This window comes from Sminthopsis crassicaudata, chromosome 5 (genome assembly GCF_048593235.1).
Source record: "Sminthopsis crassicaudata isolate SCR6 chromosome 5, ASM4859323v1, whole genome shotgun sequence".
Lineage (NCBI taxonomy): Eukaryota > Metazoa > Chordata > Mammalia > Dasyuromorphia > Dasyuridae > Sminthopsis > Sminthopsis crassicaudata.
In genome coordinates this window covers 40,966,894-41,111,072 of record NC_133621.1, presented here as the reverse complement: position 1 = coordinate 41,111,072, position 144,179 = coordinate 40,966,894, and the positions used below count along the sequence as shown (strand labels likewise).

Sequence of the window (144,179 nt, the reverse complement as noted above, 5' to 3'; positions counted from 1 at the left end):
ATGACAACTTTCCTGGACTATTGCCATAACCTCCCCTTTGATCTCCCTGCTTTCACTCTTGCTCTTCTCTTCACCATCCTCTTCACAGCTGCCAAATTAATATTGTTTTCCCTGGTCACTCCTCTGCTCAGAATTCTTCAGTGGCTCCCTCTTGTCTTGAGGATAGTATAATTGGTATTGTATACCAATACAATACCAAGCCAGCAAACTTCTCAAGTTGGCTTTTAAAAGCCTTCTCTAATGTGATTCTATCCAATTTTCTAGACTTGTTTTATACTAGCCCCCTTTACATATTCTAGGTATCCACCAGCTAGAGATTCCCTAAACTTGGTATCCTCTCTCTGCCTTCCTTATACCTTGAATGTCACTTACCTCTGCTTTCTGAAACCTCCTTTTCTTTAAAGGCTCAGGTCATGATGTCATTCTTTCCTAAGAAGTCTTTACCTAGTGAGTGGATGTCCATCAGTTTGGGGAATGGCTGAATAAATTATAGTATATGTAATAGTATTATTCTATAAGAAACAATCAACCTGATGATTTCAGAAAGGCCTGATGAACTGATGCTAAATGAAGTGGTAGAACCAAGAGAACACTGTACACAGAAATAACAAGACCCTGTGATGGTCAACTGTGATAGACTTACCTCTTTTCAACAATGAGGTGATTCAGGACAATTCCAATAGACTTGGGATGCAGAGAGCTATCTGCACCCAGAGACAGGACCATGCAAACTGAATATGGATCACAATATTGTATTTTCACTTTTTTGTTGTTTGTTTGCTTTTTCTCTTTCTCATTTTTTTTCCTTTTTGATCTGATTTTTCTAGTTCATCCTGATAATTGTGGAAATATGTATAGAAGAATTGCACATGTTTAACATATATTGGATTACTTGCTGTATAAGGGAGAAAAAGACGGGGAAGGAAGGGAGAAAAATTTGGAACACAAGATTTTGCAAGGGTGAATGTTGAAACTATCTTTGCATGTATTTTGAAAGTAAAAAGCTATTATTTAAAAAAAAGAAAGAAAGCAGTAGAAATAATTCTTAGAGCTTGTCCATTGATAAATGCATAAGTGGTACCATAGTGCACAGGGTGCTGGTCCTGAAGTCAGGAAAAGTCATATTCTTGAGATCAAATCTGACCTCTGACATTCCCAGTAGGATGACCCTGAGAAAGTCCACTTAACCATGTTTGCCTTAGTTTCCTCATTTGTAAAATGAGCTGGAGAAGGAAATGACCAATCAGTCCCATATCTTTGCTAAGAAAATCCCAAAAATGGGGTCACAAAGACTTGAACATGACTGAACAAAAACATGCATCCAGGATCAGACATTAAAAGTGAACAGTGATCTGAAATGAGAATAGAATAGAAGGAGGAAAGTGAATTGGAATGCCTTTGGGAAAGTGCTTATGAATCAAGCTTCTCTCTGAAACAAAACCCCATCTTTTTTAAGACCAGGGTCTGGAAATGTTGCTTGTGAATTATGTTCCAAAATCAAGAACTGACTAAGGGACAGTCATTACATCATTCTGGTATCCATTCAATGCTAAAGGAAGTCAAGAAAAAAAAAACATTTTAGGTGGACTCCTTCTGGCACATTGCTGGGATGACATGGACAAGTGTTACACAAGCTGGGCAATCATGTAAAATTTATGATCTGCATTGTCAGAGGATGGAGGGAGCTCCCAAATCAAGCTGAAGAGATCACAGTTCCACAGAAATCTTAGACTATGATCTTTCTGTGGTGTTGTATCTTCCCACTAGAATTAAGCTCTTTGAGCACAAAGACTGTTTCATTTTCGTCTTTGTATGTGTGGCACCTTACACACACTGCCTTGCACAAAGCAGGTGCTGAATAAATATTTGCTAAGTTGAATACTGAACATAGATATCTTTTGAGTGATTATTTTGTCATATCTCCAAGTCATCATTTTAAATCAAATTACTATTATAGAAGACAATAATAACAATTCACATGTATGCACATACATATATAAGTGAAGTTTGCAAAGTACAGTCATTTCTCATAATTCACGGTAGTTATGTTCCATAAAGTCACTGTGAACAATGAATTAGCAAGTCCTGAGCCATTGCTCCTAGGGGAAATACGGGTTTAGGTTCCTGTGAGTCTCCAGTCATAACATTTACTTTAGCACTTCTTGAAGCAGCCTCATCTATAGATCAATAAATGTCCTCTTTCTTTTTCTGGATGTACCAAATGATAGTCTGTTAACACTGAACTCACGGCCTACAACACAATCACTCATACCTGACTGAAGCTTCTCCAATATACATATTTTCTCCATAAGGGTCTTTTTGGAACACTAGAAAGGGGCATTTTTAACAACAAAATCACCAACAAAACACACAATGTGAAAAAATGCCACTAGAAACAGACTCTGAAGAGAACACTTGTTTACAATATGGGAGCTGAAACAAGACTGTACCTGTGTTCCACCCCAGCTAACAACATGCACATTGGGTGATTCATATCATTCACTGTTCTGCTGCATGTTCACAAATGGGCATTGACTTTATGAACAAATTTTAAAAAGGAGATGAATAAATATGAAAATCATGAATAATGAGAATGAATTCTACTTTATTGCAATATCTTATTTTCTGCTCATTCCAGTCTTTGTGAAGAAAGTGCGAGGAGCTTATAGCTATAAATTTTTAATGACTAGACCCCAGGTCTTCCCCAATTCAAGTACATTATTCCATTCATTACACCATGTCACCCATAGCTATAATATTCACAGTTGGTTTCATGAAGTCAGTGAACAGCAAAAAACATTTGGCTGGGTGTCAGAAAAGACCCCAAACCCCCTTTCTCATATTTTCTGGCTGTGTGACTAATGGTGAATGACAACCTCTCTGAGTCTTATTATTTTTTCTTCCTCTACAAAATGAAGATAACAATAGTATCATCTTACAGGATGGTTCTGAGAATCAAAATGCGATCATGTATGTAAAAACTCTTTGAAAACATTAAAGCATTATTTAAATATAATTAACTAATACCAAAGGGAGCTGTAAAGATCAATCAAGTCTCCACACTGACTAAGTTGGATTCAAATCAGGGATACAAGGATGGTTAGACAATGAGCATGGTTAATTATTAAGAAATTTAAAATAATAAAAAGATAGCATTTTATCAATAAATGTAGATATGGTCTTGACAAAATGCAAAATTCATTTATGCTGAACACCCCAAAAGTATAGGTAGAGAAAGGTCCTTTTTTAAAGAGAAAAATATATTTTAACAATTGAAAACCAGCACTATTTATAATTAATAAATTCTAGAACTCTCCCATTGTAGGCATTGCTTAAGTGAGGATATTTCCTTTCCCCAGTATTATTTCATATTTTTCCAGAAAGATTTAATATATATAAGAATATATATAAGAAATTAATATAAGAATATAAGAAAAGTTTATATAAGAAATCTAAGAAAAATATTATTAGTATAATATAAGGAAATATATAAGGATATATATAATATAAGAAAAAAATTAAATTTAGGTTGTAAACACAGGAAAAAAATAAACAAAATTATCCTGATTTGTAGACAGAATGATTTACTTAGAAAATCTCACACAATAGAGAATCAGTGAATAAAGTAGCAGGATATAAAATAATTTTTAAAAATTATAATTCTTATATAGTAAGAAAATCAGAAGGAAAAATAATAGGAAAAATCTCACTTAAAATAATCACAAAATAGATAAAACATGTAGGAGTAAATTTATCAAGATATATTTAAGACTTATGTAACATTCTATTACAATAAGTAATTCCTTTTAAGCTTTTTAATGCCCCCTCCCAAGGTCTGAGAGGTTCCTTTATTTGTGGCTTTAGAGTGTTTATTTTAAACAGAAAATTATAAGTACAATCATAACTACTTCAAACCCCTAGTCAGGAAAATTCATAACATTTTGGTAGAGGTTTGGCTCTTTGTCTTAATTTACATTTATATTTATTTCTAGTAAGACTTTGGCCTGTTTGTGGTAAGGCAAGATTCAAGTTGCCAGAAATATTTGGGAAAGGGAGTATCACATTATATTACAGTGCCTGTAAATAGACAATGGGAAAAGAGAAGATATTTTTCTTGGAACTTCCTTCTGTCTTTGAATGAAACTGTTAGCAACAGCCAGAGTCTTCTACTCAGACACACAGTTTACTCCCACCTTCCCTTTCTCCTTTCACAAACTCCTGATCTTCCAGTTCTTCCAGTTTAGCTCTATATGCTTCCCACTCCTTTCTTTCTCTCCCACTCTCAATCTCTTTCTGCTTCTGAGATAAATCTTTTATACGTTCCTTAGGGTATGATCAGATCTCTCAGAATGTCTTTGGTGGATTCAAGTAAGTGTACATGTCAAGTTCACATTTAGGAATTAGAGGAATTAGCAGAGCTAATATAATAAAAGTGACAATACTCCCTAAATTCATTTGCCTTTTCAATGACATAACAAAAAAATGACAAAAGTCTTTTAAAGCTAGGAAAAATATAATGAAATTCATCTGAAGAAATGAGGTTAGGGGTCTTGAGAGAAATGATGAGGAGAAAATGTGGGAAGAGGGCTCAATAGTATCAGATCTCAAACTCCTATCAGTAGTAATCAACAATCATCGAAACAATTCGAAATTAATCATTACAATTTTGTACTGGTTAAAATATAGAGAGAGAACTTGATCAATGGCACAGTTAAAGTACAAAACGTGGAATAAACACAGCATTCTAGTGTCCAATAAATGACAAAACTCCAGCTACTAGAGTAAAGATTCACTATTAGAGAAAAACTGCTGGGAAGACAGGAAAATAACATAGCAGAAATTAGGTTTAGGTCAACAACTCACATCGCAAACCAAGATTAGCTTCAAATGAATATATGGCTTAGATATAGAATGATATAATAAGTGATAAAATGATATATTTGCAAAGTAGTTTGCAAATCTAAAAGCACAATATAAATGCTAGGAGCTGTATATAAAATCACATTATAAATAAATTAGAAGAACAAGGAAGAAATTTTTATGGATTTTTCAAATTTTCAAATTTATGGATAGAGGAAAAGTTCTTGGCCAAACAAGTGAAAGAAAAGATTTCAGAAATTGTACAATTCCAAAACTGAAAAGGTTTTGCACAAACAAAATCAATGCATTCAAAATTAAAAAGGAAATGGCAACCTGGGAAAAATCCTCACAGCAAGTTTCTCTAATGAAAGATCTCATTTACAAGATATATAAGAAATTGATTCAAATTTGCAAAAAGAAAAAAAAAGTTATTTCTCAAATGATACATGGTAAAAAGATGAACAGGCAGTTTTCAAAGGAAGGCATGTAAGGTATCAATAGCCAATTTTTTAAAGGGATCAGCCTCTAATAAGTAGAGAAATATAAATTAAAGCAATGTAGAAATTCTACTTCCTATCTATTAGAGAGATACAGATGACAAAATATTGGAAAGACGTCAGGAAAATCAGCACATTAATTTATTTTTAATGTTACGAATTGGTTCATTTGTACTAGAGGATGTCACTAAACTATAAATATTGTTTGACCCAGAGACAACTCACCTAGGTTTATAGTCCAAAGAGATCAAAGAAAAAGAAAAAAGACTTGTGCATAAAAAATACTTACAGTAATTCTTCATAAAGTGATGAATAACTGGAAACTAAGAGGATGCCCATCAACCAGGGGATTGTCAAACAAATTATTTTATTGTATGTGACTATAATGAATATTATTATGGCAAAAAAGGATGGTTTCCAAGAAACCTGAAAAGACTTGTATGAATTACTAAAAAGTGAAATGAGCAGAACTAGGAACACAGTTTTTAATAACAATAACATTGTAAAGATGACAACTTTGATATAGTAAAGAACTTTGACCAGTGTAAGGACCAATCACGATTGTGGAGAATTGAGAATGAATTAGGCTACCCACTTCCTGGCAGAGAGCTCATGTACTAACAGTGTAGAATAAGGGATAAATAGTTTTTGGACATGGTCAATGCAAAAATTTATTTTGCTTGACTATGCATATTCTTAAAAGGGCTTGTTGCTTTTTTTTTTTTTTTTGTTTTCTTTTAAAATAGGAATGTTGGGTAAGATAGAAAACAAATGTTTGTTATTTAAAAGAAAAAAATGTTTAAAACTTGAATTATCAGCTCTTCTGATTGAATAACGAGATAAGGACTTTTTCTCATCTTCCATTTCAAACCCCAGAGTCACAAACTGGAACTAGGCAGGGAATACTTGTATATGCTCTGCCTGATACACCAGGAAAGGCAAATCCAAATGTTGTTCATGCTAGTTACAAAATGTAAATTTGGTAGGGGGGATTGGCAGGGGTTTGGGAGTAGGGAGTTAAAACTTTAATGTTGTCAGGTTTGCTGCACAGCCATCCATTTAGAAAGCATTTACTATTAAATGGCGGGGAATATATTGGAAAAACTGCTCTCTTCTCAAGTCTCTTGAACCTAAAATAATTCACTGCCCCTAACTACTTCTTATCCATCCTGGAACCACACTGAGTAGTACTTGCAAATGTGACAATAGTCATTGATTTTTTTCCCTATCATTTCTAGGGATCACTGCTTTCTATATAACTCAAATGCTCAGACCACATAGAGCACTCCTTGTGCTCTCCTTAACAAGTAATTTTCTTTTACACAAGAGAGAAAAAAAGCCCTAGAGGAAATCAAGGAAGCCCAAATCCTCTTGTCATAGGGTCAATCACAAGTCTAAATGATCTCCATGAAGAAAGGAACATTTTTCCCAGTAAACACTGGCTATGTAATCTAAATAAATCCTGCAAATCCAGCTGTGTGGTGTAATAATCTACTAGATATGAAAAATCTCCAAAGCCCTGATTAAACATGAAGTACTGAGAAATTCATCTTAGTTGAAGGTTTTTTTTTTTCCTGCACTGTGATAACTTAGTCTATAACTTTGCTTGACTTCAATATCAGTCAGAATTGATTCTTCCTTTCATTAGGAATGTTTATAGCTTTGCTTCAGTTTCTGTGGCAGCTTTTATCTGAAGGGTTTTATTTGGCAGTCAACTAGAAAAACAGTTTAAAGACTGGTGGCTTTCCACACCTATTCTGTCTATCTGTAATAATTTATTAAAATCATAAAATTGATTTAAATTTTGTCTTGTGCTCCATAAAAAGTCTATGTCGTCCCCAAGTTCTAAAATCAGGGTGACTCCACAGAAGTATAGATTAGAACTTTAATCTGCTGTCTTGCAGATCCCTAGGTATGCCAAAGGAATACTCGGGCAAGGCAAAGACCTGTAAGAACAAAATGGAGGATACGCTTTTTGTTGGTATCCGTAAATTGGAGAATGATGCAAATCACTGTTCTCTTTACTTTCCCCTCTGATCTCATTCTCTAACACTCATGAGCAGCAAAAGAATGAGACATATACCAACAAATTGCCATATTATAACAATTACAACTCATTTGCTCAGAATCTAATAATGGATTTGTATTTGTATTTGAATTGTATAAAACTCCTCCAATGTTTCTGTTCTCAGAAAAAAAAGAAAGAAAATAACATAGTTGTCACTTCTCATGCTGTTGCTGTTCACTTTTATTGTGACTAACAGCATGCATTTCCAAAGAAGCCTGTATTTGCTCAATGTTTTAGAATAATTTTAATTGTCTCCTTAAAGTAACCCACAATTAGTAAAGAGTCTCTCCATTTTATGAAGAATCTGGGGAGTCTGACATCCCTTCTTTGCGTTAGCTGTTTATAAAACTGTTTATGGGCAATGTACTCTGTGGGCAGAGTTGTTTGGGTGTATCATGGGGAAGCATCTTTTGTATCAAAACAAATTATAACAATACATTGTAGTGGTTCTGGAATCAGGAAAATCTAAATTCATATCCAGTCTTAGTCACTTACTAACTGTGTGACCTGTGTGACCCTGGGCAAATCGCTTTAATTTCTATTTGCCTCAGTTTCCCCAAGTGTAAAATGGGAATAATAATAGCACTTATTTTCCAGAATTGTTGTGAGAATCAAGATTATTGGCAAAATGCTCAGATATCATATAAATGCTAACTATTATTAATGCCTTATTATTATTACAATATCAAAAAATTAAAAGGAACAAATCTGGAAAAAGGATAATAGAAATCCTTCCCTTTTCATCCTTTCCCTCTCCTCTTCTTTTTCTCTCCTCTTTTCCTTTTCTCTATATTCTCTCTCTTATTAACTCTATGATGATGAGTCCTAACTCAATATAGCCATCCTCATTCTTCCATCCTGATCCTTCCATCTCTATCCATCCTGAGATTCAATCCTTTTAGCTGCCTTTTAGACATTTCAGACCAGATGTCCTAGAGACATCTTAAAATCACTATGTTGAAAACTGAATTCATTTTTTTCTCCTAGATCAGGGATTCTCAAACTACGGCCTGTGGGCCAGATGCGGCCCACTGAGGACGTTTATGCTCCTGCCAGGTTATGGCAAATGGGCTAAGGTGGCGGAGACAGTGTGAGCTTTTGTTTTTACTATAGTCGGGCCCTCCCACAGTCTGAGGGACAGTGAACTGGCCCTTATTTAAAAAGTTTGAGGACCGCTGTAGACCCTTAACTGTTCCAAGCTTCCTTATTTTTGTCAAAGGTACTATCATCCTTCTATTGTCCTAGATATCATCCTAGACCCTTAACTCTCCCTCATCTCACACATGCAATAAAAACCTTCCTTTTACAACATCTCCTATAGCCGACTGCTTCTCTTTACTCACACAGTCACTACCTAAAACCAGGATCTCATCACTTTTCACCTAGATTATTGCAACAGCTTCCTAATTAATTTCCTTGTCTCAAATTTCTCCCCAGTCTAGACCATCCAACATACTACTGCCAAAGTAATTTTCCTTAAGTATAGGTCTGATCTGATCTGACTGCTCTACTCAGTCTATTCCAGTAATTTCATATTGCTTTTATAATAAAATATAAACTCCTCTATAACTTTTAAAGCCTTACAAAATTTGGCCCAACTCTATTTCCCTCACCTCACTCTTTCCTCCACCTTCCATACTCAGTAATATACCTTTTGGTAAGGGTTACTGCCCTTTCCCTTTCAATTAATCGATCACAGATTAATTTTAGGAGAGGCAAAAATGAATTATTGCTTTCTCATGGGAAACGACGTTCACAGCATCAACCAAAAAATGTCATCAGAAAGGAAGTGCAAAGGGGACCAGTTCTCAGCAAGTTTATAAGGAGAGTTCCCATCTTCTGGCTCTTCAAAGTTTACTCGGGAACTTTCCCCAGCAATAGAAGAGCTCAAAACAAAGATGTTTGCTTAATAGGGAGGGAGACTATAGTCTTGACATTTCCCCAAGCAGAGTCACAAGGGGAGATGTGATGCAAGAATGTGGCTGCTCTGAAGGGCCTTCAACAGTGGAAGGTAGGAACAAAGAATAAGATTTTTTTCAAATCTCATGCCATCCACCCCCCATCAGTTCCTGTCCCTAAGGAGCTTACACTTTTACATTCATTTGAGAGAGATAACCTCCATTGCAATCATCCACCAATGTCCCTGTGAGTTTTGACCCTTCAGTGCAAGCCCTTTTTCTCCAATTTAACCTTCACAACTGTAGAAACCAAACAAGTGCCCATCCATTTCTCCCAATAACCAAAATGACTTTCTTCCTGGGGTTGCTCATCTCTTATCTTCTAAGCCTTTCATCTGGCCATTCCCCATACCCAGAGTGCACTTTCTCCTAGCTTCAAGGTCAGAGTCCTTTTCTTCTTTAAAATGGAGCTCAACCAAATCCTTTATTGTCTCCTTGCCTGGGCTCCGGCCAGCTTTCTTGAGGTCCTCCAGAATGTGTCTTGGTTTCTGTGGGAAGGCAGGAGGACCACCACGGCCTCTGCCCTGAAGTCTGTCTCAGTCCGAGAGCTTGTGCTCCAGCCTCCAGTTCTCTGTCCTCTCTGGCTCTGTCTCCGAGCCCTCTCAGAGTCCGTCTCTGGCTGAGTTTTTCCCAGCTTGTATGCTCTATTACAGTTAAGTCCATTCATCACACTGAGTATAAGCCAATCATTCTATCATTAGGGAACCATTATTTGTTGTAAGATTAACTCAGTCATACTGAACCATGCTAAATTAGATAACCACTGTCTCATCAATTCCCCTGAGTTAGCACCTGGAAGAATCCTGGTTTCCAGTACAGATTCTGGCCCATAGCATACTTGTATCCCTGGGCCAGCAGGGCTTGACCCATAACAGACACTTCTTTACTGCTTGATGGAAAGCCGTGAACTTTCCCATTCAGCTTGGACGGTAACTTGCACAGACAATGGCACGGGCTGCGATTCCCAAAGTTCTGTTTTCTGTCCCAAAGGTCCCCCACTTGTGCACGACGTCATGACAACGAGTTTGGGGGGGAGATTCAGGCTGCTCTCCCTGGTACACTCCCCTATATTGATGGAGACATAAATGAGAAGTAACACATGGAAGGCGGGCAGGGGTTTGGGTACAGGTGTACAAGTGCAGGACCAAGGTAATCCATCTGACCTCACTCCCTACATCTTCCTAAAGGAAGTTCCCAGGAAATCCACCAAGGACAGGATGGGAATTAGGAAAGAGTGCACCCGATTCAAAGGGCAGAGTTGGGAGAGATGACTCCAAGGCAGAATCAAAGCACTTAAGAAGATAGTTTGGCCCCTGGACCGTTGCTAGGCTTTGTCTGTGGCAGAGGCCTGACTCACAAAAGAGATAAAATAGCCCTGAGTTATCACTAAGTCAACACTCCTTTGTGAAGATGCTGAGTACAAGTTGCAGTTCAATAAAGACTCGGGAGATGGCAGTAGTAGCTCCGTGGAGAACCGGTAGATGGCAGTACAATAGCAGCAATTCAGGAGAGAACCTAAAGAAACAAAACAAAAAAACAAAAACAGTAGCTGCAATTCAATGGGTAACCCACAGATGGCAGGAAAAGCTCACCAGAAGACCATCAGATTGTCCATCTAGTAGAAAAGAGCCCAGTTTAAGATAAAACCAGCCGATGACATTAGCGGTTCTTCAGGAGAAGCCATAATGAGGTGGGCCTTTGGAGGCGCAGTTCCACCCAGCCCCTAATTCCAGGAGCATAGATCTGTTCTCTGAACGTTCCTCATGCACATCCCCTCTCCTACCAATGGGATGGAATATTGTGTAAATTAGGCAATTTTTCCTTTGTTGGTTAATTTATTATTGTAATATGCAAACCCCCTCTGATCTCTGACCTCGGATTCTGTGTGGCGTATGGCCATTATCTCAAATAAAAGCTAAGAAGCAGGGCAGCTGGGTGGCGCAGTGGGTAGAGCAGCAGCCCTGAAGTCAAACCTGGTGTCAGACACTTAACACTTCCTAGCTGTGTGACCCTCAGCAAATAAAATAAAGGCGCCCCAGCCAGCGAATTCAATCAGAGCAAAGCAAAGGGGTTTCAGAAATACCATAGTAAGAAAAATAACAGAATATCCCCACAAAAGCGCACAGCCGCAGTAGGGAAAGTGGATTGTATAAGAGATACTTGCCAGGGCACTGCAGAGAAGAGTGCCCAAATAGGGAATAACAAAACCAAGAGCTTGATGGGAATTCTGCTCATGACATTTACTCAACATTGACCAGGGCACATGTGTAAAAGGGTCTCCCACCTCTCCAGAGCTGCAGAGCTGCCAGCGGCTCCTCCAAGGATCCTCACACCCACCAGCCCGGCTCTTGAATTCTGACTTTCTGGTTTTTGCTAATAGATCCTTCAACTACCCTCTGTCTCAGAGTCCAGTGCCTATCTCCCAGTGACTCTGAGCAAGCCTCTTCCTTCTGAGACAGGCGGCCTTTTCAGATGCCCAAGGTGCCTCCACTACAATACTCAGCTGAGGTGCGATCGCTGCTCTGCTCTCCATCTATTATAGGTGGGTGAGGGCTGTGGTTGGTCAGTAAGCCTCTCCAAAAGCAAGGACTAGAGCTTTCTTAGCCAGCATTTTTAGCCAGTGTTTTCTACCATACTCTCAGCCAGGCTCCTCATAAGGAAAAAAAAACCCATTTAGGCAAATATCCGTTATATTCTTTTCAGTCTTAGTTCAATTCTTCTTTGAACTATTATCTTTCCTAAATCCCTTAGTTCAATTTATATGATTTATGATCAGGAATCCATTTTAGTTCTCAGATCTTATCACACCTGACTTCCCACTCCAGCCAGGCAAATATGCCTACAACTCTGCTTCCTCAGAAAGTGAGTTTAATGATGTGATGGTAAAAAGATATGTAACCTTCTCTGTAGCAATATAGCTTGTGAAAATAAGAAAAAAGGCTGGACTTACCGGAGTGGGTTAGAAAAGGTGGTAAACTGTCCCACTTTCCACAGCAACAATTAACACTATGCCTTTATTCTGTTTCATTAAGGGCCTTTTCTGTTAGTGTGACCCTTGGTTCCCTCTGGGATGGAGAAGGAGGCTAATGGTTTGGTTTGGCATAGACACTGATATAAGTAGGTCTTGAACTGGGAGAGGACTTTTAAATGGCCACATTTGGCAATGGGGAAATTTAAATTACATACATACTAGGTACTAAGCTGAATATTTAAGAAATAAACACTAAAAGAAAAAAGAGAAACAAATACACTTAAAGGTAAATGGGGTTTTACTGTACCATATGGGGGAGTTTTCTGCCTATCAGAATTATAAATTAAATATAAATAAGTTAAATAAATTATATATTTAAACTGTGAAGGTAGAAGGCAGATTTCAGAAGCCATGTGACCCAACCACTTCATTTTATACTTAAAGAAACTGAGACCCAGAGATGTTAAGTAACTTACACAACATACATATGGTTTGAGGGTTGGGACTATTTTGCTAGAATCTACCAATGTGTCATCAATGATTGTGAATTTCATGGCAGGCATCAGGACCTGGCTCCTTATTCTTCTGGCTATTCCTATTCCTATCATTATTCCTATTATCCCTATAGATTGGGAAATGATTGATATTTTCTGAGAGAGGTCTTGAGGTCTCTTCTGTGCCCATGAGCTCATAATTCCATAATAAATCCAAATCAGGTACAAGAAGAAATTTAAACAGATGAGATATATAAAAATATGGGGGAAAATATAGAAGAAATAAGAATGAAGTCTTCAAAATTTAAAAAGAGGAAATAGTATTGCAACATTGATAAAAGGTATATCGTCATTGCAGCCTGACTGAATAAAATAGGTCTTTAAAAAAATTTATATAGAATAGGATCAATGATTTCCTCAGAATGTGGCACTTTCTATGTAAGAATTCTGCCATCAGCACAATTGGTCCTTCTATGACTGAGTAGATAAGTCCTAGGGAATTTATAGAGAGCAAAGCGACTTGCTCAGTTTCTCCCCATAAAGAAATATCACAGGCAAGTTTTGAACCCAGCACAGACTTATCCCAAGCCCCACTCTGTTACACTATGTTGCCTCTTCTTATTAAAAAATAATTCTACCTAAAAAAAAAACTTCAAAGCAATTCAATATGGTAAAGGCAAAGAACTATGCAATGTTAGAAATCCCCATTAGAAAAAGGCTAGCTGCTATCTGCTGTGTTGTTTAATATTAGTTTATCTTCTCAATATTAAAAAAAATACCTGTTAGTATTTTGCCAGAAAGAAAAGGCTTTTTTCCTCCCCTTAGCAAGATGTGAGGAGGATCTGGGGATGTTGAGGGATTGGAGTCCAACACTGGACCTCCTTCCGTCATATAGGACTTAAAACCACATGCCTAAAGTGATTTCTTCCTCAACAGAGATTGGGATTCTCTTGTTGAGTGATTTACTGAGGATCCAGCCATATATGAAAGCACTTTGTCATTTGTAAACAAATCTAAGAGATCACAGGACTGTGGAAGAGAGCCTTAATTCAAGGGAGAGGTGAAGTTTCCTGGGAGTGCTGCAGTGCCAACCTCGAGGGCTATTGAAGTTTCAAGTTCCAAACACGTGAATCAGGGATCAATAACTGGGTGAAAGCAGCCACCAGAGTTGAGGAATGAGCCTTGGGCTGAAAAGACTTCTTGACACCAGCCTCTCAGATCAGAATATCAATCTGAGTATTTTTAAAGTGATTAGAGGAGGACTCCCTTATTCTCTCTCCCTTCCTCCCTAACACATCATCAGCATTTTGTTCAGAGAAGCAGCCCGGCTTCCAGTACACATTGGAATATACATTGCTTCCCTTATATCAGGGGATTACTACCCTTTTCCAGTGTTATTTCAAGAGCTTCCCAAGTTGGGCCTGGGTTGTGGATACCCCAAGGGCTCTTAGTTACCATTTCAGTCACTTCTGGGCAAAATCCCCAATACTTCTACCCACTCTTTCCTATCCGATTATAAAATAATATTTACTTACCTGACTCAGAGAGTATTTGGAGGGATCAAGTGGCTCAATAACTTCTCTCCACAAGACTTTAATCTATTTCGAGGCTCCTAATTCCTTGAGAAGAATGTTCTTGCAGTTTCATTTAGTCTAAACTGCTTATCTCTATCCCATGTGCCAGGAGGCTTAAATCAGGCAAGCTATCAGGCATCTGGGACTTGTGGGCTATGTTGCAAAAGGGTTGGGAAGGGTACACTCAGTGACAGAGACTTACGACAACTTGGAAAATATAGATTGTTATTCTGCTCTGGGGCAGGAGGGCTAATGACCTTGAGAAGATGAAGGGAGAGGCATCCCATCATTCTTCTCATTGGAAGCTGCTAAGGGAAATCTCATAATTTCACTACAGATGCTTTCAACACTTTCCACCTCATGATGATGAAGACGTTTGAATATACTCTGTTCTCATTTGTACTAAAGACAGAACCAAACAGTCCCTGCTTTGGGATGAAATACTTTACAAGGCAGTGTGAGAGTTGTAGGGTTATGAATGGAGAGCAAGAAGAAACCTTAGCTCAAGTCCAAGACCTCATTTGGACAGAGAAGGAAAGCAATCACACAGGTTACTTTTTCCACTGTATCACTTTGTGGTTGTCCAGTCATTTCAGTCATGTCTAACTCTTTGTGACCCCATTTGGGGTTTTCTTGACAAAGATACAGGAATGGTTTGCCATTTTCTTCTCCAGATCATTTTTAAAATGGGGAAACTGAGGCAAATAAGGTTGACTTGCCCAGAGTCACACAGCTAAATGTCTGAAGTTGGATTTGAACTCCTAAATAATATCTTCCTGACTTCAGGCCCAGTACTCTATCCACTGAACCACCCTAGGTGCCATATATACCACATAACTTTAATAAAAATAATAATAGCTAACATTTTTGTAGCACCAATTATGAGCCAGCCACTGTGATAAGTGCTTTACAATGATTTCATTCAATTCTTCCCAAAACCCTGGGTTAGGGAGATGTTGTTATTATTCCTATTTTATAGATAAGAAAACTGAGGCAGACAGCAGTGAATTGACTTGCCTGGGGTCACACAGTCCATCTTTATAAAGGTAAAAGAGACTGCCTTGTGACAATTGCAGTGGTGGGTCTCTCTCCTAGCCATTGCTAGATAGATTCTTGCCAGAGTCCTCTGACCTACACCTGAAAAGAGATCATCTACCCGAGAGCCAGTGTGGCTTCAGAAAGGGCCAAGGAACAGTCAAGATGTATATGCGATATTATTATTATTACTGCCACAAGCAATTTTCTTCCAAGCAGAATGAAATTAGTAGTCAATGTGGAGAAGCTTAAGAACCATTAGGCACATGGGTATATGTGTGTGTGTGTGTGTGTGTGTGTGTGTGTGTGTGTGTGTGTGTGTGTGTGTGTGTGTGCTAATATTCAAATATACACCGGTGCTTATATATATCCATCCATTCATCCATCCATCTTGCTGATATCTATATCTATAAGGTAAAGAGTGTCCTGAATTTAGAATCATATGATATTAGGAATCAGGATGCCAAGATTCCAGACCTGGATTTTTTATATGACTTAAGTCATTATTTAATCTCTCTAAGCCTAGATGAGGTTTCTTCATCAATAAAATAGGAATTATAACAGTTTGGGTGCTACCCATCCCCATAGAGTTGCAGGGAAATCAAATGAAATGTGTATATGTACAGTGCTTTGGAAACAATAAAGCACCATAATAAATGTGAACTGAAAATGGCTTGAATGATTATGACAGGGACCACCTGTCATACCTTCCTGGTGAGTTCTGCTAGTTCCAACAAGTATTATGTTTCTACATCCATCACTAGTCTTATATTATTCTGGTGGGACAACTAAGACAGGGGAAGATTAAAGGGGTGTAAGAGAAAGCTCAGAACTGAAATCCATGTTCACTTGAGTCTAATCCTATCCCATTTGTACAATCTTGACTTTCCAAAGCTTAAAATTACTTTTCAGTAAATATTTAAGTTTTATTTTGTCTTCAACTGGTTCACAGGTTAGAGATAGGAACAGGGCCTGAAACAAGAGAATACTGCTTTCCATGGGCACCAAATAAATGTTGATGTTGAACCGACCAACAAGTCCTTCCTGTATGTTAGGATTGGGAATACCAAGAATGAAATGATATCTACTCTTAAAGACTCTACATTTTAAGGGAGAAGTATTCATACAAGTTCTCTCAAAAATCTTAGTGCCATTTAAAGGTTTGCACTAAGACTTTGGGGAGCACTTGTATAAATCTGCTGAATTATTCAAATTGTTCTTAGATCTCATCTATTTAAAAGAAAAGGAGAAAGGAAACATTGCAAATGCCTATTATATATCAGAAAGCCTACTATGTGCCACCACTGTGTTAAATACTTTACAAGTGTTGGATCCTCACAAAAACCCTGGGAGGCAAGGGTCATAATTATCTTTACAGTTGATTAAACTGAGGCAGACAGAGGTGAACTGGCATCCATAGTCCACAATAATAAGTATATAAGATCAAATTTGAATTCAGGTTTTCCTGACTTCTGGCCCAGCACTCCATTTATTTCATCAAACTGTTTCTAACTTAGAAATTCTCTCCAATGAAGCAAATTATAGCCCATCCATACCTATACAGATTACGCACCTGGATTCCCATATAAAATATTAAAATTCTAGGATAAATCCAATGTGTTTGTTAGAAACCTTTTGCCAGCATATATCTTCATTCTAAAGAATGGCGAGCCTGGGCTACTTTTTTCCTGAGAATAGTTCCTAGTGGTACAGTTGTATGTCAAATTTTCTTTGTGGGACTGATTTTGCCCATCTGAAGTTTAACTAAAGTACTGTCTGAAGGTAAAGGGGATAAAAAAAGTGACTAATCAAGGTTCTTTCCTGACCCAAGAGTCCATGATTTTTCTTAGTCCTTTCCCATTACATCATCAATGTAATCCTACTTTGGGGAGTTGTAAAGGAAAATTAGAAGTTCACAAAAACATTTTAGCCACCAATAGGTTCTGTGGGATGCCATGTGGTTATTAGAGTTGGTAATAATTATATTACTACCAAAAGGAATTTTCCACCAATCAGAACTAAATTGGTACCATTACAAAAGTCTCTATGGAGAATAGACTCCAATTTCTTTGGTTTCATTTGGGAAGGAGAGAATTTGGAACTCAATTTAAATTTAAAAAATTAAAAATAATTTAAGACAAAATAAAATAAAATGAGATTGGATTAGGTGACCTCAATTTCCATCCAACTCCCAAGATCCCAAGTATTAGAAGGGTCATTGTGTAGGAGATGATCTGCTTAACCACAGGGAGTAGAAGTAGGAACATCTGGAAGAAGCTGGCAATGGGGCATATTTTGGCTCAATGTAAGAAAACAATTCCCAGGAATCAGAGCTAACCATAAATGGAATAGGCTGATTCAGTGGGTCTGTCATGGAAGTATTTTAGCCCCGTCTAGTTAAGCATTTATCATACATATTAAAGAGAAATTTCTTGGTCACATACAGGCTGGATTCAATGATCCCTTAGGAAAGGTGTCTTCTAACGCTTAAGACTCTGAAATGTTCTGAAATGGTTTTAAAAAAAATTTTTAATGGACACTCTTAGGAACTGATGCATATTCTTCCAAACTGTTTGCTAAACAATTAATCATCTTATTAATTGAAAACTAGAAATCTCTCTGGTTCAAGAGGATTAATCATGCTCCAGAGTATATGGTTGTTTTAAGATAACCTTCCTTCTTAGGAATTAGCAGAATTTGACTTTAACCTTCTGCAGCCCAAATTATTTGGTCTCATGATTGGTCCTCTTCAAGCATGAAGGACAAACAATAATAACAATATTTAGGCCTTATCATTGGTCCTCTTGGAAAATGAAAGCTCATGACCACTATCAACAAAAACCATTTTGGTCCCCTCATTATCAAGAACAATATAACCTCATATACATGACTTCTTCCATAATTAATGTGTTTGCTGGAAATCACTGGGAGATAAATTACAATTTAGCAGCTGAGAAATCAGCAAAATTATGATGAACATTAGAAGCTAGCTGCTGTCACAAATAGAAAAGATCTGAAAAAGTCCATGCTCTATTGATTATCTAGTTGCTTTTTGTAGAAATTACCATAATGTGTCCATTAATTAGGACTATGGTTGGGTATCAGAAACACTTGACTTAGCTTTGCCCTTGATACAATGTGAACTTGAAGGAAACTCAATTTAGCCTTGGGCTTGAGACGATATGAACTTGAAGGAACTCATTGGACTACCTTGGCTTCCTCATTTCTTCATCTCCTAATCTAGGATAAAAATTCTTAAGATTTCTCTGGGCTTAAAATACATATTAAAAACTATAAAAAGCAAGCACATATTATTAAAACTCAAAGTGACTTTGAGAAGGGAGGGGACTCAGGCTGATCCGATTAAGCAGGGTGAAGCATTGGATAACTTTGCCAAACTGCTACAGCCCAGTAGAACAATCAAGCGAAATAAAATCAGAACATTGGTTACTGATTTAGTTGAATGGCCTGCTGTTTTATAATCGAATTTTCTATAATAAAAATGTCAAGCATTCTTCTTTTCATTAAGTAGCATTCTCAAATATTTGGCTCTGCCAATGGCCAGCATACCAGCTGAGAAAAGTTAATCTCTTTCTGGTCTGCAGTATACGAAAGTAATAATATTCTTTTTAAAAAACAGTATTTTGTTTTTTTTTCCCCAATGACATGAAAAGATAATTTTTAACATTCATTTAAAAAGATTTTGACTTCCAAATTTTCTTTCTCCCTCCTACTTATGATAAGCAATTTGATATAGGTTATATACATTCAATTATATAAAATATATTTTCATATTAGACTTGTTATAAAAGAAGAAACAGACCAAAAGGGGGGGAAAGCTCATAAAGACAATAAAGTGAAATATAGACTGCATCTATTTGTATTCAAATTCCATCAGTTCTTACTCTGGAGATGGATAGCATTTTTTAGAGTCTTTTGGAATTATCATGAATTATTGTAATGCTGAGAATAGAATGAAAAAAAATGTAAAGGAAGTTGACTTAGCTATATGAGATGTAAAAGTATATCATAAAGGAGCAGTCATCAAAACCATTTGATACTGATTAAGAAATAGAGTAGTGGATCAGTGGAATAGGTTAGGTTCACAAGACACACAACAGTAAATGACTATAGAGAGCCAGTGTTTGATAAACTTCAAAACTGTAGCATCTATATTAAGAACTCACTATTTGACAAAAATTGCTGGGAAAAATGGAAAATAGAATGGCAGATACTAGTCTTTGACCAACATCTAACACCCTATACCAAAATAAGGTCAAAATGGGTTCATGATTCAGATAAAAAGGATGATACTATAAGCAAAAAATGGAGAAGGAAGGAATTTATGGCCAAAGAAGAACTAGAGGACATTATGAAAATGCAAAGTGGATAATTTTGATTATGTTAAATCAAAAAGTTTTTGAACAGGCAAAACCAATGCAGCCAGGATTAGGAGGGAAGCAGAAAGCTGGGGGAAAAAAATTTTTTTTTTTTTTTTTACAGCCAATGTTTCTAATAAAGACCTCATTTCTAAAATATATAGAGAAATCAGTCAAATTTATAAGGATATAAGCCATTTCCCAATTGATAAATGGTTAAATAAATAGACAATTTTCAGGTGGAGTAATTAAAGTAATTATGAATCAAGAAGAATCACTCTTGGTTAGAGAAATGTAAATTAAGACAACTCTTAGGTATCACTTCACACCTCTCAGATTGGCTAAAATAACAGGAAAAGATAATGATAAATATTGGGAGGAATTATGGAAAAACTGGGGCACTAATTCATTGTAGGTAGAGTTGTAAACAGATCCCAACCATTTTGAATAACAATTTGGAACTATGCCCAAAGGGCTATAAAACTGCATATCTTTTGACCCAGAACTGCTCTATTGGATCTGTATCCCAAAACATCCTCAAAGAGGGAAAGGAACCACATATGCAAAAATGTTTGTAGCAGCTTTTTTTTGTAAGGGCAAGGAACTGGAAACTGAATTTAACCTATATGAATTGCTTGCTGTCTTGAGGAGGTGGCTCTTAAAGGGCTAAAACTCTTAAAAGGTATGCTTAAATCAGACAATCGAGCACTTAAGGCCTCCAAGGAGCTAGTCTGGAATTTACATTTTGGCGCCCAATGTGGACTAAGGACCCTAATTTCACTGAAGAAGTCCCCAGTGACCCTTGAAATAGAGTGAATATTTTAATAGATAAACAGGGAACTTACTTTGTTAAGAGCTAAACTAGTAAATCTAATTTTCTAGCTGAAATGGGGCAGATATTAGGAAAAAATTCTCCCCCATCTCCCCCAACCCCACCTCGAAGGAGATCTACAGGAAGCATACTCAGACTGATAAAGAGACAGGGTTTGATTGTAACTTGGGAGCAGATTGATGGACTTGTGGATTCATTAGAATGCATATCCCTTTGGTTCTTCAAGGAAGAAGAAATAGAGGCAGATAATTGGAAACTAGTAGATCAACTATGTGAATATTACAATGATAATGGTCCTGATCCAATTTCCAAGGAAACATTCTATATATACAACTTAATAAAATTGGCCTTAAAGAATCCTGCAAGTTACAGAAAAAAGAAAAGTTTTAAGAACAGCCAGATGAGGAAATGTGAGGAGAAAGAGGAAGTTAAAGGAGAGATTAATGGAAATACCGCCAGAAAGCATGAGGAACTTAAAGAATGTGATTCTCATTCTCACAGCCCAACTTCAACTTCACCTACACCCTAGCAGGTCCTTGACCATCCCCATCAACTTCACCTTCCTGGGTGGAAGGAAGAGAAGTGGGAGAGGCAGAGACATCACCAACACCTCCCCCCAGCAATCATCTCTTCTTATGACTAGATTGCAAAAGGCACTACTTAAAGCCACAGAAGAAGGCCAGGATTTAGCTGATTTGAGAATAGGAATGTATCCTGTGTTTCAACAGTTTAACTCTTCAGGTCAAGAAAGTAGAAGATACACTCCTTTTGATCTAGAAATCATCAAAGACCTGAAAAAGGCTTGTATTATTTATGGGGCTACATCAGCTTATGTTAAGATGTTATTAGAGAATTTGGCTTATGAAGTTTTAATTCCTAGTGACTAGAAATCCATAGCAAGGACATGCTTGGAACCTGGACAAAACTTGTGGCTTTCTGAATATAGTGAGCTCTGTAGGATACACGCCCAACAAAATAGTCATAGTGGAGTTAATCCTCCAATTACCTGTGACCAACTAACAGGTGTAGGTTCTTATGCAGACATTTCAGTACAGATTAATTACTCATAGACGCATATGAGCAAATTGCTGCTGCTGCTATCAAAGCATGGGGTTTTATCCCCGGTAAACAGGACAAAGAAGAGGCCTTCACAAAAATAGCACAAAAGCCAAATGAACCCTTTGCTGATTTTGTGGGATGTCTGCTGACAGCTGTCATACGAACTATTAGTGAAAATGAAGCAACATAAATTATGATAAAGCAACTTGCTAAAGAAAATACTAATGAGGTTTGTAGAAGGATTATACTAGGACTACATAGGGATGCTCCTTTAGAGGAGATCATAAGATGCTGTGCCTCAGTGGGCACAAATACCTTTTATAGCCAGGCTACCGTGCAGACTTCCTAAGATCCCAACATGGGAAGACAGGGTCCCTTTTGGCAAGAGACTTCCAAAGAGACTTGTCAATGCTTTCAATGTAGTAAAGTAGGGCATCTGAAAGCTCAATGTTAGCATAGAGACAGAGTGAGAAAACAGGGTGAGAGAACAAGACCCAGAACCCCATGTCCAAAATACAACAGAGGGTTTCATTGGGCATCAGAATGTAGATTGACTCAGGGAAACAGGATGAGGGGCCCAGCCCCAGGGCCCAAGGCAAAAAATACTTGGGGCATGATAGCAGCCGATGTCACACCCAGAAAGTGCCTAGAAGTTCAATACCCAGAAATGACCAGTCAGCCAGGAAGCCATCTGATGGGGGAAAGGGATTACAATTGGGGAGAATAGAGTTGTATGCAGCTGGGACTACTGAGATAACCCCTGGAGAGGTGAAATCTGTTCCTCTCCAGCCTATGGATCCCTTGCCTCCAGGCACAGTAGGCTTGACCATTTCACCTCCTGAGAGTGCTTACAAAACAGTGTTCATTTATACACTGATGTGGGAAACTGGGGAATGTGTAGATACTATCCCAGTCACTAATACAGGTAGACAATGTGTGACTTATCAACCAGGAGAAGTAGTAGCATCAGGCTTATTGTTACATACCCCTAATAAACAATCTGGTGATAGTCGCCCTGATTCTGACTCCAAGCAACAAAACCCAGGAATATACTAGACAGCAGCTGTGACAGCTGACTGGCCTATGCTCACTATCTATATAAATGGCATACCCCTGTAAAGGTTGATAGACACAAGTGGAGATGGTGCAGTAATTAGAGGTGCCAACTGGCCCAGTCACTGGCCAAAGACTAAGGCAGACACCTACATATCTGGTGTAGGACGATCAATAGCAGCTGAAGTTAGTGTTACCCCTTTGAGATGGATATTTGAAGATGAAAAAGGAGTTTTTACTCTTATAATTGAAAAAATCCCCATCAATCTGTGGGGAAGAGACATTTTACAACAATTAGGGTTAAAAATGAGTACTTCGTTTTTTTAGGCAGGGCTGCTGTTGAAGGCCTGCCAACACTTTCACCTGTTCCTATCCAGTGGAAAACTGATACACCAGTGTGGATAGAACAGTGGCCCTTAGATAACAATAAAATTCAGGCCTTATTAGATATAGTACAGGAGCAACTTGACCAAGGACACTTACAACTTTCTCTAAGTCCTTGGAATTCCCCTGTATTTGTTGTAAAAAAGAAATCTGGAAAATGGGAGGATGTTGTCTGACTTAAGAAAGGTAAATGAACAGAGGAAACTATGGGAACTCTTCAACCTGGACTTCCATTTCCTACTCAGTTGCCTAGAGAATGGCCTCTGTGGGTTATAGGCATTAAGGATTGTTTCTATTCTATCCCTTTAGATAAGGAGGATTTGAAAAGATTTGCCTTCTCAGTGCCCAGCGTTAACTTAGCTGAGCCTTATAAAAGATATGAATGGATAGTTTTGCCACAGGAAATGAAAAACAGCCCTACTATGTCGCAAATGTATGTTGCTGTTGCTCTTACTCCAATAAGAAAAGCATTTCCAAAAGTAATGTTACTACATTACATGGATGATATATTGAGATGTGCATCTGAGGAACAAATGTTAGAAGCATGTCTACAAAAGACCATAGATACACTAAGGAATTATAAATTGCATATAGCTCCAGAAAAAATCAGACATGCTCCTTTTCAATATTTAGGATATGAAGTATATCCTAAGGTGCTTACAGTACAAAAACTCTCCTTAAGAACAGAGAAGTTAAACACCTTAAATGACTTCCAGAAATTGATAGGAGATATCCAATGGATGCGTCCCATGCTAGGCTTGACTACCTGCCAATTGCAACCATTATATGACATTTTAAGGGGAGACAGTACTTTAAATTCACCAGGCCAGCTTATAAAAGAAGCTCAAGAGGCTTTGAGAGAAGTTGAACTGGCTTTATCCAATGTGGTTGAAAGAGTCACTCAAAAATTCTTGGAAATATCAGTTTTTGCTACATAAGAGGCACCCACAGCAGTGGAGACCCACATCAAAGAGACAGTGTGATAGAGTGGGTGAACCTCCCAGCACAACCAGAACCAAGCCTTACTCCTTACCCAGTGCTTGTGGCTAGAATTTTATTAAAGGCCATTAAGGGAGCAGTACAATTATCTGGGATAAGACCTGACAAGATATATACCTTTTATACTAATGCACAAGTTAATGTGTGCTGTGAAACCATCGCAGAGTGGCAAATTTTATTAGCCATGGCTCCAAATTCTACACATGGGTCTCCATTAAAGATAATCAGATTATTACATAATTGGCAATGGATTCTTGAAGAAAAGGTTTCTAAAGTTCCTCTTAAAGGACCAACTATCTTTACAGAAGCATCTATCTATGCTGTATACTCTTGTGACTTAACTATAAAGAGAGTAGTCAGAACTCCTTTTCAGTCCACTCAGCAGAATGAATTGTCTGCAATCATTCTAGCTCTTATTATCCAGGAAATATAAATATAATATCTGATTCGGCCTATTCAGTAGGTGTGGTACAAAGAATTGTCACAGCCTAAATAAAATTTGTAGCTTCCAATATATATTGGCTCTTTAAGGAACTTCAAGATCAAGTGAGAAAGCATCCAGGTAAGATTTATGTTTTGCATGTCCACTCTCATAGTGGACTTCCAGGTCCTATTTTTGATGGAAAATTTAAAGATAGATAGCCTTCTAACCATGTTGGCCAATACTCCTTTATTTCAGGTAGCCCAAGAATCTCATTCTAAATATCATCAGGCTGCTCAAGCTTTATGTTTACAATTTGGAATAACAAGAGAGGGAGCTAGGAGCATAGTAAAAGCCTGTCCAGCTTGCCTTCCTTTCCATGCTCCTACACTCCCTCCAGGGAAGAACCCTCATGGTTTGAGACCCAGTGAAATTTGGCAAATGGATGTGACCCATTATAAATCTTTTGGTTGTCTGTTTTTTATCCATGTTGTGGTAGACATCTTTTCAGGATTCACATTTGCAATGCCAGCAGCAAAAGAGAAAGCCCAAGTGGTCACTGAACTCCTTATACAAGCATATGCAATTATGGATGTGCCACAAGCAATAAAAACCGACAATGGACCTGCATATGCTTCTAAACATTTTGCATACTTTTATGCACAGTATCAGATTTTACACACCACTGGCATACCTTTTAATCCTCAAGGACAGGCAATAGTAGAAAGAGAATCAGAGACATTAAGATGCTCCTCCAAAAACATAAGAAAGGGGGAGCCACAGGTAACCCTAGAGAACTTCTAAATTTAGCTCTTTATACTATTAACTTCTTGATTTTTGACAAAGATGCACTGGCTCCGGCAGACAGGTTTTATAACCCACCGGGAGGACAGTGTCCAGTGCAAGCAGCTCCACTGTCTTTAGATGATCACCAGGTGATGTGGAGAAACCCAGAAAGTGGTGAATAGAAGGGACCAGATAGGCTAACTGCTTGGGGGAGCAGGTTTGCTTGTATCTCTACAGATGGAGAAGGAATCAGATGGGCCGATGGGCCGTTTTCACCTTGTCCGTAGGAGAAAGATGGAGCAGACCCTTGATACGAAGGAGAAGATCCAAGAAACATCAGGTGATTCCATTGCTAACTGTGCCTACCACTGAAAAAGCATGGCAGTTATGGTGTTTGACTCATGGACATCAAATATGGTTAATGAGATTGATGCTGGACTTCAAAACCCTCAGGAATCTTTGGATTTTCTGAGAAATGATAAGACTGTTGCAGGACTTCAAAATCTGCAGGAATCATTGGATTCCCTAACACATAAAAAGACTGTTGCAGGACTTCAAAAACTTGTGGGGATCATTGGATTTCCTGACACATGAAGTAATGGACAATAGATTGGTTTTGGACTATCTCTTTTATTGCTGAAGGAGGTGAATGTGTGACTGATGTTTACATACCTTCCTTCTAGGACTTCTAGAAATCTTTTAGAAGACCATGTTGATCCATACTGTTTGTTATATCACTACTTACATGTACAATTTATGCTTGTTATACCACATCGAGCTTGCACTGACTGTGTGGAGAGTCATCACTAATAGCCTGGACTATATTGTTATGTGCTTGTGTAATATCTCCCATGCTGATGGGTTTGTGCACAACTGTTTCTAGTAAGACCCTTCAGCCCAGAAAACTGCTAGCAATATCTGGTTTGATTCCCCACTTCCCTTTGGTGCTTTTCATCTCTCTTCTTGAGAAGTCAGGGATGGCTTGACCATCTGTGTTCTAAAACAAAAGGGCTGAAACTCTTAAAAGGTGTGCTTGAATCAGACGACTGAGCACTTAAAGTCAATTACCCATTGGACAATGATTCTATTAGCATATGCTTGGGAAAATGGCTCTTTTCACTGTTCTGTACTGGCTCAATGTTTGGTATATACAGATAATTGTAGGCAAGGAGTAGAGGGTGGGGTGAGACAAGCCAGACTCACTTGGGGGCAGGATGAGAAGAAAGGTGAAGGTTGTAGACTCCAGAATTGAGAAGAGATCTTTGGCTAAACTCCTGTCAGTTTGCCTGCTTCTCCCTCTAAAGACCAAGGACTTTTACTTATCATGACTCTGGTTGATCCTGAGGCCTTCAGGGAACTAGCCTGGACTTTATAGAGTAGTGAGGGAGAAAAATTTGGAACACAAAGTCTTGCAAAAATAAATGCTGAAAACTATCTTTGCATATATTTGGGAAAATAGAATAGTATTGAAAAGAAAAAAGAGGGGAAAGGAGAACAAGTAAGTCAGTCACAGTTGAGTATCATACAATTATTGAATGTTGCAATCAACATTCAGTTTGGATGAGAATGACATTTTCCACTCAAAGTTTATTTAGAATTGCCTTGAATCACTAAATTGCTGAGAAGAGCCAAATCTATCATAGTTGAACATCACAATGTTTTCCTGGTTCTGCTCACTTCTATCTTTATCAAATCTAATTGTTTTTTTTTTTTTTTAATCAGCCTGTTCATCATTTCTTTGAGCACATTAGTATTCCATCACAATCACATAGCACAACTTGTTCAGTCATTCTCCAGTTGATGAGCATCTCCTCAGTTTCCAATCTTTGCCACCACAGTAAGATCCTTCGCCTCTTCCCTCCCAGAATTTTTAAAATCTTTGTGATATAGATCTAGTGATGGTATTGCTGGATCAAAGAGTATGCAGTTTCATTGTCCTTTGGGCATCATTCCAAATTGCTGGATCAATTCAGAACTCCACCAATAAGGCATTAGTGTCCCAATTTTCCCACATCCCTTCTGACATGTCATTTTTCTTTTCTGTCACATTAGCCAATCTGATAGGTGTGGGGTAGTACCTCCGAGTTGGTTTTTTACTGCTAAAAGAACATTTCTAATACAATATTATAGTGGTGATAATGGGAATCCTTGTTTCACTTGATCTTGCTGGAAATGCTTCTAGCTTCTCCCCGGTAGATATAATGCTTGCTAATGATTTAAGATATACAATAATATATATCTTTTTTGGCATTAAGTTTCTCATGATGTAGTTATGTTACTGCTACATGTAATTCTTTTTTTAACTATAGTAAGAATGTGTTGTCTTTATAATAGCTATGGTAGCAAAACACCAATTTGTACAAAAACGTTCTTACAAATAGTAAAATTTTTATTTTGTTTGATAAGCTACAGTCTAAAAATAACATTTTTAAGTTCAAACACTTGTTTCAAGATGAGAGACAAAAGAGTAGTGGATAAAGGCTTGGAGCCTAGATTCAAATCCTTCTAACACCAGTTGGCTGTAGGTCCCTGAACAAGTTATTGAACTTTTCAGGGCTGTGTAAGCAATTCTGACAGTGCGAAGTTAAAGGTGCTGATCTGTTTTAACATTAGGGACTTTCATCCTCTGAACATCCAAATCATAGGCCCAGTCACCCTTCCATCCTATCATAAAGTAAGTCTACTAATTGTTCTTGTTTAATTGGAGTAACTCTAAATGAACTGTATCTGTCTATGGCAAAAGCATCTATAATACAACTGGGTTCTATTAGTGCAGAATCTCATCAGATTCCTCTAAATTATACTATTTTCACACACATACACAAAATCACATCATAATTTCAATCATATTGAAATTTTTCCTAGATGTAGTATTGCCATCAATAAATTTACATAATCAAAGTTCCCTAACATCATAATCAGATGAGCATCTTTACATCTGTTGCTTCATCTTTGGTTCTATTTCTGACTTCTCCATCCAACTATAGCTACCTCCTACCCTTGCTCCTTTTTATGTGCTATCTTTCCCACTGGAATGTAAGCACATGGAGGACAGGGAATGTTTTTCTTTTTGTTTGGAGCACTTAGCACAGGGTCTGGCATTATCTATCTTGCAATGCAAAATAGGAAGATTTCAGTTCCCCAATTATTTCTTCAAAAAGGTCTTCAAACACATGGCATTTTTCCTACCATGTAAGTTGCAAGTGAAACCATTTGAAAGGGTTTTCTATATGATTTACCAGACATTTCATTATAAAAAACTGTAGGTAGAACAAATGGTCCTCATACTGAAGGAAGTTGTTTACTTTTAGCAATTCAGCAAGCCATCTTAGATGATGCATTCATCTTTCTGATGTCACAGTAATGCTTTTTTGAATGTCATTTTTTTCTTATTAAAAGCATCTAATTTTCTCTAGAAAAAAATGTCTTTTCAATATATTCTAGAAGTATACTTTCCAAGATACTCTTTTCAATTGATTAGATTTCATGCTATCTGTAACTAAAGCATTTACATAAAGCAAACGGAGGTCTTTCATCTTCATCAGTAAATATTTATGGCAGTGGAAAAAATAGTGGGTTGTATTGTTTAAATGTTTTTGTTTTGTTTTGTTTTTTACTTTTTTTAATTTTTCCACTATTTTATCTGGCTCTACTGTCTTTGGCTATATTAATTCTACTCTCTCCAAAGGATTTTTTCTTCAAATTGTTTTCTTCATCATTACAAGATATTATTTCTTCTTCTTCTTCTTTTTTTTTTTTTTACTAAAGCTTTTTATTTTTCAAAACATATGCATGGACAATTCAATATTAGCCCTTGCAAAGCCTTGTGTCCTAATTTTCCCTCCTTCCCTCATGCCCTCTACTAGATGGGAAGTAGTCCAATATATGTAAAACATGGTAAAATATATGCTAAATCCAATACATGCATATATATTTATACAATTGTTATACTGCACACGAAAAATCAAACAAACCAGTAAAAAAAAAAAGAAAAAGAGAAGCAAAATAAAATGCAAGCAAACAAAAATAAAAAAGAATGAGAATGCTATTTTGTGAACCGCATTCAGTTCCCATGGTCCTTTCTCTGGGTCCAGATGTCTTTCTCCATTACAAGTCTATTGACTTGTCGAAAAGAGCCACGTTCATCAGAATTGATCATCGTGTAGTCTTGTTTCCATGTACAATGATTTCCTGGTTCTGCTCATTTCACTTAGAATCAGTTTATTTAAGTCTTTCCAGGCCTCTCTGAGATCATCCTGCTGGTCATTTCTTACAGAACAATAATATTCCATAACATTCATATACCACAATTTATTTAGCCATTCTCCAACTGATAGAAACTCCACTCAGTTTCTAGTTCCTTGATACTACAAAAAGGGCTGACACAAACATTTTTGCACATGTGGGTCCCTTTCCCTCCTTTAAGATCTCTTTGGGACACAGACCCAGTAGAAATACTGCTGGATCAAAGGGTATGCATAGTTTGATAACTTTTTGAGCAGAGTCCAAAACTGCTCTCCAGAATGGTCGGATACATTCACAGTTCCACCAACAATGTACCAGTGTCCCAGTTTTCCCACATCCCCTCCAACAATTGTCATTATCTTTTCCTGTCATCTTAGCCAATCTGAGAGGTGTGTAGAGGTAAGATACTATTTTTTTTAAAAACTTAGAAACAACAAATCAGAAAAAATCAGAAGGAAGCACATATAAGCAGGACAGTATTGAAAGTATCACATGAAATTATTATTTGCTTTTTTAAAAGTAAACAGTATAAAATAGATTCATAATTTTATAATCTTTTTTTGTGTGTTCTTTGGCACTATAAGTTCAAATTTTAAAAAAGAATGGATCCCATAAAAAGAAATTTTCAAGCAATAATTTACCTCCAATGCCAAATTCTTTCAATTTTTAAAAGTTGCTGTTTCCAAAAAAAAAAAAAAAAAAAAAAGATATTTTACTTGCCAAAATTAGTTATGTTGAGAAAGACTTTTAAGAGTATTTTGAACTCTACACAAAAATTATTAAATTCCAAGTTTTCATACCCACATTCATAAATATAGGCCAAGGATGCTGTGCCTTGTGGCCTATTGGTGGTAGCATAGTATGCCTGCAAAAAAATTCAACAAATGCCAAATCAAATTTCACTATTTTTACACAGGCCATGTTAAACAATCACAGTGAACTATTGTTGGAGTGAATTTGTCATTTTGTTCACTTTAATTCACTGAAAGAAGTAGATGTACTTATACAGTAATTTTTACTTTTGTTTCTTGCCCCTAACCTTAAGCCTCAGGGTGATGTATTCTCTAACTTAAGAATTCAGGAGGAAAAAAAGACATCTTGTATAATGCTACCACAGCATTACTGTTACTATTTGACAGAATATAGACTTTATAATGAAGAGGGGAAAAAAAATCAGATTCAAATTTTAATGTGATCCTTAATAACAATAGCATCAGAGTAATCCTAACATGAAAAACCAGAAATCTTCATCAAATCTTCAAATACAACTCTGAATTATTACTACACATACTGACAGGTGAAAAATATTTTGTGGTCCTTTTAAACAAAACTCATGTTTCCATATTGTGTGAGTTCTGCTAGCACTTAGTCATGCTGGGAATCATAGGAATTCCTGGAATGAGAAGTAAAAGTGATTAAGTTAAAAACCAAGCCTTCAATTGTCTGGTTCCATTATTAGAGATAAATGAAATGCCAAAGACAAGCATTAATAATAAGAGAGGGAAAAATCGATACATTCTCTTATTTTAATAACTTAAGGACTTTAAAAAGATCTAAAGTTTCACATTTTTTAAAAATGCAGTACAATTTTAATTGGAGAATAGGACAGATCAAAGGAACTTCATATTAAATTACAAAGCAGAGAAGAAACATTCTTTCAGCTAGTGATCAACTTAACTAACTGTACATTTGTATTATTTCTGCATCATAATTAACTCATCATTTTGTTTAAAATGAACCAAAGTGAACTTTCTTTTCCTAGATTTTTTTTTAATTTTTACCTAGGTCTAAAAAAAAGTCTTTAAAATGTATCTTTAAATTACAACATGCCAAAATAATTGTAAGATGCCTCCATAGCATTTAAAAAAGTATCTTAAAATTACAATGTAAGAATACTGTATTATATATTTCATATAACCCATAACTTTTATAATTTGGGATAAAGTTCAATTTTAAAATGAGCCCTAAGAACTGGCAACCAGTAAAATAATTTCAACTGTGAAACTCTACTTTAAGAGACCCAAATTCTAATGTCAAATTTATTTCTTCCAGAGCAGCTAGGTGGCACAATGCAGATTACCAGGACTAGAATCAGGAAGACTCTTCATGAGTTTAAATCTGACTCCAAACACTTAGTTGCCTGTGTGACCCTGGACAAGTCACTTAACCCCACTTCAATTCCCACATATATAAAATGAGTGGAGTAGGAAATAGTAATCTAACTCAAAAAAAGGATGAACATCATAGGATCATAAATTTATAGGTGGAAAGGACCACCAAGTCCAGCCTCTTGATTTTATATATAAAGAAATTAGATACGAGAGATGACCTTTACCTAGGGACTGATAATATCTGAAATGAAATTTGAACTCAGGTTCTCCTAACTCCAATTCCGTGAGTGTGTGTGTGTGTGTATACACATAATATATTTATACACACACACACATACACACACACAAACTGTCCCTATTTAACATGCAAATGTATATATATATATATATATATATATATATATATATATATATATATATATATATACGTACATTCACACACATGAATGTTAAAGAGGAGTAGTAGTTTCTAATAAATATCCCTTCCCACATTTGCAGTAGGAGGAGAATGGAAAGCTGAAGAACACTCTCCTATCTCAGTTCACACCAACAGTTGGGAATCAAAGCTGAAAGTGTGCTCTTCTAGATTTTTGTACCAATTGGTACCTGCAACTTTCCACTTCAACCTCTGCCTCCTATTTCTTAGGGAGATGGCTATTTGCACAGGATTTTTTTCTTTTAAATCATTATTGTTTTTGAAAGCACTTATTGAAATCAATTATCAGCTCAACTTCAAAGTCTTTTGTATATAAGTTTTAACATTTATCTCAGGGCCAAAGCCTGAAACAATTGTACTAAAACTAAAAGATGACTCTAAGCAATGAAGAATTGTAATTAATTTTTTAAAAAATGTTATCCCGAGTGCTGGCTACCATTTTTTTCCCCAAGCCATTTAACTTCATCAGTCTCAGACACTACAGGTGACTGAAAAGTAGGGGCTGATAAAAAACTAGGGACTGGTAATAATGATAGGTAGGAGATGAAGATTTACCTAAGTTTAATTTACAAGGCAAGTCTATGTAGATCATGAACCATCAGTGAATATTCATTATTATTAATAATAGCCTTCTAAACCAGAAAATCTAGGGGCAAGGGAGATACAGCACTGTAGGCTTAAAGCTTTCTAATAAGTCTAAAACCCCCAAGGACTAGCAAACTCTATATGGAAATTAAAAGCCCTTTGGCAATTTCAATGAGTTTGGCTGGAATGAGTTGGCCCAAATTCCTGGGATATAACTGACAACCTTGAGCAATAGGTAGCAGCACCACTGAATGAAAATTAAAGTTTAATTAAATTTTTATTTCTTGCCTTGAGGAATATGCTGCCATTTTGTTCAGTTTTTAACCTATTTCTCAAACTTTCCCTCTGCTAATTTTTTTAGGCAGAAAGCTGGTCAAAGAGCCAAAAGGGTTAATGCAGAGTAACGAAACATCCCATCCATAAGCAACTACTATAGACCACTAACTCACCTTTCAGGGGGTCCTGAAGCTCAAAACGATTTTCATCTTATAATACTATGATGTTTTAATTTCAAATACAGTAAATTATCTATAGATAGAACTCAAACAAACAAAAAAAGCTTCCTGGCGGTCCTCAATAATTCTGAAGAATGAAAAGGGGTACCAAGACCAAAAAATTTGAGAATCACTGCTGGAATCTATCTAAAATGCTGAGGGGACACAAAAGAATAGAAGCAAATAATTTTTAAAGAATTAGCCACTGGCTTAGGCTGGCAAAATCAATCACACCAGGATCCCCATTTTGTCTTTATGGATCTTAGCCTTCGGTACATGTATAAACATGTCTAAATATCAGTTTTATTTACATCTGTTTTTATTATGTTCTTATAAGCTACATTAAAACATTAACAGTTAAACCTCAAACAGCTGCAACACAGCAATTTCTGATCAGCTCCTTCCCAAAACTTTACATTCCCCATTGATTTTACTTCTTTTGCTTCAAAATAAAAAAAAACAAAAACAAAAACAAAAAAAACTGATTCAGGATGTTTTCTCACACCAAGAGAATTTGGGCCAATCTTCAATAAATTCTTGGTAGTGTTTTAATTAGAGCACAATAAATTATTTTAGATAGCTAAATGGGATTCAGAATCCACCTAAATTTCTTTTGTTGAAATGCACATTGTCCTAAATTTCAAATCTTCTTCTTTTTAAAAATATATATATATATATGCTACAAAGGAATCAGTCATTCATAAACTTAAATAGAACTTTCTAAGTTTGAAAGGTGGAATATAATAAAAATGTCAAAAAGTTTGAAAAGATTAACAAAGCACAGGTTTTAAATACTTGTTAAGTATCTAAGTTAAAAGATGTTTTAATGTTTGAGGGAAGTTGCAAGCACTAAAATAAAAAAAAAAAAAGTATTTTGCATTAACATATTATTCATTATAATTCAAGGCAATTAAATGAATCATGGGCTTATAGGTGGGAAAAACAAGGCAGCTTCCTCAAGGTCATTGAGCAAATCTAATAATATCCTGGTATCTAGATCTAATCAATAGTTTTAAATGAATACATAGACTTTCTGTCTTTAATCTAAATGGTCATGGGTATTATGTTAGAGATATTATTACAAAGGAAATAGGAAGAGTCATCATGTATAACTATGTCATGTATTCGTGATCTAGTACCTTAAGTGATCTCTATTATTTTTGCTGAAATATTTCAATTACATCAGAGTTCAAACATACTCTAGATCACCAACATACACACTCCCTAAAAAATGAAAAAAGTCCAAAATATAATCTTTAAAGAACATCCCCAAATGCCAGTGAAGGAGAGAATACAGAAGTTCAAAATATGTTCAATTACTAATCATCTTCCTCTGTATCATCAAAAGAAAGCAGGCTACTATTTTTTATTTGTTTCTGAATGTTTTTTGGAACCAAGTCCTCTTTTTTTCCTTCATCTTTTTTCTTCTTTCTGGAGTTTGCTGTCAAACCCAAATACTTCTCATCAGAGGATCGCTTGGCTGGTTTTCTGAACATAATTTTCCCATCGGCTGGAGCTGGTTCTTCATCTACAGTAAAGAACAAAGTTAAAAACTTCTTTCAAATTATTCCACACCAGTATTTTCTCCTCTTCTGGTTAAGCTTTGCAAAGTTAAATAATAAACATTAATGTTTATTAAAAACTAGGAGTCCCAACAAAATAAGCTAGTTCAAGACATTCTCCAATCATGACTTCTCCCACTTCCGATTCTTCAATTCTAGCATAAGTAAACAAATGGCAAGAAAACAACCTGATATTAACAATTTTAAAAAATTATTTCCAGGGGATAACCCAGTCAAATTTTGCCTAGTTTCCTGTGCCTTCATTATCTATAGCACAGGAAATTCCAAATTAAGAAAAGAATGGTTAGTTTTTGGTTTTGGTTTTTTGGTGTGTGGCCAGACCAATGATTTCATTGAGGAGGTCTCCCTGGGGAGGAAATACCCTGTTTTCCAGTTCAAAAAAATCACCTGTTCCATTACTTATGTTCTTAAAGTATTGCTTGGGAGAACCAAGAAAGCTCATGTGACTTGCCCAAGATCATACAGTCAGTGTTTATTAAAGGAGCATTTGGACTCAAGCCATTTTAACTAAGGTTACCTCCTATCTTGAATTTATGCTCCAAAATTTTGTTTTTTTAATCAGATGGAATTCAAAATGTATTGTTCTATAGAAATAATTTTCTAAATAATAGTATCCCAGAACAGTTCATAAATGACAGGAAAAGTCAATTTGACGAGGCTGTGAAAGGACAAACACACTAATACATTACTGGTAGAACCGTAAAATAGTCCAACTATTTTGTATATCACCTTACTCTTTGATCTATCTATTCCACTCAATAAATAGGCTAAGGAAGCCCAAGATAGAAACAGAGGTCCATTCAATCAGCAACATGCTTTGTGGCAATATAGAATTAGAAACAAAGTGGGTATCCAATCAATTGGGGACTGGATGAAGAAGCTATGGTGTATGGATGTAATGAATTATTATTATACACTAAAAAAAAATGGGAAATTAAGAAAAAAAATGAAGATAAAAAAACAGAATCAAAACAATAATATGGAAAATTATTTCAATAACATAAGTAAAGCAAACTAAATGCCAAATTCTAAGTATTAATAATAATAATGGTCCTAGAAAACACATGAAAATGTATGACTCCTTCAAAGTAGAGAGGTAGACTATAAATAGTAGCTAACTTTATTTAGAGCTTTAAGATTTGAAAAACAATTTACAAATATGGACTCATTTTATCCTCAAAATAATCCTGGAAAACGTTATCTTTTTTTTTCCCATTTGAGGAAAACTAAGCAGGCTGATTTGCCCAGGATCCTGCAACTGGAAAGTACCTGAAACCATATTTGAATTCAAGTTTTCTTCACTTCAGGTCCAGTACTCTATCGACTGATTTATTTAGCTGCCCTATTACTAGATTAGAAAATTGTATATATTATCCAAAGTAGCCACTGTGTCAGATGTTAAATTTGAATTAACAAATGTAGCCCATTGTTTTTAAGAATAAATTATGATAGAATCATTCACAACTACTCTGAAGGACTTATCATGAAAATTCCTATCCATACCCAGAGAAGGAACTGATTGTGTCTGAATTATCTTTCTCTCTTTCTTTCTTTTTAACTTAATTTTTCTTCTAGGTTTTTATTTTCATTAGGGTGGAAGATCTATGTTTTCTTTTACCAGTTGACTTTTATGGAAATGATTTGCATAATTTCACATGTGATTTCTTAATTGTGGCAAGAAATAAGGGAGAGACCACCCTAGAACTCAAAAATCTTAAAAACAAATATAAAAAATAATTGTTTTGAATGTAATTGGGGGAAATATTAAATAAAATTTAAAAAATAAAAAGAAATTATTGATAAATAAATATTTATTAAACATCTAAAAAAAGAATAAATTACAAAACTGTTCATGTTATATGCTTGGGATGCTATTTGTTCAGATAGTAAAAATTTCTACAAAAGATTAGTCATAGATATGAACAAAGTACTACTGCTGACTCGGCAGAGTAGAAGTGCTATATTTTGAATTATGTGGTTTTCTGATGTTCTTTTCTTCTATTAAATGAAGATGGGCTTGTGATCTGTTTTCAGGAAAACCTCCATCTGAGTGTAAATAAAGATCACCTCGGTCTAAAAAATACATGATGAGCTAAATAAATCTTTCCTTTGGTTTCTTAATGTTATTTATAACTGCACTCCATATTTTCTCCTTTTGAGCGAAAATAACAATTGGAAAAACAATAGACGCTGGGCAGGGAAAAAACTGAGACAACAAAATAAAATTGGCAAGCATTTTTGACCTTGAGCATTCAAGATGATTTATAGTTGTTGTTCAGTTGTTTTTCTGATTCTTTGTGATCTTATTTAGGGTTTTCTTGGCAAAGATATTGGAATGGTTCACTATTTCCTCCAGCTCATTTTGATAGATGAAGAAACTGAGGCAAATAGGGTTTACTGACTTGCCCAGGGTCACAGAGCTTGGAAGTGTCTGAATTTGAACTCAGGTCTTTCTGGCTTCAATCCCAAGACTACCCACTGCACTACCTGGCTAACACTAGTCCAGCTCTAGAAAGGAGAAGAACATAGGATTTGGAGTTAGGAAACCTAAGTTCAAATGCTGATTCCACCACTCTCTAACTACCTGTGTGATTTAGGCAAATTATGTCATAGCTGAGACTCTTGACTCCTCAACTGTAAAAGAGATGATCAGACTCAATGGAGTTAAGGGTCCTTCCAAATCTTAATCTATTTGTTTTATTTTTGTTTTTGTTTTTTGGAGAGAAGAATATAATCTTTTTGTTTGAAATCTACTACCTATTGGCTTCCCTTAGGAATCTCCACATTTTTAAAAGACAACAATTTGATTTTCAGGAGAAAATCAATTATCCCAACATTGGAATAAGCCAAGAAGGGTGAGAAAGATAGGGAAGCTTAGGTCGTTTTGAGAGCAAAGGCATACTTTACTGACAGAAACTTCCCAGTTTATTTATTTATTTTTTGAAGTTTTTATTGATATTTTCTGTGTCTTACATCACCATAATATGTTCCTCTACCTTTCCTACAGAATTATCCCATATGACAGATTGTATTTTTTGGAGAGGAAAAAATAAATTGGCACAACCGGTCAATATATTGAAAAAGTCCCAAACCGTGCAATAGAGTGGTTAGACATGTCTTCTCGTATTTCTTTGCTTGTGTCCTGCTTGATCTTTAGAATTTTCTTATATTTACTTTTGATTTGGGGGAGTGTTGTTCTTTCCATTTACATTTTTGTAGTCACTGTGTATACTGTTTTCTTGGCTCTAGTCACTTCACTCTGCATCAGTCCATACAGATTTTCTCATTCTTTTCTGTATCCATTGCACATATCATTTCTTACAACAGAGTAATATTTCATTATATTTATGTACCACAATTTGTTTAGCCATTCCCCAACTGATAAGCGTCTACTTTGTATCTAATTCTTATCTACACAACAACTACTGGAGTATGAGAGGCCTTTCTTCTTATGATTGGTTTCCTTTAGGGTAAAAGCCCAGGAATGAAGTCTGTAGTTCAATGAGTATAGTCATTTTAGTCACTTTTACTTGCATAATTCCAAACTGCTTTCCAGTTCACAGTTCAACCAACAGTATTAGTGTGCCCATCCTTCCACAATTCCTTCAACATCTACTGTTATCATTTTTTTTATCATTTTTTCCTATGAATGACATTTTCCCCAATTATAATTACATGTAAAAAAATTTTTTTAAACATTCTTTTTAAAAAAATTGAGTTCCATATTCTCTCTCTTTCTCTCTCTTCCCCCCTCCTTGAGATGGTAAGCGATTTGATACAGGTTTATATCTGCACAAACATGAAAAATATATTTCCATAATTAGTGATGTTGTGGGGGGAAAAAAAAGACAAAAAAATCCACAAAAAAATTAAAGCAAAAAATAATATGTTTCAATCTGTATTCAGATTGAATCTATCAATCTTTTTTTCTGGAAGTAGATAGCATTTTTTTTCATGAGTTCTTTGGAATTGTCTTAGATCATTACATTACTGAGAACAGCTAAGCCATTCACAGTTAATCATCATGTAAGCATTGCTATTACTATGTACAATATTTTCCTGGTTATGCTCTTTTCACTGTGCATCAATTCACATATGTCTTTCCAGATTTTTCTGAAATCATCCTGCTTGTCATTTTTTATAATTTTTTTGCAAATTTGTAGGGTATAAAGTAAAACCTCAGAGTTGATTTAATTCACTTTTCTCTTTTTATTAGTGACATAGAACATTTTTCTATCTGGATGTAACAATTTTGTAGGGTTTTTTGAGAATTGTTTTTTTTAATTTATTTATTGGGTAAAGGCCATTAATTACATATAAATACATATATACACACATACACATATGTATGTATATTTATGTGTATGAATATGCATATATGTGTGTCCACGTGTATATATAGTCTAAGATACATTTTATATAAAATTGTCTATAAATTTTATATAATATTTCATATATAATTGATGTACAATTTTATATAAAATATATCTTAGAGACCAAACCTTTATCAGAGAAATTTTATACAAAGGTGATCAAATGGAGAAAAAAAAAATGTTGTTTAAAATTTTTAAGATAAATACAATCTAACATTCTTTCATTTTAAAAAATCATAAATGTCCTTTCAGGGTCTTTTTCATAGACATAGTAACTCAACCATCATGCTGAAATTCTATGGACTCAGTATCCTTCACCCTATTAAGCCAAAAGAATTCAAGGTGTGAACTTGAATGAAGAGAAGAAGAACAGGAGTCTGTGTCTGTGCTGGAAAGTAAGACCTCCTCATGATGGAGTGGGAAAGGCATAAAACTTGGGAGTCCAAAGTGACCTAGGTAAGAAGGAAGGCTCCATCAGTCACAGCTTTCTCATGATACTGAAGATTAAATGAGCTAACTAATGTTAAGGAAAGCACTTTACAAATCTAGAGGCACCATACAAACATCAGCTGGAATTACAAAAAGATAAAGGAAGGATCCTGAGCAGGCTTCATTTCTGAACAATTTTGGTAAATGTAAAAACCAGAAGCATGAATCAAAGCCCAGAGTCTGGTATGCTAGCAGGTTACCATTTAGAGAATTTATAGATGACAGAACATTTAAGAATCACAGCTTCACTGGACAATACATTTTTCTTAACTACATAAAAAACATTTTTTAAAAAGGAAAAAAAAAAAAAAAAAGGTCAGTCATGTAATAGAAGCTTCCAGATGACAGAATAGCAGTGTCTGACTAGTCTGGGGCTTATTGATTCCAATTTAACGACATATACTGTGCCCTCCTAACAGTATTATCACTATATTTATTACAAATGACTCAAGGCAGAGGAATCAGTGGCAGCATTAAAATAAATGGTGAATATTTTTTAAATGAACTCCAAGATGGTGGGAGGCTGGCTTGGCCAGTCACAGCAAATATTAAGCTATTTGGGTGAGGGGCTCTAGCTGAAAATATTGATTTTTTGCTGCTTTTCTAGATTGTAGTCTGAGATGTCCCCTTCTCAAAGATAATTTTCTTTCTAAGGCAAAGAACCTAAGTCTTATGACAATTTCCAGAGATCAGAAATGAGTTTGACTTTTAATTGTCACTAGAAAGCTTAAAAAAAAAAAAAAAAAAAAAAAAAAAAAAAAGTACTCCTCAATTAATCTGGGCTAACTGATTATGTATAAACCCAAGTAAGCTATGATTGCACGTGCCCTTTAAATCTATAATAGGGACATGCTGCTTCCTCTCTTTTGTGAACTGTGTGGCCTCCTGTCCACTCTTTAAACTCAGATTTCCATTTGGAGCTTTATCTTCTCTTTAGACACCTTCCACTGCTGGCCTTTTGTCCATACCCTTTCCATCTGGATCAGTCTTCCTAGTTCAGTCTCCCAGTATCTTTTGGGCAGCTCACTTGATTTCCTTGTTTATCTTGAATACAGAGCATGTAGGGCAAAACTTCAGTTTAAATCCAGGCTTCTAATATTTCTGTATTAATGTTCTAAAGCTAACAAAAATGAGGGAAGAAAGATGGAGCCATTAGAACTACGGAGGCTTATGAAGGAGAGAAAAACAAAGGGAGTGACTAATGCTGACAGGAGGTCTTCTGTTTTTTCTCCTGAGGGTTATCATTAGGAGCCTCTCCCCAATGACAAACTCCTCTTTGGGACCTCTATCCCTGAAGCTTGGCTATCAGTGCCTTTTTCCTAGCAGCAACAGGGAGGAGAAAAAGAACTTGGCTCACTTCCCTTTTCCCCAATCAATTTCTTAACTATTCCTACAAGGCTCCATTTGATCCAACAGGCCCAAATGATTCCAATAAGAATTTTCTTTTTCCAACAGGAATAAAAAGAACTTTGATCTGGAGTTGGGAAACACAAGTTTGGGTCCTGATTCTGAAAAATGCTGTTCATATTCTGATTCTAATATTTAATAGATGAATAATCCTAGACAAACTACAGTCTCAATGGGTCTTATTTTCCTCTTCTAAGAAATCAGATCAGACTAAATGATCTTTCTTTTTAATTCTAATAGGTTCTACATAGACATAGACATTCTTACGTCATAGTATACTGATATACCATGGGTACAGATGTTTAATAAAATTTAATTTAATAACATTTAATATAAAAGTTACTAAGTATAAAAAGATCAACAAGCACTTATGTACCTACTATATGTTGGGTATTATACTAGGGATAAAAAGAAAAGCAAAAGGAACCTCTGCCTTACAAAGGCTTACATTCTAATGAAGGGTCAAACTGCCTTTATTTTATTTTAAAGTTATCTTAATTAGTACTTTCTGTTTTTATATTACATTCACTTCTGAATATATCCATTCCCTCACCCCCTACTCCATGCACATTCTGGGACAATAAATCAACTTTTTAAATTGGAAAAATAGGAATACCTGGGAACAATTCATTTCCAAAAAGGACAATCAAAATTTGTTATTGCATCAAGCAATGTATTTGATCATAATCTGTATGAAATAATAGAGTTCATTTATATTACTTTCCTGGATGAGAATCACCTATTGGAAAGGATGCAAGAAAAGCACTGTCATAGTCATCATGAGCAGGTCAAAATAAGATGCTTATTAGTCTTATTATTAAAATAAGATCTTATAAGATGGGACTACAAAAGCCCCATGAGTCAGAGTCCAAAGAGGAGACAGCCCAGAGACCACCTAATCATTTACCAACCCAGATGTGTCCAGGCACTTACTAAGACCAATGGTCTGCCATTTTATAAGCAAACCCTGCAGATAATGGTGAGATTCATCCTTGGGAAGGTAACTCTGTCCAGTGAATGCAAAGTCAAATCCTGAATATAGAGTTCCACAGAAGCACTGGTCTCATTCCCTACTAAGTAGCAACATCTTCTTGGGATGGTGACATCCCCTGGTTAGGAGATGGATGAAACCATGGGCAGTGAAATCATTCACTAACATCAGGCAACAACTTATCTTGCCTAGGGAAAAGTCCAGATTATTATACCCAGGCATAGGTGAACTCATGATCCAAATAGCCACTATGAACTCAAGTCTGTCTAGTTATGTAGGTGTTCTTATTAAATTTAGTGGTTGAGTTATCATTTCAGGTGCCTAGTGAGAGCTAATATGAGGGAATTAAGCTTCTGAGTTGTCAAGGACTTGTATCTTCAGCCCCACAAGTGTCTCTTCCTTGTATTTACCATTAACTTGTAGCTTACTGGTTAGACCATTCATCTAAGTGGTTGATGATAAAATAAATGGACCTACCAGTCCCACCACACCTGATGGATGGCCAGATAAACTGCCTTTCATTATGACCATGGGTTGAATGGTGGTTATAGTACAACTCCAACATAATCCTTTATATTATAAGGCACTGCTAGTAAAGAACCAATGAACTTCCATTAGCTGGGAAGGAAATGCTTATATAGGTTAATACTTAGGATGCTAATGAGAGAAGAGGCTGTATTTATGTAGTTGGGAGCTCAAGATGTAGCAGCCATGAAACCTGCTTATGCTCCTGGCTAGTAGAAAAAGGCCTGCTCTTGGCATTGTTCTAAATGTGCCATTTCTGTCTCATAATGGATTGCTACTAAGCTTGATTGAACTCATGAGATAGGGAAACACATATAACACTATTATGGCCATATTCAGGTCAAAAAGCAAAAAGGCAACATACATACATACATACATATATATAAGTTTCTCAGTATTTATGTAACTCTTAAGTACAAAAACCTAATGGATGCTTCTGTCGTTCCCTAAAAGGAATCTCCCATAAGCTCCATGAAGCATTATTGCCTAGCATCAAAATCTCAAGTGCTACTAAACCAAAAGAAACATAAAAGCCTACTGGTAAAACTGCTTGGTTTACTTCCTAAAGCTATTAGGAGATTCAAAGATGGGTCTTTTCCACCTCAAAAGCTATCAGTCTTCCTAATGGTCTGGCCAATCAGGAAAGCAAAATGTTTGGGTGGGAAATTAGGTTGATGTTAGAATAGACATATCAACCACTGTGTCCATTTTGTGTCGTAAAGAGGCACCATGTACAACCAACTTCTTAGCCAGGATACACTATGCCCCTTCAGGTGAGTGCCCAGGGATTTAAGGGCATGGCTCTGCATTTTCTAAGGTGTGCCCAAGAGCACTGTTTTCTACTGGCTCGGTCACTGTGACAGAAATCAGCAGGTCTGGATGATCTATGACCCTTTTAACCAAGCTATGACAAAGTGCTGGAGAATGAAGGTACCTTGCGGTGGGACAGTGAAGGGGTGCTGCTGCTTCTGTTAACTAAATGAGAACTTGTTTGGTGAGTAAGGGGAACAAGGAATGAAGAGAGCAAACTGAGCTAAATTCACCTTGTGGTACCAAGTTCAGTACCTGCCAGCTCCAGGAGGAGAAACGGAAGTCATGATCCAGCTGAGTTTAATTCCACATCCATGGTTCAAAGGGAAGGTCAAGAGTGTCATAACTCCAAATATTTGTTGGTCTTTGGTAGTCTGCCCTGACAGGTAATGCATTTTAGAGCTGGTGATTAGATGAGGAAGGGGGAACTAAGGAGCTGTCAAGCTCCTTAGCCTTAAACTGATGGTGTGGGACCCCAATGAGGGTTATCCCACTAACCTAATATATCAATGTCAATCATATTAATGGAAAGAGGAGAAATGACAACTTGAGGGGAGGGGAGGCCCTCCTATTCCTGCTACTAACCTCACGGAGCATACTTCTCCCTATATTTTTGCTACCACATTTTCCCTGTACATTCCTAGCTTCATAGGAGTTCTTTGAATAAATCTGGATTCCCTGTGATGATCTATCGAAAAGCATAGTAAATACTGAATGTTCCAGTTGCCCTAAAGAACAGAGGGAATATGTTTATATACATTTGCTGATTTCTGAGAGGTAAGGAGAGGATTGGTCTTTGTTGGATCACTCACAGCCCCTTGGGTCCTTAGGATCCCTTGGCTAAGGATGCAAAGTTAGTTGAGATCAAGACATAAAAGTGGAATAGAAAACTGGCAGGATGTTGCCAACCCCTTAAGTATCCTAGGATGTTTCCTAAAATGGCAGCCTCCTCCTCCTTTGGCCTTTTTCTTTTACCAGATGAAACAATCCCCATATCCACTTATTGGGCTGGCTATATACCATTTCCTTCATAACACCACAATCCAACAAAAAACAAATATGTTCCTGAGGGATATTTCAGAGGGCTTGTCTCTTCTGCCCCTCAGAGAAGGGGTGTTGCCTTGCCATAGGAATCACAGTCTGTCTCTCTCAACCAAGGCTAGGATTTTTTTCTAGCTTTTCTTGATGTATGATCTCTGCATAGTCACATTAAGTGAGGTTTATCCTGAGATTAGAAAGAACAATTCCTTTCAGGCATCCAAGAATGGGTTCCACAATGGAGACTGGACAGAGGTGATAAGTGGCAATTGGCAATTTGTGCGGCCTTCATAGCTTGAGGTCTCATTGTGAACCCAATGCCAGCAGTCACTAGTATATATCCAATCTATTATTTCCTTTTCCCTGAGATGTTGCATCTCTTTCTTCATTGAATGAATGCTATGGTCTGACAAGTTCCCTGTGGTACCCAAATATAGACCAGCATTCTTGCCAAAAAAAAATCTCCATCCGTCTAAGAGAAAACATGGAGCTAAAAGGGACGTAGGTCTTGACAATAATCTAGGAGGCACCTTGAGTAAAGGCTCCAGTCTACAAGCGCAGGCTGATGAAAGCCAAAGCTCTCTATACTGGAAACCAGCTCGCATGGTCTCAATTATTTAGCCAAAATCTGGTCAATTGCCTCGCCCTACCTGGGGAAGAAGGGGAGGGCTTTGCACCCCCAAACTTCCAACTTTGGGACAACCTTGGCATTGACAACCAATGAAGAGGCCCGAATGAGGTCACATGACAGAAACTGCCCTCCAAGATGTCCCTGTGCCACACATGGGGCTGCTCTTCTTTCATACCAGGGTCTCGCCCTTAACCACCAAAATCTGATGAGATTTTTAATTAATCAAGCAGCTAAATCCTGCTAAGTTAACCACCAGCCTGAGGACTTTTTCTGCCCTGCAGCTACAAGTGCCTGAAATGCCTTCTCCTGTAAATAGCCTTAAGATTCCCTTCTCCTCCTTGACCTTTCAGCATCTCGCTCCACTTATCCCTCTGTTTTTGCTAATTTAGGTGTGATGAGCTGAATCACCAGCAGGCCTCACAGCCATTCACAGCAGGTCAGGAGTTACCTCTCAGTCTGATACACTCCTCCCTTGGGATCATGGGTAAGATTTGGGTCCTCCTGACAGCCCCACCCACCAGCCCTCAGGCCCCACCCAAGTCCCAAGGCTTCCCTCTCTACTTCTCCATGTGACCAATAGAAAGAGACCACAGCTCTTGGGAGGACAATGACCTAGAACATTCTAGGTCATCTTAGGGTATGGAAGGATGTTCCCCAGCTGTGAGAGGAGCTCTACCCTCAGGGCCTGGGCTACTTTTTCCTTAGAAGGTATGGAGATCGTCCTGGAGATGTCATTGGCCTGCAGATATAACCAGGACCAGACATGAGAAAACAAAAATCTTGCAGAGGCAAGGTTTCCTCCCTTAGATCATCAGGAACAACCCAGATGGAAGCAGAGAGGTCCCCAAGGTCCACCTCCGTTTGCACAGCTTAACCTGGAATTGCTTCAGGTTGCAAGACTAATCAGGAAAACAATGAACTTGGAGTCAGGAAGGCTCTCTGACTTAGGCAAGTCATTTAACTATTCTCCAGTTTTCTCATCTATAAAATGGGGATCTAGTTACTGATTCTGTTTTCAAAGAGTTTTCTGTATAGTCCAACAGTCTTTGGCTCTCTCATTCCTTTTTTTACCATTCATGTTTTCCAATATGGTTTTTACAATGCTCATCTATTTCCACCTTTTCCTTGAAATCAAGTATCAAAGGATATTTTGACTTAATTTGGGAAAATCAAGTTCTTTCTAGACTTTCTTACCTCTGTCTTTTTGCAAATAAACTTCATGCATGACCATGCAAAATGAGGGGACCAAAGCTTCCACAAATGGCATGTTTCTTGTTGCTCTGAATAACATGATGAATCAAGTCCTAAAATTCCTTCGTTTACTTTTCCAAGAATAGCAGAGGAGCCATCTTTATAAGGTGAAAGAATTGTGAAAGAATTCATTATCAAATAACCAAATTATTGAATGGCATATTTTGCTTCACAGAACCCTTTATTTATTATTAAGAATAAGATTTAAGATGAACTATTTACATATTCTTCCTTCTTTGGTATCTTTTTATTTTTGTTTTAGGAACATTTTAAAAACTTCACCCACATAAAATTAAAGGCTAACATAAAAGAATGGTAATTAAGGCATTTGAGTCTCTTTGTTTTAAAAGGATCATTAAAAAGACTTCATCATATCATCCATTTACAATTAATAACATGCAGAAACTATGTTCGATAATTTTTTCTCTAAAATTATTCACTTCCCAAAATAAACATAAAATGTTTCTTTCATTATAACCCCTCTATTTCTAACTGACTTTTTCCTTCTTCATTACAAACAATTCAAGATTCCAAGTTTCTTTACAATTGAAGCACCTCCCACCAAAGGCATTCATAGTTTACTGACATTATTAGCACAGCTCTGAGAATATTAGGCAAATATTTATGGTGAATCAGCTAACAGGAAACCAACTATACCCTATAACTCCTGCCAAAACACAAGGGTTGTCGTTACTTAAAATTAAGTTATGGACCAGGGTATACAGAAAATCTTTCCTTTGAACAATGAAATGCTAAATCATACTTTTATGTGCTCTCAAGCTCAATCAAACTATGGGATCAGATGGCCCAAAGAGATAAACAATGTTTTATCATCTGAGAGTCCAATCTGTGCTAGAACACTGCCCCATAACCGTTAAAATCTCATGTTTCAATGTTGGCCAATATAAAATGATCTGATTTTCTTCATCTAGTTATTAATGGGAAAGTGTTCATACTTAAAAAAAAAAAAAAAAAAGAACCTATTTCAGAGGCAAACTGAAAGAAGCTGGGGACCAAACCTGAATCAGCCCCTGAGATGAGTATTCACACAAAATGATTCAAATTAAAAAGGAAGCAATTTGGCACAACACAGCAATACATGACCTCACATGACAAATTAAAAGAAAAGTTGATTCGAAGGAAGTCAATCTTTTTTATGTAATTAAATCATTCCTTTGATTTTTATTTTAAAGATACTAAAGATTGACAGCTGTTTTAGTATGCTATAAATTAAAGTGGAAAAATATAATGCCTTTTTTTCCCCTTCAATTTCAAAATAAAGGTGAATTCTTTCTTCAAATGTATGTGGTGTTTCTGTAGGGCCTCAATATGAGAACCATGGCCATTCATTTTGAAGGATTTACATTCTAATAAGGTGAAAAATATACATACAAATGTATATATATGTATATAGACTTGGGTGGGACATCAGAATAAGTCACATTTTTTATTTACATTGCCAATATATTTAAAAATTCCTTCAGAAAAAAAATTACATTTTGGATGAATACTTATAAAAATATAGATTGCCAGATTAACAGAGGAAGAAATAAATTAAATAGGCCCATTTTAGAAAAAGAAATTGAAGCTATTAATCAACTCCTTAAGAAAAAAAATCTCCAGGTCCAGAAGGATTTACAAGTGAATTCTACCAAACATTTAAAGAACAATTAATTCCAATACTATGCAAACTATTGGAAAAAATCAGAAAAGAAAGAGACCTATCTAATTCCTTTAATGACACAAATATGATGCTGATAACTAAAACAGGTAGAGTGATAAAACAGAGGAAGAAAGTTATAGACCAATTTCCCTAATGAATATTGATGCAAAAATCTTAAAATAAAATATTAGAAAAAGATTACAGCAAGTTATTACCAGGATAACACACCATGACCAAGTAGGATTTATACTAAGAACACAGGAATGGTTCAAGGAAAACTATTAGCATAATTGACTATATCAACAACCAAACTAACAAAAATCATATGATTATCTAAATAAAAACAGAAAAAACATCTGACAAAATCCAATATTCATTACTATTAAAAACATTAGAGAGCATAGGAATAAATGGAATTTTCCTTAAAATAATTAATAGAATCTATCTAAAACTATTAGAAAGCATCATATGTAATGGGAATAAATTAGAAGCATTCCCAATAAGATCAGGGGTGAAACAAGGTTGCCCACTATCACCATTACTATTCAATATTGTACTGAAAATGCTAGCTTTAGCAATAAGACAAGAAAAAGAAATTAAAGGAATTAGAGTAGGTAATGAAGAAACCAAATTATCACTCTTTGTAGATGATATGATGGTATACTTAAAGAATCTTAGAGAATCAACTATAAAATTACTAGAGACAATTCACAACTTTAACAAAGTTATAGGATATGAAATAAATCTACAGAAATCATCAATATTTCTATATGTTACCAACAAAGTCCAGCAGCAAAAGATAGAAAAAATAATAAAGTTCATGTGGAAGAATAAAATATCAAGAATTTAAATTGAATTAATAAAAAAAAAATACAAATGAAGGTGGCCTAACTGTACCAGATATAAAACTGTATTATAAAGCATCAGTCATCAAAACTACTTGGTACTCATTAAGAAATAGAATAGTTAATCAATGGAATAGTGTAGGTTCATAAGACATAATATTGATAAATTGTCTAAGGATAGGAACAGATAATTTTCAGATGAAGAAATTAAGACCATTTCTCATCAAGTGAAAAAATGCTCTAAATCACTACTGATCAGAGAAATGCAAATTAAGACTACTCTGAAGTACCACTACATACCTCTCAGATTGGCTAAAATGACATGAAAAGATAATGACAAATATTGGAGTGGATATGAAAAAACTGGGACAATAATACACTGTTGGTGAAGTTGGGAACTGAACTAACCATTCTGGAGAGCAATTTGGAAGTATGTCCAAAGGGCTATCAAATTATGCATATCCTTTGATCCAGTGGTGTCTATATTGAGCCTATATTCCAAAGAGATCATAAAAAAGAGAAAAGGCCCACATGTGCAAAAATGTTTATAGCAGCCTTTTTAGTAGTGGCAAAGAACTGAAAACTGAATGGATGCCAATCAGTTTGAGGATGGCTGAAGAAGTTACAATCTGTGAATGTTGTGGAATATTATTGTTCTCTAAGAAATGACCAGCAGGATGATTTCAGAGAGTCCTGGAGAGACTTACAGGAATTGATGCTAAGTGAATTGAGCAGAACCAGGACAACATTGTACACAATAGCAAGATTATAAAATGATTAATTTTGATAGAGGTGGCTCTTTTCAACAGTGAGGTGATTCAGGCCAGTTCCAGTGGACTTGTGATAGAGCCATTTGCATCCAGAGAGAAGATTGTCAGAAGTGATGTAAATCACAACATGATTTTTTCCACCTTTTGTTGTTTGCTTGCTTTTTTTTTTTTCTCATTGTTTTCCTTTTTGATCTTGTTTTCCTTGTGCAGCATAAGTGTGGAAATATGTACACAGGAATTGCACATATTTGGCATATATAGGATTGTTGCAGTCTATAAGGAAGGGGATGGGGGAACGGAGGGAGAACAATTTGGAACATAAGGTTTTTCAAGGTTAAAGTTGAGAACTATTTTTGCATGTATTTTAAAAATAAAAAGCTATTATTTAAAAATAAAAAGAAATTTTTAAAATTACATTTTATAATTTGCTTTATAATTTTATTAAGAGGCAACCAGATGACTTTTCAAGACACAAATTGGTTGCACAATCAATAAGGAAGCTGCTGCATCGTCCAAAAGTTGGACCTGAAGCAACCTCTGCTGGCTACTTCTGACAAACAAAAATATCATGTGAAGGACTTAGGACATTCAGAAGGAAGCTTCCTACTGCTGTGAGGGTTTTTCTTCAAATACATATCAAGTGTTCTAGAAATAATAAAAGTGCCTGTTATATGCCAGGCACTGAACTAAGCATGGGAGATACAGCCCTTCCCCTCAAGGAGTTCAGTCTAATGGGATGTGGGGGGGGGGGGGGGCGGCGGCATGCAAATAGTTAAATACAAACAAGATATAGACAAAATCAATTGTGGGGTGGGGGGGGAGGAGGAGAGGAAGATAGCAAAGATTAATAAGATATGAGGAAAAAGACAAGAAGCTCTAGCATTTACTAAGACTAACTTCTGCCCCTTCAAGTCACTGCTGCTTCATCAAATGGACACTCAAACAGTTTCTTTTCTATACATTTTCCAGTCGTGTGTTTATCAAGTATAGCCCACACGGAACGTTTCTGATCAGTTAGGGACAGGAAGTAAGAATTGCCTCTGATCTTCAGAAAGAAGGGGGCTCATCATCCTTAGCGGAAGCTCATCTTGTCACTCCCACTGCTCCTCCTGCTAACCCCAAGAGCCTGCTTTTCTCTGCCACTGCCAGAGGCTCCCTGGGCTTCGGGGGTAACAGGAGAATCATTGCTGCTTCCAGAGAATCATCATTGAGGCTTTGAATGTCCAGGACAAGCGGCCTAGCTGACAAAGGGAGCAGGGTAGGGGGAAAACGCTGACCTTTTTCAAATGGCCCGGTCATTTTTCTATATCTACATATACTTTAATATGATCAAAAAGTAGAAAGGAAACTCTTTCTTTCCTTCTTTAATCAATAGAGGGCTATAGAAAACAACTTCTATCCTTTGTCAATTGGTAAAAAGCTTACTTCAAAAAGTCCTAGAGAAATTGTCAAAATGTTGTGGGTAAAAATAGCATGATCAAACAATCAGATGATGCCCAATATAAAAGTACTTTCAATGAAACTACTAACCTTACAAACCCTTGAGTGCCCAAACCCCAGACAGAGGTGGGACAAGAACAATGACAGTGATCCCTTTTTCCCAGTCCCACTACAAGATGGGAGAGCTATTGTAGTCCTGACCACCCCAGCTTATAGTGGTCATGATGAAGCCAGAGAACTATGGGAGCTGGGAAGAGTGAAGAAGGTTAGTACACAGAACCAGAAGGCTCTAGTGAGATATAACAAATACTCATTTAAGGGGATCAGCATTCTACTTTATTATGCAACTCACACATTTTCTCTATCGTTTTTTTCTTTTTAAAAAATTTTTATTGAAGCTTTTATTTTCAAAACATATGCAAGAAGTCCTCTCTCTGGGTGTAGATGGCTCTCACCATCACAAGATCATTGGAATTGCCCTGAGTCATCTCACTGTTGAGAAAAGCCACGTCCATCAGAACTGATCATTGTATAATCTTGTTATTGCCGTGATCAATGATCTCTTGGTTCTGCTCACTTCACTTAGAATAAGTTCATGTAAAGTCTCTCTAGGCCTCTCTGAAATCATCCTGCTGATATTTCTTATAGAACAATAATATTCTATAATATTCATGTACTGTAACTTATTCAGCCATTCTCCAACTGATGGGCATCCACTCAGTTTCCAGTTTCTTGCCACTACAAAAAGGGCTGCCACAAACATATTTGCACATGTGGGTCCCTTTCCCTTCTTTATAATGTCTGGGATACAAGCATAGTGAATCAAAGGGGATGCATAGTCTGATAGCTCTTTGGACATAGTTCCAAATTGCTTTTCAGAATGGTTGGATCAGTTCACAATTCCACCAACAATGAATTAGTGTGCCAGTTTTCCCACATCCCCTCCAATATCTGTCATTATCTTTTCCTGTCATCTAGAGACCCTACCATCATTTAAAGGGCATATCCTCCTTGTTCTTTTGACCATCAATTCCTGAATTCCCTATGCTTTTGGACTACTTTTTTTTAAAGTTGTTTTAAGAAACAATGACAGAAAATAAATGTGTATAAATGTATTATGGACGTATTTATATACATTCATTCACACATTTGCATTTTTTAGTCCAGACCTCTGACTTCAGTGATGTAACAAACTCCAGGTAGAGATTCCCTCCATGAAAGAAATGAACCAATTTTTCTGTAATTTACGTCTTAGTAACTTGCCTGGTTCCCTGAGAGCTAAAGCAATTTATCCAGGGTCATACAGCTTGAGTATCTGAGGGGCTGGACTTGAACTTGATCTTTCTGATAAAAATAATTTTTCTTACTTCATATATGAGTATATTCCCTGCTCAAACTCCAGTGACTCTGTACTACCTCTAGGACAAAGAAGATACTCCTATTTGGTTTTTACATTTCTTCATACCCTGACTCTAACCCATCTTTCCTATTTCTCTGTCACGCGTGCACACGCGCGCACACACACACACACACACACACACACACGGCACTCAGAATCAGGAAGCTCTGAGTTCAAATCTGCACACAGGCACTTAATAGCTGTGTGACCTAAGAAAGGAAACCCTTAACTTTATTTATATCAGGTCAGAGGCTCCTTATAAAGCAGATCAATCACTAGCCAAAGAAATAGGCCAGGGAGAAGGCAGATTAGCTGTGGAGTTACACAGAGGCCTGGCCGATGTTTGCCTGGGCTTCTGTTTTGTTATCCCCACAACAATGCTAAATTCCAACTAACCATAAGTAACAGGATGCAGCTAGGTAGTAAATGGAATCAGGAAATCAGTCCTAAACTCTAATTCAGCCTCAGATCCTAGAACCAGCAATGTGACTCAGGTCAAGTCATTTAACCACCATTTGCTTCAGTTTTCTCATCTGTATAATGGGGATAATAATAATCTACATCTCAGGTTGTTGTGAGGACATAAGAAGTCAATATTTGTAAAGCACTTTTCAAAGCTTAAAGTGCTATATAAATGCTTCCTATTAACAGGAGTTGGCATGGGAGTGAATGGGGCAGGAGAAGATAGAAGAGAGGGAAAATTCTAGCCTTGTCAATTATTAAGTTTGGAGTATATCAATTGGGCAAAGTTGAGATGCCCCAAGAAAAGGGAAGAACAGATGTCAGAATCATATTCTTTCTTCTCTTTAAGCCACTTATCCTGGGTCAGTTAGAGAAAGGGTATAAGTAGCACAGAAGATGAAGAGCTGGCCTCAGGGCTGAGCAGATCTGGGAATGAGCCCTGCCCTTGCCACCTTGGTGCTCTAAGCCCCCATATAGAGTTTCATAATTCAATGCAGGGATCACAAAATTCTAATTTATTATCAGTCAAGGCTTGATTTATACACCTATTTTATATACCTGTAAGTCTGGGTTCATGAAAAACTAATTGGGTAAAAAGGGTCATGAGTGGGAAAAGTTCAAGAAGCCCTGGTCTAAGCAAGTCTCTAAAATGCCAAGTGGCAGAGAAGATGCTGACCTGCACTGGTAAAGGGAGCTTCCTTATCGCCAGGTCCCCTCCCTCCCTTATCCCTTCTGATCACCAGGCAGAGCAGAACTGGACAGAAGAAAGCTGGCCATGAATTTCAGCAGCCCTGATTTCAACGTCAGAGTGAAGAGGTACAGAAGGAGGACTGCCAGGGATGGCTACTATGGGGATTCACCAGTTGAGTGACAAGTTAAAAGTTTCAGGTCCTGAGCTTATTCAAATGGGACAAGGAGAGTGGCAGGACTATAATAAAGCCATCATACATTAATCCAATTTCACATACTGCTATCTTGGCCACACTGCACAGAAAGGTAATAAAAAGAAAATTAATTTCCACTTAGGTGAAATGGGATAGCACAGAGTTATATGCCTGACAACCTTGAAGAGAATAGTCAATAAGTCGGTAAAAGTGGTGCCAAGTGGGCGGTCTCCAGGGATCTGCATCTTTCCATGAGTGTCATGTTCCACACCAAAGAATACGGGCACTAATCACTTTTTTTCCCCAACTGGGCCTATGAAATCAGGGGTGCAGGGAGCTGCATCGACCCAGTTGGGGACTTTATGCACCCCGTTGGCAGGAAGTCTCTCGTCCAATGTTGGTCAGCACTTGTTTATAACTGAGAGCCTCAAAAACTTAAAAAACAAGGTCTCCTGGGATGTACATTCGAGGCTGGGCCCCAGTCTTTTTGACCCCAAGGTCAGCTCTCCATCACTCCACTACGCTTCTTCTCTATGACTAATTCTCCATCACTCCAAACACTACAGTTGTCTTCTGTGTCACCCGTGGTAACATCCTCTATCATTTGGGTTTTTTGTATCCTAGTTAGTAGTCAGCACTGAGATGAGAAAAACGGCATTAAAGCTGTAGGGTGATAAGGGTCTGTGAGAATGAGGCTCCTGGACAAACCTCCTGTGGGAGGTGACACTAGGCTAGCTGGAGTGGGAATTGGGTGCTGATCTCTGACTGGTGGTTACCCATCTGGTTATAATGAAGCACAGGGACAGATTGTACAATCCAAACCAATTTAACCTAATTGATAGCTAGTTGTTGTTTTTTTTTTTATTAGTAGTAGTAGACATGTTTATAAAAATTATAAAAATAAATATTGCATTGTAAAATTTATATTTAAACTACATTATATATTATTATATAGTAATGAGATAGAAACATTAGCAACCAAACTATAAATGCTTATATCATATCAAACTTCATATGTTTCATAGAGCACACAAACAAATCCCTGAAGATTTGGGGATTTAAGCTGCAAAGACACTATCTTTTTCACTGCCTATTAATGAAGAAGGACTTCTCAAATTCTGGGCAGTATGGAATTCTGTCCCCAGAAATGTGGATCGGTACTGCAGGCAGCAAATAGACCACTCAGACAGGAAGAGCAGCACAGAAAGCTTTAACAAGCACTCTGTGAAAGAATAAACCCTGAATGATCAAGACGCTACATCATTCATCTGAAACACTGAGTAAAGAAATGTTGATTTGTTAATGCCTGTTACAATACCTTGTTTAAACTGGGAAAATACATTTTACCTTTTCACATTAAAAAAGAAGACAGATGAGACTAACCTTGCTTTGTGTTTGCAAGGACAACCTCTAGGAATTGATAAAAATCTTTTCTCCAGCAGCCCAAAAGAGATGAAATTAAAGATGCAATCTTGGTTCTGATAGTTTTTAAATTGAAGCCTGAGAAAAAGCTAAACCTGGGACTACAAATCATGGAAAGCAGCATTTCTAGATCAAATGCTAAAAAGCACTGGAAGGTTTGATTGACAAGTAAATGTAAAATTTAAAAAAATAAAAAGGAACAGAAATATCTGAATAGGTAATTTTACATATACTTTTTATATCAAGAATTACTATTGGAGCAGTTGTGGAAAAGCAAAAACACGAATGCATTGTTGATGGAGCTGTGAATTGGTCCAACCATTCTGGAAAGCAATGTGAGATTATTCCAAGAGTGATTAAATTGCTGATAATGATCAGCCCAGAAATTCCACTGCTTAAACATATCACAAGATCAATGACAAAAAAAGAAAGACCCAATATACACCAAAATATTTGTAGCAGCACTTTTTATCACAGTAAATAACTAGAAACAAAGTAGTTATCCATCATCTGGGAGTGGCTAAACAAATTATGGTATGGTGTAGAAATATAATGAAATATTATTGTACTTTAAGAAGTAAAGACTATGATGACTTCAAAGAAACATAGGAAGAGCTACATGAACTGATGAAAAGAGAAGGAGAATCAATAAAAAAAAAATTTAGTCCCTAAAACAGTGTCATTGGGAAAGAACATCAACAATAAAAACATCAAAATAAGTGCCACAAAATTGCAACCAAAGAAGAAATATTAGAAGACATCTTCCCTGCTACTCTATACAGATGGCAGACTAGGAATGTAAACGTCATACTTTTGAATGTGTTGGTTGATTTGTTGAACTTTTTCTTCCTCTCTGTTAATACAAGAACAATTTTATAAAGTGAGAGGAGGATACATTAGGAAATACAGGTGATGCAAAAATGAATGATATCAATAAAAATTTTATCTTATTATCTGGTTCATATACCATTAACAAATGAATATTCTTCTGATTTCACTAATGTCCCTCTAAAAACCAAAGTTATTAAAAATCATTAACAAAAAAATATTATGAAAAATTTGCTTTCAAGATCATAGATGCTGAGCTAAGTTATCCTCTGGATAGGTAAATAAATTACTCAGGTTTTTAAGCAACCAAATATTTGATATTGTACTATATATACCTTGTGGCTTTGTAAAAATCATTCACCTCTTCTAAATTTGCCTAAATTGCAATCAGAGGTAAAATAGTGAGAGAAATCTCCTTTTTCATTTGAAATACAGTTGGATGGCTTCCAAGGGACAGATTCTTATTCTGATTTGTCACTGATATTCAAGAAAGATTTACATTTTCTTATTAAACTATATAGAGTAATAGAATAAAAAGAAACCCATTCTATCATATACATGACTAAGACCTCTAAATTAGCCTTGCAGATTTGGATTTAATACCACTTTTCTAATCATGCTAGCTTGAAATTTTAGTCTTTTAAAAAAAACTTTTCCTTTTCTCTCCCCACCCACCTTATACTATGTTAGTTTCTTTTTTTGATATTATTTATTATTGATATTATTGATAACATTATTATTTTATTAATAATTTATTATTATATATTAAAATAACAATTAACATTAATATATTGTAATACTGACATTATTATCGGTTTTATCTACTTTTTCCATCTCCCTCTCCCTCTTGCTTTTGATTTCCATGCTGCCACTCCAGCCCAGAATGTTGCTACTTGAGGACCTAATAATTACTATTGCCTCCTAATTGATCTCCCTATTTCCATCTCTGCTCTAACTAAACATTCCAGGTTAGTTTTATTGAAACACTGTTTGCATCAAGTCATTCCATTCTCAAAAACCTTTCCTTCCTTTCCATATGGATAAAGGCCAGACTCCTTGGCCCAGCAGTAGTCAACATAGGCTTCTTATGAAGGACAAAGCTGTGATCAATCAAAAAGCCTGCGTTCTAATCCTGGCTCCACTAAAAACTAGAAAGACATTAATTACACTGTGACTCAATTTCTTGATCTGTAAGAAATAATTAGACTGTGACACCTTAAGGGCAGGAGTCATCTTTTGTCTCCTTTTGTATGTTTGGTGTAGACCCTGACACACATTCGGCACTTAATACTTATTGACAAACTGGACTAAGTTGCTCTCCTTTTCTTTTTTTTTTCTTTTTTTAAATTTTTTTAAATTAATTTTTATAATTATAACATTTTCTTTGACAGTACATATTCATAGGTAATTTTTTTTTTACAACATTATCCCTTGTACTCCCTTCTGTTCCAAATTTTTCCCCTCCTTCCCTCCACCCCCTCCCCTAGATGGCAGGCATTCCCATACATATTAAATATTTTATAGTATATCCTAGGTACAATATATATGTGCAGAACCAAATTTTGTTGTTGTTGTTGTTGCAAAGGAAGAATTGTATTTGGAACCTAAAAATAATCTGGAAAGAAAAACAAAACAAAACAAAAAATGCTCACAGTTTATACTCATTTCCCAGTGTTCCTTTTCTGGATGTAGCTGATTCTGTCCATCACTGATCAATTGGAATTGGATTAGCTCTTCTCTATTTTGAAGATTTCCACTTCCATCAGCATACATCCTCGTACAGTATCATTGTTGAAGTGTATAATGATCTTCTGGTTCTGCTCGTTTCACTCAGCATCAGTTGATATAAGTCTCTCCAGGCCTCTCTGTATTCCTCCTGCTGGTCATTTCTTACAGAGCAATAATATTCCATAACCTTCATATACCATAATTTACCCAACCATTCTCCAATTGATGGACATCCATTCATCTTCCAGTTTCTGGCCACTACAAAAAGAGCTGCCACAAACATTTTGGCACATACAGGTCCCTTTCCCCTCTTCAGTATTTCTTTGGGATATAATCCCAATAACAGCACTGCTGGATCAAAGGGTATGCACAGTTTGACAACTTTTTGGGCATAGTTCCAAATTGCTCTCCAGAATGGTTGGATTCTTTCACAACTCCACCAACAATGCATCAGTGTCCCAGTTTTCCCACATCCCCTCCAACATTCATCATTATTTGTTCCTGTCACCTTAGCCAATCTGACAGGTGTGTAGTGGTATCTCAGAGTTGTCTTAATTTGCATTTCTCTGATCAATAGTGATTTGGAACGCTTTCATATGAGTGGAAATAGTTTCAATTTCATCATCTGAAAATTTTCTGTTCATATCCTTTGACCATTTATCAATTGAAGAATGGTTTGATTTCTTATAAATTAAAGTCAATTCTCTGTATATTTTGGAGATGAGGCCTTTATCAGGACTTTTAACTGTAAAAATGTTTTCCCAATTTGTTACTTCCCTTCTAATCTTGTTTGTATTAGTTTTTTTTGTGCAGAAACTTTTTAATTTGGTGTAATCAAAATTTTCTATTTTGTGATTAATAATGGTCTCTAGTTGTCCCTTGGACACAAACTCCTTCCTCCTCCACAAGTCTGAGAGGTAAACCATCCCATGTTCCTCCAATTTATTTATGATTTCGTTCTTTATGCCTAAATCTTGGACCCATTTTGATCTTATCTTAGTATGTGATGTTAAATGTGGGTCCATGCCTAGTTTCTGCCATACTAATTTCCAGTTTTCCCAGCAGTTTTTGTCAAATAATGAATACTTATCCCAACTTTTGGGATGTTTGGATTTGTCAAACACTAGATTGCTATTTTTATTCACTATCTTGCCCTGTGAACCTAACCTATTCCACTGATCAACTAGTCTATTTCTTAGCCAATACCAAATGGTTTTGGTGACTGTTGCTTTATAATATAGTTCTAGATCAGGTACAGCTAGACCACCTTCACTTAATTTTTTTTTCATTACTTCCCTTGAAATTCTCGACCTTTTGTTGTTCCATATGAATTCTGTTGTTATTTTTTCTAGGTCATTAAAATAGTTTCTTGGGAGTCTGATTGGTATAGCACTAAATAAATAGATTAGTTTAGGGAGTATTGTCATCTTGATTATATTCGCTCAGCCTATCCAGAGCACTGAATGTCTTTCCAATTATTTAAATCTGACTTTATTTTTGTGGCAAGTGTTTTGTAGTTTTACTCATATAATTCCTGACTTTCCTTTGGTAGATATATTCCCAAATATTTTATACTATCGACCGTTATTTTGAATGGAATTTCTCTTTGTATCTCTTGCTGTTGGATTGTGTTGGTGATGTATAAAAATGCTGAGGACTTATGTGGATTTATTTTGTATCCTGCAACTTTGCTAAAATTCTGAATTATTTCTAATAGCTTTTTAGCAGAGTCTTTGGGGTTCTCTAAGTATACCATCATATTATCCTTTCCTTTTCTAAAATGCCACGAAGCCACCTTTCTCATCTCCCTACTCTAGATTTTTAATCTGTTTTTATGGATTTAGCATCAACTCTCTGCTCAAGTCAGACTGTCCCTCAACCACCCACTTGCTCACACAGAACTCCCAATTCCTCTAGCACATGTTGCTTATTCTTCTCACTGATGACTTCATCATGTACTGACTCCTGGCATGCTTCCTACTGTTTCTCTATATTATTTAACCTTTGTATTGTGATTTTACATTTTTCACATGTAAAACATCCTGCTTTCCACCTAGACTGGGAATTCTTGGCTCACTGGCTGCTGAAGGCTACAACCACCATCTCTGATCTTCTTTATGTCCCCGCCATGGAACCCCATATAATGACATGGCATGTACTATCAGGGGCAATGGCAGGAAGGGGAGAGGGTGCTGGGTTTAAATGCTGCTTTATACACCTCCCAGCTCTTTGGAGCTAGTTCCCTCACCAAGATAACAATGCCTGAGCCACCCCGCCCCCTTCTTCACAGAGCCACTGTGGGGATCGGATAGAACAACTTGTACAACCCAGAGACCATCTAGTCCAAGCCCCTTTTGTTTCAGAAAAGGACACCTGGTCCCAAAGTGAACAAGTGATTTGCCCAGAGTGAGCTGAGCGGGGCAGGCAGTGAATGTCAGAGTTGGGAGACCAGTCCTGGTCCCACTTGATCAGCTATGAATTATTATCAGCAGAAGCAGCAGTCCCAGTGTATGTGCAGTGTCTCAGGCAGTTGACAAGAGGGACCCAAGGAGCTGGGCCCAAGGAGCCCCGCCCATGCTCTCTAAGGGGACAGGCAGAGAGGCCATTCCCAAGACAGGCTCCAGTGCCCAGATCAGAAGAAATAATGATGGAGAGGGCAGGCCACAGACTGGCACAGAATCCTGCAGCCCCAGACATTAAACAAAGAAGTAGGCTTGCAGTTTATAAAACCAAGCCGAAGTGATCGAGAAATGACCTGGGCAGAGAGCTCCTTGGCTGATGACAGATGAAAGAAATGATACGAGTGGAACAATACTAATGCAAAGAAGATTAGAAGGGAAGTAACAAATTGGGAAAATATTTTTACAGTTAAAGGTTCTGATAAAGGTCTCATTTACAAAATATATAGAGAACTGACCCTAATTTATAAGAAATCAAACAATTCTCCAATTGATAAATGGTCAAAGGATATGAACAGACAATTCTCAGATGATGATGTTGAAATTATATCCACTCATATGAAAGAGTGTTCCAAATCACTACTGATCAGAGAAATGCAAATTAAGACAACTCTGAGATACCACTACACACCTGTCAGATTGGCTAAGGTGACAGGAACAAATAATGATGAATGTTGGAGGGGATGTGGGAAAACTGGGACACTGATGCATTGTTGGTGGAGTTGGGAAAGAATCCAGAGCAATCTGGAATTATGCCCAAAAAGTTATCAAACTGTGCATACCCTTTGATCCAGCATTGCTGCTATTGGGCTTATATCCCAAAGAAATACTGAGGAGGGGAAAGAGACCTGTATGTGCCAAAATGTTTGTGGCAGCTCTTTTTGTAGTGGCCAGAAACTGGAAGATGAATGGATGTCCATCAATTGGAGAATGGTTGGGTAAATTATGGTATATGAAGGTTATGGAATATTATTGCTCTGTAAGAAATGACCAGCAGGAGGAATACAGAGAGGCTTGGAGAGACTTACATCAACTGATGCTGAGTGAAATGAACAGAACCAGAAGATCGCTGTATACTTCAATGCTGTATGAAGATGTATTCTGATGGAAGTGGATATCTTCAACATAAAGAAGAGCCAACTCACTTCCAGTTGATCAATGATGGACAGAATTAGTTACACCCAGAGAAGGAACACAGGGAAGTGAATGTAAATGTTAGAACTACTGTCTATCTACCCAGGTTGCTTATACCTTCGGAATCTAATACTTAATATGCAACAAGAAAATTGGATTTACACACATATATTGTATCTAGGTTATATTGTAACACATGTAACATGTATGGGATTGCCTGTCATCAAGGGGAGGGAGTAGAGGGAGGGGATAATTTGGAAAAATGAATACAAGGGATAATGTTATAAAAAAAAATTATTCATGCATATATAATGTCAAAAAAATTTATAAATTAAAAAAAAAAAAAAAGATACGTGTGGGGTGCAAAATCCCAAAGTCAAACCCACGCCACATGACCTGGAAAGTTACTTTTTACAGGACTGGCAACGACCCAAGATCAAAGTTTCAAGCTGAGGTAGGAAAATGGAGCAAGTCCAGCCGAATGCAGCAGATAAACAACGTATAAGAAGACAAACTCTAAAATGGCTAAGTCAGCTCTCTCTCTAGGACAACACAGAAGCTCTCTGAAAGCTCCAAAGAGTCCAGGTGGCACATTTTTACACACGCAAAGTGAACAGGACCAGAATAACATTAATGCAAAACAAAAAAAGCCGCTTGCTGCCAAGTTTGGGTCATCTGCATATTTCAGAAAGTCCCTGGGCCCAGATGAACCAAAAAAGCAGCAGAAAAATCAATCTGAAAGATTATAATGAATGCAAGAAAAGGACATCTAGCGCCAATTACCATTTTGGCTTTTATGCAATTTTGTTTCTCAGGAGAGCTCTCTTTCTCTCTCTCTTTTTAAAAAAATTTTTGACCCAACAATACTACTTTTTTTTAGAAATAGCAAATTGTCAAAACCCAGCCCATCCTCCATAAAGAAAGAAAATCTATATGTAGGATGAATTCACAAAGAAGAGTTATACAAAGGGTTTGCAAAGTTTCCTAAAGATCATTTTAGTTGCAAAATTACATTCTGCATAAATGAGAGCAAAGGAAGAAATATGAGGAACTGTCACATTTCTTGTGCCTCAAGCCTAAGTAGGAGTGCAAAGGTAGATCTACTATCCAGAGCATGGGCAGTCCATGGGGCAATCAATGGGCAAATGGTAAATTCTATTTTCCTACAAGAGCAATACTGAAATTCAGAGTTGTCTGAATTCCTGACCAACAGCTGAACATCATATATACTACAGTCATGACAAACAATATAAGAGAAAGGCAGATACAACAGAAACCCCTATTATTATTTAAGCCAGTAAAATTATACTTCATTTTCTATAAAGTTATTCTACCTATTGGTTATACAGGAAATCCCAATGTATTACACAAAAAACAGAATACAAAAAAGCTAACTCTATTGCCCACAAATTGAATTTAATTCTGATATTTTCTTAACAATAGTCTGATAAATAAGCACTTGATAATTTTAAAAACTTTAAAACAACTTTTAAAAAATATTTTTTATTTTCTTACATAGAGATAATTTAGTTTTGTTTTATTGCTGGTTACTTTCACCATAACCATCAGGGAAAGGGATATGAAACAGCAAAATCTGAATAAATTTAGGGAAGGAATCAGTCTATATTGTTTAGTTTTAACTGTTTCTTTAAAAAATCTTTTAAAAATTGTGTTAGCTATGTTCCCCATTTTCCTCCCATTTTCATTCTTTGTTTAAAAGATGGCTCTCTAGTAGGGAATTTGAGGTAATTTAATAGGATATATCAACAAAATTTTAAATTAAAAAACAAAAGAGTGTAAGAAAATAGGGAATTAGTGAAAAAAACTAAACTAAACTATACTTTTATATTAAACAATAATTTTAAACTTAAAATTTTAAAGGGCTTTTGGGGGTTGATTTAGATGGCCTAGCTCTAAGGGACATGGGAAAGAAAGCAGTGGGAAATCATATAAAAGAAGTTAGGACTGACATTTTATTTTGTTATGATGTATTCAAAATTACTCTCTCAGCCTTTCAGTGTGATTGGGTACATTCTTTAAGAAAACAAAAACAAAAAAATCCCTAGTAATTACTTAAATAATTCTTATTAAAGATGCCCAAGACTCAACCAGGCCCAAGGGTCCCAGGAACATATCTAACCAGCTGTACTAAAAAGTCATTCTACTGTGTTTCACTTTAATTTTTTTACTATTCTTCCATATCTGTATATATACATATCCACAAAAGCGTACAAACCTTTCCACATGCATATATGTAGATGTTATTACACACACATATGTATATAAATGCACTGATAACTTTAATAGATAAAGACTATAATTGTACTTTGGGGACACCCCATAGCAGGGTAGGTCACTTAAAGTCACTTTGAACCTTAGTTTCTTTACAATGAGATAAGGTAAAGCACTTTTCAAATGTTAATACACTACATAAATGTTGGTTGTTAGCTAAGTAATTCCTGAGTGGAAAAACCAAACAATCAAGGGAATAAGACAGTCTTCCAGGAGGGAGAAGCATTTGAGTTGGTCTTTGAGGGATGGGGAGGGGCATCACTCTTGAAGGCAGGAAGAGGGGGAATTCCAGGCATGGGGAATAGCCAGAAGGTAGGATGATGGTCTAATACATGTTCCATGGCAGAAAGCCACCTAGTGTGGCTGGAGTGTAAGAATGCAGAGAGGGACCAACATGAGCAAATGCAAGGAAGGTATGCTACGATCCACTTAGGAAATACCTGTAATGTCAGGCAAAGGGAGGCTAGAGGAAGATTTATGAAGAGAAGGGTAATGTGTAAGAAGGATTATTGTGGTAGCATGTGGTAGGTGGGCTGGATTGAAATAGGGAGAGAATGGAGTTCACAGGACCCACAGAGAATCTACAGAAATATCCTGCACAGGTGGCAACGAAGAGCTTAAATCCAGCGCAGCATCAGGAAGAAAAAATGGGATCCAGTAACTGATGATAGATACCTAGAGTAAGAGTGAGGAGTCAGGGATGACCCCTAGATTACCAACATGGGACATGGGAAGAATGATAAAACCATAGAGAAAAATAGGATCATGAGAAGGGCAGGTTCAGAGGAAGATGATGAGCTCAATTTGGGGCTCATTAAATGTACAAGAACAGTGAGAGATCTGGGTGAAGATATCCTATGGGTAACTGGACGTATAGGTCTGGAGAACAAGAAGTTTGGGACTAGATAGAACTGACTTTGGAGTCATCACAAAGAGATGAAAGTGAGAATCATAGAATACAAGATTATCAAAGAAGAAAGTGGAAAGAGAGGAGAAGAAAACGAAACCTTGGAGAACACAGGAAGAGAAGGATGAACTAGTAAAATCAGGTATGTTGTCTCTAAAATGAAAAAATTTAGGAGGAGGGGATGGAAAGCAGCACAAAAAACTACTAAGAGCTCTACAGGGATGACTATTGAAAAAAGACTATTTACAAACAATTCTATTGGAATCAGACTGCTAGCTCTTTAAGAAGAGGAACTAAATTTGTATCTCAGTACCTGGCACATAGTGGCACTTATTGGCTACTTGATCTGTCTAGACCTCTTGACAAGGACAAAAATACCTCATTAGTCCCTTTCTGGGAGGCAATCCTTACACTGTATACATGTTAACTCTAACTATAATTTGTGGTATAACTACAATATAAGATTTCATTAAAATTAGACAGTTACATAAAGGTTATGCTTTTTTAATGACTAATTATTTTTGGAAAGATGTTTTTTTTTTAAAGCACTTCTTTTGAGAACTAGAGAAAAAACTGGAGTTATTAATAAAGCTATCAAAATAAAAGAAAAAATGGGGCAAATCCTGATTGGGGCCTATTAGTAGATACAAATGAAATCTAAAAATCTGCACCTGACTTGTAAACAATAGCTGTCCTCTATTAAAATGGAGCTAGGAACTTATCAATGTAAATATTCCCTCGAAATATACAGATCTTAAGCCATCTGTGCTTGCCTATTCTATGTACCTCTTGTCCATATCTGCCCACAAAGTTAGCCACAATGATCCACCCAAAGAGCTGGAAGCATCCCTCAATTTCTCCTTACATGATGCAATTCTAATATGTGGTATGAAAACAATGAAAGACATGGATTTTCAGAACCCTGAGAAGAAGACTTTTATAAAATGATGCAGAGGGAAGTGAAAAGAATCAGGAGAACCATTTACATAATAACAACACCACTCTAAAAACAAGCATCTTTGAAAGCTACAAGAACCCTGGACAATAAAATGACCAACCACAATTCCAGAGGACTAGTTGAAGCATGCTACCAGGCCCTAGACAGAGAAGTGATTAGTACAAGGTGAAGAATGAAACTTACATTTTTAGACATGGTCAAGATGGGAATTTGTTTTGCTTGCCTAGGCATATTTTTGTTGCAAGGGTTTTGTTTTTCATCTTTTTTTTTCTTTTTTAAATCAAGAGTAGGGTAAATGGGAGCAGGAAAATGAAACTTTTTAAAGATCCATACAAATGGTGTGATGACTTAGAAGCTTCATTTGATTCTTCTACTTTTTCAGAGGCTTTTAGTAGGTTTTCAGGTAAGTTGACTTAGGAGCACCTAATAAAATGCTAGTAGCTATCATATTAAATATATCAAGAAAATATGATTTAAAAAATCATCGCATGTTTTAATTTACTGCTATCATCTGGAAATGAAACTGACTTAGAATATACCTGGTTTGGAAGATTTCATCTGCTGCTTAATTTTCATTGCTTCTTCTGCTGATAAATCTCCTTTTTTCAGCACGACAACTTGTGGCTGCTCATCTTCATTGTCACTCCTGTCATCATCTCCCTCAGGGATTTCAGGTTGAATTTTCTAGAAGAAAAGCCCCAAACACAAAGCAAATCATTAACCTCAACCAACTCCACATCTCTGAAATTGCAAAATGGGAGGGAAAAAAAAAAAAAAAACAAACCTTGCTAAGTTCTTATAACTATGCCCTTACTAAGTAAAAAAGTGCCTCCAATGAATTTTATAGTGGTTGAAAGGCAAATCTGTACCATGCCTTACTGATACCCCTCATTTCCTCTGCTTTTTAAGACATCTGTCCATTTTCTTCTTTTTGATGATTTTCTAGGCTTACCAACATGTATGAATTCCATCACTCTTGTAGTCCCATTGAGACAAATGAAGGCAGGGGAAATAATTATTAATAATCATTGCTCTCACAACCCACTCTATGCAATTTTCCCATACCGATCTTTCTTGAGCCTTGTTCTGGTACATTCAAAATTGCATATCACTCTGTTCTCATTTTCAATCAACCAATAAGCACAAATCCTTTAAAAGTACTGTACATGATCACACCAACATTTCAGGAATTTGTAGTTTCATTATCCAGTCACGCCTTCCACTGATGAAGATCACAACCACTTTGTAACTTGGTTGATGAGCTTCTTGTTCCTCCCATTAGGCTGCTGGCTCCTTTGACTTGCATCTTTGCATCTTCAGCACAAAGTAAGTGCTCAATAAATGCGCAATGACTAGCTGTGGTTACATTCATAAGGAAGCTCTGCAAACCTGACAAGCCTACTCTGTTACCTGGTCTCTACTCAGTCTAGTTTGGTGGTAATAACAACAACAAAACTAGCATTTTTACAATAGGTTAAGTTTACAAAGTACTCTACTTATGTTATCTCATTTAAGAATTAGAATTGGGGTAACTAAATGAAATTAGGTTTAATTGAAATCTAGTTGGCTTTTGACAGGATTTGTGAGTCAAAGGTCCTAGCTTCTTTAATTGATAATGCATCAGCTAGGAGGGGCTGGGAATCAGAAAGCAATAAATCAATCTGAAAGGATTAGTTTCCCAAGGGGAGCACAACCCGCATCAATGTCTTATAAAAACTCCTCTACTTTAAAAACCAAACAGTGGTTTTAAAAAGGCAGCCCCAATAGTAGTTATTAAACTCACTGTTGCCTACTAATAATTTCTTTCAGCACAGGCAACTACTTCCAAAATAAAAGTCTATTTCCTAAGAACAGAGAAGCCATGATTAAACACCTTCCTTAGTTTACAAACCCAGATTCAGGGATCCTTTATTAACAAGCTGTGTTAACTCAGAAGCCTGAAAAAATAGAGTGTTCTCTTTTCTATCATTTATGCCACGCTTTAGGATCTTAAAAAAAAAAAAAGCTATTTTGAGTTGTCAGAGTCCTACAACATAAACGCTGAGGTTTTCTGGTGGATGCTTAATAAAAATCATTTCAATTTTATCAATTCTATCAATGTATACTTGGAAGAATATATTCTGTACTCCATCTGCTGGCTGCCCGGTTTTAGGTTTGATATTACTAACAAATTTCTCAGTTACAATATTGGATTTTTAATTAAAAACTAAAGGATAAAAAATCTAAATATCTCAGGCATATTTCCCAGAGTTCCAGAGGCTTTAATTAAATTGTAAAAGATTTTATGCAGGCAGTACTACATCATGGCATAGGAAAGGAAGAAGAAATGCTCATTAAATTTTTGTTTTATGTAACAAAACTTTAAAACAATAGTTTAAAATTTCAGCATTTATATAACTGTCTTCTAGTGTTATTATAGATTTATTAATTCTATTAAGTTGGATGAATTCTCAAGACAATAAGGAAAAGAAATTTATAAATTAATTCTAATTTCTAACAATCTATAGCTAAGTTGAAAGGTATGAAAATAAAATAACTTGAGTGTTTGATCTGTTATTTAAAAAAGAAAAAAAAGAATTTTCATTTAAATTGAGTTATAGCTAGAGAGTATCTTGTCTTTACTCTAGGATTTGACTAAACAGCCTATAGTGGGTGGGTAGATTACCGTGAACCATATGAAGAGACGATCCTTAGCTCAGATGTTTTATCAGTTTGTAAGTAATTGGGAAGTTGGTTAGAGTTTTTTGATACTAATGCCAAGGCTGAGATGGGAATGTCATGTGAGCCAATTAAATTTAGATGCCATCTCGAGGCAGGTTCCTTTCAATTGTAAAAGCTGGCCTCTGGCCACCAGGAAATTTGAGAATGGTATGAATGAATTAATACAAAAACCACAACTGGGAAAAAATCACTGAAAAAGATGTTATATTCGCAGTAGGTCAGTAATTTCATGTTTGTAAGCCAGAAGAGTCATTAGTCTTAGATTGAATACTCACTGAATGATAGACTCCTTTGAAAAAAAAAAAAGTCTCTTGATTGTGAATATTATTCATTTTAATTGATTAGTATGACTCTGTAGCTTTGGTTTCCATCACAGAATTCTTCCGAAAGAGTTCTTGGAAGGCGGCTTCTTATTACCATGTGCATCTCTCCTTTTCCCTTTGCCCTCATGATAAATGGGACTCTGGAGAGCGGGGCTCTGAAGATTCCCGTCACCAGCATCATCAGAACACCGACATGAGGTCTGTTTCAGCTTCTCCATCTCTGCTTCCAGCACACCCTCTTCCCCTCAGCTGACATTCTCTCATCCTGCCTACTCCATGGAATTGTCCTTCATGATTAGAAATGTGGTTCCTTATGATATGGCCTCCTGAAGTTAGGCTCAAGAGAGAGGTCCGCCCAGTTCCAACGGTTTTGTGATGGAGAGAGCCATCTGCACCCAGAGAGAGGGCTGTGGGAACTGGGTGTGGTTCTCAACATAGCATTTTCACTCTTTTTGTTGTTGTTTGCTTGTATTTTGTTTTCTCATTTTTTTCTTTTTGATTTGATTTTTTCTTGTGCAGAAAGATAATTGTATAAATATGTATGCGTATATTAGATTTAACACATATTTCTATCATGTTTAACATATATTGGATAATTTGTCATCTAGGGAAGGGGGGGGAATTGGAACACAAGGTTTTACAAGGGTTAATGTTGAAAAATTATCCATGCACTTGTTTTGAAAATTAAAAAAAAAAAAAAAAAGAGAGAGGGAGAGAGAGAGTCTCTGACTAAAGTCAGGAAGACCCATATCGAGGTTCTATCTCTTAGACAGGGAAGTTAGGTGACCACAGATAAGTCACTGAAGCCTCCAGGGCTGAGACTTCACAGTTGGAGCAACAGCATCTCCTCACCAGGAGCACCGCCTGGGAAGCGGCAGGTAAAGAAAATTAAAATACAGGATAAGGCTTTCACGTGGTCACCCGGACCGGCCTGCGGGCTCTGAGAAGTCAGGAAGCTTGTTCTATGCTAAAAAGAGTCCCATCCTCTCAGCAGGAGAGAAAGGTGGGATCCGGTGAATACTTGGGAAGACCAGCAGCCTTGGGGGCGAGCCCTCTGAACTGAGAGCAAAGCCAAAGGTCACACTAGAGTCCTGCAGAACCAAGGGCCAGGACCGGGAAAGCGGGGTCTGGGACTGCGGCCCACCGTAGAAAGGATGGGACAGCTTCCCCAAGGCAGCCCCATCTCCAACGGAGGCTGCAGAATGCATCAGCCATGAAGGACTGAGCCGTCGCACGGGCTACATAATGTGGACAGAGACACAAACCGCGTCCTTTTTTTCTCTGTAAGATAGAGATATTGGAATAGACGAGCTCTTTCTAGTAACTAGTGCTCATTAGTGGCCAGGTCCCCCAAAATCCAGGCATCTGGCAGCCAACCCAATGGTGACAAGCCTCTTAATATCTGGCTAAACTGGCTGCTGGACAAAGAGTGGCCAGGTCTGCGCTTGGAGCCTTCCAGGTTACGCGTGGTCCAATAAGGTCCAGGCTTCAAGATCCAAATCCATGCACGTCTTAGAAGAATCAGAGAAGCGCTTCCAGGAAGGCTCAGGCAACACCGCGCTCTTTGTCATTTTTCTCCTCCTACTGAATGCCAGATCTTGTGTAAAGGGTTATGTGAAATCTGGGGGAGGGGATCCACCCTCTTGGGACCCAGCATCTTCCAGGACTGAGGACGCGCTCTGCCACAGCTTCCCTCCAGGGCAACCTTCTTGGCCCGGGCTGGGCTCTCCGCTGCCCAACTACGTTTGCATGAAAAAGTTGGATTGAAAGCAGGTTTTTTTTTAATTTTAATGTTTGCTGTTTGCCAAACGTACAAGCAAAACGAACTAGTTACAGCTGCGCCTGCCACGTCTCCAAAATGAATGCTGATTTTGACACAAACGGGCCAGCGCCGGTGGGCAGGCCAGCGGCTCAGGCCTAAAGCACCCAGACCAATCTGTGGTCCAACAGAGGGCAGCGAAGGGCTTCTGTGGGCCAGGAATTCAGACTCACCTCTGGCCTTCCCTAGACGGGGACTGAATGAGCTACTCAGCCTGCGGGACCTCAGTGAAAGGGAATAGGACAGTCCCACCTTCTATCACCCTGGTGAAGCTCAAATGAGATCTAATTGTAAATGGTAAAAAAAAAAAATAGCTTAAAAAAAGAATAAAGATAAAAATTACCAAAAAATTGCAAACTTTAAAGTACCCCATAAATGCAAGCTCTTCTGGTATTATTATTGTTATTATTCACGGGTGAGGGACCCGCATTGTTATAGCTGTTATTATTACTATTTAGAGTGAGAACTGCATTACTATTGTAGTTATTATTCTTCAGAAGTCAGGGAACCGTTACTATTATCATTCAGAGGGGAGGGACCTTGCTACCCCAATCTTGGGGCAAGTAAGAATGAAAACAGTAAAAAAGCAAAGTTTAATTAAGTAATCTAAAGTAAAATTTACTAATTAGTAAAATTTGCAAATAGTAAAGTTTACAGAACATGTTAAAAACTGCAAGATTCCGTGGATACATTATCCCTTCTGGTCCTGGGGGGAAGGGGACCGCGGCACTATCCCGATTTTACAGATGAAGAAACTGAGGCAGACCCAGCTGAAATTGCCCAGGATCGGAAGCAAGATTTGGATTCCAGTCTTCTACGTGGTCCACGTCTCCCCCGGCCCGCTACCCGAGCCTGAATTACATCCCCCCCTTCCTGGGGGCAAGGAGCTACGCTACAAGTACAAGGACTGGCCTGACCCAGTTGGCGGCCCGTAGAGCGCAGCAGCAACCGGAAGTGAAGAGGCCAGGATGGGGTTTCCTTAGCAACTCAAGGGGCGGGTCAAGTTCCTCCTCACCTTGGTTTCTACGGTGGGCCCTTCCTTATAGCCGACCTTCTGCTTGAAGCGGGCCAGAAACGCCGGCTCCGGCGGACGCACATATGATACCTGATTTCGCTTGCTCATGGTTTCTCTGAGGGGAAGCGATTGGAAATGGAAGAAAGGCAAAGAAGGCCCGGATCTTACCCGTCTCCCGGAAGTACAAGAACGCCTTCTTCCATCCCGGCCTCCGTAGCCGGGGGCGGGACTAACTCGTGACGTTATCTCCCTTACATGTGATAGGGGCCCACCCTTTTTCCACTGACTTCCGCCCCTTTCATGGCAGCTCCAGTCAGCGCTTCCAGGGGAGAGCTCGCTCCGCCCCTTTCCGGCCTCCCAGCGCCAAATTCAAACACACCGCCATTTTGCTCGAACTCCGGATAGCGGCTCTTCTTTGGGGACTAGGGTTGGGGGATTTAGGTTTGGGGAGCGGGAGCGTCATGGCACCTGGTGTCAAAGGTGAGTGTGAGCATGTGTGGATGGGGGAGAGGGCACATGATGTCAAAGAAAGATGAATGGGTGCGTGTGTGCATGTGGGGAGAGGATCTTATCGCCGTCCCTGCCGGGAGTGGGAGGAGAGGCCCGCCCCCCTCCCCCAATCTGGCCTGGACTGAGAGTCCCCGGGGTCTGGCCGGGAGACGTGGGGGGAGGGGCTGCGACTTCCTGGGCCCGTAGCCGAGCCCCCTGTTTAGATTACTATTGACCCCGTGGCATTGCATAGAACGTAACGTCAGCTATCATGCATAACATCCTACAACTCGATACATAACGTGCAATAACCTGCGGCCTGTCACGTTGAGCCGCCAGGTGGTGCCAGGCCTGGAGTCAGGAAGCCCCAAGTTCAAATGCTGCCAGCCGTGTGACCTTGGGCGAGTCACTTCATCCCGAGTGCCTCAGTTTCCTCATCTGTCAAATGAGCCGGAGAAGGAAATGGCAAACCAGTGTAGAACACCCCAATGGGGGGCACAAAAAGCTACGAAGTAACAGCCATAGAGTAGTAAATATAGAGATATTGACTTGCGTGTGTATTTCACATATAAATTTTTTTAAAGTAGTATGGTCTGTTCTGATTCCGTGGAACAAGTGTGCATGGAAGGCGCGCTAAAAGGTTTTGGTTTAGATGCTACCAACACAAAGAAAACAGGATTTGGATCCGTCTCCTGTGGGAACATTGCAGCACTCAGAAGCTTAACTCATTGTTTTTTCTAGTAGACAAATGGTTTTTAAACCTTTTAGTCTCAGGACCCATTGACACTCTTTAAAATGATTGAGAACCTCCAAGAGCTTTTGCTTGTGTGAATCACAGCCATTTAGAAATAAAATTGATGTGTTTTAAATCTTCACTAAAAACAAGCGCATTACACTAACAATATGGAAATAATGTCGTTTTCCAAAATCCAAGTTTAGTGAGAAGAGTAACATTGTTTTACCTATTTATGCAAATTTAACATCTGGCTTAATAGAAAGAACAGATTCTTTGCTTTTGCATTCATCCCATTGCTATATGTTGTTCTGGTTAAAGTAGAGGAAAGTGCTATCTTTAAAACCGTAGCTGGTTTGTAGGAAGTGTAGTAGTAAGACTAGAAAAAACTGGAAGTGGGTTTCTTTTTCTGAATCTAGGCTAAGAAAACATACACTATTTTTATTCTTTATTTTCTTTTTTTTCCTTCCACCTTCTGTTGGACCTGTAATATTTATAAAGTCTTAATTCCCACTGTAGAAACCAGTGTGTTTCAACACCTCACCAGTACCTCTAGTCTTAAGAGTATAGAGTTGTATATGGCGCTAAGAAGCTAAGTCATTTGCTATTGGTCACACTGCTCCTCTGCGCTGTAAGCAGGATTTGTACCCATTCCTCTGCCACTATCCACTTGATAAAGATCCATTCACGGTGGGCACAGAGTTTACATCAGACTCACCACTGCAATTATAGGACAGTTCATTTCTTCTGCACTTTAAAGATCTATGATTTTATAGGTTTGAATATTGAATACATCAGGAGTTGTCTAAGTGATTTTTCCCCTCCTCTACTTTTTCTTTTTTCTTGTGTGAAAACATTGGCCTTTTTCTGGATGTGTCATCAGTCATAGCCATTCCATGCTTCTGTGTTTTGTTACTTGGAAGACCTAGAAAATGCAACTTTGATATCAAAAGTTATTTTTTAAAAATCTGTGATTGTGTCTAGAAGTATCCATTTTTTTGATTGACTGCTAGACATATGGTTCCCAGATAACTGAGGTTTTGTTACATGATATTTTCTGTCTTCAAAAAACTTTTTTCACTGAGAATATCATTCCCTTAATTGAAAAATAAAGATCATTTTTACTTTCACTACATCTCTTTAAATGTTGGAGAGGTAAGGAAAAAAAAAAATCAGTATCTAAGTATCCTGTGGTGCCTGTTTAATTCATATTTAATTTTATTTTACTCTTTGTTTTCTAGACAGTTTACGTGCTGTAACATCATCACAATCTAACCAAGCAAGGTAAAAAAAAAAAAAAAAAAAAAAACTTCCTTTAGTAGCATTTTGAAGATCTTGTAGAAGCGTAGTCTCAAAAAAACAACATGGATTGGGGAGGCAGTAGGTTCTTAATTAAAGGAAAGGGCTTTGAGTCAAAAGACATTAATTAGTATCTTGGTTTAACACATAATTAATTAACACAAGTAAGCCATTTAATTTCTCCAACCCTCCTCTTTTTCTTTATAAAAGAAGGTAATGATACTTCTGTTATCTGCCTCATAGGGTTCTTATGAGAGAAGTATTTTGGAAACTGAATATAATATAGAATATAGTATAGAATAATAAACTCTTGTTTCTAATCGATGATTTTTTTCTTCTTTAATTAGCTGGAAGCTTGATCAATCACTTCTAATCTATAAATTAATCATTGTGAATAGTAGCATGAATGTCTTCATGCTACATGCCTCATGATGTCAGAATGAGTTTGAAAAACACTTGAAGCTTCTTGAAATAAATACCCTCTAACTTACAGTAGAAAGTGAAAAAGAGAGATGAAATGAGATGAGAATGGATTAGAAAGGAAAAGACAGCATAGATTGGTGCTAAAGTTTTATTGAATAGAGAAATTGCAGTCAGATTATCATGCATATTTTTAAATACCTTTTAATTAGAAATTCATCTTTGGTAGACTTTGTATACATTTGTTTTCTTCTAGTAATGAGGGTGATGTCATCAAAGTTTTTATAAGAGTCCGACCCCCTACTGAAGGACCCATACTCAATGATGGAGAGCATTCTGGCTTGTGTTTGTCAGTGCTCACCTCCAATACCCTCCGCCTGCATTCTAAACCTGAGCCCAAGATCTTCACGTTTGATCATGTTGCAGATATGAACACCACTCAGGTAAGTATAATTTTTAACTTGAAAAGGAGAGCCTTTCTATGTACATGAAAACCCAATAATTTTGTTCCATATAAGAATTAGATTTTTAAAAATTTGCAAGTATGCAGAGGACTAATTTTGATAAATAGTTGGTGATTCTTTTTCATCCAAACTTTTGATGAAACAGAAACTACATTTTTCTACCTGATGGCTTTCATGCTTGCTTGCAAGACCACAAAAGGGTTAAAGGCCAATATGCTACTTGAGGGAAAGGCCAGTCTAGCTTAATGAAAAGACTGAAATTATAAGCTGTTTTTAAATAAATACTGTTTTGTTACTTATAATGTACATATAATGAATTAAAATACAAATTAGAATTAAGCAAATTGGAGTAATAATAATTAATACTTTGTGCTTAAAATTTACAAACTTTAGTTTGTAAAACATTAGTTATTTGAGATTTACAACAACGCTATGAGGTAGCTACTAGTTTGTTGTTTTCCAGATTTTATAGACGACAGGAAGACTACACAGCTATTTTGTCAGAGTCAGGGTTTGACCCTGCCTTAACACCAGCATTCTATCTACTACTTCACTATTGATATTAATAAGAATATTAAAATTCATAATTGACTTACATTAGATAAACAAGTATTCTCATGTGAGAATTATATTACTATAGCATGAGAATTTCTGAACCCAGTTGTTGAGGGCATCCTTAATATTTTAAGCCTTGACCTAAGATTGTTTTAAACAATTTTCTAGCCCATAGGTAGATCTGTAGGAATCTGAAAAGTAAGAAGTTAGTGACTCAGAATCACACAAATTCCAAATTTGAAAGGAATCAGAATTTACATTTTGTAGTAATTTATAAAATAATCAGTCCCTAAATAATTGCCTTGTCTCTAAACAATAAAAGACAATATTTGATTTTTTTTTTAGTATTAAGGGGTACTCTAAATTTGTCTTTTTGAGTTGCCATATTTTCCAGAACATGCAGGAGGCCCTGAATGTGTCAAGGATAGTTTCAAATTGACATAATTTGTTGTACCCCAAACTGGACTTCCTGTGTATGGTGGGGAGGCAAAGCAGGTGCCAGCTAGTCTGTGGCAAGCTGAGGTAATGCTTGTGTAGCTGGGACCCTTTGCAGATAAGCAGATCTGAGGGGGGAAAAATGTGGCTTTTGCCATCACCTTGTTCCTCCCTGTTAGGAGTGATGTCTTTTTTTCCCCAGCTTTGCTGAAGTGTTTTCCTTCTGATGTCATGATCCTTCCTGATATCCCCTCCTTCCTTTGCTATTTTAAAAAATGTAAATTTGTATGAGGTTTGTAACTCTTTGTTCCAGTTTTGATTTCTACATGCATGTTCATCCCTGTTGTAGTAAACCTAATTTTTATGTGTCATGACTTCTGAGTAATACCCCTATAGGTTGAATTTTAGGTGATTATGTAGTTTAATATAAATTGCTAAAGGCATCTGAAACTAATGTGCCAGATTTGAAGTCAGGTTCACCTGACTCAATGTGGTACTCTTATCTGTTGCATCATCTGGCTGGCCCTTTAATTATAAATTTTTAATACTGCATTTTGGTATTTAAATCATAGGAGTCGATATTTTCGAGTGTGGCTAAAAACATTGTTGAATCCTGTATGAATGGCTACAATGGTACCATCTTTGCATAGTAAGTTTAATTTACGTTTATGTAAGATATAAAGAAAAAAAGTTACTAGAAATGTCAATAAAATTCACTGGTTTTTTAGTATTTTGAAAATCATGGGGGGAGCAGCTAGGTGGCACAATGGATAGAGCACCAGCCTTGAGTTGAGGAGACCCGAGTTCAAATCTGGTCTCAGACACTTAACACGTCCTAGCTGTGTGACCCTGGGCAAGTCACTTAACCCCAGCCACAGGGGGAAAAAAAAAGAAAAGAAAATCATGGGTTCATCTAGTTTTGAAGTCAGAAATGATGAGTGGTTTATGGGATTAGTGTAACTTTGTAGGTAAATGTATGTTAGTTTGTATAAAATGTGTATGTAGTCTTTTAGCAGTTTTTTTGCTTAGAACTTTTTCTGTAGCTTCTGACAAAATCTTTTTAACCAGAGGGAATTATAATGAAGAATGTCACGAATTATATATAATATTTTAAGATCTTTTGGATTTATATTTTTATGATTTAGATGGTCAAAATGTGAAAAAGTCAAGATGATAAATAACACCTCTCATGTTTTAATATTGTACAAGGAAAATTCACTTTTGCTATTCACTTATCCTCCTAAAAAAAATGAAGTAATTTATTTAACAGAATTAAATTTCCTTTCCTGGGCAATGAGGCAGATAATACTTTGTAATATTGCTTTCCCAACAGAATAATAGTTTTTAAGGAATATTTTTGGTAGTAAAATTTTTTAAAAAATTAATTTTGAATAAAAGCAGTAGCTTGAACCATTTTATTTTTGATATCATTATCTTTGTAGATCAGTCATTAATTGTAATGCTTAACTTGCACAATATTTAATGGCTTTTAAAAAAAGCTTTCAGTGATATCTAGGGTAAATAATTTTAGAAAAACAAACTACAGAACTTTCAACTACAGAAAGCTCAAAAACTATAATTTTTGCAACCACTATATGACCAGAGTTTTTTCATAATTGATAAGGAAAAGTTTTAAAATTATACTGTCATGTACTCTTGTTAGAATTTTCTTTTTTTTTAAGAGGCAATTGAGGTTAAGTGATTTGCTTGAGGTGGCACAGCTTGGTAAGTGTTGAGGTCACATTTGAATTCAGGTCCTCCTGACTCCAGGACCATGCTGCACCATGTGACGCCCCCCTTGTTAGAATTTCTAAGTGAATTGAGTTTTCACTTGAGTCAAGTTCATGCATATAGACATTTTTTTCCCCTCCATTCTTGGTTTTCCTGTTAGTTTTAATAAGAGTTGACCAGAAAGAGAAAATATATTTGCCTCTAAGCTCCAAAATTTTTTTCATGAATGGATTTAGTGGATTTACTTTTAAGGAATAATTAGCTTTGGGGAAAAAAAATTGTGTTTGGTAGGTATCATTAAAAGGAAGTAGTCTTAAGTATTATTATTATTATTATTATTATTATTATTATTATTATTATTATTATTATTATTATTTGTCTTTTCTAGTGGACAAACTGGCTCAGGAAAAACATTTACTATGATGGGTAAGTAAATTTTTTTTTTTTTTTTTTTAGTAAATATTTTTAAAATGTTCTACTGAATCAGACAGTGGTTTCTCCATCTCAGAGTTTTGTTTTGTTTTGTTTTAATGGCATCAAGGGATGTTTTCTAAGATACTGTTTATCAACAATATGAGAACATGACCAAATTTATCTCTTAAAGTTTTTAGATTATGCATGCTTTTGAGGGATGATGAACTACATAAGTTTTATGTTCCACTCACGGCATAAACTAATATTTAACGTTCATCTTAAATTTACCTCTTAAAAATAGCATCATTTAATAAAAAGTTAAAATTTGCATTGCAGTTATGTTTAACTTCCTCCCCTTTCCTGAATATTTTCTTTGCCTTTTTGTCCACTGGTATACTGATCATTGTCTAGGTTAACTTTTAGCACTCATCTTGGATTGTTACTATTAATTTGGAGGCTGTTATCTTTTTAAAGTAGAGTTTAAATCATTTTCTTTTTAAAAACTTGTTTATCTACAGTGTTTAACAGGAAACAAAAAACCTCACTTAGTCCTTTTCTGCTCTCCTTCATAGCCTTTTGAGATCTTGAGGGATAGTTTCTTTTGCTGTTTTTTTTTTGTTGTTGTTGTTTTTTGTTTGTTTTGTTTTGTTTTTTTCCCATTACTTGGAAGAGTTAAGTATTTTCTGGAATGAAGCAAATTTGTTTTGAGATTTGGAAGTTAGCAAATTGTCAAATGCAGTGCCTATGATTTTGTGTGTGTGTGTGTGTTAGAATAACAAACACCAGATTGTGATAGTTCAATCCTCATTGTGATGTGAAGGTACTTGGGATCTTGAAAACTTTGACAAAATGATAGCAAATTTTGTTGAGTTCTGCCTTTCTGGAGAAGTTTTATGGTCAGTAAGTATGTTTTCAGCTTGAAGAAGGCAAGACCACCAAAGTACCTCTCCAAATCTCCAGGATGTATCCACTTGTTATGACTGAAAAAATTCAACTTGTAAATGGCAGGTCATAATCTGTTGTTGTTGGATATTAGAATTGCTAGATCTTTAAAGCTATTAAAGGAATGATTTCAGTTGGTTGTGGTCCTTTTAAGAGCATTGGCTTTGCAGATAGTGTTGCTTTGGATTGTAATTTAGATTTTCTGCAAACTTTTAAAGTTCACTTTATACTAAAGCATAAATAAGAAAATTGTAGGTACTAATTTACTTTTAGTTATGTAATCATTGTTTTTTCAGTCTTGTGAAATAGCTGGCCTAGTACTATAAAAACAACTACTTGATGATTTTATGAACCTTTACAATTTTTTTTCTTTAGGACCATCTGAATCTGATAATTTCACTCATAACCTCAGAGGAGTAATTCCCAGAAGTTTTGAATATCTCTTTTTTTTAATTGATCGTGAAAAGGAGAAGGTAATTTTTATTTTAAGAGGTATAAAATATATGGTTTTGAGCATATCTTTATAAGGACATGATGGAAACATGAGGGAATTGGATTGATAATAATTGTATATGGCTTTCATTTGGTTATAGTACAAATCAATCCTAATTCCAAGTCAATGCAAAAGGAGAAAATAATTACTTTAGTCTCACGCTTTTCAAAAGAAATAACACTCTCAAAATATTTTTCTTTATTCTGTGCCCAATCTCCCTTTGCCACCCTGCATGTTTTAGGCAGGCCTCATCATCACATTATCTAGGTCTGCCAGCATGGGATGGCTGTGGGCTTCCATCATTGTCAGCAGAGGACTCCCTCAGTCTGTGTCTTCTCTTGTTTTGATGTTATATTTTAGTGAATCAAAACTTGTGAAAACACTAGTTTCTTGTGCTTTTTGTATTTTGTTAAACTCATAGGAAATGTATGCTTTGTGATTTGTCTGTGAGATATGACTATCATGATTGCATCTGTGTTAAAAAATGCTCTTGTGCAAATGATGCATCCATGTAAAAATGATGTTTTGCAGGCTGGTTCTGGAAAGACTTTCCTTTGTAAGTGCTCATTCATTGAAATTTATAATGAGCAGATATTTGATCTTTTGGATTCTGCCTCTTCTGGGCTGTTATTAAGGGAACACATCAAGAAGGGTGTCTGTGTTGTTGGTGCTGTTGAACAGGTGGTGACATCTGCAGCTGAAGCCTATCAGGTAACGTGTCTTGGGTTATTTGGTGTTTGGGCAACATTTCCATGTATTCCATGTATCCTGCCAACACATTGTTGGCAGAAGTAAAAGTGCCAAAAATTGATTAATATTTTGCAAATAAGTAATGGAGAATGTGCATATATTTAAAAAGAAAAGAAAAATACAGCTTGTTTCATAGGTTGTACCTTTGCATAAAGAAATATTTTTGGTGGTAAAATATTATTTAGATATTTAATATCAAGCATTTTAATCCGTGTTAATTCCCAGGGGAGTCTGGTTGCTAAAATTCTCACACAGTAAACTCAGTTATTCTCAGAGAAGCTTGACTGGCAAATATTTCTTTCAACTTTTAACATTGTTATCTTTTAGTTATTTAAACCTTTCCTTTAAAAGTAATTATTTTAAAGCATTTCCTCTTGAGACTAATAAAATTAAATTTAATAGAGATTAATGGGAAATGCAGTTTCCCAGTACAAGAAGGGGAAATTTTGCCCAGACTTTAGTTCATTTGAAAAAGCTCTATGGATTTTCATAGACTTTAGGCTCTCAGTATATGTAGGTGATATGATGGGGCAGCCACAAAGGCTAAAACTGTTATAAGAGTCCTGGTGTTGAGAACTAGGAACGTTATTGAGCCACTGGATTCTGAGAGATTCCATAGCCAGATTGTCAAAATAATGAGGACCACATTTTAGGAAGGATAGAGCTTTCAAGAGAGAAAAATGGATGCAAATACTTATTTGCCATTTAATGCCCTTCTCAATCTGGTTTCAGTTCATGTTTCTAGACAAATCTAGCTGAATACTATACCTTACTCTGTGCTTTGCCTAAACCAGCATATTTGTCTTTTTCCTTTCAAAATATATTTTCCTTCCTAGCTGTGTGACCCCTGGGCAAGTCACTTAACCCCAACTGCCTCAGAGGAGAAAAACATTTTCTTCTGCCTTTGATGAATTGCACATTTATATCATATTTATAATTTTATTTCCGCATAATTGTTTGTCTGGTATCTCTCCCCTAGTATACTGTGAGTGCCTTGAGGGTAAAGGTTGTTTTTTGTTTTGTTTTTTGCATCTCTAACACTTAACACAGACCCTGACACATAACTTACATTTTCATTTTGAATGATTTGTGATCTGCAGGAAGTGTACATTTTCTTCCTAATACAGTAACTGCTTATAGTTGATATAAATATAAGTCGACAAAGTAAAAGGGAAACTTGTATATTGTGATATATTAAGAAGAGACAGAAGATCCCTAGATAGCTCAGCCCAGCAGCTGTCATCCAGGGAATCAGGCCTTCTGAAGATGCTGCTTATTGACTACCCTGAAGCCAGAGCTATTTATGTCCATCCCTTTACACCTTAGCAACTACAGCTACTTTTGACGAAGACAACAAATTTTCACCACCAGAATGCTTCAGAAATGCATGTTTTATCAATGGAAACATTATAAGATGCTACATTGCTATCTACTGTACTACTAAATCTGAGGACCACTGGTCCTTTCCATCTGATGTGACCCTTCCTCTGTGTTGCCTTCTCTTAATAGAATGAATGCAAAGATACTAAGATATGGCTTGGAAGAAAACCTAGGAAGTCCAGTTGGGCTGCATTGTAGAGTCCAGAACAGACAGTAATGTACGTTATGGTTAGAAAGATAGATTGGGATCAGGAATGGCTTTAAAAGCAAGACAGAAGAATTTATATTTAAACATACAGGTACTAGGAAACCATTGGAATTTAATGAGTAGAGAAATGATCTAGTTGGTTCTATACTTTAGTACATACACTTTTGTTGTTTGTCATTTGGGGGAGACTTGAGGCATGAAGGCCAATTAATAACTAGTAACATAACGTTTTGAATTTTTCCAGAGCACTGTACAAACATTCTCATTTGATCCTTACAACAATTCCGAGACCTGTTATCCCCATTTTATAGATAAAGAAATGTGAAGCTGGTAAATAAATTGCCTAGGTTTGTATAACTAGTATCTGTGGCAGAATTTGAACCAGTCTTTGAGACTCCAATGACTTTCAATGAGGAGATCTTTGCAGTTATGCAGGCAGGAAGTGACTTGGGTGCGACCTAACAAGATGGCGGTATGAGAGGGATATTGTGGAGATGGAAATCATAAGATTGGTAACTGATTGGATAAGTAGAGTTTGAGTGAACAGTGAAGAATACCAGTATTATTTCACCAGAAGAATGGCAGTACCCTTAACATAAATAGGAAAGTTCAAAAAAGAAATGGATTTGGGGGTAAAGATAATGAATTGGGACATGGTGAGTTTTAAATATACAATAGACAGTTGGAGAAGTATGATTGGAATGCAAGAGACTAGTCCTGAATTATATTAGGAAATTGTCTTCATAGTGATGATGAATAGAATTGTGGTAGTCATAAGGTCACTGACAGTTTATACCAGAGAAGAGAGTCCAGGATAGAGGTTTGGAGTATACCCACAATTAGGGGGCATGATAGGGATCATGAACCAGCAAAAAAAGAGTCAGAAAAGGACAGTACAAAGAGAGCAGTGTCACAAAAAAAGAACTAGCCAAGACCAGTTTCCTTCTCTACTTTTTTGAGGAAGCATTGTTGCTGCCTTTAAGTATTGGAAAAAAAGATATTTTATTTGATAAAATTTTGCTTTCAGAGGGTAGAAGTAAGAATAATGGGCAAAAGTAGCAGTAGGACAAGCTTCTGTTAGAAATAACTTCCTGATAAGTGGATATCTTCAACACAGAGAAGAGCTAATCCAATTCCAATTGATTAATGATGGACAGAATCAGCTACATCCAGAAAAGGAACACTGGGAAATGAGTGTAAACTGTTATTTTTACCTTCTGAATCCAATTCTTCCTGTGCAACAAGAAATTTGGTTCTACACACATATATTGTATCTAGAATATACTGTAATATATTTAACATATATAAGACTGCCTTCCATCTGGGGGAGGGGGTTGGGGGAGGAAGGGAAAAAATCTGAATAGAAGTAAGTGCAAGGGATAATGTTGTAAAAAATTACCCATGCATATGTACTGTCAAAAAAAAAAAGTTATAATTATAAAATAAAATAAAAATTAAATTAAAAAAAAAAAAGAAATAACTTCCTGATAATTTGAATTATTCAAAGGAGAATATTTTCCTATGGGAGAGCAAGTTGTGGTCAGTGAGTATTTTTAGGGAGAGGCTTCCTGACCACTTGTTAGTTGTGAGAAATTGAAGATTATATTGTTCAATATTTATTCATCTCATGCTACTTGAGAGTACTGGGGTAGGCTGTGGATTGTAGATTTCTAAAAGATGGCATTAGCCAGCTTTTCATTTTGTGGTTGAGTAAACTGAGGCTTAAAAGGTGAAGTGTCTTGCCTGGAAACCTGATGGAAATTATGTCATGTAACCCTTTTGTAATGATGTGAAAGTGGTGGTATTATTGCATATATTGATACAAAGTAGGCTATCACCATAGTAGCATAGAATTTGGGGCTTAGCAGGAACTTTAAAAGTCATGAAGTACATAACCCTACTTGATAAACCATTTGGCATTTGCCAAGTGAAATTAAGATAATGGTAATGTGTTCCTCTGCCCTGTTCTAGAATCAAAACATTTATTATATAAGTATTGGCATGTGTACCTATATGCATGAAATTATGCTTTCTTGGAGCTATCCCTTATTTTCTTATTCAGATAAAGTTATTCTTGGGTTTCTGGCTAGCAATTTCAATTTCTATTTTTTGGTTGTACCTATTGTTGATTTTTAATATCTTTCTTCCTAGGTATTATCTGGAGGATGGCGAAATAGACGTGTGGCAGCTACATCTATGAATAGAGAATCTTCCAGGTCTCATGCTGTCTTTACAATTACAATAGAATCGATGGAGAAAAACAATGATGTCGTCAATATTCGGTCCTCTCAGCTCAACCTAGTAGACTTAGCTGGATCTGAAAGACAAAAAGATACACATACAGAAGGTTTGAGATTGAAGGTAAGAATTCAGTGTGGGATTTTCAGTATTTGACCCCCTCCTGTAGGCCTGCCACTAATAGCTGAAAAGTATTAGTACATGCTTTTGAGGAGCTTATTCTCTTACAGGAAGGCAAGATAGTAGTTCCCACTTTGATGTTTCTATTTATTGAGTGCCATAGTTTGTGCTGTAGTTGATAAATGGTTTAGTTGAGGGAAAGATCAAATGAGTCAAGAATGGTTGAGAAATGCTTCATGGAGAGGGCTAAGCTTTGAAAAGGTCTGAAGAACAGGTAGAATTAGCTAAGAGGAAAGTTCCTACCAGATCAAGGTAACTGTAGAGATAGTAGAGTAAGTGTGGCATTTCCACAAAATGGTCTCACCATCTTGGTTAGAATAGATAGGATGGATAGGATGGACCCAAATTATGGAGGAGCTAAGTAAAAATAATAATCTACACCACCTGGACTGTCTCATTTCCTTCCTTACCTTCTCCTAAAGCTTATGCATCCACTGCTACCAGTGCAATACCAGCAAAAAGGAATCAGCCCTAAAGTATATTACTTTCTGATTTATTTCTTTCAAAACTATTTTCAAATCAAAACCTAATAGACACATATTCATTCTGCTCCAGAAGTCAGTTATTATGCAGAAATTCACTGTTGTGTTTTTTTGTTTTGTTTTGTTTTGTTTTGTTTTTTTTTAATCTAGTGTGTTTCTTTGAGCAGTTAGGTAGCAAAGTAGAGAGAGTGCCAGGCCTAAAGTCAGAAAGATTCACCTTCCTGAGTTCAAATATGACTTCAGACATTTAGTAATTATAGAGAAGGAAATACAAATCACCTCAGTAGCTCTGCTAAGAAAACCTTAAATAGGGTCACAAAGAATCAGACATGGCTAAAAAATGACTGAAGAACAAACATATTTAAATGTTTTCCTTTGAGTACTAAAAATGATGCAAAAAATAAATGTAGAAATAGACTACATGTAGTCAGGCACTCTCTTTTGTTGTTGTTTTTAAGAAAATCACTACCAGTACTTTGGCCCTTCCAGTCAAAGTTTTAGCTACTGCCATTTGTGATTTGGTCGGTTACAAAAACAAGTAGCCCATGCTAAACTAAGCATTTCCTCTTTTGTGATTTAGGAAGCAGGCAATATAAATCGATCATTGAGCTGCCTCGGTCAAGTGATTACAGCACTTGTTGACGTTGGTAATGGAAAACAGAGACATGTGTGCTACCGGGACTCCAAACTTACTTTCTTACTACGGGTAAAGTAGGACACCTGCTTGGTGCACTCTTTTTAAAATCACACTAAGTGAATTGGTCATGGAAACAGCTCTCTCTTATGCCATTTGCCAATTACATGTTTGCTGTAGAGAAAAATTAGTGTCTGTCTGTTTTTTAAACAGGATTCTCTTGGAGGTAATGCCAAAACAGCCATAATTGCAAATGTCCATCCTGGATCCAAATGTTTTGGAGAAACTCTCTCAACTCTTAACTTTGCTCAGAGAGCTAAGCTGATTAAAAACAAGGTAAATTTTTAAAAATTATCTTTATTACTAATAAAATCAGAAAATTTGTTTCATTGTGTGCTGGCCATTTACATTATGGTCAAATCAAGTAAGTAGTTTATTAAGCACTTATGATATGCCAGGCAACTGTACTGATCACAGAGGGTACAAATAAAAGCAAAGAGAAAGCCTTCAAAAAGCTTACATTTAGATGAAAAAAGAAACATAAAAAGGAGCAGGCAAAATTAAACCTTAGAACACACTTCGTGCTTGGGCAGTTTTTATGGTTTGGAGCCATATTGTGGAGAGTGACTATTGGAAAATTATTTTGTTTTCTCTTTTAGGAAAAAGTTAAGCTTGAATGTAACAGACACTTTGAAGCTAAATTTCCTTTTATCTTTACATAATCTCTCTGTTATCCATTTCCTATTTGAATTCTAGTTGAATTTATGCTTGTGCTGTAGTTTTTCTTCTAATTTCATTTGTAAATAGTTTGGAATCTTTCTATTTTTCTGGGCTTATGGATTGGGCTATTGAGTATTGTGTTATTACAGGATCTCCTAACAGTTCAGGCTAGAGACCTGCCAACTATCACTGCTCCTTAGGGTAAAATCTGATTGCTCTCTTCCTGGTCTGAGCCTGGAGTTCTCTGACCCAGGTCTGCATGTGCAAACACTCCCATTCACTTATCGCTGCTTGGAAGCTCCAGTAGATAGTGGCCAAACTTTGCTCCTGTCAAGCAGGTAGAAAGCTCCAGGCCGGGGCGCCTTTGGCCTGGAATTCCTACCTTGGTTATTGACTCTAGACCACAACTGGGATAGCCATGCTTCCCAGCAATGGGTCACCTGCAGAAATATCCTATTTCTACCTCGATTCCAGAAACGCTTCACTGGAGAGGTGCTGCCAAGTTGGACCAAAGCATTACTCCTTGTAGGTCTAAATACAGCTACTTGGTCTGGTGTCTTGAACTCAGTAACAGCAACTGGATGCTCTTATTCTTTATCCCTGAACCACTTAAAACCAGAAGAGGACTCCTTTTTTATTTTTTATTTTTTTTTACATGAGAGGGATCCTTTACTAATTCCCAACCAGATCAGAGGTTAACTTAACCAAGAAAGAGTCAAGCCACTCTTCACCATGAGGAAGCAACATTGCTGTTAATTTTTACAGAGTCAGCTCCCAAAAGGGCAGTGTGCACTCTAATGAACAAGTACATGAACAATTTCCCCTAAAGACCTTCAGTACCTCAAGGTGGAGTAAAAGTAATTATTTCCCTCAGCAAGGAGGGTATAAGCTCTTGCTGAGACAGAAAAACTGGGCCTGGGGACAGAGATTATCTTTAAGCCACTTCCAGAGGAAGTTGTCTGCAGGTGGTGAGATTATTTTAGCCACAGAAATTCATAAAAGCCATCCAACAAGGTGTTTGAGAGGCACAATCTTTGTGAGTGGAGAAATTGTGCCCAGGCTGACAGAATCATAATCCTTGAAATGCTCAAGTCAGCATGTCCTTCATAGAAAGGGTCCCAGCTTAGCAGAACACAAGTGTTTGACAGAGAGGAAATGCTCTAGAACATGTATCTTCTGGGTTAAATGTAAGCTCCCTGAGGGTAAGAACTGTGTCATTATCGATAAGATTTGGGGATTCCCTTGAATCAAGGGCCTTGATGTTTCTGTATTTTTTATTCTAAGTTTCTTGTTTCTGTCTGTGAATAGTATTATTACCTTTTGTCATTCTATATCAAATGTGAATGTAAAACTATACAATTTAAAAAAAAAAAACCCACTGTAGTTTGAATGATTAATTAAGAATCCTAAGGTCTGCTATATTTTCCTTGTAAAACTATTAAAGAATCAAATGTATACATGTGTATAACAACAAACTTTCAGCATGAAAACAGGCTTAATTTTCTTTCAAAATATTCCAGATCTCTTCTTTTTTACTGGGAGCATTTCAAGATCCTTGATCTCCTCAGTATTTATTAGTTTCTTAAAGTTAAGTGGCCAAATTAGTTTAGGAAACTATGTAGCAAAATGTAATTTTCATTATCTTTGCCCATTTTCTTTTTGTGTATCAGGCTGTGGTAAATGAAGACACACAAGGAAATGTGAGCCAGCTCCAAGCTGAAGTGAAAAAGCTTAAGGAACAGTTGGCTCAGCTGACCACGGCCCCCCGTGCTGTTCCAGGTGAGGTGGCTAGCAGGGTTCTCATCTTCTGCTTTACTCAGAAGTGGCTTGGACTTAATTAGCCTAGCAGTTTACTGATGCCCCAGTCAGAGGCCTAGGGAGCTCCTGTCTGGAATGAGAGAGTAACAGCACCCCTCTAAGGAGCAAAAGGCCCAGAATTACAAGGCAAATGACAATAAAGTCAAATGGCTGAAGGTTCCCAGGAGGACCAACTCGCAAACTCTATTACAAAAGTCACTAAAAAGACAGAAAAAGAGATCGGAAGAACAGGTAGAGAGGCAAGGCTTCCAGCAGACAAGCCCAATTTTTTATAAGCCTCAGGCAGGAGACATACTAGGGAGAAACTCTTCCATGAATTGTAGCCACTCTGGAAAGCTATTTTCTCGAAAAGAGCATTAGAGCACTCACTTAGATTATGTGCCATCACATGCTCCAGATATCTGAGGTCACATCAAAAATACTTTGGAAGATTGCATTCCTCCAGCAAAGCCTTGTAGACCTCACCTCATTCCTGTGACCTATGCAGAAATCATACGGCAAACATTGACCCATTCCCATCAAGTCCCAAATCTGCTTAAAAGATATTTAAAGTGTCTCTTTGCCCTTGTCCTTAACACTGAGCAATGGAAGGTCAGCTTCTTGATTACCATTCCCATTTTTGTTGCTGTGCAGTATCCAAAAATCCATCAGCATGCAGATTTTTTTTTCCCTGTTTTATATATATATATATATTTTTTTAATGCCATCCCCATCTTTTAAAGACCAACTCTTCTAGTAAGCCTCCTTAAGGTAGGCAGCCTGGAATCCTGTCTATATCATTTACTAAGTAGATAAGAAAGGGTGAGTCATTTATTTTTGGCAGACTCAGTTTCTCATGTGTACCCTGTAGACTTGTTGGGACACAGATACTTTGTAAGCCTCTATAAGTGCACATTACTGCTGCAAGTAGCCAACCTGGGAGTTAGGAAAACTTGGGTTCAAGGCCTGTTCTTAACTCATCCTGGCTGTGTGATCCTGTAGAAGTCTCGCTATCCTGCGGTGGTTCTCCAGCTTTTATTGGTAGGGGGCACTATAGTTCAACATATTTATTAAGTGCTCATCTATAAGGCACACTTCTTCCTATTTCTCATATATTTGCAACCTCTTAGAGATTTCTAGGTGAACATTTAATTGCTATGACTTCTAGCTCATTTCACTTTAGTGCAGCTTTGCTTCATAAATCAAATTTTGACACCTATGTCCCTACTTGTCTTTCAATGCTTAAAAGGGTGAGACTTATTTTTTGAGACATTTTTACATTCTTATTTTTTAAGTATAACTATTGGATCCACACTCATCTCTCCCCATCCATATTATACAGGTAAGAAACAATAATTGTTCTGCCTTTAGTCAGATAGCCAGATAAAAAAAGATCTTAGTAAAAATTTGAGATCTATTATTCCTTTTAGACACTATTATACATGTGAATGATTTTGCTACTCAGAATAACTTCATTGAGTAATTTCTGAATCTGATAAGTAAAGGCCCCTCTAAATGGAAAGACTGAACTGATCATTTTGTTTCCAGTTTTGAAATTATGATTTTCTGACATACCAGAAAAATCTTGTTTACATACAAAAGAAAATTTTATTTCTATTATGTGTTGTTGGGATTTTTTTTTTTCCTGTGGCATTTGGGGTTAAGTGACTTGCCCAGGAGTACACAGTGAGGAAGTATTGTATTAAGTGTCTGAGGCCAGATTTGAAATCAGGTCCTCCTGACTAAAGGGCTAGTACTCTATCCACTGCACTATCTAGCTGCCCCGTGTTGTTGGGATTTTAAAAAGTTTATCCCTTGGTATTTTTTGTGAGGGGGAAATGACATTTCTTTTTTTATTTTAGATGAAGAAAGTACTAATTACATGAACTATTTTAGAGAGGCAATGTTATTCTTGAAGAAATATGAACATGAAAAAAAGGTAAGAAACTGAGGTTTGCTACAGTGGAATTAGAGCAGATTTTTACTAGTCAAAATGTTAAAAACTTTCTAGAAAGAATATTTTAAAATCTGGATTAAAGTTTAATTTGAAGCTAGTATTTACAGATTTTATTATCTGCTTTGTAAATTCTCAAGAAATGTTGAGGGAGGCTTCACTGCCTTTAAAGGGTTTAGATTTGGGCCTATTGAAAGAGCTATTTAATTAAATAAATATAATATCATTGGGAGTCTTTTGTTTATATTTTTGAGATACAGTATAGATGTAATATAATTTTAGGCAAACTGGAACTCTATGGAACTAATGTTTAAATATATCTATATTTCAAAGATTGGAGACCAAATGCCATTGATCAAGTACCTCTTCTTACATTCAGGCACTGGTGACTATTTTAGATCACCTTCATTTCTGTAGAAAGCAGGTTCCATGATCTTTAGAAAAAAAAGGCAATAGCTTGATGTCTTGCAGGCAGGAAACATTTCCTCATGTATATATTGCATCTATGTACAGAGTAAAACAATAATCTTGTACCTTTTGTTTATTAAACTATATTAGTAAACAATAACCAAAAAAGCATAAATATTCAGATATGGTAATTTGTTGGTAATTTTACTAAATTATCTCTTCCTTAAGTCTTTATTAGAAAAAGTTGCACAGTTGGAAGATCTCAGCGTCAAGAAGGAAAAATTCATTCAATCCAATAAAATGATTGTTAAATTTCGGGAAGATCATATAATGCGTTTAGAGAAACTCCAAAGAGAAGCAAGGGGCAATTTTCTACCAAAAGAACAGGATGAGCTGCTCCATGAATTAAGGGAAGAGATACAAACTCTGCGAGAACAAGTGAGTATGGTTTACTTGGGATTGCTTTCTGAGAACAGAGAACCTCATGAAATGCAAATAAAACAAAGTTATAGCAGAAGGGTGAATGATTTGATGAAATGAATATTTTTTTCATGAATCTTCTTGGTTAGGCTACTTGAGCTGTTTAATTCATGTAACTATTTCATTAGTTGATTTCCTTCAGTCTGAAATGGGAAAGATAAATTACAGGGGGACTGCCTCTACCAGACAACATGGAGTCTGGCACCCATGGGCCAGAGGGATGTACTTTAGCCTCCAGCAGTCATTATGGAGCTGGAGCCATTGAGGTTTACTACATTCCTGGATAACTTGTTTACTCAACACTTTTTGTTTTATACCTCACTTGTACTCCTCAAACCAACCTTGTTTGACTTTCACAGGATTTTGTTGGGGAAGGAGAGAAGTTCAGAAATTAAATGATAACTGGGTAGAAATGCAGTTTTCATGTGGTGCATAGTGGGTCATACTGGATCTCTCAAAAAAAAGTGTAAGTTAAATTCAATATATATATACATGAACAAATAGTTATATTGCTGTACAAAAAGAATCGGACTTTGAAACAGTGTACAATTAGCCTGTGAAGAAAATCAAAAATGCAGGCAGACAAAAATAGAGGGATTGAAATTCTATGTAGTGGATCATAGTCATCTTCTAGAGTTCTTTCACTGGGCATAACTGGTTCAGTTCATTACTGCTCTATTGGAGCTAATTTGGTTCATCTCATTGTTGAAGAGGCCCTCGTCTGTCAGAATTGATCATCATATAGTATTGTTGTTGAAGTGTGTAATGATCTCCTGGTCTTACTCATTTCCCTCAGCATCAGTTCCTGTAAGTCTCTCCAGGCCTTTCTGAAATCATCCTGTTGGTCGTTTCTTAGAGAAAAATAAAATTCCATAATATTCATACACCACAATTTATTCAGCCATTCTCCAATTGATGAGCATCCACTCAGTTTCCAATTTCTGGCCACTACAAAGAGGGCTGCCACAAACATTCTTGCACATACAGATCTCCTTCCCTTCTTTAAAATCTCTTTGGGAGGGGCAGCTAGGTGGCGCAGTGGATAGAGCACCAGCCTTGAATTCAGGAGGATCCGAGTTCAAATCTGGTCTCAGACACTTAACACTTCCTAGCTAGCTGTATGACCCTGGGCAAGTCACTTAACCCCAACCTCAGGGGGAAAAATAAATAAATAAAATAAAATCTCTTTGGGATATAAGCCCAGTAGTAACACTGCTGGGTCAAAGGGTATGCACAGTTTGATAACTTTTTAAGCATAGTTCCAAGTCGTTCTCCAGAATGGCTGGATGTATTCACAGTTCCACCAACAATATATCAGTGTCTCTGTTTTCCCACATCCTCTCCAGCATTTCACATTATCTTTCCCTGTCATTCTAGCCAATCTGACAAGTGTGTAGTGGTATCTCAGAGTTGTCTTAATTTGCATTTCCATAGTTCAACTTTCCAAAAAAAATTGAATTTTGAATGGTGAAATTAAAAACAGATGGGCTTTTTCTCCCAAAATAGTAACATTTTTTTGCCACAAATAGTAGTAATAGATTATTTACTTTAGGCCTTTAACCTAATAGTTTACTTTTAGACATACCCAAGAGTTTAAGGGGAAAACAAACTTTTGAGATATACTTTTAGGAGTAAACTCAGTTGAATACTGTGATTTCAAAAAAAAAATGAAAATTTTATTTTCCCTGCTATTGCTGAGTCTCCTAATGGAGAGAGAGATTGAAAAGAAAAAGTTCCCAGAATTGAGAAAGTGTGGAGGTGGGAGGGAATAAATTAAATGAAATATAGTTAGGTAGAACCCACTAACCATATAATTAAGATGTCATCTTTATCAGAACCTCATAATCACTTAACATTGCTTTGTACCACATCTCGCTTAGTCACAAGGGAATTAAAAGAACTGTTGTTCAAAAAGTCAAATGAAAAGATTAATAGAAGGCAGGAAGTTTGTTACAATAATAAAATGCTGTATTTTTGACAACCTTCATAGCTGTGAAAGTAGCATAGCCCAGCTACTGTGGTAGGTAAATGATTGGTGTTAAAATGGTTAGTATATTCTATAAGTACGAATTGGGAGAAGTGGATCTTTACTTTGACTTCACTTGCGGATGAATTTCATCGTAACATTTTTTTCCTCAAAGGTATCTTTGACCTCCCTCCCTCTGGGAGATTTAATTTCAGCAGAACAGAGAAAAATTACATTCTACAATTAAAATGTCATCTAAGTCTGTTAACCCTCCTGTCTTGCAGATAGAACAGCACCCTCGTATTGTGAAATATGCCATGGAAAACCACTCTCTCCGGGAGGACAACAAGCGACTTCGGTCCTTAGAATCTGTGAAAAAAGTCCAAGAAATGGATGCACAAACCATTGCAAAATTAGAGAAAGCTTTCTTTGAAATTTCTGGCACAGCAAAAAATGATCAAGGTGAAAACGATATAGATGAGCTCAAAGCAACATGTTTTCTAAATGGTGTTTATAATATTTTTCTAGTTTTGGCTTTAATTTTAGTTTTACATGCTGACTCTACCTTATGCAATGTCTTCTGTGTGTGGAAGTGACTATTCTTTAAAATTTTCTTTAAAATCATATACTAAATACTTAGTGTTATGCTACATATGTAGCATAATAGAAATAGGACTGAAATGCCCAGTTTTACTTATCAGTTTATCACTATTGGAGTTTCACATAATGGAAACTAATGTTTTAATATAAAATATTATTTAAAGTGCTTGGCAGGAACAAGTTCAGTTCAGCAAACATTCATTAAGCCTTCCTCTGTGTAAGACTCTGGGTGTAAAAAACTAGTGTGAACACACTTCCTGTTAAGATGCTCACAGTCTAAGAGGAGAGGCAGTGTGCGGAGTATATGAACAGAGTAACTGGAAGATGATCCCCAAAAAGAAGGCTTCTTTGAAGAAGCTGAGACTTGAAAGAAGCTGGGGACGCCAGGAGGTGGAGATAAGCAGCAGCCAAGTCCAGGAATTAGGAATGGCCAGAAAATTTCCTGCAACTGGGAGACGGGGGTCTTGTGGGAAGAAGAGTAAGCAGTAAAATGTGCTTTACACAGGAGCACAGGAAAGACAGGAGGAGTCTGTTTGGGAAGAACTTTTTAAAATAAATTCACATTTGATCCTGGAGATAATAGAGAGTCACTGAAGTTTATTGAACAGGGAAACAACCTCCTCTCCCCCCCTCCCTCCCCCACCATGCTTTAGGAAAGGCGCTTTGATAGCTTAGTGAAGGGTACATGGAGAGGGGAACGACTTGCAGACCCTGAGGCTCTTAAACTGTAGGAGATGAGGAGAACCTGGACCAAAAGGGTTGGGGGGGGGGGCTGTCAGAGAAGAGAAGGAGGCATATTCAGGAGATAGTTGGAAGGATAGGCCTTGTAATGATTGACCATAAGGTGAGAGAGGAGTCTATGATGCTACCTTGGCTGTAACCTGGGGACTGGAAGCATACACTGGTTTGGTAGGTGGATTCTGTGCTAAATGTACTTCTTCACTTCTTGAGTTTCTAGAAAAAGCTATCAGCTTGTGGTCAAGATTCTTGTGCTGAATATTTAGAAAAGTTATTGAGTCTGGCCTTGGACACCAAGCGCAGGTCCCAAGCCTTTCCCACTTGGGAAAGAGAGTTTGGACTCTGTTGACAGAACCTTTGAGAATACATGGCCAGATGGACACTCTGCCTGAGAAATGCCTGTTTAGCTATTTTCTTTGTTTCCTATTTTAAGGTAACATCCTCTAAACACATTAGGCACATGCTAGGCCTCCAATTAGATTATAAACTACTTAAAGTCAGAAATGTTTTCTGATTTTACCTGTCCCTTCTCATCCTTCCCTTCATCATAGGCATACAATGCCCAAGATGTTACATTTAGGGAGTGATCAATTAGTCAAGAGTTTCTGTGCTTTTGCTCTACTGTTATTTAGGCCATCTGACAACTTCCTCAGAATCTAGCTCTTCAGCATCAGAAGAGAAGCTGAAAGCACAACTTCTGCAAACACAGGGTGAATTGAATAATTCAAAGCAAGAATATGAAGAATTCAAAGAGCTCACCAAGTAAGTGTACCTTCATTTAAACTGCTTGCCACATTTTTACCTGGTGGATCTTTAAGAAGGAGTCCCTTTTTCATGTTCACCCACAAATAACCATGACTATAGTTTTATGTCTTGGCAGAATATAAATGGACTGATCGATTTCTAACTCTTTATTACTCTATAGACTAGGCCGGTTCAACCTTTACAAGTCTTCCTAATAAGATAGATAAATTCCTTAACAATTAAATTGTTCTTGAATTTAAATATTAAATATAGCCCTAAAATATTATTTACATAAAAGTGTTAATGTCTTTATTTTAAAGGAAATTTACATGTTGAATTTGTATGTTAAAATCAATTTGTGTTGATTACTCTCATTTCAACTATAGAAATTATAGGTTTTCAGATTAGGACTTGATTCCATTTTGTAAAAACCATGACTGAAGAAAATTAGTTATGCATAGTCAGTCTTATTTTGTATCTTCCCATTGGTCACATAAGCCATAATAAAATAAGTACATTAATACTTTGGTGCTGTATAAACAGGAAGAGGCAGCTGGAACTGGAGTCAGAGCTTCAATCCCTGCGCAAAGCGAACCGGAGCCTAGAAAGCATCTTAGAGGCCACCAAAGCGTCCAAGCGCCAGGAAGTATCTCAGCTGAATAAGATCCACACAGAGACGCTGAAGGTAGGGCTCAGGACAGGGAAGGCAGAGGGGTGCTGAGTCACCCTTTTCTTTGGTCAGTCAGTGCCTCGTCCTACTGAACAGCTTAAGAACTCACAGTCACTCATTCCATGCATTCGTCCCAGCCTCGTCAGTGCACCAGCTCTCTCTGGGTGTTTGCCTTTCAGAGACTCAGCTGCCAGCAGGGAAGGAAAAGAAGCTTCAAGTGAAAGACAGGCTCTAGAAAGTATGTGACTATAACTGCTCTTCAAAATATTAGGCATTTAACATGCACGGTGAACAAGGACATGCCAGGAAATCGAGGTGTTTTGAACATGGCAAAAGATGCAGGAGAATTTATTTTCAGATTGATTCTACTGCCACATGCATTTAAAAGTTGGGTTTTCAATCAGCAAGGATGAAAGGCTGTTTTACGCTATGATAAACTTATTTTTTTTAGTTATTTGTATATGATTATTTGGATAGCTTTAGCTATATGTTCAACATTAAAGTAGAGTTTCAAGCTAATTTTTAGTTATTCCCCAGTAGAATGTAAGCTCCTTCAGAGCAGGCATTAGTTCCTGTTTGTTAGATTCTTAGTGGTCAGCTCAGTGGCTGACAACACCTTGTTGTTCCCTTGACCACTGCTTTTTGAATTGAATCAACTCACATCACATATTATGCACAAGAAAGTGACCTTGCTAAAAATCTTTCTAAAACAGGAAATATTAAAGATACCCTGACATTTTGAATGTGGGAAATTTAAATGACTGATGGAGGCATGTATAGAAATTGTGAAGGGGGGGAGGGCGGAGGGAAACGTTTTGAATTGAATTGTCTTGAGCATGTTGAACCTTGAATGCTTCTGAGTGAAGCCTCAGCAAGAGTGAGAGAGAAGCTGTAGAACTGGAGCTCAAGCTTCAATCTGGGCATCCTCATCGGTCATGTGTAAGAGGTGGCCATTGAAGCTGGGGTTAAGAAAGGTTGAAGATGAAGACTTTGGAGAAGCCCATCTGCAGGGGTCAAGGAGAGGAGATCAGATATCATAGGAGATTAGGAGATCAGGAGAGGACAGTTAGAAGGAAACAGGCAGAAGCCAAGAGAAAAAGCAGGATCTGGGTAGATGGCAAGAGGAGGAAGAAGAGATTGGTGATTTTTGAGATTTAACACACGCTGACTGTAAATCAAGGTGGTTTTTTTGTTTGTTTGTTTTTTCTGTATAACCTATTCTTGCCCAAGAAATTTAGAGTATGATATCTTGCTTTCATGTAATGTATTTTACCATGACATAATCATCTTCTCTTCACACATTTTTAAAGTGATTATATTAAAATGTACCAATGCTACATTTCATGATCATTTTCACAACAGATCATAACTACTCCAACGAAGGCTTATCAGCTTCGGTCTCGATTAGTACCTCGACTAAGCCCTGAAATCATGAACTTTACCCCCTTGGATACTCAGAACACAAATGATTTGCATAATGATATATTCAATGAACCAGTTCCTCCAGAGATGAATGAACAAGCCTGTGAAGCCATTTCTGAGGAGCTCAAAATAGTACAGGTAACTTGGTGCCAAAAGAAGACAGACTAATGCTATTTTCTTTGTTAGTCTTTTATTTGTCTTGAGTTTTAGTTGATTCATCTATAGTATTAAAATAAGTTTTGTATTTAAAGGTTATTTTAAATGTAATATAATTACAAGGTAATGGTTTTGCAGTTTCTCCATAAAGGAATTGCTTTGGCCCTTAGCTTTAGTAAGAATTCGGGGTTTGCTGGTGTCCATTTGCTTATACTCTAATAACTTAAGTTTAAAATCAATTGCCATAGAAACTTTCAGGCTTTTTTCTTCTCCTGTTAGAGAAAAGGAATTTTTTAGAAAACTATATTACACTAGAGTTTTAATCAGTAATTTTTAAAATTGATGCTTTGTCAAGTTAATAGATGCTGAAAAAGCCTAGGAGTGACCCTGAAGCATTTTGGATTTTTCCTGCCTCAAGGGGGACCTTTGCCTCCATTGGGCTTTGTGGTGTTTCAGGTTGTGGTGATGGCTGGCACAATGAAGGAATATTTATTAATACAGTGTGCAGAGCTCAGAGATTGCACTGGGGGATCCATAGAACAGGAAGGCAGCCCCTGCTCTCAGAGAGCTCCCTAATTAGGATGCAGCATACCACATTGCTGGTTGTCCCTGCTTCTGTAGCCTGTGGCGGCAGAAGAAGGGTAGTGGGCCGAATGGGGGTCTGGGTCTGATGAGGAGTCATGGGGTGGGGGCAGCAGCTAGAGGGAGAAAACATGCCAGGGAGTGTTTGCCCTTCTCAGGCTTCTGCTTTGGGCAGCTCCATAGCTGTCTCTCGGGGCCTCTGGAGATAGTAGATAGGTGGTGGAAAGAAACCAGCCCTTAATGTCGAGCACTGGGCCACAAACCTGGCAGGCAGGCACTGCCACTGGACTCAGGCTTTGCTGGCTTCTTGATTCCTGGACCGCTCTATGGACACCAGGGTGCACTCAAGCACAGGAGGGAAACACTGCTTGTGATGGCAATGAAAACAGTTTCATCTCCAGGCGGACTTTTGTCCTTTCAGGAGCAGCTGAGTGTCCTTCAGACCAAGTTGGATGAAGAAGAAAGTAAAAACGTGAAGCTGCAGCAGCACATCGACAAAGTGGAGCATCATGCAGTGCAAACCCAGGAGGTACAGTAGGGCCCAGAGTAGGTCATGCACAACCTGGTATCAGAGCTGTCTGAGACTGCTAGAGAGCACCAAATATTCCTGGTGGTCTCCGTCCCCTTTCTTTTTCCTTAAATATTCAAAATAAGAAAAATGTGAAACATTTATATTTTTAATCATTTCTTTCTGGGCTTTCAAGTGTAATTAATGTCCATATCTTTTCTTATTATTTGAAGACCTTAATATGTGGTTCTGTAATTAGTGAATTTTTTTTAAGATATGATTTGACATGCCTCTGCTCTCTCTTAACTTTGATACTTTCTTCCCAAAGCTCTTTTCTTCAGAAAGAACTGATTGGCATAAACAACAACAGGAATATCTTGCACAATTGAGTTCCCTTGAAAAACAGCTCCGAGATACTCTCAGCAAAAATGAGTGTGAGTGTTGGTAATTTAGTGCTTGGTGAGCCTAGCTTTCTTTTATACAGTCACATTCAAGTCTTATGACATTTCTCTCCTACTACTGAGAATATTAACCTTCATGGTCTGTTTCTTTTTTCAGATTTGTATAACATTTGAAAAAAAACCTCATATTTTAAAGTGTTTATGCTGCCTTGAAAAGTGCCTATAAAATACTGTATGTAGATTCTTGAGTCTTTTGCTTCTCTACTCCTGTGTTTGCATCTGTGATATATCTATATGAGTGGTCCCTCAAGTGTCACAGAGATGAGACCCGTCTGTGGCTTCTGTTTTCCTCTCCCTTTTATCCCTCTCTCTTACACAAATAAACTCCAGTGGTTCTCTCTTACTTTCAGGATCAATATTATCTCCTCTATTTGGCTTTTAGCCCACTCATAAACTGGCCCCTTCCTCCATTGCTAATCTCTTCACACTTAACTTACACACATTCTTTAATCCAGGGATCTTGGTCTCCCAGCCATTCTTGCCATAAAATAATTCCATCTCCAAATTCCATCCCTTATTACTGGCTGGGCCTCGTTCCTAGCACATTTTGCCTTGATCTCTGTATCCTAGCTTTCTTGACTTTCTTCAAGTCTCAGTTTAAAGCCAACCCCCTTTGTTTTAGTGCTGTCTGAGTCTTTCTCCAGTTTATACTGTCTGTAACTATATTTGTACATAGTTGTCTGCTTATTGTCTCCCCATCAGACTTCTAGAGATTAGGCACTGTTTTCTGTCTTTATAGCCCCAGCGCATGGCACAGTGGCATATGGTAGGTTCTTAATAAAAGCTAAGAGAACAGGTTGGCTTTATCTTTTTAAAAAAAATAATTTGTTGCACATGTTTAACATATATTGGATTACTTACTGTCTAGTAAGGGGAAAGGGAAAGGAAAAAATTTGGAACACAAGGTTTTATAAGGGTGAATGTTGAAAACTACCTTTGCATATGTTTTGAAAATGAAAAGGTATTATTTAATTTTAAAAGATATAAATTGAAATTAGAAAATAAAAATAATTCATATTTACAAAAGAAATCCTACATAAAGTTAGATGCTCAAAAAAGGAGGGAGAAGAATATTTGAAGTTCTCAAATGTACTTGGTTATTACTGCTTAATTATACAATTTCTTGATTTTCAACTCAACAAAAATCATACTGGGGGAAAGTTTTACTTTGCTGACATCCTAATTATTGGCATGATGAGTTAAATTTCATTTTCAAGAATACACTCTTTTAATATGAGACATATGGATGCATCCTCCACCAAAGGAGATCACATTTACTCTTTGCTTCACAGAGTAGATGGTCTTCTTTAATTACTGTTGACACATTTTTGATGAGCCCCTCTGCCATTCAGCTAGTTTTTGATCATAGTTACAAAGTCAAGTTTGTGTAAGACCTTTGGAGTTATATATCACTGATATCATCTATGCTGGTCTTTGAAAAACTACTTTCTCAGGAATCCCTACTTTGCCCTCATTCAAGAATCTCTACTTACTGACTTCTGATTTCCTTCAGATCCCAGCTCAAATCTCACTTCCCCTTGGAAATCATGTTCATTTTCTCTTTATTTGTTGCTTACATGTTTTTATTTATGTTTCTGAGACTTAGCAAGTTAGACACTTACTAAGTGCTGGTTGACTATAATATCCATGCCATGATATGGCATCAAATTGGATTTTTTTTTTAATACTGGTTAATTTGTTCATCTTAAAAAATTAATATTGTTTTTCAGTGATGACAAGTGAAATACAGGACCTGCGTATAGTTCTTCAATCTGCAGACAAGGAACTGTCTTCAGTAAAATTGGAATGCTGTTCATTAAGAGAAAATAAGGAAAAAGAGCTCAGTCAGCTTTCTCAGAAACATATGGATGTACAGCTTCAATTAGATAATGTCAGGTATTGCATTCTTGTTATCGATAAAATTCCCTGATAATTCAAATAACTGGAAGAATTTTTGGAGTTTTCTCATATTTGAACACCTACCACCACCATCCTTTCTTCCTTGCATGTACTGAATTTGATGTGAGAAGCCCTGGGATAAATCCTGTCTTTGTTACTTGACAAGTTGTGTGAACTTGTCTCAGTAAAAGACTCTAAAAGGGTCAGACTAGCTAATGAGTTCAGGTTTCTTGCTCTGTCTCTACTGTCTATTAGCTGTCAGGGTTTTGAAACTCTGTATCTGAATGCTTACTTAGCCACTTCCTGCCAGTTGGAGCTCTTACTTACCCCTCTGGGCTTCCATTTACTCATCTGTAAAATAAGGTAATTGGACTTGAGTGGACCTCCTATATCTTTTCATAGTCTTTAAGTCTGGGTTTATGTGACTTTTAACCTCTCTTCCATTTCTGCAGGTACAATCCCATCAGTTTTAATGTAGATGGGCTCTCCTTTAAGAGGGCATTGGGTGAAAAATCTGGAGCTTGATCTTAGGTTTAAATCAAACAAATATATTAATGATTTTGCCTTAAACATTACCTATCTTGTTTTATTTTATTTTATTTTTTTTTGGCTGAGGCGATTGGGGTAAAGTGACTTGCCCATGGTCACACAGCTAGGAAATAATAAGTGTCTGAGGCCAGATTTGAGCTCAGATCCTCCTGACTACAGGGCTGGTGCTCAATCTACTTACTATATCATCTAGCTATCCCTTCATTTTAATTCTTAAGCAAAATATACTAACCATAATTTAAAGCAACTTTTGTTTGATACAGGGTGAGATTATGAGAATCCGTTGTGATACTGTGTGGTAACAGTAATGCCCTCAAGGGGTATTAAAAAATTACCCCATAGCTTTGTGCTTTTTAAAATTTTTTTATTCTCCATCTCAATTCATCTGTTGTCACTTTTTGCTGTTTTAGCTGTGTTTTCTTTAGCAGCTTTCCCTTTCCCTCCCTAATATTCCTCCTAATTTGGAGGGTGGGGGGAAGTGGGGAAAAACAGGGTTACTAGAACTGTATCAGAAGTAAGAGGAAATCTTAGTGGATTCTGAATGAAGATTAAGAGGGATTCTGTAATGGAAAAGTGTATAGATTTTTTGGATTTTATTTTGGTTGGTCAAAGTCTGTTTTAAACTAAGGGACTTCTACATAAATGAGTAAATGAAACTTATTAAAAAGTATATTTATTTGAGTAATGAAAAATTCTTTGTTTCATCCAGGATTCTCTTTAATTATTGAGCCTATTGTGCTTAATGATTTAATTTTAAAAACAGAAATTTTTTTAACAAACAGCTTTTGAAAAGCAAGTCCTACATGTATTGAGACCACACTGGAGACTGCTTAAGATTTAGTGAAGAAGCTGACTTTATCAGCAAATCTCCTTGCTCATCCTCTTCCTGGGGTGCAGTGGAAATAGCTTTCTCTCAAAATGAATCAGTGTTCCTGAGTTCTCCCATCTTCCCTGGCACAGAGAAATTGGATGGAATTGAAATATTTTAAAAATTGTAATTCAAACAAAATTCTTGGGCGCCACCCAACTTAAGTTGTGTTTGCTGTGGTGCAATTAAGTTGCAAATAATACACCTCTAAATAATCTGAATAACTAAAATACTTCGAATATCCCTATTTAACATTATCACAATATTTTCACAATGAAGACTAGAGCATGAAAAGGTGCTTGAAACAAAAGCCTGCCTGCAGGACTCCTATGATAACCTCCAGGAAGTGATGAAATTTGAGACTGATCAGCTTTCCAAGGAACTCCAAGACAGCCAAGAAGCAAATGCTACTCTGCAAACTGAACTCAGCGTAAGGCTTGTGCTTTTATTTTTAGTTATTGCCTCTGATGATGGGATCAGAATCTATAATACTCAGCCCCATTCAAGAGCTAGAATTCACACTCCTTTATCCATTTGATATAGCCAGTTTGGGTTTTAGATTAATTTGACAACTAGTTATTCCAATCATGGTTGATATGAGTGGTTTTGTTGGTGAAGATAATGAGTTGTGTTTTGATCATGGTGACTTTGAGATACCTACAGAAGTTGTAGGTGTCCAATAGGCAATTGATGAATTAAGACTGAGTTTAGGAGAGACTATAGCTAAATGTATAGATTTAAATTAAAGTACTGAAATTTTCTTAACCTACAATTTGGCCATTTTGTTCATTTTATATCCTAATTTGAAAAACTTCAGCAACCCATGGTGCCCCGTTGCTTATGAAATAGTATCTTTTTTTCTTATCACTAGACATTTTGGGGCCTCCACTCAAGCCAGCTCATACCTTCCTCTCCCATCCCACTTCCCTTGAAGTTTTATCTTCCAAAGCTATTTTGGCAGCCAGACTATTCTATTCATTGTTTCTCAAATGGGACATAGTGTTGGCTCCCACCAATTTTTACTCATCTGGAAGTCCTTTCTTCCTACCTTCCACCACTTAACCTGCATCCTTCCCCTGAATTCAATGCCCATCTGAAGTCCCACTCAAATAATTTCCCTCCTTGTCTAACATAGTTTTACTTTGCACAAGATAGGCTCTAGAAAATGCTTATTGATTGGTGTTACTGGTATTGATAGGCCAATAATTAATTTTTATAAATTGTGTCCTTTAGAGTTTGTTGGAGCTTTTAGAAACAGAAAAAGAACGTAATAACAAATTGATATCGAAGTTGGAAGAAGACAAAGAAAATAATTCTAAGTAAGTACTGTTTAGTACTTTTTCTTCAGATTTATAGAATATTTTATATTTAATACCTTTTGTTAAATATTTATTTCTGATACTATATTGGAAACAATAACTTTTTAAAAGCTTTTTCAGATAAATTTAGGTCCTTTTTGTTAAAAATTTAAAATTTTATTGAACTTGTCAAATATTTGCCATTTAGTCATTGTTACTGTCTTTTACTAAAAATAAATTTAAATTAAATTATAAACAGTAACTAGGATAGATAATTAGCTGTCAAGTATCTGAACATCTCTAAACTAATCAAAATTGAATTTTAGGAAATTGAAAACAATTGTTATTAAAATGTCTATTTCTAATCCCACATCTTTATATGATCTGATATATATTGTATGATCACAGTAGGAAAGCTAACTTAAAGTTAATTCTTTCAGTCTTGTTTGCTTAGATTCATAGAATATTTGTTTGAAGCAAGTCACTTGTGAAATATATTTCTTTTTCAGGAAGTTCTTAGAAATTCTTGATTCAGTACAACAGGAAAAACAGAAGGAGACTGCCAAGTGTGAGCAGCAGGTAACAAGCACATTGTTATGTCAGCATTGGAGATTTTGTACTTCCTAATAGGTATAGTGGGAAGACATTTTGGGAGATTGGAAATAAAATTTCTAGTCTTTTGTTCTATTTTATTAAACTAGCTTCTAACCTGCAATGATTCAGAAATTCTATATAATATGTAGCTGTGGTCTCTGAGATGGATTTCTTTGACAAACATTGTCTGATCACAGCTGGATTTTTGAACCAATATTCACTGTTTTAATTTTAATTAACTTTGTAAATAGATCTGAGTTTTACTCTTGTAATTTTAAAATAGAATGTAAATATGCTGCTATCCATGAGGAAAATTTTAATTCCAAAAACAATCTATCTACCTTTTTCCCTTCACTCCCTTAGACAGCAAAAATAGAGAAACTAGAACAGAGTTTGTCCGTGGCTGAGAAGACTATTGCCTCTCTGGAAAAGACCAAGGCTGCTGACCAGGTAAGAAGCTTGAAGGTATTCTTACTCCAGTAGAGTCAAAGTACAAGTCTTTGTTGAGATAATTAGGCCTGTTTCCTCTTTTAAAGGTTGACAAGTATTGAAATATTGCTGTTGCTTATAGGGAGGGACATGTAGTAGGTTTAAAAGAGGAGTGGAAGGAACCCTCATGTCTTTAGTGTCATATAGTGATGTGCTTGTCTCTGCAATTAGACTGGGCTTCTTGAAGGCGGCATTATCTTCTGCCTTTTTGTATCCCCAATGCTTAACATACCACGTAGCACATATGATAGTACTTAATACGTGTTTGTTGACTGGCTGGCATTTCGTAGGCTTTTTATAATGAGTATATGATGTCTTTCCTAACTTATGAAATATTCAAAGGCTACCCTTCAGTAGCTAAGAAACAAAAAAAGGGAAGGGGGGGTATATTTCATTAGTTATGGCAATGTGTACCTCCTTCCCTAATAACCTTTATTCTTTTAGCTTCTTGTTTTCATATGCTAAGAAACCATACAACTAAGCTTATTAAGAATTATCTTTTATATAGGAGTGGTCTTTAAGAGCATATTTAATTTTAATGAGTAAAATATGAGGGCATTGTTACAATTATCAGAGTTTATTTTTACAGCATTTGGTGCTATGTTTTAGAGGGAGGGATATGGTTACTGGAAGTTTCATTTGTTGAATCAATTCTCTAGTTCTGGCAATGGCCTCCAAATGGATCTCCCTATTCCAGCCCATTTGCCTTACTGCTGCTAAAATGATTTTTCTTAAGTGTAGAACTAAATAATATTACACACTTACTCTGTAAATTCCAGGCTCCCTATTGCCCCTAGTATCAAATAAAATACTTCCATTTAGTTTTTTAAAGAATTTCATAACTTTTCTCCCACATTTCTAGCCTTACTGTTAATTTTCCTCCTTCTCTGTACATTCCAGCCCCATTAATCTTCTCTGCTCTTTGAACACAGCTATCTCTCTCCCATGTGTTTCTGGAATGTCCCACTTCATCCCAGCCATTTCAAAGACTCCTCTTCCTTTAAGAGAAAGGCAAAATGACTTGTGTCCTTCTCCTTCATATTTTTACTTTTAACTCATTCTTGCTTGTAATATTTTTTTCTGGATACATAAACTTGATATACATTTTGTCAATTCTGCTCAAACATGTGCTGTTTGGGAATACGAATTATTTTATTTATTGAATTTGTATCCCCTGTGCCTATGGATAATTGACATTTGATAAATGGCTGTTGATTGATTAATTAACTAATTAGCTGAAATTTAAATGAAAGACCAAAGAAAATATTAGATAGTCTGTCTCCTCAAGCCTGCCACTCTAGATGTTGTGTTTTGAGGCCCAAGTAGTCAGTTTCTCAACTAGCAGCTGCAGGTCATGTGACTCTCTTCCTTTAAAGTCAGTTTCACACTTGTGAGATCCCAGGGAAGGCTGAAAGAGGAGGCAATTTCCAAATCTTTGTTTTTACATCTAAGGATCAAAACCTTGGCTTCTACTAATAATTAAATTGTCCTTGAGAGAAATAGACAAATGCACTGATCTTGGCAGTTGGGTAAGCGCTCCTAGTTTGTCCAGTCTCTCACCTCTAAAGAACCTCCCTGAAACTTTACAGGTCCCTTGGTATGCAGCCAGGCACAACAGTGTGAAGCATAAGTGAGGTGTCAATTAGAACAGGCTCCTTTTAAATGAAAATGGACTGGCAACTTAGAACTAGGAATTCCTGGTCATTGTTGTTAACAAATAATAATGGATTTATTTTCATAAAATATTGTTTTTTTATGGTTCTTAGGAAGCTGTGGTTGACCTCATGAGTCAGATCCAGGACCTGAGAGCATCTGTTAGTCAGAAAAATGGGAATATAGATATGTTAACAAGAGAACTAGAGGACATTAAAGTAAGTTCTACTGGTAATAAGATATTATCATTATAACTGTTGCATGGGATTTTCTTTTTTTTACTATAATTTTGTGCATAGAAAATTACCACTTAATATTTTCCTTTATTCCCCTTACTTTTGTTTGAAAGAGCTACAGCATCATTCATTAGTATAGACTATAGCCTCTGTCTTCTCATTTCTCTGCATTTCTGCCCTATGTCTTAACCAAAACTTGTTATCCCATGATTCTTACTAATAAAATAGTCTTCCAAAGACTGTGATTAAGATTAGCATTATCATATTCTATGTCTCAAGCAAATCTATAAATCAGGAGAAAAGTATAGCCATAGCCAGCATATGGTAAAATGATTAACAACCTCTTGGGGACATATAAATTGGGACAGAAGATAAAATAGACCAAGTGACAGTATAAAGGTATTGGGCCTCATTCATAATCTTTTGTAAGCAAGTTTACATCTGCTTTGGCCTTATCTTTTACTTTTATCTCTATTGACTCTTTGTATCTGTGATGATTTGTATCACATGGCCTATTTGTCTTCAATACCAAATGGCCCATTCTCTCACTACCTGTTTTATGTCCTGTCAATTTTTCCAGATAAATGGTAATCTAATGTCATCAGGCTGGGATTTCACTACATGCCAAAATTAATTTTAATTTGCATTGTCTTCAGATGAATAGCTCTTTTGATCATAACATTTTGTTCTTCAGAGCAAATATAACTCTACCTTGACTGAAAAAGATGACTGTAAAGCAGAGTTAAAGAAACAAGAACAACAGATTATGGAGCTTAAACAATCTCTTGATTTGAGAAAATTGTCTGATGATATCGAGGTAAATTTGTGTCTATTGTATGTGGTGTTTATATATATTAGACTATTAAGCAATAAAAGGTGTTTAAAATCAGATAACTTCTTCCCAGAAATATTTAACATTGATTGCATTGGGAATTGAATATTCTTTCTTAAACAAGAGGAGTAAGATGTCCCAGTGAGCAGAGCTATGGCCTCAATCAGGAAGACACGGACTCTGCTTGTGGCTCCAGACTGACTTTGGAGGATAAGGAAAAAAGAGTCTCAAAGAGGACTTTGAATTTTTCATGTTGTTATGATTGAATTAGTAGTTGTGTTGGAAATGAGAAATGGGGAAATGAGAAGGATAAATAGATTAGAAGAGGGAAATAGTTTAGCTGTTGTTGTTTTGTCTCAAAGAAAAGGGAAAAGGACTTAAACATACAAAAATATTTACAGCAACTTTTTTTGAAGTGGCAAAGAATTAGAAATTGAAGGGTTGTCTGTCAATTGGGAAATAGCCAAACAAGTTTCGGTATGTGTCTGCAATGAAATACTATTGTGCTGTAAGAAATCAGAAAAACCTGGAAAGACTCATATGATCTGATTCAAAGTGAAGCGAGCAGAGCTAAAAGAACATGGTACTCAGTAACAGCAATAGCGTAAGATGATTAACTGTGGAAGACTTAGCCACTCTGATGGGCAATGATACAATTCCATAGGACCCATGATGAAGTGTTGGCAACCTCGAAAGAGAAAACTGATGAACTCTGAGTGCAGATGGGGACATAATTTTTTTTTTTTTTTTTTTTTTTTTTTTCCCCCACCATTCTCTTACTTTTTTCTTGTTTGGGGTTTTGGGAATGTTTTTGTTTGTTTTTGTAACATGACTAATGTGGACATTTTTTATAAACAGTAAAGTCGATTTTTCATTTAAAAAAAAAAAAAAAGCAACATTCTCACTTAGACTTCTTGGAATCCACCCCAATTTCTGATAGGGGCAGTTAATCGGTTCCTTACCTCTGGAAAGCTGCTGATTGCACTCCATTGTATCATATCTTTTTTCTTGTGTGTGTTTGTTTTTTTTTTTTTTTTTTTTTTTTTTTTTTTTGTTTTGTTTTGTTTTGTTTTGTTTTGTTTTGTTTTTGTTTTTTTCTGGGATTTTTACTATTTGTTTTATTCTCAAATAACATAATAAGAGATAGAAAAGAGCACTCTAATCAGAGAACTGAATTCTAGACCTAGTCATGCTTCTTGTTACACACCCCTTAAGCTTTATTGCTTAATCTTGAACAAGTGGCTTTTCTTTGAATCTAAGTTTCCCTTCTGAATAAAATGAGAGGTTATGTTAGATTAGAGATTCTTAAACTTTTTCTACTTATGATCCCATATATATAAATTAAGTATACAAATCAAATATTTATTTGTAGTAAATCATGATTCCATTGTCTCCTACGCCATTCAGTTTATGTGACCCAATGTGGGGGTTAGATGATACCTTAATTCTAAATTCTAAGCTCTGTAACTGAGGACAGTATAGAAATAAGGCACTCAAATGTGAGCTCAGGAAAACTGATGCTTTATTTTTTATTTTCTTTGTAACTCCAACTCTTAGCACAGTATCTTGTCCACTTATGAGATGCTTATTGACTGTCTGAAATATTTTAATGCCAAGAAAATGAAAACATTCTTAGATTTTTGGTTGACATTTTTTTAGCTTAATTTCTTTTTTTAGTTAGTTTAGTTAGATTAGTTTAGTTTGGTTTTTAGTTAGAAGGAGAATTATGCCAGATGTTAAGCAAGCCTTCCTTCAGTAGTACTTCAAACCTAATCTAAAATTTAGCTCTCTAGCCCTTAGTTCCAGAGCATATTGCAGTGTCAGGCCTCTCTGGTCTCACTAAGTGCATTCATTCTTCTTCACAGAAGGAAAAAAGTTCCAAATTAAGTGCTGGCCACTCTTTTTGGAGTGAAAGTTCCTGTTAAAAACCTTAGTCACATTTTGTTTAAGTGAGATCTTTAAAAGTGAGAAAGCACAGAGACCTGGGGATGCCAGCTGGACTGCCACAGGTATTCCTTGGTCTGCCATTATTTCTCCAGTAATTAAATTTGCAAGAAAGAGGTGGTCTTTTATTTTTTTCTGTTAGCTAAGATTTGGTTTTGTGATTGTGACTTTAAAATGTTATTGAAAGTTTATATTCAGTCTCAGATATTTGACACTTACTAGTTGTGTGACTTTGAGAAAGACTCTTAACCCGGATTGTTTTGCCAAAAAATTTTTTTGATAGTTTTTTTTTTTTTAGAAATTGCTGGGGCAGCTAGATGGCATCTAGATGCAGTGGATAGAGTGCTGGGCCTGAAGTCAGGAGGACCTGAGTTCAAATCTGGTCTCAGACATTTAACACTGCCTAGCTGTGTGACCCTGGGCAAGTCGCTTAACCCCAATTGCCTCAGCAAGGGAAAAAAAAAAAAAAGTAGCTGTGTAATTATATTAATCAGTCTTGTCAATGAAGAAAAGATGAGAAAATGTGCCTTCTCCCTCTGTGCAGAGATAAGTGATTTATGGATATGGCACATTGTATGTACTGTCACACTCAATTGACATGTAATTTAGTTTTACCTTTTTTTATTCTGTTTTACAGGTTAACACTGACAAGTGAAGTAGAAAGGGATATCTTAAGGGAAAAAAAATTAAATTAAAAAAAAAAAGATGGTTTAAAAATTAGATGTTCCCCCCCCCCTATTTTATTTATTGATATAAGAGAAATGTATGGTGACATTTAATTTTAGTTTTTTGAATTGTATATAAAGTAATGGTTACTGAATTCTCATGGTGTTTGCATAAATAATCTTCCATTTTTCATTTGGGGTTGGGGTGTTATATTCTAACAGAAAGATATGTTGTGTGAAGATCTGACCCATGTCACTGACCAGCTAAACAAATTAACAGAAGCCTCTAAAAAGCATGCTCTGTTGCTTCAGTCTACCCAGGAAGAACTAGCAAAGAAAGAAGCTTTCATTGAGGAACTTCAGGAACAGGTATACTTAGATGAGGCTATCTCCGTAAGAATTTAAAATGAACTTATAATTTACATTTAGCCAATCTATATAAGCTACCACATAAGCTTTTTAGATCATTTGCAGGAAATTATTAAATAAATTTGGAGAATGTTGAATTTTGAATCTTTAGGAACATGTTCTAATATAATTCTATAAAGGCAATTTTGTTCTCTCAAATAATAGGTTATCAGAAATGTGTCACTTATCTTGACAGTGAGTAGATAAAAGGTTTATTCATTTAATGGGTGGTTACAGGGTTAAAGATGAAAAAAAATTAATTTTAACTAGCAAAGTGGTAGGAATAAGCCATCTTGTAGGAGCAGCAACTTTAGTAGGATTTTGGGCTTTCGAGGGGAAATGTGGGGTATTTGACATTTTGTTCTGTTTCAAATTGTGAAATGTTCAAACCAGTTTTCATATCTTTTGAAAAGCTTGCATATTCTTTATGAACATGAAACCTGCATTTTTTTCAAAGTTAATATTTCATTTTGTTTTCATAGCTAAGTCAAAAAGTTAAAGAATTGGAACAGAGGAAGAATGCATATAGTTTGAAAATGAGACACCTAGAATGTGTGATGGATTCTGCTTCTGGATTTCCACAGGTACTTTTAAAACAACAGTTCTGTTTTCAAGCAAAGATAGCAGTTTCAGAGATGACAAATGTCCATTTGAAAATCATAATTAGAACTTTTTTAAATGTTTACACACAATTAAGAGACATTACAGGAAAATGCTGGATTCAGGGTCAACCAGAGTCTGAATCCTGTCTCCTGACATTTAGTAGCTATGTGCTCTTAGGAAAGTCACTTAACCTCCCTTACCCTCATTACCATACAAAATATGATAATAGTAATTAATTTGTCTTGCAGGTTGCTATGAATCTAAAATGAAAGTGTTTTTTAAATGTTTTGTAAACTTTGAAACAACTTGTATTATTAGTAGTGAAGGTATTCTTTCTCTGTGTCTTTTGGCTGATATAACAAAATATTCTTTAGATTTTTAAGTAGAAGACAATAAACTAATAAGCTTTCTTAGGTATGTAGTGCTAGTGCAGTTAAAAATAATTTTTGTTAAAATTACTAAAATTTAAGAATTAAAATATATATTTTGCAGAGTCCTAAAACTCCACCTAGTTTTCAAGCAAATCTGGCAAAGCTCCTAGAAACACAAGAGCAAGAAATAGAAGACCGAAGAGCCTCCACAATCTCCTTGCAGCATCTTGTAACAAAACTGAATGAAGAAAGAGATGTCAAAAACATTGAAATCCTTAGACTGAAGGTACTTAATTAAGTTCCTGTTAAACAGATCGAAAACTCTCCTTTGAGGCAACAGAAGAACCACTTGCTTTTTTTTGGTTCTTCATATTTACTACCTGGTGAGGGAGGGAGTTTCAGTATTACCTCAAGAAAGTGATGGCATTCTTTTTGGGTCAAGAATGGGTGTTGATGATATCCACTACTCAGGAAAGAATGAAGACGAAAGCTCCAAAGGGCCACGTAACTGGGAAACATGGAGGTCTTGAGTTACTCTGGAGAGAACCTAGGACAATGGAAGCATAAACCAGACTGCAAGAAGCTAGATAAATAGTGATTGGGAAGGAGTCTGGATATTAGCTTCAGAGGGTGCCTAGATCAAGAGAAAAAGGGTTGTTTTCAGAATATTAGAGGCCCAAGTATACTTGTAGGCAAAGGATGAGGAGAGACTAAAGATTGGTGTGGAGTCTGACTGTGGTTTTAATAAGAAGCTATAGGGAGGCAACAGGAGCAAGGATTTTAACTTTGGCAAGGAGGCGGCCCACTCATTCTTGGAATCAGAGAGATGGAGGCAAGAATGATAAAGGACTTAAGAGTTTTAATATAGTGAGAAGGGAGGTTGGAGGAGCTGGTTCTTTCAATAAAATAGGTAAGATCATCTGGTAAAAGAGATGATCTTGAAAGGTTTGGAATAAAGTTTTTAGAGGATTGTTATACAATGATAAATGTCCAGATTACAGACATTTACTTGGTGCACACATAGGTCCCTGACTTTTTCCAGCAGCATTCTGCTTGTCAGGTTTAAAAGTGAAAAAAGTTATTGGGCTACCAACAATTACATATTCATAAGAAATAAGAATACATCAAGAGTAGTATTTCTTCATGGTGTTAATGGTCTGCGCTATAAAATGCATCAGACTTAGGTGCCAGTTAAGATTTGAGGATGGGGTAAGGATGATAAAATTTGCAAAATAGACTACCATAACACTATTTTTTCCTGTTCCCATTTATTAAGTGCCTCTTGTGTGCAAGGCACTATGTTAATTGTTGGGGATAAAAAGAAGAGAAACAACAGAATCCTTGCCCTTAATAGGGAGCTTATAATCTAGGCTGTTGCTGCATGTGTAGGCTCTAGACCATCCTCCTCCCAGGCATTAGAGACTTCTGCCGACCGCTTATGTTTTCTTAGTCTATGAAATATTTTACCTCAATTTTTTATTGGCTTGTCTGCTCCAGAATTTGATTTGAGCCCTTATTTTAAAGTTATTGGGAGGGAAGTGATGGGGAGTTCACCTGGGTGGCTGCACATAGCCTGCCATATTGGCTCCACCTGAAAGGCATGTTTTATGTCTTTAGGAGCAATTACATGCATTCGAGAAAACACGCTTAGAACTTCAGCAATTAACAGAGACAAATAAAAGTCTGCAGAGCCAACTTGATGATATTAAGAAGCAAAAGAGAAGCAGGTAAGAAAAATTACCTAAGACCCTCTTGCTTGTTACTTGTGATTATTTAAAGAATGAAGGTTTTTTTTTTTTTTTTTAAACAGGAAATTTTAATTTTCTTGCCTATAAGCAAGAGCTAAGAGTTAATAAAGTATAGCAGTTTCCAAAATTGTTTTAATAAGTACTTTCTTAGTAGTACTTGGAAATTATTGAGACATATTTACTGCTGGTAGGAATTTTAAATTTAGTTGATACTAATGAGAGGCAGTTTGATGTATTATCTAGAGGAGCTGCCTTTGGAGTCAGGAACACCTCAATTCCTTTTTATATTCATGTTGTATGACCAGAGACCAATCATTTAAGTTTTCAACGTGCAGGGCAGCTTGATAAGACTATATAAGTTACAGTTGAATTGCTTATCTACATTTGTGAAGAAATTTAAATACCAGAGAGTTCTCTACACCAATTGAATCATAGGTCAAGGCTTCCCTCCACCGAGGCAAATAAAATTGTTACTGAAGGTGTTAATAATTGCCTGATATACAATTTTGATTTTGGGAAACAGATAAAATCATATTTTGTTTTTAAAAAGTCAGTATTTTTTGTTGTTATTTTCTTTATATAGTGATCAAATAGATCCAGATATTCATCACCTGAAAAAAGAACAAGAAAAGGAAATTGTTGAAGAAAGACTCGCTAAGGTGTGTTTATCATCTTTTTAAGACAGAGGGAAAATATCCAAAATCTCCTTTCTTATTTAGGTGAACATTTTTGTTGTTTTCATTTAGAGTTTGAAAGTTATTCTTAATGCATATTGACTACCAAATGCTAAAAACTCTTTTGAGGAGAGGGGAAAGGGGAGATACAACCAAAGCAGTTCTTTTTTCCTCCCATGGGATAGTCATTTATAATAACTTTATTTTTCAAAATATATGCAAAGATAGTTTTCAACATTCCTTTCAAAACAAGCAAGCAAACTACAACAACAAAAATGAAAACACTATGTTGTGATCCACATTCAGTCCCCACTGTTCTCTCTCTGGATTCAGATGGCTTTCTCTATTGGGATTAGTCTGAATCACCTACAACTACTAACTTAAAAAACAAAACAAAACCAAAAAAAAATATATATATACCAATCTTTACTGAACTTTACTTTGATTCTAAGGATACTAAAAGGTTACACATCTGTCCTAACTGTCAGAGGTGGAACTCGAATTCAAGTTCTTTATCCATATACCCTGCTGCCTCTCACAGACAATTCATTAACTATAAAATATTTTCATTGCAACACAAAACAGGGTCATCATCTCTAAAATTAACTTCAAAAATATGAAATAACAGCTAGAAATGATGTCTTAATGGAAAAAAAACAAACAAACATGATATAGCATGATGTAAAATAAAATCCAATCAATCATAAACAATAGTAATATAGATGCAGAAAACTAATTGAGTAATAGAAGGAAGCAGGGTGTCATCTTGCTTCTTTTCTGGTGGGACCTCACTGGGAATGTTATGTCAGTTATGGAAGCCACATTTCATACGTGACAAAATTAAGATAGCATCCAGAGGAAGATATCTTGGTTATAGATCTGAAGCCATGCTATTCAAGAAGCAATGAAACAAACTAGAGATAGTCTGTCTGAAGAAGAGGAACGGGTGGAGCATGATTGAAGTCTTCAAAGATTTAAATGCTGTTGTGTGATGGAACTGATTCTTGATCTTTAAGGGCACAGAGCAGAAGCAGGCCCAGTTCAACATACTTAGAAATGTCCCACAATGAAAGCACTGGCCTCAAAGGCATTAAAGTGATGTCCCCTTCTCACAGAGGCTGCCTGGCTGGCTCCTTGTGGGGAAGGTCATCCTTGACACAGCTCATGATGTGTCTCACAGGTGGACTAGCAAACTTGAAGTCCTTTCCCTTTCCTTGCCTATAATTTTATGGTTATGATTAAAATATTTTTTCCTTGGTATTACTTTATGGACATGATATAGTGGTAACTTCAGACAGTTTAAAATTGAATATTGATAAACTTTGTCTTATTATAAAGAAACTACTAGCATTCACAATGATCACAACAATAAAAAAGAGTTGGGCATGTGTCAGGAGATTCTATCAATTACGTTCTGTGAATTCCAAGTTTTTGAAGTAAAGATTTAATATTTCTTTTGAAATCATTCAGGAATCAAATATTTATTAAGCACTTAATATCTGCAGGGTACTGGTCTGTTCACTAGGACTACAAAGTTAAGCAAAAATTTTATCTTCTGCAGGTTAACTTGTGCTGTTAATTTTTTATACTCCTTCAGTATACGATATAAAACAAATAGAGCAATTTCTATCTTTTTAAAAATTTATTTTAAACAGTCTTTTTAGAAACTTAATCATATTAATATGTATCCATTTTGGTCTTATATAGAATAAAGCAGTTGAAGAAATGCTGAAAATAAAAGCAGAGTAAGTTAAATATTTCATGTATTTATAATTTTAATTCTTGTAAATATTTTCATTCTCCAATTATAAAGGTAGAAGCATTTGTTAGATTAATAAAGTATTACTTTTGGCAATACTGCAATTTTTTGTGTAATTAAAATTTTTTTTTAACACAATGACATTCTAAGTGACTAAAAAGGTTTATTATATAACTATACATATGTCTTTCTATATGTATGTTACATATATTTTTATGTAATATTACAAAAGGATATATACCAGTGTGGTTTTTTCTGTTCTTATTAATCAGAAAAACTTCAAATTTAATGTGCAGTGACTCAAAAATGGGAAGTTGACTGTTGATCAGTATTAGAGTTTAAAATGCTTGCGGAAAGTGTGGTATCTTCATTTTAGCCATTTCTTTGTATTCAGAAAATTTTAAGTCAAACTATTGATGAGATTGACTTATCAATCTTAGTATAATGGTGATTTTTTCTTTTTTTAAATTCTAAAGAGATATTTGCAGCAGCCCTCTTGTATGGGTACCATCTTACTTCCTTTTTACTCCTACTCCTTCATTTGTTCCTGAACCTCTAAATTCTTTTTAGATAAGATTATTTATTAGAATGGTTTTCTGTAAATCAAAGAGCTCAAACCTGCAGCCCACACCAGAACCTGTTTAAAATGTAATTGAGGATTATTTAACAAACATACGAAACATCAGAACACAGATAATGTTTATATGTGGTTTTCTAATTCAGTATATATCCCAGAAGAATCCTTAAGTGGGATCCAGTGACTCCCATTTCTATTTGACTATTAACAACCCTTCTCAAGAGCACCCATCCATCCCCTTGGTGCCCTGTCAGTTCTCATTTTCTGCAGTCATAGTTTCACAGAATCCCAGTTTTTCCATGTCCTAGCCAATACTCAGTGCTAAGACTTCTCAAACTGCTGTGGATAAAATAAGTTTGGAGGAGGGAGGAAATGTGTACTTTTTCAGCAGGTGGCCATAGAAATTTCCTTTTGTTGCCTAGAATTCACTTGTACTTGGTCTTCAGTAGCACATTCAAAGGATTAACTTCTGGGTTTCCTAATCCATCAAGTGAAACCAAGGTTCTTTAAGACCCTTTCCAGCTTGGAATTCTGTAGTCTAGAACACATTAGCACCAAATATAAATGTATAAAATAACTGCTAGGCTATACCTTTCCTAAATGCCAGCAGCTATTTATTATTTATTAAGATAAAATGAAAAGTCCTGTGTATCACTGCAAAAATCCAGCTTTGTGTTTCATATGGAATTACTGTGAGCAGTAGAGCCTAGAACAGCCCATGACCAGTTTTCTTCTACCCCAGGACCCGTTTTGAATATTATCTGCCCCAAAGAAATGATTTAGACAGTTTAATAACATCTGCCCATAAAATTACATTTATCTTTATAGATTAAAAGAAGTCAAGGATGTCCTTTCAGACAAAGAGGTAAACCAGATTAAAATATTGGAAGAATTAGAAAGGACAAGGGCTCTGGAATCAAAAGCCTTCCAGGAGAAAGAACAGTTGAGATCCAAGTTGGAAGAAATCTATGAAGAAAAAGATAAAATCTTGCAGGTTTGGGTTGATTTGTTTCAGTATTGTTTAGGCCACTTGTCTCTGTAGAACCAATGCATATAAAAGCCTCTTTTTATTAAAATGTTCTTTTTTCCTATGATTAGAAATTGCTGGAGCACTTGTAAATAAATAAAGCATTATGACTAGAGAATATAACCTTATCCATATTTTTTGCTTAAGGTGTATATGTGCTCTTCTGTCTCCCCTTCCCCCCCAATGAAGTGACATAATGAAAATCATTTATTTTTGCTTCTTTTATTCCAGGAAACTAACATGCTAAGAAAGCAAGTAGAATTTCTTGCAGAAGAAAATGGAAAATTAGTAGGTCACACAAATCCAAACCAGAAGATTCAATACCTGGTAAAACTGAAGAAAGACAATGCCAGACTCACAGAAGTATGTTTTAATGTTGATATCTTTAATACACTAATTTTCATATGTTTTTTAAAGTAGATCAGAATTCTATTACTGAACTGATATAGACTAAAAAATCCTAATCACTTCAAGGCATTTTAAATATTTAAGTTTTATTAGATCCTTGTCATACGTACAACAAATATGCTTCCTACCTTATTTATCATAATTATAAAACATTTAATTTTAATTGTTCTAAAAGGTAGTTTGAAAACTGAAAGTTTTAGGAGTTTAATGTTTTAAACTTAATGGTGCTAGAAGCACTTGTAATTGTGTGAGAATTGGAGCTTCATTTTTTTTATTCTCTTCTTTTCAGGAAGCTGAAAAATTGCGTGTGGAAAATATCTTTTTAAAAGAAAGCAGGAAATTTGAGATTTGTCGAGATTCTGGTCAGATACCCTAAAAGTCATCGTGGCTTAGGAGTCTGTTTCCTTTGTCATAAAAAATTAAGTGGCAGCTCAAAGTATAATGGAGCATTTTGTCTCCTATTCAGCAGCCTTCTGATGCCATTCCAATTCCTACATCTCAAGGTGCTTAGAAAATACTTTCTAACTTTAAATGTTGGAGACGGTTTGTTTGTTTTGTTTTGTTTTTTTCATTTTGAAAATAAAACCCAGCCTATAACTGTGGTTTATATGGAGACTTTGGTGCTACCATTGTTTTTCATTTTTACTTGAGGCTTTTGGTAAATGGGTTGTGTGGGAGTCATTCAGTGTGCCTCAGTCTTCTCTGTGCTTTTCTCTAGTATTTTTTCTATGAATGTTCAAAAGCAGCTTTTCTAATTATCTTAACAACATATTTTGGTTTTTGAGACTCCTGGTTTTATTGGGTGTATTCACCATGTTTCCAAAATCTGACAAGATTTTTATTACTTTATCATCTGTTGAGCAGAAAATACTTCTTCTAGCACTATGTACTAGCAAAGTATATCTGTGAAACTAATAAATAAAATATTGGAAAATTTCTACTTTTCTCAATTATCTGGGAATAAAGTTATTTTGAAAGATGGTACCTGACCAGCACCTTAAACAGTGAGGAAAAGTGATATTCTTCCCCTCCCCCCAAATTCAGATTAATTTCTCACATATGTTTTAGAGCCACTTGATTAATACTTATGCAGAAATACATTTCTCTAAACAGAATAACCTAATTCTTCCCTTTGGGTACATTATTTTGTCATCCTTTCTTATGAATGGAATGGTTTTCTGGCTTGTTCCCATTGTAGGTCTTTCCCCCCCCAAATCATTTGGGGTTAAGTGACTTGACCAGAGTCACACATCTAGGAAGTGTTAAGTACCTGAAGCCAGATTTGAACTCAGGTCCTCCTTACATTAGGGGTGGTGCTCTATTCACTGCACTACCTAGCTTCCTCTATAGATCTCTTGTTAGGATTACTAAGTGAGAACTCAGGTTGTCTGGATGGTGACAAGGTGAGAATTCAGGTTTTCTGGACAATTACAAGGTGAGAACTCAGGTTGACTTGATAGAGGGGGCAAGCTCATTGGCTGGGGTGGTTCTTCCCAGAAGCCCTTGCATTATCCCACGCCCATTCTCTGGGAGGATAAAAAGAGACAGCACTGGGCGCAGAGAGCAGATCGGCCTGGAGAAGGATAAGAGCTGGAGGAGATTCAGAGCCAGGATTCAAGAAGAAGACTCTGCATTGCATCAGGCTTGACGGGGCTCTCTGCAGGAAGGGAAGTCACTTCTAAGGACAAGAGTTAACAGCAACTGCCTGGAGACAACGGTTCACTACAGGAAGAAGAATCTGTCTGAAAGATTTGAGTAGACACAGCAGATCTCTTCCCAGAGAGCGATCCGGCAGCTTCTGGAGACGACAGCTCGTTACAATTGGCGTCCACACGTGGGGCAAGGACATTTGCTTATCCTGACAAGAGGAGCTAGACCAGACCTTCGCAATTTGGCGCCCGAACAGGGACAGACACGGTCCTGATTCCAGTGGAAAAGCTTCCGATCTAGATCTCAGTCTCTCTGACCCAGAACCGTGAGTAACGAGGAAACTTTGTTAAAGATTAAGTGAGCATGCTAATAGATAAATAAGGAACTTAACTTGTTAAGGGTTAAACCAGGAATCTCTTATAGCTGAAATGGGGCAGATGTTAGCTATATTCAATCCCTGGACCTCAGCCGACTCAACCCCAGCCCCAGAAGCAACCTCAGCTCCATTCAGGAGTGGTACTATAGAGAGTATAATCAAGATAATTGAGGAGCAGAGTTTACTTGTAACCTGGGTACAGATTGCTAAACTCTTGGCTGCATTAAGACACACATCGCCTTGGTTCTTAGAGGAAGAAAAGATAGATGTAGATAAATGGAAGCTAGTGGGATATGAAATGAAAGAATTTCAAGCAAAAAATGGGCCTCGTTCAATTTCTGCAGAAGTATTTTATATCTACAACATAGTTCAATTAGCCTTAAACTATCAAGCAAGTTGTAGGAGAAGGAAAAGTTCTAAAAATGAACAGAGGAGGAAGTGTGAGGAAAAAAGGAAAGATCAAGATCTTTCCCTAGAGCAAGAGGATTTAAATGAGGAATTATGGTATGATTCTCTTGAAGAAGCTTCAACCCTGCCTAGAGAACAGATTATTGACAGGCCCACATCAACCCCACCTTCAGAGATGGAGGAAGAAAGAGGGGAAGAGGCAGAAACACAAACAGAATTGCCTGTGAAGCAGCCTAAGCCTATGACAAGATTAGAAAAAGCATTGGTTAAAGCTAAGAGAGAAGGACAGGATATAAGTGATTTTATACATGCATATCCTGTAATTGAAAATATTGACTCTGTAGGTAAAAAAAGGAGAAGATATGCACCTTTAGATTTGAATAAAATTAAGGATTTGAAAAAAGGTTGTACCCTTTATGGGGCTACATCAGCTTATGTCAAAATGTTACTAGATGGTTTGTCTTATGAAGTCCTAACCCCGAATGATTGGAAATCCATGGCAAGGACATGTCTGGAACCTGGAGAAAATTTATTATGGCTTGCGGAATTTCATGAATTATGTAAAATTCAAGTCAGATGCAATTTGGAAATAGGAGTTAACACACAATTCACTTTTGAGCACTTGGCTGGTGAAGGTCAGTATGGAGAGAATTCGGAACAGACTGATTATACCATGACAATATATGAACAAATTGCTAAGGCTGCAATAAAAGCTTGGGGTGTCCTCCCTGGACAGAAAGATCGTGGAGAGGCTTTCACTAAAATACAGCAAGGTCCCAATGAACCTTTTGCAGATTTTGTGGGACGTTTGCAAACTGCTGTCAAAAGAACTATTGGAGAAAATTCAGCTACAGAAATAATGACCAGACATCTGGCTAAGGAAAATGCCAATGAGATTTGCAAAAGAATTATATGGGGATTAGACAAAGATGCTCCTTTAGAGGAGATCATAAGACGCTGTGCTACAGTGGGAACAAATGCTTTTTACACCCGGACAATGATGAACGTGGAAAGACAGGGTCCCTCCTGGCAAGGGCCTTCTAGAGAAACTCGGCGATGTTTTCAATGTGGAAAAATTGGACATCTAAGAGCTCAGTGTAGGTATGGAGATACAGTGAGAAGACAGGGTGAGAGAAGACCTAAAACCCCATGTCCAAAATGCAACAGAGGACTCCATTGGGCATCAGAGTGTAGAATAATTCAGGGAAATGGGATGAGGGACCCAGGTCCAGGGCCCCAGGCAAAAAAGACTTGGGGCATGATGGCAGCTGATGTTACACCCAAAGAACCTTTAGAAGGCCAGGACTCTGATTTAATCAATCAGCAGAGAAGCAATCACATGGCAAAAAGGGATTACCTGATAAGTCAGTCAAAAGGCAATCAGATTGCAAAAATGGATTACACTTGGGGAGAATACAGGCCTTTTAAACCAACAGGGCTGTGTCCAGTGCAAACAACTCCAATGTAATTGTCAGATGATGAGAAGAGATTTAGAAAGTGGTAAATAGAAGGAAATTAGATAGGTTAACTGCCTGGGAGAGAGGTTTTGCTTGTATTTCTTCAGCAGGAAAAGGAATCAGATGGGTGCCAACGAGTCATATTCGCCTTATCCATCAGAGAGAGACAGAAAAAGAGAAAGACCTCAAAATAAAGGAGAAGATCTAAGAAATATCTGACACTGAAAGAGCATGGATAATAAGAAGACTGTTAAAGAACTTAAAAACCAGCAGGAATCATTGGACTTCCTCACACAGGATGAGACTAATGGACAATGGACTTATGGACATTTATAAATTTTCAATTTATGATTATTTGATTATGATTATGTTATATACTTCTAGCATGTGTTACATTACTATGTTACTATGTGCTTATGTAATTCATGTAATTATCTGTAATACTTCCCATATTGATGGATTTATGTTTCAAGGTCATTTATGTAATTATCTGTAATACTTCCCATATTGATGGATTTATGTTTCAAGGTCATGACTGTCCTATGTTCTAAATCAAAAGAAAGGGGGAGATGTTAGGATTACTAAGTGAGAACTCAGGTTGTCTGGATGGTGACAAGGTGAGAATTCAGGTTTTCTGGACAATTACAAGGTGAGAACTCAGGTTGACTTGATAGAGGGGGCAAGCTCATTGGCTGGGGTGGTTCTTCCCAGAAGCCCTTGCATTATCCCACGCCCATTCTCTGGGAGGATAAAAAGAGACAGCACTGGGCGCAGAGAGCAGATCGGCCTGGAGAAGGATAAGAGCTGGAGGAGATTCAGAGCCAGGATTCAAGAAGAAGACTCTGCATTGCATCAGGCTTGACGGGGCTCTCTGCAGGAAGGGAAGTCACTTCTTTGGACAAGAGTTAACAGCAACTGCCTGGAGACAACGGTTCACTACAGGAAGAAGAATCTGTCGGAGAGATTTGAGTAGAAGACACAGCAGATCTCTTCCCAGAGAGCGATCCGGCAGCTTCTGGAGACAACAGCTCGCAACAATCTCTTGTTGAAGTTCATTATGTAAAAACAGGTGTGCTGTGTGCACATGTATTTCCTTGAACATTCATATAGTTTTGTGATTTTTTATGATTACTATAAAACAGTCAGATCTTCCCTCTTCCTGCCATCTCTCTCGGGAGACATAGAGCCTTTAAAGAGGCAGGGCAAATTCCAGGTCAGGGCCTATGAGCAGACCCTTAGAGATCTCATAGTTTAACTCCCTAACCAGCTGTATTGGACTGCAATATGTACACTTATCACCAAGCATGAGTATTCCAAAGAATCAGTTCTTCAGGACTCACCCAATTTATCCTTAAGCTTTGGTGATTGAAATCTCTTAGGTCAGGCCTTGTAACTATCTCTTGCCTCACTCATCAGGAAGAGACAACATGGACCCCAGGCTTTACTGGCTCCAAAGTGGAACCAGAACACCAGAAGAGGAGTATCTCCCTTAGCATCTGAAGAAAAGAATAACGATTAAATATTTATTTAAAGGATACTAGCAAATTTTTCATTTGTGTTTGTTTTATGTCTTTTAGACGATAATTGTTCAGAAATTTCAGGTTAGAATTTAAAATAAAGTTTGTTATCAGGCGATTTTCTAATTTTGTTAGTATGTGTGTTATTTCTCAAGCATACAAAGATGGCATGGCTGAGAATAATTACAAGATAAAACTCCATGTTCATCTACACCTAGCCCTGGTCTTTGGCCTGAACTTCAGCTCCCTTTTCAATGTTATGAGTTAAGAGTTCTTTCGCCACTATAAATCCACTCCTGTCCTGGGCATCCATGTGGACTAGCAGGGGCGCTTGACCCCTCATGTCCAGTCATTTGCCAGCCCTCCCTTTCTCCGGGACTAGCCATCATCTCCTTGATGTACTTGCTTTGGGTCTCTCCACTCTTGTGTCTCAAAGCCATTGCCTCACCATGTCACAGGCATTCTAGTTTAACTCTGGGGGTTTGCTATTGTCCCTAAGATCAATACAAATTCTTCTATAGTTGAGATTTTTCATAACCTGGTTTCCACTTGTGCAGCCATAATACAAACTACATTTTTGCTCTAACAGCCTACATTCCCCAAAAACACTGGGCTTAAAGGAAAAGTTGGGTGAGAAATCAGGCTCCGGTACTTTGTCAGTGACACATCAGAGGGGCCTTGTAAAAGTAGTGCAGGTTTATGTGTTACATGGAATGGAAGTACTTGATTGTAACAGGTAGCAGGTTCCTGCTTGGCCTGCATTCTGCTTCCCAAGGGCACCGCTGGTATCCACGGGAGACAGTCGCCACACTGGGCTGCAGCTCCAGGATGCCGGGGAGGAAGGAAGGGAGCACCAGACCAGCCCTCTAGCCCCAAAAGATATCACTAAGACGGTTTGTTTATGCGGCAGTGTCAGGACTCGGCTTGTGCGTCTCTGAAGTAGTGGAGGAAAGGTTTTCAGTAACCTCAGCTGTGAATGGGTGTGACTCCTTGCCGAGTGTGCATCTTCTCTCCTGCACTTGGTGCCCAGCACATAGTGGGTGCTTGACGATTACCTAAGTAAATTTGCATTTGGATTACGCTCAGATTGTGCTCTAATGTTTCAATAGTGTTGTCTTTAAAACAGCACGATGCTGCACCCATATCCGGGAGCTTTGCCTTTGGACTGGCAATCCCAAAGGCCTAGAGGGTTCCTTCAGGATTTCACCCCAAGCGAGGCCCTTAACACAGAGAATGGGGTCAGCACCTTTTCTGGAATAGAACTGCGCGTGCGCATGATGCACATGATGGCAGCACATACGACGCACTTCTGTGCCAGGTTGCTATAACTACCTCTATTAGACGGTGGCATTAGGAGGTTTCAGTTGGCAGTTGGGCGTCTAAGGGAGTAAGGAATTGGGAGATGCCGAGAGAATCGATCCCAGGAGGAGGGAAATGCGGGGATGGAAACGGGCCGTCCGGGGCGGGAGTGGAGGGCGCGCTCAAGCTGCGTGGCCAATAGAAAGCAGTTTGCTGTAGAGGCAACGGGGAGCACTGCTTGGAGCAGCCAGGCGGGAGGAAGAAAGGATCCTGGACGCGGCCCAAAAGAAGCCCGTCTGCACCGGGGCCGGAGGGGTTTCTAGTTAAGCCCCTCCCCCCTGCCCCGAGGTCAGCGGTCCTGGATCCGGCCCTGAGGATGCTCTAAGAGGCGAACCACAGACAGCTCATCTCCCCCACCTCCCTCCTCCCACCTCAGACCCTGAGTGGCGGGTGCGGAGTGACGAAAAGCGGGGGCGGGGAGACGAGAGGCGGGGCAGGAGGAGGAGCCCCGGGCTCCGAGCTGAGCGAGCTAGCTCTTGCTCTTCACAGTGCCGCAGAAGTCACGTGAAGCAGGCAGCCAATGGCGGCACGGGGGCGTGGTTGCCGCAGAAGAAGGAGCACCGGCAGGGACCCGGGCAAAGGCTCCGGCTCGGCCTCGACTCCCGGCTCCGGCTCCGGCTCCGGCCCCATCGCGCTCCCGCTCCCGCTGCCGCTGCCAGTGCCAGTGCCCGCCGCCATGGCGGCCATCCTGGGGCCCAGCGCCCTGGCTCGGCTCCGTTGGGGCTCGGCCTTCTGCTCCATCGCGGCCGGCGGCCTAGGCGCCTTCGCGGCCGCCTTCGCCAAGCTGGCCCTGAAGCCGACGTCCCGAGGCCCGGAGGAGGAGGAGGAGCAGGAGCAGGAGCTTTCTTACCCGCCGGCCATGCAGGCCTGGGTAAGAGCCGGAGCCGGGCCGGCGGGCAGGCGGGCGGGCGGGCGCCTGGAGGGGCTGGCGGGCCGGGAGCTGGGCGCCCGCTGTCCAGGGTGCTGCCCGGGAGGGGAGGGGCAGACCGAGGTCTGGCGATGCCGCCCGTGTGTGCGGAGGGGGCGTCAGGCAGCGTCCCCTTCCTCGAATAGGTGGACAGTCACCCCTGTGCAGTGGGTCTGCGGGGTGCGGAGGGGGCAGAGGCGGGTAGGAGCCCTCCGAGGCGCCCCGTCGGAGCGCGTCTGTGGGGTGGGGAAGGGCTGGAGGGTCATCCCTCTGAAGCGCGCCCTTGGAGGGGGTCTGCGGGGTGGGGAGGGAGCTGGGGAGTCATCCCTGTGAAGCGCCCCACTCTGCAGGGTGGGGAACCAAACTCCTGCAGAACTCTGGGAGAGGGTCTGTGGGGTGGGGAGGGGGCCGGAGAGGACCCTCTGAAGTGTCTCTCGGAGCGTGACTGAGGAGTGCGGAGGGAGCTGCGTCAGAGAGGACCCCTCTAGTGTCCTCTCGGAGCCAGACTGCGGAATCGGGAGGGGGCTGGGGCGGACCCTTCTGCAGAGTGCTCTCCCGAGGACTGCGGTGGGTCGGGGGAAGCTGAGGCGAGGACTTCTCTGCAGTGCTCCTTCCGGGTGGGACTGCGGCTGAGGAGGAGGCGGGGACCAATCCCTCTGCAGCGCCCCCTGGGAGCCAGACTGCGGAGGGGCTTGGGATGACCCTCTGTGCTTCGCCCTCTCTGAGCCGAACTGAGTGGGAGGGGGCGGGGCGGACCCTCAGCCTCACTCTCTCAAGCAGGACTTAGGCTGGAGCTTGGCACTATAGCCCACATCATAGCAGGATTGGGGCGAGGGCGGGCCCTCTACTGCACCCTCTAGGGAGCAGGACTGTTGGGGGGGGGGGGGTACGAAGAGTGGACGCTCTGCAGCCTGACTTTGGAGCAAGATGGAAAGAGGAGGGAATTAAGAGGGGTGGAGCCTGAGGAGTGACAAGAGGGAGGGGGCGTGGCTTGGTGCAGTGCCACCCATCCTGAGTGAGGTAGTAAAATAAAGGCCCTTTGACTTTTCTGTTCTGATGTGGGGGCCATATTTGAGGAAGAACTGTCGCAAGGAGGACAACCAGAGCTCAGTCAGAAAGTGGTTGGCACTGGCTACCAAACGAGGAACTGATTAAGGGGCACTGTTTACCCCAGAGAAAAGACTAGGAGTGGGCACGGCCCTGGGACATTTGAAGGGATATCAGGTAGAGAGGCGGTTAGGCGCCTTTTGCTTGGAGAGAACAGAATTAGGAAGACTCGCTGGGAGCATGATGAAAAGACCTAGTTCATCTTAATAAAAGGAAAACATTTTCAAACAATTAGAGCTTTCCCATGAGTAGAACCCTTTACCTTGTTAAGTAGTTTCCAGTCTCGGGACGAATCCTACAAGAGGGTCTCCTGACAGGGGATGGCCCTTTGTGGATTGGACTGAATGAATTCTGAGGATCATTCCAACCCAGGTGCTTAAAATACTGGAAGAAATCAAGATTGAGGTGAATGAATCTGTTTGAGCTTCATGGTCTTTGTTCCCTTTTGAGATTTCTATCTTATCAAGATTTACATAGATATCTTGGGTTTCATTTGCTCGCTTCCATTTTCTAAGCTCGTGCTGAAAATCCCACAGGGCTAGAAAGGAGACTCAGTCACCTGATCCAGAGGAAGTTGCCAGGCTTCTCCCCAATTAGAGCTGATTGATACTCAGTGATTCTTTGGCACCAACTGGTTCTCACCCAGATCTCCCGACTGCAGCAGAAGCTGGATATTTGCATGCTGAACCAGTTTGTATCCTAAACTGACGAGAAAGACACCAGCCTCTGAGAGGGGCTTACACCAGTTGTTGCTACTGTATACTCTCGAGTTGTGGGGAATTATTTTTCATATTTTGGCTTTGGAAATTTGAGCACTTAAATTGTCATTACAGTAGAACAGGTGTCTTTTTGGACAGCAGACAGTGTAGTGTTTACTATGCTTTATAGTTGGGAAGATCAGCTTCAGCATCATTTCCCTTTTGGCCAAGTCACTCAATCTCTTAAATCCTCAGTTTCCTTGTTTATTTTTAAGTGGATTAGTGGCCTATAAAGCCCCCTAAGTGTATAGTTCCTCCTCCTTTAAAATGTAAGGCCAATGAAGAAGGGACAGATTCTTTTTTTATCTATACCCAGTGCCTGTTGGATAATGGAAACTTAATAAGTGCTATTAATATGGATTTTATCCCAATCACTAATGTCGTCTTTTGGTTCATAGTATTCTACAACAATGCCTGGCAATATCTCAGAAGGGACAGGCTTGTTCATTTATTTGAAATTCTTTTGTATTCCAAGAATACTCATTAAGTAACTGCTATGGTCAAAATTTTTGGAAGCACTGGTATCTGGTGGGATCTAAAAACAAAACAAAACAAAAAAACCCTAAATCAAAGGGAACAGTTGATCTGAGAACTTGAGAGAGAAGTTAAGATTTAAAGAGATTGAGGAGAGGGAATCCATTCCAGGCATGTCATAATAGGTTGTTCAAATGTATGGAGACAGGAGATAGACTGTAATATACAGGGAATAGAACGTAAGCTGGAATGTATTGTATGAATGTAATGTCTAATAACCCTGGAAAGGTAGGCTGGAGCCAGATTGTGAAGGCTTTTAAATTCCAAATAGTAATTTTCATTTTGTCCTAGAGCCAGTAGGGAGGCACTGGAATCAATAGCAAGAGAAATACATGATCCAAGCTCTCTTTTAGTGCTATTGCTTTGGCAGCCATGAGGGGGATAAACTGGAGAGAGGAAGTACTGAAGGCCAGACTAGTTAGGAGGCCACTGCTAAGTGGGTATCGATATGGATCTGGCCTAGGAAAATGGTTGTTAATGGAATAATGGTATAAGGCAGGAAAGTTTGTGGAATTAGGATTGATAAGATTAGGGAAAGGATTAGATACTGAGAATGAAGGAAAGTGGGGAGTTCATGATGATCGAGGTTGTGAGTCTGTAGGACTGACTTAGTGGCCTTGGTCTCAGAAGCATCTGGGCTCAAGTCCTGCTTTTGATATTGGGCTCTAGGAAAAGTCTATGTTTCAGTGGCAGAGTCCAAATACTCTTATACAATGAGTTTCATAGAAGTTGCAAATGAAATCTGAAGTTTAACAACAAAAAATAAAGTAAGTAACGCACTGATAAAACAGTCAGAACTGGACATAGAGTCAGGAAGAAAAGTTCAGTGTGCTTCTGGGTGAGACACTGTTTCCATGTCACCTTCAACTCATTAAGAACACTAATCTCACATCCAACCTTTGTCAATGCTTGTCATTTTGACCTTTGCCACATTTCCTCTATATGCCCCTCTTCTCTTTAGACAAAAAACACAACCCTACTTAAAATATTCATCACCTCTCCTATGATCCTTCAGTGATCTTCTAATTGCTCTTCCTGGCTTTCCTGAATGCAATCTATTTTCCTGGTTATATTTCCCTAAAGATCAGTTCAATGCATGTCAACCCTGCCCTCATTCAATACATTTCAGTGGCTTCCTGTTACTTAGAATCAAATTTGAAATCCTCTGATCTTTAAAGTCTTTCACAACTTGGGCACTTTGTAATTTTCCATTCATCTTACATTCTCTTCATTTTTACTGGCCCACATGATGTTTCTCACACATGAACACTTCATCTTCTCATTCTTTGCATTTATCCATATTTTTCTCATGTCTAGATTCTAATTTTCCCACTCTTCATCTTTGACTTCGAACTTCAGATCTCAGTGAATGACTTACCTGACATGCTATCTCTCAATTTAGAATACCCTTTCCCCTACCACATTCTGTCCTCTTGTAGTTCCTGGTGTCCATGTTTTAGATCTGCTTTGATGGCCTCGAGCTGGTCAGTGTCAGAGGGTTATGGCATTTGTTAGTCCTGGGTCTGTCATTTCAGTCTAGTACAGGAAAAACAAGAGGTTCACACAAAATTCTATTTAAAAAAAAGAGACTCCTACATTTTACAATTGAAATGGACAATTAGAAATCTATCATCTCACAGGGAAAATAAAGAGGAAAGGAAATGGTTTATCCAAGAACATGGGGCAACTGAGTGATACATCCAGGACTGATGCTCCTGGCTTTTTCCAAAACATGCTCTTTGTGTTGGTTAAGTGAGGCATCAAGATGGAGACATGACTGGACAAGATCTAATCCTCAAAGAGAAAATCTTGGATCAGTAACCTCCTTCAGTTTGACCTCAGGAAAATAAAGACACCTTAAAAGAAGGGGAAAGTGAGAGGGAAAGGTGGATTTGCAGCCCAGAAAGCCCCATTTTTTTCTTGGACTGGTTTTGTTAAGAATTGTATGAGAAGTGAAGCTTCCCCGAGTGTTGGGGGGGGGAGGAGGGGAAGGAGATTTCAGAAAGAATTGGGATAAAAGAAAGAGAATCTAGAGGACAAGAAGGAACAGTGGACCAGACTCCCCCAGTGTCGCCTCCTGCATCCTGAGAACGCCAGCATCCCTCCTCCCTCCTCCTAGTTCCGACCCTGCGCCTCGGAGGCGGGGCGGGGCGGGGCGGGGCATGGGGGAGGAGCCCCGGACTTGGAGCTGGGTGAGCTCACTCGCGCTCTTCATTTTGCCGCAGAAGTCACGTGAAGCAGGTAGCCAATGGCGGCGCGGGGGCGCGGTTGCCGCAGAAGAAGGAGCACCGGCAGGGACCCGGGCAAAGGCTCCGGCTCGGCCTCGGCTCCCGGCTCCGGCTCGGACTCGGGCCCCATCGCGCTCCCGCTCCCGCTGCCGCTGCCAGTGCCAGTGCCCGCCGCCATGGCGGCCATCCTGGGGCCCAGCGCCCTGGCTCGGCTCCGCTGGGGCTCGACCTTCTGCTCCATCGCGGCCGGCGGCCTGGGCGCCTTCGCGGCCGCCTTCGCCAAGCTGGCCCTGAAGCCGACGTCCCGAGGCCCGGAGGAGGAGGAGGAGCAGGAGCAGGAGCTTTCTTACCCGCCGGCCATGCAGGCCTGGGTAAGAGCCGGAGCCGGGCCGGCGGGCAGGCGGGCGGGCGGGCGCCTGGAGGGGCTGGCGGGCCGGGAGCTGGGCGCCCGCTGTCCAGGGTGCTGCCCGGGCGGGGAGGGGCAGACCGAGATCAGCTGTTGCTAAGCGTGTGAGGAGGGACTCCTGGGCAGCGCCCCCCACCCCGAATAGATGTGTGGGGTGGAAGTCACTCCTCTGCAGCAGGTCTGCGAGGTGGGGAGGGGGCAGAGGCAGGTAGGAGCCCTCTGCAGCACCCCGTCGGAGCGGGTCTGCGGGGTGGGGAGGAAGCTGGAGAGGAACTGCAGTTCCCTTGGTAGTGGGTCTATGGGGTGGGGAAGGGGCTGGGGCAGGTAGGAGCCCTCCGCAGCGCCTCTTGGGAGCGGGTTTGAGGAGTGGGGAGGAGGCTGGGGAGTCACTCCTTTGCAACCTCCTCTCGAGGTAGTGAAGGGGCTGGAGAGGACCCTCTGCAGTGTCCTTCAGAGCGGTGGGTGGGGAGGGGGCGTGGCTGCGACAGGGAGGACCCCAATGTAAGGTCTTCTCGGAGTGGGACTGCGGGGTTGGGGAGGCGGCTGGGGCGGACTAGTCTGTAGAGCCTCCTCAGAGAAGGACTATGAGATGGTGAGGAGATTGGGGACTCCTCTGCAGAGCTCACTTCGAGCGGCACTGGATGAGGGGGCAGGGCGAATTTCTTTGCAGCTCTCCCTTAGAATTCGATTGCAAGCTGGGGAAGGGGCTGGGGTTTACTACTCTGCAGTCACGGATTGGGGAGGGAACTGGGGAGCATCCTTCGAGTAGACAGAGTGGGGAGGAAAAAAAAGTCAGCGCAGGAACGCCTCCGCAGAAAGAATACCCCCGCAGCACCCCCTCGGAGTGGGATTGAGGGATGGAGAAGGAGGGAGGGAGGCCCCTTTGCAGTATACCCCGCGGAACTGGTGCTTTTGGAAAGGGCGTCCTATCCTTCAGCAGAACCTCCTCGGAGCCGGACTGATGAGGACAGAAAGGACCTCACCCCACCCGCAGCCTCTACCCTCTGAGCAGGAATGGAAAGGGCGGAAGGGGAGGCCTGGAGGGAAGAGGGATAAAGGGAAGAAGTATGGCTTGATCAAGTCCCCTTACCATGAAAGGTCAGGAAGGGCGAGTACATGATTCTGCTCTATTGTAGTGATCATAGTTGAGGAAGAACCATCTCTGACCTAGAGGACATTCAGGGTTAAACCGGGAAGGCGGGGGGGGGGGGGGGGGGGGGGGGTAGGGGGGGGTGAGGGGAGCCACTGGCAACCAAACGAGAATTCGATTAAAAGGGGATGGGAGATGTGTTTCACCTAGAGAAAAGACTAGTAATGGGAAACAAGGGCACATGACACATTAATCGCTGTGTGATAAAGGTATATCATGTGGAAGAGGAGATGGTTTTGTCCTTTTGTTTGGCCCAAGAGAACAGTACTAAGAAGACTCATTGCTGAAGGTGGGGAAATTTTATTTCCTCCCGATTTTGGAAAATGTTTCAAATAGTTGGAACCTTCCCAGGGTGGAACTGATTACCTTGCAAAATACAGTGCTCCCCATCTTAGGAGTCTTTCAAAAACAGTTTAAAACATCTTTTATGAAGGATATTTTGGAGAGGAGTATTTTAGGTGTAGGTTAGACTGGATGACATAAGCAGACACTGATTCCAATTAAGAATTTTCAAACAGTCTTGAACCTATGGAGTTAGGGAAGCCCGAGTCTATTTGAACCTTGGAAAATTATAAAGTCTCTGTTCCCAGTTAATCTGTCCAGATTTTTACATTGAGATCCTGGGTTTTATTGCTGCCTCTAATTTTCCAAGATTGTGCTAAAAGGAGTCAAGAACAGAATGGATAGACAGTTACTAGTAAAGCAAAAAGAAACCTATTGCTAATGTTTCCCCTGTTTAGATCTGACTGACATCTAATGGTTCTTTGACCATGCTAATCCATATTAGCATAGCTGTCCTTCCCATCTTTGGAATAAAAGGTTCCTGTCTGGATAATGAATCATTTGGGACCTTAGAATATAAAGGAAACAACTGGGAGGAGCTTGTGCCACTCTCTGGTGTTACTATGACCAGAATGTTTTGTTTTGTTTTGTTTTTTAATTTCCATTATTGACAGTATGCTTTTATACAAGAGCATTCAATAAACATCAAGCACCTGTTATCACCAAAGTACTTATATGGGAGCTAGTAGCTGGTAGGATCCAAAAGATCTTAAGTCAGAAAAAAAAATAGTTGATCTAAGAGCTTTAGAGGGAAGAGATTTAAAAGAAGCTGAGGAGGGAATCCATTTTAGTCATATCAGAGTAGTCTGTTCAAATGTGTGTAAACAAGAGAGCTGTCATGTATAAGGAATAGAAAGTAGGCTGGGATGTAGGGTATGGATGTAATGTGTAAATAACCCTGGGAAAGGAGGCTGGAGCCAAATTATGAATGGCTTTAAATGCCAAATAGTAATTTATATTTCGTCCTAGCATCAACAAAAAGACACTGAATCTTTTATAGCATGGGAATTATTTGGTGCAATCTGTCGTTTAGCAGTATTGCTTTGTCTACCAAGTCGGGGTTAAATTGGAGAAAGCAGAAACTGGAGGCCAGACCAGTTAGCAGGCTACTGCTAACTAAGCAACAATAAGAGTCTGGACTAGAGGGAGAAATGGGATGGTTGCAAGAGAGATTGTGAAAATAGGATTGAGAAAACTGGATGATTGGATGTGCAGAGTAACAAAGTGTGATATCCTGCAAGAATGCTATTTTACTTATTGTTGGGAGCGCAGGTTACAAGGTTAGGAAGATCTAGCTTCAAGTTCTGTCTTTGACACATGATAGGTCTGTAGCTTTGGGCAACATATTTGCCTCCCAGTGACCACCCAGCAAGTAAAATTTCTAATATAAATAAAAAATACATAAGGTAAGTAACTCACTGTGACAGATGTGGGAGCTGGTTTTGGAAGCAGGAAGAGCTGGGTTTAAGTCCTCTTTAAACCCATACTGATTCTATGCCTCTGGGAAATACTTTTTTTTTTTTTTTTTTTTTTGGCTATGGCAATTAGGGTTAAGTGACTTGCCCAGGGTCACACAGCTAGGACGTGTTAAGTGACTGAGACCAGATTTGAATTCAGTTGGTCCTAATTTCAGGGCTGGTGCTCTATCCACTACACCACCTAGCTGCCCAGGGAAAGACATTTAATGTCTCCAATCCTTCGTGTTTTCCACAACTCACTGGCACCTATCCCATATATCTTAACTGCAATGAAATCTTGATTTTTTGATCTTCATTACATCTCCTGTTCATATCACCTTTCCTCTACTCACACAACTATTACTCTAGTTCAGATATCAACAGCCTCTCCTCCTGACCATTGCAGTGGGCTTCTGATTGCTCTCCCCACTACCATCTACATCAACACTTAGTTGACAGAGATATTTTCCTAAAGTTACATTCTGACCATGTCGCTCCATTCTGACCATGGCACTCCTTCCTTACTCAAAGTACAATGACTTCCATTTGTCTTCCCACATTTGATAGGTTTTTTCACATCCACACACATGATAAATACAGACTGCAGACTACACGGCACACATTGCTGTTCCTTCCACACAGACCACGTCCAGACCCTGCGCTCGTGGCTGGGCCGTCCCCCACAACTATGATATTCGCCTTCCACCTCATTTCTTCAGTGTCCTTAGTAGCCCATTTCATGATCGATCTTCTCCTTGTCAGCGAGGACCTTTCCTTTATCCTCCCACTTTCTGCAAGTCTGAGGGTTGCTGACATATTTGCATCTTGCATCCCCTTATCCCTATTAATGACTGTAAGTATGTTGAGGGCAAGAGCAATATTGCAGCTGTCTTCTTGGGAACTAGGACGCATACCAGGGCTACACCGCCACTGATGCTCTTCTCTAGGACCCTGGGCCAGAGATCAGCTGTAAGGAGCTTGTCCTTCAGGCATTGGGGGCGGAGCCTTGTATTGAGCCAAGCTCCGCACCAATGGAAAACTGCTGAGGGAAGGGGCGGGGCAGGAGGAGGAGCCCCGGGCTCCGAGCTGGGTGAGCTCACTCGTGATCTTCACAGTGCTGCAGAAGTCACGTGAAGCAGGTAGCCAATGGCGGCGCGGGGGCGCGGTTGCCGCAGAAGAAGGAGCACCGGCAGGGACTCGGGCAAAGGCTCCGGCTCGGCCTCGGCTCCCGGCTCCGGCTCGGACTCGGGCCCCATCGCGCTCCCGCTCCCGCTGCCGCTGCCAGTGCCAGTGCCCGCCGCCATGGCGGCCATCCTGGGGCCCAGCGCCCTGGCTCGGCTCCGCTGGGGCTCGACCTTCTGCTCCATCGCGGCCGGCGGCCTGGGCGCCTTCGCGGCCGCCTTCGCCAAGCTGGCCCTGAAGCCGACGTCCCGGGGCCCGGAGGAGGAGGAGGAGCAGGAGCTTTCTTCTCCGCCGGCCATGCAGGCCTGGGTAAGAGCCGGAGCCGGGCCGGCGGGCAGGCGGACGGGCGGGCGCCTGGAGGGGCTGGCGGGCCGGGAGCTGGGCGCCCGCTGTCCAGGGTGCTGCCCGGGCGGGGAGAGGCAGGCCGAGGTCTACGGTGCCGCCCGTGTGTGAGGAGGGGGTCTGCGAGGTGGGGAGGGGGCAGAGGCAGACGGATCCCTCCGCAGCACCCCATTGGAGCGGGTCTGAGGGTGGGGAGGGGCTGGAGAGGACCCTTGGCAGTATTCCCTCAGAGTGGGTCTTTGGGGCGAGCAGGAGGCTGGAGAAGACCCTCTGCAGTGTCCCCTCATAGCGGGTCTGTAGGGTGGAGAGGGGTGGGAGAGGACTATTCTATAGAGCCTCCTCGGAGTGGTACTGTGAGATGGGGGGGGGGAATTGGGGAGGACTCTCTGCAGCGTCCCTGGGAGTGGGCCTGAGCTTAGGGAGGGGCGAGGGTGCACCCCTCCGCAGTGTCCCTTCAGATTAGTACTGTGGATGGGGAGACCTTCTGCAGTGCCCTCTGCGAGCAGGACTGCAAGAAAGGGGGCGGAACCCTGAGCTGCGGACCCCCTGCAGCGCCTCCGCGATTGGGCACTGAGGAGAAAGGACGCTCTGATGTATCCCTCCACAGAGCCTCCTCGGAGTCAGCTGACTGGGGTGGGTTGGACTTTTCTTCTAGATCCCCCAGCAACCAGACTGGGGATGGGGGGAGCCATCGAAACGACAGAAGAGAACAACTTGGCATAATGCCCACCATACTGAGTTAGGTCTTGAAAGAAGAGAGCTTTAATGCTCTTGCATTGTTGTGGCCATATTTTTGGAAGAGTTGTTGATAGGGCATCCAAGGCTCAACTGGGATGGGGGCACTAGCAATCGAATGAAAGTATGATTAAAGAAAGAATGTTTAACCTGGAACATTTGAGGGGGATGTCAGATAAAGGAGAGATTGGACTGAGGTTGGCTGTCCTCAGTTTTTGCATAACTAGGGAACTTCCTAGATGAATGGTGAAAAATATTTCCTTTGGATAAAAGGAAAACAATTTTAAATAATTGGATCTTTCCCAAGATAGAGTAGATTATTTTAGACATTATAAAATTCTCCTTCTCTAGCTTTTCCAAAACAAACAAACAAACAAAAAAACCTGAAAGACTTCTTGTCAAGGAGGTTTTTATTCTGTTAAGCAATCAGTGTTTAAATTGGATGATTTCTGCAGATCTTTCTAGTTTAGACACCAGTTGCTTGAATGGCTTGAAGATTTGGAAATGGAAGAAAGGAAGGGAGTCAGTGTTTGAGCCATGGAGCATTATGAGGGCTTTGTTTCCAACAGAGATTTCTACTCCAGCAGGATTTCATTTTGGGATCTTAGGTTTCACTGCTTCTTTGTTTGCAAGAATCTACTGAAAGTATGTCAGTCAAACTGTCATTAACCACCTACGAATGTGCTAGGCATTTTACTGAGTGCTGGGCATAAAAAGAAGTCAAAAAACAATCCTTTTTTTTTTTTTAATGGGGAAGATAACATGCAAACGATGCAAAAAAAGATATGTACAGGACAAATTTGATGTATTCAACAGTGAGAAAGCTCTAGAATTAAAGATGATTGGCAAAGCCTTATTGTATGAGGTAGGATTTTTTTTTCTGGGATTTTAGAGAAACCAAGAGACAAAGAAAAGAGAAAGGGAGAAACATTGAGACAAAAGAAGATGAGGAAAGAGATAAGGAGGAGAGAGAAATTCAAGAGAGGCAGAGGGAGAAGGGGAGAAACTGAGAGGAGAGAGATGATAATACCCAGTGAAAATGTTCAAAATTTGGGTGTGGAGTATCCCATGGGGTGGAGAAAGCAATGAGATCTTTGCTACTGCATAGAATATGTGAAGACAAGTGTGAAAAGACTGGAAAAGTAGAGAGCACTTAATGGAGAGCTTGGGCTGCCTGATAGGGTTTTATATTTAGCTCTTTAGGTGATGGTGAGACACTGAAATTTGCTGAGTAGGACAGTGGTTGGATCTGAGCTGGGATTTAAGAATAATGGGAGTGAAGAATCAGGGATGATGGAGAAAAGTGAAAAGAGATTCATGTAGTATTGCTGAGATTCTTTCCTGTTTCGTGGTAACTGGCAATCACACATCCTTTGTCTACTACTGGTCCTCTCCTAGATCTATCCTGCCCCTTCTCCATTGGGTTCCACAGCAGGAGATGACTATCAATGATGAAACATGTTATAACCTAGAATAGAAGGTAGCAGCTTTTGCTGATTCTTGGGATACCTGTGCTGTAGATTGTTTTCCACAAAGCTATAGTTTGGGGTGATTTTTCATACTTTGGCTTTGGAACTCAAAAATCATTAAATTGGTAGTAGTTGTGATTTCAGAGAGCATCACATCTTTTTTATGTTGCCTGTGAAGTTGCAAAGTTTGTAGAGGGCTGAATTTGGTGTCCTGAGTTTCAATCTAACTCAAGCACTAGTTGTGTGACTATGTGAGTCTTAATTACTCTTTGCCTTAGTTTCCTCATCTTCACAGTGGGGAGGTTGGATTCAATTTCCTCCAAAGTGTTTTCTAGCTCTAAATCTATAATGATATGAAGCATGTTGTCTTCCCCTTTAGCCTGGAAGATCCTTGTTTAAGGATACTGAAGTTTGTCACGTAGTGGGTACTTGATAAATGCTTATTAATTTACTAATGTGGATTTTGTCCTAATCCCTTTCCTCCCTTTTTTTGTTCAAAATATTCCACAAGGGATGGCAAGTTGTCAGAAATGGTAGGCCAATTCTTCATTTATTCATTCTTAAGGAATTAATTCAGGCATACAACAAAAATTTATTAAGAACCTACTCGAGCCATAATGTGTCAGAAGGATTAAAAGCTTGTGGGCTTTTTAGAGGAGCTGGCACTTGAGCTAAGCTTTGAATGAGAGAAAAGGATTCTAAGATAAAAAGCAGGAAATACATTCAGTCATCATCATTAGTCTGTGGAAATGCATGAAAACAGATGAACTGTCATTTGTGCAGAATAGAAAGCACACTGGAACATAGTGTGTGTGATTTTAATATTTAATGACCCTCCCAAAGTAGAATGTAGCCAAAATGTGAAGAACTTTAAATTATAAAACGGGGTTAATATTTTATGTTAAAATTCATAGAAAGCCATAGACGTTTGCATAGCATGGAAATTACTTGGTCAAGCCTGTCTTCAGGATTTGTCTTTGGCCAGTCTGTGGAGAAGACCACGAGAAGAGGCTGGAGGCAAGACCAATAAAATAGGAAGAGCCCCTTCTGAGGGGGTGAACAGAGAGAAAGGACAGAATCAAGAAACGGTGAGAAAGCAGGATCAGGGAGCAGGGGAGAGTCAAGGCTGATTCTGATGAGTAATGGATGGGGAGACTCTGGGGGGCTCATGTCCTGCCTTTGATCCATGAGAGATGGATATACTTTGGATCACCTACCTTTATCATCTCGGGCCCTAAGTGAGATCTTGGCTATGAAAAAACAAAAAGGCACCTAAATCACTAATTCCAGAGCAAACTTCGAATACTGGTCTTGGAGGCACCAAGACCTGGATCCAGGCATGCTGCTTTTGGGATGATGATGTTTGGCTTGAGGGAAAAAGATGCTCCTCCATGTTTTCTTTCTAGCTGTGGGAGATTGGCAGTGTGGCTGCAGTTGGGGTTGCTTTTCTAGAAATGGGGGTTTTTAATCTGTGTGAGCAGTGAAACTTCCCCAAGTGTTGGGGTGCGGAGGGGTAGGGGGTTCAGAAAAGAACTGGGACAAAAGAAAAAACGTCAATGAAACGTAAAGACAGAAGGAGCAGTGGACCAGACATCCCCAGGCTCACCTCCAGCATCCTGAGGATGCTCTGAGATGCAAACACCAACATCCCTCCTCCCTTTTCCTAGTTCCCATCCTGAGCCGCGGGGGCGTGGCGTGGTGGGGACGCGGCAACGAGAGGCGGGGCCGGAGGAGGAGCCCCGGGCTCCGAGCTGGGTGAGCTCACTCGTGCTCGTCACTGTGGCGCAGAAGTCACGTGAAGCAGGTAGCCAATGGCGGCGCGGGGGCGTGGTTGCCGCAGAAGGCGGAACACCGGCAGGGACCCCGGCAAAGGCTCGGCCTCTGCTCCCGGCTCCGGCTCGGACTCGGGCCCCATCGCGCTCCCGCTCCCGCTGCCGCTGCCAGTGCCAGTGCCCGCCGCCATGGCGGCCATCCTGGGGCCCAGCGCCCTGGCTCGGCTCCGCTGGGGCTCGGCCTTCTGCTCCATCGCGGCCGGCGGCCTGGGCGCCTTCGCGGCCGCCTTCGCCAAGCTGGCCCTGAAGCCGACGTCCCGGGGCCCGGAGGAGGAGGAGGAGCAGGAGCTTTCTTCTCCGCCGGCCATGCAGGCCTGGGTAAGAGCCGGAGCCGGGCCGGCGGAAGGGCGGGCGGGCCGGGAGCTGGGCGCCCGCTGTCCAGGGTGCTGCCCGGGCGGGGAGAGGCAGGCCGAGATCAGCTGGTGCTAAGCGTGTGAGGAGGGACTCCTGGGCAGCGCCCCTCTCTGAGTAGAAGTGCGGTGTGAGCAGTTACCCCTTGGCAGCGGGTCTGCAGAGTGGGGAGGGGGCTGGAGAGGACCCTCTGCGGCGCCCCCTCAGAGTAGGTCTGCAGAGATGGTGGAGCGGAGGTCGGCCCCCCCTTAGAGCTGGAGTAACAGGTTGAGAGGAAGGGGGAAGGGACACCTCTGCAGCACATCTTTGGAGTAGCTCTGAAGATGGGGAGGGAAGGGAGGACCCCTCCTGCAGTGCCCCCTCCGGTCCTGACTAAGTATGAAGGTGGGGGCTGACCCCTTTACAGCAGCTCCTCTAAGCAGAACTAAATGGGGAGGGAGGCGATCCTTCTGCAGCGCCCCCTGGGGATGGAAGTGCTACAAGTGACGTTTAGGGGGACTGACTCCTTGGAGGTAGACTCCTCCCTATTTTCTCTCTTAGAGTGTTACTGAAAGTGGGTGAGGGATCACTGTATCGTCCCTCAAAGAGGGACTGGATGTTGGGGGGGCGGAGGTTTTTCCGAGGAAAGGTGACTGTCCACACTGAATTAAACTCACCTGCTGCGGAATCTGTGTCTGAAGTGGACTGTCACTGTCCTCCGGGAGGACCTTCCCTCAGGTCAAGGACGCTGCGGCAGAATCTCAGTATAGTCTGCAGGTCCTTGTTCTCTTGTATCCCTCCACCCATAGTTCCTCCAGGGCTGCATCTCCGCCGGCGCAGAATAATAACTACAAGTGTTTCCATCTAAGGTTTCCAGAACAGCTTACAATCACCTGCAGCTCTGGTTTGTGTGATAGTGTTGTGTTTGCGTCCTGCTCCCCTAAGAAGCCTTCAGCTCCTTGAGGACAGGGACTAAGGCGCCGCTCCGCAGCGTCTCTTGCTGGTCCTATCCTCCGGGATCCTTAAGTGTTCTCTGACACTGGGTAGGAATGATGTTCCTATGGAGCTGACACTTAGAGGGGGCACTTCGGAGACTCTCTGTCTGACATCTCTGTCTCATGGGTGAAAATGTTCTGAACTCCCCCCCACCCCCAGCCCCTGCCCCTTCACATGAACTTTGTGGGCCTCTTTCCTTCCCTTGCAGCTGACCCTGATGTTCCGGCTGATGGCCTTTTCCTTGATGATTGTCAGCAACTCCCTCATGTGGGCCTTCTTTTCCAAAGCGCTCAGCATTTCCTCCTCGTCTGCTACGGCCTCGCTGACAATGACCGCTTCTAACATCATTGCCTCGGTGAGTGACCAGGGCTCGGCCAGTGTGCGAGCTTCTCTGAGCTCTGTTTCTCCTGGGAAATATAAGATGGTGTGGGGCAGTGGCCAGAGAGAGCGCCAGTCCTGGAGCCAGCGAATAGTTAGACCCTGAGAGGATGGGGCAGGAGAGGACTAGAGAAGGGAAAGGGCTTATGACAACTCCAGGGCCCATTCTTTGTTGAATTTGTTGAATGAATTGTTATTATGCATCAGGAGAGGGAGTTCAGAATCACAGATTTGGGTTAGGAAAAAAAATAATACATGTTTGTTGAGATCCAATAGGACTTGGGAAGTTTTATTGCTTCTCTGAAGATTGCTGACTTCCTTGGTGTGAGTATATTATCCCCAGCCAAATCCTAAGTCCTTTCCCCTTTAGCAGACGGTGGCAGGGACCAGTGGTGATTTTTGGCAAATTGTTTTCTTTTGCCTTTGTATCCTAAGTGCTAAGTGCTTAGTGTATCACACAGTAGGTGCTCACTAAATGTGGTGATGAAAACAAGCCCTGCTCTTGGGACCAGCTGCATTCAGGCCTTATCCACCTGATGCTTTAGGGAGGGTTGGTCCTTGGGTCAATGACAGGACTTTGCTTCTGAGACTTCCGAGCAGGCAGGGAGATGCCGGTTCTGACTGTCTGTCTCAGAGGGACAGAATGAAGCTGAGGAAGAACGCAGGCGGTTGTGGTAGTGACTGCAAGCCCGGACCTTGCACCTGGGCTCAGATCTTGGCTCTGACTCCTGGTGCAATTTCTCATAGACCTCAGTCTCTTCATCTACAAAATGAGATGATGGGACACCTGAAGTCCTGTGAGCACCAGATCCACAACCCTATGTCCGCATTTCCCATGTCCCCATTGCACTCTGGCTTCTGATGAGGTCACAGCTCAGAGAGTCTTCTGGGGGGGGCAGAAAGCAAAGGCTTGGGGATGGGAGATGGAGTCACAGGACTCCCATGGGATCAAGTTGGCTCGGGGTGACAGTGGGCCCCAAACTAGCTGAGGAGGAGTCACCAGGTACCCCAAGAAGTGGGGCTGAAGGATGAGCTTTCCCTTCTCTGTGTCCTCTGTCCCTCCAGGCCTTCCTGGGTTACCTGTTGTACGGAGAGTACTGTGCGGTGATGTGGTGGGCCGGCGTCGTCTTGATCCTCTATGGACTGGCACTGATGCACATAAGCTCGTCGGCCGACGAGGAGCTCGAGGAAAAGAAGAACCAGTAGGGCCCCCCCAAAGGCAACCGTTCCTCGTGCTGTTGTCAGCCCTTTGGGACCCCCGGCCTCCATAAGGCCACCGAGTTCTGGGGGAGCAGTTGTGTTCTGTTGTTGTTGTTGTTTTTTTAATTCCTATCTATGGAAGAAACCAATGCTAGACACCATCTGATTGACTCATGCTTCAAGGATCTCTTCAGGCAGGGCGTGCTCATGTCTCTAGGCCTCTGGCAAGCGGATTTGTGCTTCTGACCCGGTTGGAAAATTCTGCTAGATGTCTAGAAATCCCAGGGAGAAAGCTGAGTTCTTGCTGGAGTTGTGGTTCGGATGGATCTGTTCCTTGTTCCCAGGGGACAGATCCTAGGAGGAGGCTTTGCCTCTGGTGAGTGTTTCTCCTTGGGGCATCCTAGACAAAATGGAGGAGGTTGACCTTGGGGTTGACCTTGGGTCTGAGTTTTTCTTGCTCTCTCTCTGTGGAGCTCCAGTGATGCCAGAAGTATGTTTATCACAAACCCTAAATCTTAATTTCTTGGGATTTATTGGGTATTGATATATGTGCCAATAACAATTACTAAGCACCTAGGTGAGACCAGGCCCTGGGGAAACCAAACTGTGAGACCGTGCCATTCCATGCTATTCTGTGCCCTGGAGGTATATGTAGTCTGTTTGAGGGGGAACAAAGAAGAATGATACTGAATAGAAAGTGATTAAAAAGTTCCCCCCCAAAAAAAAAAAAAAAGGAGGGAAGGGATAAAAAAAATAAAGGGAAGATCTAAGAACAGGGTTTCTTAACCTTTTTGGGACATGGGCCCCTTTGACAGGCTGATAAAGCCTCTTAGTCCCTTCTCAGAATATGAGTTTTAAAATAATTAAACAAAACACATAGGATTACAAAGCAAACTCAATTGAAATGCAGTTATCAAAAAAAAAAAAAGATTAAAACAAACAAATACATGGACACCCAATTTAAGAATTCCTAATCTAAGACAATGCATCAGAAGACATTCAAGAAGGTGCCCAGGTTAAGAACCCCTGGTCTAAGACAATGTGCCATAAGGAACTTTGAGGAGGAAGAAGACCTTTCAGTTGGGGAGGGATCCAGAAAATCTTCACAGAGGAGATGGTTACCGAGTTGGTTCTTAAAGAAGATTTTAGAAAGAAGGAAGTGGAGAAAATGAGTTGTACGTAGGGAAGAAAGACTTGGCAAATGGAGGAGTGAGGAACAGCTAGTTGTCTAGTTTGTGTGAAGGCAGAATTCATGGACGAAGGTTGTAGGAAACAAGGCTGAACAGGGAGCTAGGAGCCAGACTGGAAAGGATTCAGATGCCAGGTGCACCTGCTAAGAGGTCTCCTAACCCACAAGTATTTACTAAGCTCCTACTATGTGCCAAACACAGCATTAAGTGTTGGTGATACAAGATAAAAAATGAACTACCCCACCTTTTTAGACAATATGAATGTTACTGTAGACTGCATAAAGTGCTAAATACAAATCTGTACAAATCTGTATGGATTCTACTTCCACAGTCTACAAAATATAATCAAAATTTACTCTTAATTCTTCTATAGCACTTGCGGTTCCGACAATGATTTGAACATCCCCAAAGTATATTAGGGAGGCTTTCCACAGTCTGGCTCCCATCTTTCTCTTTGGGTATGAAGGAAGAAAGTCACCCCCCTCCCAAAGAAAACTAAAGCAGAGAGATTGCTCAGAGAAGTATGGGATGTAATTATAATGAGTATTCAAAATAAAACTGAATTCTTAAAAAAAAAAAATCGATAAACATACAGTTGATGCCGCTCTGGGGCCTCCTCAGCTCACTGGTGAATCCCTGGCCAGGATCCCCATTTCCTGAAGAGCTCTAACCATGCCTGTGCTTGCTTCATGCCCAGCTCTCTCCCACCTGCCCCACCTGCTTAGCAGCCTCACCCTCGCTTGATTCCCCAAATCCCACCCCAGCCCCTCTTTATGTGTTGTATTCCTGCATTAGGATGTAAGCTCCTTGAAAGGAGGAACTGACTTGTTTGCTTGTATTTGTATAGTATAGTGTCTAGCATGTAAGTGCTTAATAAATCTAGCAATCAAAAAGAGTTGTTGTTCTGTTGCTATTTTTTAAAGCAAGAATTAAAATTTTCATGTTGAGAAAAGGAAATTTATGACAAAAGCAAAAGAAATTTAGAGATTGATTCATATGTCTCAATGCTATATTCTGTTGTGCCTAAATTTAAAAAAAAGTATGATTTCCAATCATTTCTAGGACACAAACATGGAACAATTGAGTTGGAAGAATGTTCCTTGATGAGATGAGAATAATTTAATATTGTAATATTAACTGTTCGAATCATGGTATTAATGCCAAGGGTTTCAGTCCTGCTTCCCACCATTAATACTGATAAGTTAATTAACTTCTTTGAATTTCCTCAACTCCATGGTGAAATGAACTTCTTCATTTTAAATAGGCACTATCTCTCCCTCTAGGATGTCATAAGTAACAAAGAATATAATAGTCAAGAATATAAGTTCATAACAATCACAATATTAGGAAAGGCCCATGGAAGAAGGGATTCTTTCTGGCCAGCAGCTTCAGGGAAGAAGGACGTTGATGTGGGGAGAGAGAAAAGATGCTGTTGCCATTATAGGCAAATGCTTCACACTGGAACACAGAAATGAAAGTACAGCAAATTTAGTGATAACTGGATATGACCCCTTGGGGCTATGTAGAGGGCGGGTTTGGGTTGAACAATATGGCCTCTGATCTCCCTTCCAACAACGGGATTCTGACCTCTAACCATACATTGTTCAATGCCTGAGTACAGACTGGTCAGCCATATTTTGGGAATCCTGTGAAGCTTATCTGAAGAGGAGGGAGGGAGGATAAGCATTAATATAAGCTCACTATGTGCCAAGCATTGGGCTAAGTACTTTACAAAAAGTATCTCTTGGCTCTATTATAGCCCTAAATATTGAATATTGTTTGTCTAACTATCAATACAATATTGAC

At 38.5% G+C, this 144,179-nt stretch overlaps 3 protein-coding genes across 7 annotated transcripts; 2 read left to right on the top strand and 1 right to left on the bottom strand.

Moving 5' to 3' along the window:
- Positions 1-33,540: 33,540 nt before the first annotated feature.
- Positions 33,541-71,622, bottom strand: KIAA1143 (KIAA1143 ortholog). Of its 2 annotated transcripts, XM_074271693.1 has the most exons (4): positions 71,409-71,622; positions 66,070-66,214; positions 46,283-46,437; positions 33,541-34,769 (listed from the first exon to the last, which is right to left on the bottom strand). In XM_074271693.1, the coding sequence occupies exons 1-4, from the start codon at positions 71,514-71,516 to the stop codon at positions 34,686-34,688; spliced, it is 492 nt and encodes a 163-aa protein (XP_074127794.1). In that variant the 5' UTR covers positions 71,517-71,622; the 3' UTR covers positions 33,541-34,685. The 2 variants fall into 2 exon arrangements, with proteins under 2 accessions (XP_074127794.1, XP_074127795.1); XM_074271694.1 differs by lacking the exon at positions 46,283-46,437.
- Positions 71,623-71,776: 154 nt separating this feature from the next.
- Positions 71,777-118,013, top strand: KIF15 (kinesin family member 15). Its single transcript, XM_074271692.1, has 35 exons — positions 71,777-71,888; positions 73,872-73,914; positions 74,606-74,792; positions 76,376-76,452; positions 77,923-77,960; positions 79,266-79,363; positions 79,915-80,094; positions 83,873-84,082; positions 85,202-85,327; positions 85,469-85,591; positions 87,646-87,754; positions 89,635-89,711; positions 90,363-90,572; positions 92,865-93,042; positions 94,551-94,680; positions 95,206-95,347; positions 96,695-96,892; positions 97,914-98,021; positions 98,329-98,434; positions 100,192-100,357; positions 102,057-102,207; positions 103,011-103,096; positions 103,585-103,654; positions 104,033-104,119; positions 105,925-106,029; positions 106,742-106,864; positions 109,711-109,857; positions 110,379-110,480; positions 110,992-111,156; positions 112,488-112,597; positions 113,202-113,277; positions 115,000-115,037; positions 116,457-116,622; positions 116,887-117,018; positions 117,353-118,013. The coding sequence occupies exons 1-35, from the start codon at positions 71,870-71,872 to the stop codon at positions 117,437-117,439; spliced, it is 4,170 nt and encodes a 1,389-aa protein (XP_074127793.1). The 5' UTR covers positions 71,777-71,869; the 3' UTR covers positions 117,440-118,013.
- Positions 118,014-123,795: 5,782 nt separating this feature from the next.
- TMEM42 (transmembrane protein 42) lies at positions 123,796-142,953 on the top strand. Of its 4 annotated transcripts, XM_074271670.1 has the most exons (4): positions 124,322-124,346; positions 133,863-134,210; positions 139,814-139,960; positions 141,049-142,953. In XM_074271670.1, exons 2-4 carry the CDS (start codon positions 133,866-133,868, stop codon positions 141,187-141,189), a joined length of 633 nt encoding a protein of 210 aa, XP_074127771.1. In that variant the 5' UTR covers positions 124,322-124,346; positions 133,863-133,865; the 3' UTR covers positions 141,190-142,953. The 4 variants fall into 4 exon arrangements, with proteins under 4 accessions (XP_074127770.1, XP_074127771.1, XP_074127769.1 ...); XM_074271669.1 differs by lacking the exon at positions 133,863-134,210 and having other exon boundaries at positions 123,796-124,701; XM_074271668.1 differs by lacking the exons at positions 124,322-124,346; positions 133,863-134,210 and adding an exon at positions 129,310-129,735.
- Positions 142,954-144,179: the final 1,226 nt, after the last annotated feature.

What these genes read in the sequence shown, in the direction of transcription:
- KIAA1143 (XM_074271693.1), bottom strand. Translation starts at nt 71,516, where the DNA reads ATGAGCAAGCGAAATCAGGTATCATATGTGCGTCCGCCGGAGCCGGCG. An exon ending in GATGAAATCTTCCAAACCAG is followed by an intron (nt 46,438 to 66,069) that starts GTATATTCTAAG and finishes CACCTTATAAAG; the next exon opens with ATGGCTCCTCTGCTATTCTT. An exon ending in TTATTTGCAAAAAGACAGAG is followed by an intron (nt 34,770 to 46,282) that starts GTAAGAAAGTCT and finishes TCTTTACTGTAG; the next exon opens with ATGAAGAACCAGCTCCAGCC.
- KIF15 (XM_074271692.1), top strand. An exon ending in TACTCTCAGCAAAAATGAGT is followed by an intron (nt 98,435 to 100,191) that starts GTGAGTGTTGGT and finishes ATTGTTTTTCAG; the next exon opens with TGATGACAAGTGAAATACAG. An exon ending in AATTGTCTGATGATATCGAG is followed by an intron (nt 106,865 to 109,710) that starts GTAAATTTGTGT and finishes ATATTCTAACAG; the next exon opens with AAAGATATGTTGTGTGAAGA.
- TMEM42 (XM_074271669.1), top strand. Translation starts at nt 124,351, where the DNA reads ATGGCGGCACGGGGGCGTGGTTGCCGCAGAAGAAGGAGCACCGGCAGG. An exon ending in CGCCGGCCATGCAGGCCTGG is followed by an intron (nt 124,702 to 139,813) that starts GTAAGAGCCGGA and finishes CTTCCCTTGCAG; the next exon opens with CTGACCCTGATGTTCCGGCT. An exon ending in CTTCTAACATCATTGCCTCG is followed by an intron (nt 139,961 to 141,048) that starts GTGAGTGACCAG and finishes CTGTCCCTCCAG; the next exon opens with GCCTTCCTGGGTTACCTGTT.